The 144,179-nt window shown below is 44.1% G+C and overlaps 1 protein-coding gene across 5 annotated transcripts; it reads left to right on the top strand.

The window, feature by feature from the left end:
- The first annotated feature begins 64,869 nt into the window (after positions 1 to 64,869).
- Positions 64,870 to 134,827, top strand: ACSBG2 (acyl-CoA synthetase bubblegum family member 2). 5 transcript variants are annotated; one of them, XM_069215691.1, is made up of 15 exons: positions 64,870 to 65,019; positions 91,142 to 91,277; positions 95,211 to 95,326; positions 100,566 to 100,822; positions 103,522 to 103,610; positions 104,155 to 104,275; positions 107,133 to 107,213; positions 108,260 to 108,409; positions 111,646 to 111,822; positions 113,836 to 114,017; positions 115,510 to 115,743; positions 120,428 to 120,645; positions 122,889 to 123,028; positions 130,493 to 130,739; positions 134,522 to 134,827. In XM_069215691.1, exons 2-15 carry the CDS (start codon positions 91,165 to 91,167, stop codon positions 134,638 to 134,640), a joined length of 2,244 nt encoding a protein of 747 aa, XP_069071792.1. In that variant the 5' UTR covers positions 64,870 to 65,019; positions 91,142 to 91,164; the 3' UTR covers positions 134,641 to 134,827. The 5 variants fall into 5 exon arrangements, with proteins under 5 accessions (XP_069071792.1, XP_069071796.1, XP_069071795.1 ...); XM_069215695.1 differs by having other exon boundaries at positions 64,923 to 65,019; positions 91,145 to 91,277; positions 134,522 to 134,773; XM_069215694.1 differs by having other exon boundaries at positions 64,925 to 65,051; positions 134,522 to 134,773.
- Positions 134,828 to 144,179: the final 9,352 nt, after the last annotated feature.

The following is a 144,179-nucleotide window of genomic DNA, read 5'->3' as shown; positions in this document are numbered from 1 at the left end:
CTTGCCTATATACTTGGCACCGTTTGATTGATCGTCACAAAATGTTCTAAAAAAAAGTGTCAAGCTAGGTCTAGCTATGCGTGGAAAGTTTCAGGATGATCCATCAAGCAGGGGTGAGAAAACAAGAGGGGGGGAGGCAACAAAAAGTGTGTTTCCCACGTTAATTCCCATAGACTCCTTAGACATGCCTACAGCCTGACCCGCTGGACAGAATTACACCAAATTTGGCAAAAGGATGGCTTTTGGACCACAAATCACCCTTTTTTTTTTACTTTGGTGTAAATCCGTTCAGTGGTTTTTGAGATATTAAAGGGAAAATAAATTTGTATATCTAGGGAAGGGACGGATCCCGGGAAATCTCCTGCTGAGATCTGATTGGCTGCCAACACTTCAAACAAGAAGTTTTAGCAGCCATTTTGGGACTTGGTATATATACCCTAACCCCCAAGCCTTGGTCCAGGGGTCCATGGCTTAAAAACATTTTTTTTTAATCACAGAGAAATCCATGGCTGGACCTGCAGACTTCGCAGTTACTTAAAAAGAAACAGTTTCCTGTGTGATAAATGCTTTGGCCCCAGGGTGGGCTTGGTTCCAGTGGCATTGCTCGTAAAAATAGGAGGTGGGGCACACACCGCCACCTCTCTGGGTCTATGCGTAATAAATATGCGGGGCCATGTGGCCCTGCACCCTGGGGACCACCACCTTTCGGAGGCTAAATTGATAATAATATAATGGGATGGTCCTGAGAAGCCCCCCAGCCCTGAGGACCACCACCTTCCTGGGCCAAATAGAAAGAAGGAGGAGGACCATGTGCCCCTCCCCCTGGAGCCATACATGGCCTTGGGGACTGGCTCCTGATACTTCTCGAGGTGCCTGTCCTCGGGAGGTAGCTGTTTGCTTTTGCTTGGCAGGAGCTATGACAGCTCCTGCCAAGCAAAAGCAAATACTCTGCTTTCAGCAAGCAGGAGCTTTAAAAATGCTCCAGCTTGCTGAAAGCAGAGTTTTCATCTGGAAAGAGAGGAAAACATTGCTCCTGCATGCAGGGAGCTGCTATTTGCAGCAGCTCCCTGCATGCATAAGAAATGGCAGCTCCTGAAGTAGACTGGAGCAGGCTGGGACCGCGGGGACCTTGACGCTCCCCTGCGGTACCCATAAATCTTTACTGAGTGCCCTGAGTGGGGCCAGGGCACCCTAGAACACGTGAGTGGGCCCTGAGAGATGGGGATCCCGGGGCCAAAATCGGCCCAGGGTTGGTGGTCACGTGGGCCCCCATTCTAAAAAAAAAAGGTGTTTGGCCCTGTGGAGGTGGTGGTCACCCAGGGCCTGAGGGTGGCCCTTGTGGCCTCCATACATATTTTGAAAAATAGCCCTGGGGAGGTGATGGTACCCAGAGCCTGCAGAGGTTTACATGCCCCCCACAAATTTTTAAATATAGACCTGGGGAGGTGGTGGTCCCAGGGGGGACCAGCGGGACCCCCCTGCTTCATTTGGTCACTATGGCCCCAGGGCCCTGCGGGGTGCACGCACCCCCCTGAAAAGTGTAAAGTTAATGCCCCAGGGAGGTGGTGGTCCTCGGGGTCTTGCGGGAGGGTCTGTGCATCCCCCCATTTTTTTTAATGTTGTACCGGGGAGGTAGTGGCCCCCAACACACCCGGGTGGGACTGCGTAGCCCCCTAACTTTTTCACGATGTAGCTCCAGGGAGGTGGTAGTCCCTGGGGCCCGGAGGGGTCCTCGCACCGCTTCGTATAATCATAAAATGTAGTCCCGGGGCGGTGGTGATCTCTAGGGCCGGGGGGACAACGTGGCCCCTCACTTATTTTCAAAATATAGCCCCAGAAATGGTGGTTGTCCCCAGGGCTTTTAAAAGGCATAGGAGGGGTCCAGTACACCCCCTTTGTTATAAATTAAATTGGCCATGCCCCCGGAAGTGGCCCACCTGGGGCAACATTATTAAGAAGCACAGGAGACTGCCTTTTTAAAATGCTCCAGCTTGCTGAAAGCAGAGTTTTCATCTGGAAAGAGAGGAAAACATTGCTCCTGCATGCAGGGAGCTGCTATTTGCAGCAGCTCCTGCATGCAGGGAGCTGCTATTTGCAGCAGCTCCCTGCATGCATGAGCAATGGCAGCTCCTGAAGGAGACAGGAGCTGGCTGGGACCGCGGGGACCTTGACACTCCCCTGCGGTACCCATAAATATTTACTGAGTGCCCTGGGTGGGGCCAGGGCACCCTAGAACACGTGAGTGGACCCTGAGGGATGGGGATCCCGGGGCCAAAATCGGCCTAGGGTTGGTGGTCACGTGGGCCCCCTTTCTAAAAAAAAAAAAGGTGTTTGGCCCTGTGGAGGTGGTGGTCACCCAGGGCCTGAGGGTGGTCCTTGTGGCCTCAATACATATTTTGAAAAATAGCCCTGGGGAGGTGATGGTACCCAGAGCCTGCAGGGGTTTACATGCCCCCCACACATTTTTAAATATAGACCTGGGGAGGTGGTGGTCCCAGGGGGGACTTTTTTAAAAAAATCAGCAAAAGCCACAAATGCACATGCAGATTTTGCCAAGAATTATTATTTTTTTTTTTTTAGCCCTGGCAGGGTCATAGGGGGGATTCCAGGACCAATGCAAAGGTGTTAGGGTATAAGTACCCAGTCCCCTTTTTTTTTTGGTGTGTCACGAAGGCCATGCCTGAGGAGGGTTGGGTGGTTATAGGGGTTGGCCACAGAGCCTGTCCTGCCTGCGACATAACCCCAACACGCATGGCCGAAGGCCATAAGTGGCATGGGGTTGGGTGGTTATGGGTGGTTGCCCGAAGAGCCTGCCCTGACGTAAGGTAACTATAACTTGCGGCCTCGCCATGCACTGCTAATTACCCCACATATTACATAACTCATGACATCTTTAATAACCCCATTGATAATATCAATGTAACATTTGCAGTAAAATTATTGAGGAGAAAACTGCATGGCAGGGCTCAAGTTTTAGTTAGGGCACATGTTATAGTTACTTGAGCTAACCATAACTATAACTGCTGAATTTCTATGGTTTCTATGGTTTCATGCGAGTAAATTCAGAACCTAACTATAATGTGCCAGTAACCTTAGGTTTTTTAAGCAGATATATACACACACACACACACACACACACATACATAAAGGTATTACCAGCATCTTCAGAGGACAATTATGCTTTATTAATGTAATTGTCAAGCCCAATAGCTGATTTTTTTCTGCTGAGCCGAATGGGCTGATTCTTTTGTTTCAGAGGTCTGGGTACTGTGTGCAGTACAGAGGTTTGAATCTGGCAACCCCAACTCAGTTTTTCATCCTTCAAAGGTTTATGCAATTCGTATTATGAGGTGGGTTAAAATGATACGTGTTTTGGGACCTAGAGACAACCCTCTACTGAAAAATGTGCTACGTGTTTGCATTTATTTATATAGTGTACTTTCTACATGTGCATATAGTGTATATGAATTATGGTTGAGAAATTGTAAAAGGAGAGTCTATGGCTTGTCACACGTTTATTCTCAAAATATTTTATTATGTTTTTATAATGATGTAAAAATAAACAAGTAAGGAAGAAAAAACAAAAAAAAACAAAAAATGAATACAAGTGAGACAAAGTATGTAAACGGTGAGCAGAGATAAGTAGAATGGTTTGGATTATTAAGGATGTGAAAAGATGCAGGTGAATATACAAGAAAATGTCATCACGGATGTCTCAGAGAAAAAGTCTCAGAGAAATTGGGTAAGGCATATATATGAATTAATTAAAGGAATCCTATAGAAACAGGGTTACAAAAATATAAAATGGTAAAGAGAAAAAAGTGTATAGAAAAGTACATTTGAGAAGAGAAGAGAAGAGAAGAGAAGAAAAGAGAAGAGAAGAGAAGAGAAGAGAAGAGAAGAGAAGTGAAGTGAAGAGAATATTGAGGAAAGTGGAATCAGAGGCATGACACAGAAAGGGAAGAGAGTAAAACTTTCTCAGGAGGAGCATGAAATTTAGACATTTTGGCCCAGATTTACTAATATTTGATGCAAAACAGCACAGCAACTAAAGTTGATTCAAAGTGTGAGAGAAAAAAATGCATTATATCTATTAAGATATGGGCCCTCATTTCAATCTCAGCCGTTAAAACCGCCGAGGTCCACACTGGTGGTCAATAGAAGACCACCAGGGCGACTACCCCCCCTGCCGGCCGTATAATGTTTTCCCCGCTGGGCCAGTGAGCGGAAACAGTGTTTCCGCCCGACGGCACAGCAGGGAAAAGGGCCGTAACATTGACAGCGGTTCCAAATGGAGTCGCCACCAATGTTGGTGCAGATCACACTGCACGGGGGCCCCTGAGCACCCCTTCTGCCAGCCTGCAGAAGAGATCATTATCCGAGGGGCAGCGCTGCTTGTAGCGCTGCCCTGTCGGAAAATGATTCCCTCCACCGTCAGGCTGCCTGTCGGTGGCAGTCTGGCAGTGGAGGAGGGCCACCATAGGCGGCCCTCACTGTGTCCATAGTATGGCGGTTCGGACCACCATTCCGGTGGCGGGCTTTGCCCCTGCCACCGGCATAGTGGTCTGAGCCGCCGGGGTTCGTAATGACCCCCATAGTGCGTTATTTCTCTCTCCCCCAAATCAGGAGCAATTTTGACTACTGTGCACCATAGTGCAAGGGTGTCTGCATTCTCTAAAGCACTGATTTTGTACTAAAAGGGGAGACTTTCAAGACAAAAATGATCCTTTAATATGTTACCCTCTTTGAACTTACGTTGTATGATGAGCACATAGGCAAAGTTTAAAAAATAAGGAGAAATGAAACCATTTCTCCTCATTATTCCTGCCTCGAAGAGATGTAAGGTTTTGGTGCAAATCCCTATTTATGAATATTACTAGACAGCAGTGCTTAATTTGTGCTTGTTGTTTCCGGTGCTGAGCACCGGCACTTATTTTTGATGGCTGGGGCTTATTCTTCTGCCTCAAGCATTTACTGCAAGCAAAAGACACATACGGGAAAGACGAAGGAAAGGAAAAATGAAAAAGCGTCACAATGGGAGAAATCAGAAAGCTGCAAGAGTGAGCTGAAGGGGCAGGAAGTGGCTGTAAATGGATTGAAGAGGCCCGAGATGGCTTCAGGATTACGTCACCTCAGTATTCCGTGTTACCACATTTAATTGCAGCAGCTGCATGTTTAAGAGGAGGGCTTTGGGTACCGGCACCTTTTTATTTACAAATTAAGCACTGCTAAACAGGGATTTGCATCAAAACCCAAGGATAATTGCACAAGAACACCCCTGTACGCCCAATGGACAGTCCCCTTGACACAAAGCAGCACAAACGAGCGCATAACACAACTTTGTGTTACTTTGGGATACTCTCCGATGCAAATCCTGGTTTGGTTGGATAGTGAACCCCACCCCAACACTACGCCATGCTTGCATCACAAAAGTGACGCGAGCCCAGAGCAAAGTGTAAGTAAATCTGGACCTAAGTGTACAAGGTCAGCAAACGTTGGAAGGGAGTCAGTGGCTAACCTTCGACGGAGTGTTTATTTTTTAAACATGTTTTAGCTTGTTCCAGTTAATACCCAAACAGTTTTAAAAAGCCACGACCTTTCTGTAGAGAATACATCTGACCCCATCACTAATAACAGTGGAACTTTCCTTCAGCTGCAGGAACACTGTGTGCTGCCAGTTCAAATAAAGAAGCCATGAGGGATGCAGCCAGGGAGGCTGTGTGCGCCTGATGTAAACACCGAGCAGACTTTGTCATGTGACCGAAGAAGAACCAGGGGCCTGGCTTGTGTCTGCACACTTACTCAATAGAACCCCCCAAATGTCCTAACAGTGCTTTAATCAGCCATTTAATGACACTGGGTGTCAATGTAGCAGACCAAAGCGCTCCTGCTTCAGCTGACTGGTGGATGCCATGATGGGATGAAGGGCTGATCACGCCCCTTCTCCAAAACTGGCCTCCCATTCGAACTTAGGCCTCTCACACTCCACAGGCTTACCATGTCAGGCAACAAACCTGCCCTGCAAGGCACCACTCCCTTGCTGGACGTGACGCAACGTGACCAGTTTTCCAAAGGGACCCTCCAAATCATACACGGCTCCAAAACATCTCTGTCTTGAAATATTACGTTTTATTTTATTAATATAAAACAGCAAATTACATAGCAATGGGAAATCCCGGTACAGCCGGGGATCATTTTATGTTTTCGGAAAGTTGCAAGCTGAGCCCTAGATTTCTCATCATTCCACGAGATATATGAATATTTTTGGTCTTCATACACCTGCAAAAGTTCTGGCAACAGTATTTGGTTCTTGAATTTCTCCCATGTCCTCTTCGAGGTAGACTTATGCTTGTTTAGAAAATAAATGTAAAATATGAGCCGCGGCAGTGCTTAGCCCGTCAATGCGGCCTACCAGCCCTGGAATGGACGTGCACTATATTTCAGGTGGATGAGCTCATGTGTTAAGGCAAAATGTGGCACTCTACAATACAGCAATTGCTGAATTGGGCTTACCCATTGGCCAGGATGCATTCTTTGCGCTGAAGCAAAATGTGAATGACATTAGGAGAGACCAATGGATGAAGAGGGCTGGCCCAGGGGCCCCTGTTCCTAAGGACACATGCACACCTTTTAGGACATTTGAGGCTCCCGAAACAGCTAAAGCTACCTTCTGGTATCAAAAGTGAAAACTACAAATATGTTAAAGTAAGAGTACCTAAACATATTACAAAAAGAAAAAAAGTCCCAAAGTGTGACATCATTTGTTCTTATTTTCCATTCTAGCGCAACCGCTATGGACACACTATTTTTAGGTCCTTGGCTTGATGTCAGTGAAGCTTTTACAGGAAGAAAATATTTGAAATTTTGCATGGTGGCTGCTAAGCCTTGCTGTTCCTGGCGAGACACGTGTTGCATTTCTGCCCAGTTCTCTTTTTGTTCCAAGTTTGACCCGCCAAGGGATTAAGCAATAGCCCCGCCCATATTACCGATACTTGCATTGCACGGGCATGGCTTCCCTTGCTCTGTACTCTGGGCCTGTCTGTGACCTTGAGACATCTGGTTTACAGTCGTACTAAGGGGCTCCCGCTTCTGTACAAATCATCCTTCTGTATATCATGCACCTGACCTCTGACCTTTAACTCAGTTTCTACTTCCACCCTTAGGACTCACATGAGCTCTGCTCTGTGCCCTGTTGTTGAGAGGGTATCTGACCTCTACCCCAGTTCCTCCTTTCTGGCCCCTTTCCAGGGGTCCCACCCTGTTCTTGATAGCTTGGTCTGGGTGCCAACGACCACTCAAAGCATCCAATAAGGTCCTGTCGGGGAAGGGGGTGACAAAATGTCACTATACCTAGGGTGAGGTAATTCCTGCAGGTTTAAAACACACGAAAAACATGTGGGGGGCATAAAGGTCAAGAGACCAGTCCCTTGAACTGTAAGAAGTAAATCATTATTTGTTACAGGTCAAGGGGGCTGGGAACGAGACTTACTGAAAGAAAACTCAAAAGGATGCACATCGGTACGCCCCTTCTTTCATCCTCTGGCGATGATCCACAAAGCTTCCCAGGCCTGTGCCTGAAATTAAATTACATGAACCTTGGATAAATTCACCTCCTCAGCAGGTAATTAATAGCATTTCTGGAGACTGTCGCTATGGAAACACAGGGATGCCCATTGGTCACATAATGTCACACCAGCATGACGATGAAAGATTGAGTGCAGAAAGGGGAGGGGGGGTCAGAGCCTCACTCCTAGTCACACTCAGCTGTTTGCGGTTCTAATGTTGTATATTTTATGATGAAGAAGTGAAAAGGCTGGTTCAATATCTTGTTTTAAAGAGCAATCCTATTAAGTCTTTAGAGCTGCTGACTCAATCAGAGCACCTTCTGATTCCAGTGTGTGATGACCTTCAGTTGTCCTTATAATAATTGGGTTTTTCTAGTGCACTGTAGTGTTGTCTAGAGATTCAGCTGCTTGTGGCGACAGGATGCACCGGTGCGTAAGAGGTCACTTGTGCATTCATTCATTGCTGGTGACCCTGCTGCGATCACAGTGGTTTCTTCAACCAAACCCACCACTCTGTCATAGCACACTCATCTCTCCAAGCAACATCTTGTCACAGTGTAACAACTCTGGTACCAGCAAGACGGTATCTTTTCACTAAATCAAATCTCCTCCAATTCAGAAAACTTCTAAAATCTCACTTATTCAGCTGACAATTGCTTTTCTTCTGGCCTGCATGGTTTACGTTAGTGCCAAGAAACTTCTGCGAATATTGCCAGACCATACCATAGACCAGCAATGCAGCCGCTGAGCCACTCTCCTCCTTCACCACAGTTTTACCACATTCAGTGCCTCCTGAACCACTGTTTAAACTCAGCCTGAGCATCCTTCTCCCTGTTGATGTCAGTCCTGGCTGATGCATTCTCTGTCCCCATATTCCCTCTTCCTGTTGTACCGCACACACGAGTATAAAACACTCGTTCACGTCTAAGCGTCATTGCTTTGTAGCTAGGTTCGAGCAATAGAGGTTATATCACATAGATTCCTATATAAATAAACACATTGAACCCCCTATCTCTGATGGCATCATAGAAAGTGACATTAAAAGACCTTTAACTTTGATGACATCAAAAATTGTCATTCTGCAACTATTGTAGAACTAATAAGAAACTACAACATCTCATAAAAGTTGGTAAATGGTGGTCAATGAAGTCTGAAGGACTGGTACAGGTAACAGAATTGTAAGGCCTAATGGCCTCTAATCGAGGTCCAACTATCTTACTCTGCCTCAAATGCATTTTTATCAGCTCCTTGCCTGTACCCATGCTATGGGAGGTGCAGAAAAGGCCCTTCATCATCTTCATTCCCACCAATGACCTTAAGTGACCTTCATGAGCACCATCAACCCAACCTTGTGAGAATGAAACCATATTCACTCACCTACCATCTCTTTCTTCTTCCAGTTGCTGATTGTGCACTGTTTTCAGTCTTGGTTCAGCGAGATCTCACGTCTTTGGGTAACCTGCCCGGCGCCAGTGTTGAGTGTTAACCATGTCCTGTCAGCCACAGAGATGGGACATTGGAGTGGTGGTTAAGAAGTAACAAAGGCACCCTTGTTTCCACCTCCTAGGGATATACCGTTGAGGCAGATCACAAAACAGTGTACTCCGTTACCGAAGAATACCACACAAAGGCTGATGGCGGAATCTTTCTCGAACATCGGAGCCGATGGCCACCACCGCTGAGCTCTTCATTTGTTCATGATTCCTTGTGCTTTCCCAAGGTTCTACAGGAGGTCCTGAATAGCTCTGACAGTGACTGAATAAAGGCACTGAGGATTCCCATTTATGATTTGCATAGATTGCCTCATATTACAGGATTTACAAAACCTCAAGGAATATAACTGGGAGACCTATGCATGGCATAGAAATGGCCAACAAAAGGCAATGCATCGCAGTGCCATCATTAATGGCAGGGAGCACACAAAGCTGGGAATGTTCATCGGATTCTATGGATGCTCATCATGGGTCAGGGATAGATGCCAGCCTTGGCTGGCAGACAGGGGCACAGCTATCAATGGTGCAGGAGGTGGAGTTGCACCAGGGCCCAAAAACCCGGGAAGCCTCTAAATTATAAATGTTACTCTAGGGCCCTTAGCATCCTTACTAGGCCACTCCTGTCGGATGCCGTGAATATCCACTTTTTGTGTGTGTTGAACACCAAATGGCATCGATTTCAACCAAATGCAAGTGGTGGCCATTATATGTCAGGGGGAGCGGGGTGGCAGCTATTCAAGGGAAATCCACTATCAGAATTAGTCACTATACACAAGATAGGGTAACTCTATTCCAGGGCGTGCCTTGTATTCCATGGATGCCCAGCACAGGCCACAGAAGGTTTCCTTTTAACTTAAGTGGCTACTTGGGGGTAGACACAAGGGGCGAACACACACACACATTGACAGACTTTGCATACGTGAAACTTTCTTTTAGACACACATACATAAAAGCATGTTGTATGAAAATGGCTCCCTGTTGCGGTTATCCCCCACTTTTTGCCTGATATTGATGCTGACTTGACTAAGGAGTGTGCTGGGACCCTGCTAACCAGGCCCCACCACCCGTGTTCTTTCACTAAAAACGTACCATTGTTTCCACAATTGGCACACCCCTGGCACACAGATAAGTCCCTTGTAAAAGGTACCAGTGGTACCAAGGGCCCTGTGACCAGGGAAGGTCCCTAAGGGCTGCAGCATATGTTGTGCCACCCTAAGGGACCCCTCACCTAACACATGCACCCTGCCATTGCAGATTGTGTGTGTTGGTGGGGAGAAAAAGGCAAAGTCGACATGGCATCCCCCTCAGAATGCCATGCACACAAAATACTGCCTGTGGCCTTAGTAAGTCACCCCTCAAGCAGGCCTTAAAGCCCTAAGGCAGGGTGCACTATACCACAGGTGAGGGCATAGATGCATGAGCAATATGCCCCTACAGTATCTAAGTCTATTCTTAGACACTGTAAGTACAGCGTGGCCATATTAAGTATATGGTCTGGGAGTTTGTCTCCACAGTTCCATAATGGCTACACTGAACACTGGGAAGTTTGGTATCAAACGTCTCAGAATGATAAACCCACACTAATGCCAGGGCTGGATTTATTAGAAAATGCACACAGAGGGCATCTTAGAGATGCCCCCTGTATTTTACCCAATCCTTCAGTGCAGGACTGACTGGTCTGCGCCAGCCTGCCACTGAGACGAGTTTCTGACCCCCTGGGGTGAGAGCCTTTGTGCTCTCTGGGGCCGAAAAAAAGCCTGCATTGGGTAGAGGTGCTTCACACCACCCCCTGCAGGAACTGTAACACCTAGAAGTGAGCCTCAAAGGCTCAGGCTTCCTGTTACAATGCCCCAGGGCACTCCAGCTAGTGGAGATGCCCGCCCCCCGGACACATCCCCCATTTTTGGTGGCAGGTCTGGGGAGATAATGAGAAAAACAAGAAGAAGTCACCCCCTCAGCCAGGGCCACCCCTAAGGTGACCAGAGCTGAAGTGACCCCCTCCTTGGAAAATCCTCCATCTTGTTTTGGAGGATTCCCCCCAATAGGATTAAGGATGTGTCCCCTCCCCACAGAGAGGAGGCACAAAGAGGGTATAGCCACCCTCAAGGACAGTAGCCATTGGCTACTGCCCCCAGACCTGAACCCGGGAAAGCAGATTCCTGCAACCTGAAACAAGAAGAAGGATTGCTGACCTGAAAGCCCCGCAGAGACGACAACTGACTTGGCCCCAGCCCTACCGGCCTGTCTCCAGACTCAGAGAACCTGCACAGTGACGCCTCCAGCGGGGCCAGCGACCTCTGAGGACTCAGAGGACTGACCTGCACCTAAAGGACCAAGACTCTCCAGAGGACAGCGGCTCTGTCCAAAACTACAACAAAGAAAATATCTTTAAAGAGACTCCAGCCTCACCCCGGAAGCGTGAGTCTTCACACTCTGCAACCGACGCCCCCGGCTCGTGTCTAGAAGAACCAACACTGCAAAGAGGACCCCCAGGCGACTCCCACGACGTGGACACCCTGAGTCGATCTCCCTGCACCCCCACAGCGATGCCTGCAGAGGGGATCCAGAGGCTCCCCCTGACCGCGACTGCCCGGTAACAAAGGAACCCGACGCATGGAAGAAGCACTGCACCCGCAGTCCCAGGACCGAGAGGAACCAACCACCGGTACAGGAGTGACCAGCAGGCGGCCCTCATCCTAGCCCAGTTGGTGGCTGGCCCAAGAAGCCCCCCTGTGCCTTGCCTGCATCGCCAGAGTGACCCCCGGGTCCCTCCAATGATTTCAACACAAAACCCGACGCTTCGTTCACACACTGCACACGGCTGCCGCTGAGGGTGTATGTTGTGTGCTTGTTTGGGACCCCCCCCCCCCTCAGTGCTCTACAAAACCCCACTAGTCTGCTCCCCGAGGACGCAGGTACTTACCTGCTAGCAGACTGGAACCGGAGCACCCCTGTTCTCCATAGGCGCCTATGTTATTTGAACCCTACTTTGACCTCTGCACCTGACCGGCCCTGTGTTGCTGGTGCTGGGTGTTTGGGGTTGACGTGAACCCCCAGTGGTGGGCTGCATAAGCCCAGGAGACTGGACTTGTAAGTGCTTTACTTACCTGACAAACTAACCAATACTTGCCTCCCCCAGGAACTGTTGATTTTTGCAGTGTCTACTTTTCAAATAGCTTATTGCCAGTTTTGCCAAAACTGTGTACATTACTGTTTTAATTCAAAGTTCCATATATACCTATGCCAAGTAGCTTTCAATTCATGTATTTACTTGAATTCTGAATCTTGTGGTTCTAAAATAAATTAAGAAAAGAATATTTTTCTATATAAAAACCTATTGACCTGGAGATAAGTCTTTGAGTGTGTGTTCTCATTTATTGCCTGTGTGTGTACAACAAATGCTTAACGCTACCCTCTAATAAGCCTACTTTCTCAAGCCTACTGCTCGACCACACTACACAAAATAGAACATTAGTATTATCTAATTTTGCCACTATCAACCTCTAAGGGGAACCCTTGGACTCTGTGCACACTATCTCTCACTTTGAGATAGTATATACAGAGCCAACTTCCTACACATGTGCACACACACAAACACACATCAGCATTCTACCCTACCCCCAGTCTCAAGGCCAGACCCGTATTCACATGTTTCCACTACTCACACCATCGGATGTCTTCCCTTGCACTGCACTTCCTCTGAATTGCTTTGGTGACATGGTGCTCACACATACGTAGAGTATAATAGTGTCATGCATGAAAGAAATTACCAATGGCCATGCGGTTTGCAGTATGATACATGGTGTTTCGTCATGTTGCAGGGCTAGTGCTGCCACTCATACCCAGTTGGTCTTCCAAGCACATGTCTCTATTTAGTAACGGGGGTGACTGCCTGGCTGATCTTTTTGATACCAATTGAAACCACTGTATTAGAGAAATTGGATCCTGTGGTGCCCTCATTCTTGCTCTGAACACCAAATAGCTAATGGGGCTTTTCTTTGGACAGCCATGAGCAAGGAGCTGAAAGAGTCCATAGTCCTTCCGCTTCAAAAAAATCTAAGATTGCTCTGTACGATGGATCACTCGCCCATCTCGCATGCACAGATTGTCTAGCATACTCTTGCCTTACTAAGGACCTGCAGGTTTGTTGCACCTTCACCAAGCAATTGAGCTGACACACAGGAATAGAGAAGGGCAAAAGATATCCCTGTGTTCAGTTTATAATGCTTTCCAGTTGCAGATAGGATGTTGCCTTCAAAGATTCTTTATATTTGCATAATATGGGCAGTACCCAATTTTACTTCACATTTTCATGATGGGGACAAATATACCAATTGCTGATATTTGTCTCATTCCTCAAGCTAGTTCGGTGTGCCTGGACATTCTATATTCATTTTCAATCTCAAATCCTATTGTTCACTGTCAAGGCAAACGTCATATAAAATTCACTAATGTCTTTCGATTCTAACAGATTTCAATGTGAATTTGTTTGTGCATGTCCTCACCAGAGTTACTCGCACTGGAGCTTGAGAATGTGTTGAACACAAAAGAGAAACAGGGTGAGACCTAGGAAGCTTGGAAAAATATGCGAGAAATAAAAGCATGGACTCAACAAGGATATGGGAGTGAAAAAAATGATTTAAAAAAAATAATTAAAAATCATGAAATATCCAATCACCTGTTTCAGTGGGTGGAAAGTGGTTGAATCTTTAAAGAACACATTTGACTGATTAGACGTCACAAGTCAAAAAGAAACTAAGGAGTGGGGATGTACTCTAAAAGAAACAAATGTGCCTGGGCAGGGGTTGTTAAGTGAAAGGAAATTGAAGTGTGAAATGTATTCTAAAGAAACAGACATGACTGAACAGAAGTTGGTAGTGAAATACAATTTAGGAATGGAAAATGTATTCTAAAGAAACATGCATTCCAGGACAGAGAACTAAATGTGAAAGAAAAGTGAGTTCAAATGTATTCTTAAGAAACATAAATCAATGAGCAAAAGTTAAAAGTGAAATAAAACTGAAAGTGGACATGTACTTTAAAGCAGTGGTTCCCAACCTGTGGTCCGGGGACCCCTGAGGGTCCGCGAAACCTTCTCAGGGGGTCCGCGAGAGCCTAGAAAATTAAAAAATATTAACAAATATTGACAAATTAGGTCCCCAGCTTCCATTAATGACTCAGGTAGGGGTCCCCGGATTCCCATGATGATTCAGTGGGGGTCCCTGGGTTCCATTAATGTTAAAGTGGGGGTCCACAGAAATCAAAAGGTTGAGAACCACTGCTTTAAAGAAACACAAAACAGACCTCAGTTTGGAAGTGAAAGAAAATCAAGGAGTGGAAACTAGATACCAATGATGGACTTGGTAAAACATGAGATGGAAAAAGAAGAGAGAGAGGAAAGGTTTACAGAATGAAGAGGGAGATTAGGTAGATGTATCCACTTTTTTTATTGGGAATCTCCTTTTCATCTCTGGAAACCTTTGAATAAGACTCAATAAACTAGTTGTATACATTTTTATAGTAACATAGCATGTTGGAAAAGCCAGGCCTTACACTTACGTGCAAATCGTGAGTGCGGTAAACAGGTTTAATGCAGCATTGTAGACATTTCATGATTTTGAGACTTCAAGTGAATAACAGGAAGAAACATCACATTTTTAACTTGATTTTATGGAATTCTAGAAAGAGAAGTGCTTGTTTTGTGTTGAGGTGAGTGTGTCCTCTTCATTTCTGAGTCACTTGACTGTTATTTGCTGTTGGGATTATTCATGGTTCAAGTTACTGATTTTTTGTGGACATGTTTGTGATTTCTGTAACTTTCTTTTATATGGTTAAAAGTAAATCTTTTGGGATAAACTTACTATTAATATGTTTCAAAGTTCTACAGCTTATGTTTTGTAACCTCTTTTAGCTAAGTTAAGAATTGTAATTGTAATAAATAGTCTATAATTATCTATTACAAGATAAATATAGCATTCTTCCAAGGAATGGACTTATATGGTATGTTATGGTATGTTATGGTATGTTATGGTATGTTACGTTACATTGATTTTGTTAGAAATGGGATCTCTAGTTGGCAGTCAATTTGAACCCTGTCCAAGTAGGGACCCTCACTCTAGTCAGGATAAGGGACATACCCGCTCAGATAACCCCTGTTCACCCCCTTGGTAGCTTGGCACGAGCAGTCAGGCTTATATCAGAATCAATGTGTAAACATTTGCACATAACACACAGTAATACATTAAAAACACTACAAAAGGACACAACACCAGTTTTAGAAAAATAGCCAATATTTTTCTGTGTAAAACAAGACCAAAATGTTAAAAATACAACATACAGTGTTAAAGATATGAATTTTGCAAGATTTTCTCAAAAATACAGTTCCTTGAAGTCGATAGCTCCACCTGCGGCTATTACGGTGTTGTGATCAACAAAACCAACAGTTCAGGCCAGCTGCGGGCCTGCTACGGTGTCGGGAAGACCGGCAAACAGTACCTTGAATTTGCAGGGCATTGTGATCCTCGCGGAGAGCTCCAGAGAGCGGCATCGCTGATGTTGCGGTGTCAGTTCCGGAGTTGGTGCAGGAGTCGTCAGGCCCTTGAAGTTCACACACGTTGCAGATCGAACTCCAGGCTGATGAAGTCAGGAGCGCTGGCGTATATGGCGTCGGGGCTGCGGTGCGAAGTGGGACGATGTGGCCTGCGGTGCCCACAGGTCATGGTGCAGGCAGCGGCTCGGTGACAGCATCCAGTGGCATCGGTGAGACCAGGTCACGGTGCAGGCACAGGCGTCATCGTTGAGTGCTGTCGTCGGTAGGCCCAAGCCAGCGATGTGGGACGGGATGGTTCTTTGTGCCCCTCACAAGTGGTGTTTACAAGCCACGGTGCAGGCAGGGATGCCTGGTGACAACAATGGAATCGATGGTGCTGGCGTCGGTGGACCGGGGCTGTGGTGAGGGACAGGACGGTGCTTCGTGCTCCTCACGAGCAGTGTCCACAGGCCATGGTGCAGGCAGTGGCGCCCGTGTCAGCAGGAGCGGCGGCGTCAGCGATGCCCAGGCTGCGGTGTGAGTAGGTGATGCTGGAGTGCGGGGCCCACAGGTAACAGTGTGAACAGCAGCTTTGTGAAGTCGTCCGAAGATGGCGTCAGTGAGACCAGGGTCGTGGTGCTAAGCGGGGCAGTGCGGTTCCGTGCAGAGTCGGCAGGTCATGGTGCAGGCCAGCAGCTTCGTTGGCGGGGGCCAGGTGGTTTCTCCTTTTGAACAGCACAAAACACACAGTTCCCAGTGCTACAGGTCGAGGAAACTGAAGTCTTTGGTGTCCGTGAGACTTCCAACAGGAGGCAAGCTCTACTCCAAGCCCTTGGAGAACTTTCTCAAGCAGGACACACAGCAAAGTTCACCCTTTGGACTCTTTTCAGGCAGAAGAAGCAACTGCAGGCCAGTCCAGCAAAGCAACACAGCAAAGGGACAGTACTCCTCTTTCAGCTCTTCAGCTCTTCTCCTTGGCAGAGGTTCCTCTTAATTCCAGAAAAATTCTAAAAGTCTGGGGTTTTGGGTCTTCTTCTAATACCCCTTTCTGCCTTTGAAGTTGGTGAACTTCAGATCAACGTCTCAAGTGTTTGCAAGATCCTTCCTTGTCCACGTCAGGCCCTAGGCACATACCAGGGGGTCAGAGACTGCATTGTGTGAGGGCAGGCACAGTCTTTTCAGGTGTGAGTGACCACTTCTCCCCTCCCTTCCAGCACAGATGGCTCATCAGAATATGCAGGCCACACCTCAGCCCCCTTTGTGTCACTGTCTAGAGGAGAGGTGTGAACAGCCTGCCTCCCTTGGCATGGTGACCCCCTGACATTTTGCCTTTTGTTGATGCCAGTTATGATTGAAAGTGTGCCGGGACCCTGCTAACCAAGCCCCAGCACCAGTGTTCTTTCCCTAAACTGTACCTTTGTTCCCACAATTGGCAATTGTAAACTCTACCCCTGGTACCAAGGGCCCTGTGGCCAGGGAAGGTCTCTAAGGGCTGCAGCATGTATTATGCCACTGTGGGGACCCCTCACTCAGCACATGCATACTGCCTCACAGCTTGTGTGTGCTAGTGGTGAGATGCCCACCTCTCACTGCCTGTGGCATAGGTAAGTCACCCCTCTAGCAGACCTTACAGCCCTAAGGCAGGGTGCACTATACCACAGGCGAGGGCATAGTTGCATGAGCACTATGCCCCTACAGTGTCTAAGCCAAACATTAGACATTGTAAATGCAGGGTAGCCATAAAGAGTATATGGTCTGAGTGTCTGTCAAATACGAACTCCACAGTTCCATAATGGCTACACTGAAATCTGGGAAGTTTGGTATCAAACTTCTCAGCACAATAAATGCTTTATTGTAAAATACACCCAGAAGGCATCTTAGAGATGCCCCCTGAATACCAGTCCGACTCCTATTGCTAGGCTGATCAGTTTCTGCCAGCCAGCCACAACCAGACAAGTTTCTGGCCACATGGGGTGAGCGCCTTTGTCACTCTGTGGCCAGAAACAAAGCCTTTACTGGGTGGAGGTGCTTCTCACCTCCACCTGCAGGAACTGTAACACCTGGCTGTTGTACCAGCACCCCAGGACATCCCGGCTAGTGGAGATGCCCGCCCCTCCGGACACAGCCCCCACTTTTAGCAGCAGGTCCGGGGGAGATAATGAGAAAAACAAGGAGGAGTCACCTACCAGTCAGGACAGCCCCTAAGGTGCCCTGAGCTGAGGTGACCCCTGCCTTTAGAAATCCTCCATCTTGAGTTTGGAGGATTCCCCCAATAGGAATAGGGATGTGCCCCCCTCCCCTCTGGAGGGTAGCCATTGGCTACTGCCCCCCTGATCTAAACACACCCCTAAATTTAGTATTTAGGGGCGACCCTGAACCCAGGAAATCAGATTCCTGCAGCCTGAAGAAAGAAGAAGGACTGCTGACTTGAAAGCCCCACAGAGATGACGGAAACACCAACTGACTTGGCCCCAGCCCTACCGGCCTGTCTCCAGACTCAAAGAACCTGCCCAGCGACGTATCCGACGGGACCAGCGACCTCTGAGGACTCAGAGGACTACCCTGTACCTAAAGGACCAAGAAACCCCCGAGAACAGCAGCACTGTTCAGAAATTGCAACAACTTTGCAACTTTGAAGCAACTTTTAAAGAGACTCCACTTCCTGGCTCGTGTCAAGAAGAACCAACACCGTAGAGAGGACCCCCAGGTGACTCCAATGATGTGAACACCGAGTCGACCTCCCTGCACCCCCACAGCGACGCTTGCAGAGAGGATCTAGAGGCTCCCCCTGACCCCGACTGCCTGGCAACAAAGGAACCCGACGCCTGGATCAAGCACTGCACCTGCAGCCCCCAGGACTGAGAGGAACCAACCACTGGTGCAGGAGTGACCAGCAGGCGGCCCTCATCCTAGCCCAGTTGGTGGATGGCCCGAGAAGCCCCCTGTGCCCTGCCTACATCGCCTAAGTGACCCCCGGGTCCCTCCATTGCTTTCAATAGCAAATCCGACGCCAACTTTGCCTACTGCACCCGGCTGCCTCTGTGCCGCTGAGGGTGTGTTTTGTGGGCTTGTGTGTGTGTCCAGTGCTCTACAAAACTCCCCTGGTCTGCTCCCCAAGGACGCAGGTACTTACCTGTAAGCAGACTAGGACCTGAGCACCCCTGTTCTTCATAGGCGCCTATGTGTTTTGGGCCCTCCTTTGACCTCTGCACCTGACCGGCCCTGTGTTGCTGGTGCTGTGGCTTTGGGGTTGCCTTGAACCCCCAATGGTGGGCTGCCTATGCCCAGGAGACTGACTATGTAAGTTCTTTACTTACCTGCAAAAACTAACCAAACTTACCTCCCCAGGAACTGTTGATTTGTGCAGTGTGTCCACTTTTAAAAGAGCTTATTGCCATTTTAACCAAAACTGTGTGTACTTCTGTTTTAAATCAAAGTTCTATGCTTACCTGTGTGAAGTACCTTTCATTGTATGTACTTACCTCAAATCTTGAATCTTGTGGTTCTAAAATAAATTAAGAAAAGATATTTCTCAATATAAAAACTATTGGCCTGGAGTTAAGTCTTTGAGTGCGTGTTCCTCATTTATTGCCTGTGTGTGTGTACAACAAATGCTTAACACTATCCTCTGATAAGCAAGCTGCTCGACCACCTGCCACAAAATAGAGCGTTGGTATTATCTAATTTTGCCACTATCAACCTCAAAGGGGAACCCTTGGACTTTGTGCATACTATATCTCACTTTGAGATAGTATATACAGAGCCAACTGCCTACACAGTCCAACTGTCAAACTGACCTAGACGGGAAAACCACAAAAGGCATAGTCACAGAACTGATTAAGCAAGAAAATGCCTACTTTCTAAAAGTGACATTTTCAAACTAACAATGTAAAAACCAACTCCACTAAAAGATGTATTTTTAAATTGTGAGTTCACAGACCCTAAACTCCACAGTTCTATCTGCTCCCAAAGGGAATCTGCGCTTTAAAGGTATTTAAAGGCAGCCCCCATGTTAACCTATGAGAAAGATAGACATTTCAACTGTGAAAACTGAATTTGGCAGTACTTTACTGTTAGGACATGTAAAACATGCCAGTATATGTCCTACCTTAAACATACACTGCACCCTGCCCATGGGACTACCTACGGCCTACCTTAGGTGTGCCTTACATGTAAAAAAAAGGGAAGGTTTAGGCCTGGCAAGTGGGTAGACTTGCCAAGTCGAATTGGCAGTTTAAAACTGCACACACAGACACTGCAGTGGCAGTTCTGAGCCATGGTTACAGGGCTACTAATGTGGGTGGCACAACCAGTGCTACAGGCCCACTAGTAGCATTTGATTTGCAGACCCTGGGCACTTCTAGTGCACTTTACTAGGGACTTATCAGTAAATCAAATATGCCAATCATGGATAAACCAATCAACAGTACAATGTACACAGACAGCATATGCACTTTAGCACTGTTTAGCAGTGGTAAAGTGCCCAGAGACCTAAAGCCAACAAAAACTGGTCAGAAACAATTAGGAGGAAGGAGGTAAAAATATTGGGGATGACCCTGCAAAAAGGGCCAGGTGCAACAGCAGTTGATTCACATCCAGTCTGCTACCATGCGGTGAAGTTGGATCTGGCAGTGGTTGTTTGTTCATAGGGAGAGGATGAGTTGGGTGTCATTGGCATAGGGGAGGATGGTGGATGGTGATATCTTGTGATTGGATGATGTTGGTGAATAGTGTCATGAATATTTTGGAAAGGGTGGGACTCCACATATCAATTTCTTACTTAATCTCTGATGTGAAGGGTGGCAGCCTGACCCTTTGGGTTATTTCTGTGAGGAAGGAACAGATGCATTTGAGAGTGAATTCTCGTATGCCAATTTTGTGGAGTCTTCTGATGAGGGTGTTAGGGAAGTGAGTGTTGAAGGCTGCAGAGAGGTCAAGCAGTATGAGGGACGCTGTTTCTCCTTAGTCCAGGTTGATTTGAATGTCATCAGTGGCCGATATTAGTGCCGTTTCGGTGTTGTGGTTCTTTCAGAATCCTGATTGAGTGGAGTCTAGCAAATGATAAAGTTTGAGGTGGGTTGTAAGTTGCTTGTTGATGGCCTTCTCTATCATGTTGGCTGGATAGGAAAGCAGGGAGATGGGTCTGACGTTGCTTAGCTGATTCAGGTCGACTGTGGGCTTCTTGAGGAGGGTGTTGATTTTTGCAAGCTTTCATTTATCTGGAAAGTGGCAGACGTGATAGAGGTGTTGATGATGTGGGTCAGGGTGGTGCTGATTGGTGATGTTCCCAAGTTGTAGATGTGGTGGGGTCATGGGTCCATTGGGGCTCCTGAGTGGATGGTCCACATAATTGCAGCTGTGTCGTCTCTGGAGAGGGTTGTCCATTCGGTCAGGTGGCCATCCTGGTTGGTGGTGGGTAGGTTAGCAATGAGTACTCTGGGTTTGGGTTGGTGTGCGAAGTTACAGTAGACGTTTGCAATTTTGCTGTGGTAGAAGTTGGATAGGATGTCGCAGAGTTGCTGGGAGGCAGCAATGTTGGTGACGGTGGCTGACCGCGAGATTAAATCCTTGGCGATCGAGTAGCTCTCCTTGCAGCTCTTGGAGCTTTCTTCGATGTGGCCCACTAGTGCTTTTTGCTTGGTGTCTCCTATTTGCTGGTGATAGCATCTGAGTACAACCTTGTAGGTAATTCTGTTGGTGGTGTCCTGGCTAACTCTCCATCTTTCTAGTTATATACAGTGTTGTATGGTATCTCAGAGGTCTTCTGTGTACCAGCTGGCCTGCTTTTGAGATCTACTATGCTTGCTGGGTTTGGTGGGTGCGAGGAAGTCCACGCAGTTCTTGATTCAGTTGTTGAAGTTGCTCATATCCTTGTCAAGGTTGTCTGTGGGGCTAAATTGATCCATGCTGAGGGCACTGACCCAGTCTGCTTCTGTGATTTTACCCCAGCTGTGCCTTGGAATGCTGAAACTGGTAGGGGTGTTGACTGGAGGTGTGTTGATTTAGAAGTGGGTGATGGAGTGGTTGGTCCATATGAGAGATTTGGTGGAATTGTATTTGATGCTGACGCTTCTGGTTGAGATGTGGTCCAGTGTGTGTTGTGCAGTGTGTGTTGGTTTTGGGACAAGCTGAGTGAACATGATGTTGCACAAACCTTCGAGGAGTGCTGTGGAGCAGGAGCCGTTTCGGTTCTCCAGGTGAAAGTTGCGGTCACTGGGGAAAATGTAGGCTCTGGAGTCGATGGTGAGCGGAGCAACAAAGTTGATGATGAGGTTGGTAAAGGTGGCTCGGTAGACAAGGGTTCCATTCAGGGTGTGAAGTTTTCTGAGATTTGAAGTGCAGGTGTTCCATGAATGGGGTGGTGCTCTCTGTGGAAGTTGCACATTTGATGGATTCCTTGTAAATGATGGCACATCCTTCTCCTGGCTTGTGAAGGTGGTCCTGTGGCTCGATTTTGTAGCCCTCTGGGATTGCCTTGGCGATGTCGGGAGCCGTTGAAGGGTTGAGCCAGATCTCTGTTAAAGATGATGTCATATGCAAGTAGCCGTGGCTCCTGTGTGGAGGGAACTGTTGAAGATGGCACTTTGCAAAAAAAGAAGTGAAAAGAGATGGCAGAATATTAATGCAATGGGAGAATTAGTAAATCATAGCTAGTGGTGAATTTTGTTTGACCATCTTTGTGCCATAGGAAAGTCTGTTGCTTCTTAATGAAGGTAGGATGTTTTCTGATTCATTGTTACCAGTGTAGACACATGATCTTTCTAAGCTGTGCAATGCAAATCCCCTGTACGAGATGAAAACTTTTGAGCTTTATATTTCATCCTGCAAAAATATTCTATCCGAAATATCAACTATCATGGTATCATGAAGGTATGAATAGATTTACTCTGCTGAGTTCCAAATATATATGCATTGTGATAGTGCATAATTAGAGGTGGTCATTGCAGGTGGGGTCCACTGGCACTCAATTTTGGGGGCCGCCACGATAGTCTGACATACATTCTGACATATTCTGCAAAGCACAGCATAGCTTGAAAAGAGAAGGAGTTATCTCACTGAGAAGATGCTGAAACAAATGTGGCAAATTATGCATTTTAATAATAGGCCAAGATAGGAAAAAATTCCATTCTTCTCAATCTTTCCAACCCTAATAGTTAATGTTCTTGACCTGGGCCCTCATTACAACATTGGCGGTAACTGCCGCCTACCGCCACGGCCGCCAACATACCGTCGCCGTGGCTACCAGCCGCCAACCACATTAGGACCGTAGACGGAATACCGTCAGAAGGCTGGCGGTATTACGTTGACGGTCATAGCGGCTGATGGCAGCGCCATGCCGGCAAAACACCGCCTACCGTATCATGTTCCATGATACGGCCTGGCGGTGTTTTGCTGGCGGATGCTGCTGCTGGCAACAGTCCTGCGTCCTGTCTCCTGCCAGAGGTCCCCCTGCAATCAGGTAAGTCGGGTTCTCCGACAGGAGAGGGGAGTGGGGGGTGTTGTGTGTGGGGTTGTGTGTGTCTGTTTTTGTATGGGTGCATGCAGATGTGAGTCGCGTGGAATGCTTGTGTGAATGAATGAATGTGGCTGTACGTGTATGTTGTGTGTTGTGCATGTGTGTGTGTGATGCAATGTATGTTAGTGTGTGTTGCGGTGTGTGGGAATGTATGTGTGCAATTCGTGGGTGGATGTGGGTATGCGTGTGTGTATGAGTGTGGAAGTGTGCGTGTGGGTGTGTAAATGTGCAGGGGTCAGGGGGGACGGTGAGGGTGGGGGAGGACTCTGGGGAGGGGGAGGAGGGCAGAGGAGACCCTTATCAGTGCCACTGCCATGGTTTTCGTGGCAGTAGGATTGCCACGAAAACCATGGCGGTAGGCGGGGTCATAATCCCGAGGGTGGGATTGTGACAGCCGCCGGGCTGGAGACCGAAGTCTCCAGCCCAGCGGCTGTTACCACCCTGGCGGTCAGAATGGTACATTGGCAGTTAGGCTTGAGCCAAACCGCCAATGTCATAATTTGGTGAAAGGTACCGCCAGCCTGTTGGCAGTACCTTTCACCAGTATCAGGTTGGCAGTACCATTTGGCAGTACCAGGCCGGGTCGTAATGACCCCCTTAGTGTCTTTAGGTCCGAAATTCATAATATAAGTTTTGACTTGATTGATTTTGAGGTCAAGATTTTCCATTAAAAAAAGAAATGCATTGATCAGAGTTTTCAAAATGTTTGCAATACACAATATTAAAATCACGTAGTCTACATAAAGCAGAGCTGAAATGTTTTTTTCTCTGATTTGAGGCATATATTGGACATTGGGGGAAGGTGAGCGCTTAAAGCATTGAGGTCCATGATAAAACGAATCTGAGCAATGTCGAACACATGTCAAACCCCCCTGTTGAGGTGAAAGTGTTATAGACATTCTTCTTTACCTCCACATGTCACTTAGCAGATAGTCCAGAATGCAATCTCTGCAATAACAGCATCAACACCAATAGTTGACAAAATGGACCAGAGTTTAGTCCTGTTGACATAGTTAAATGTACAGCTCAGGTCCATAGAAGGCAACTAAAGAGAACCCTGGGGAGCTTTCATATACTTGCCAATAATCAAATGAAGATTTAGACACTGTTCAATTGTCCCTAGCCCAGCCCAGAAGCTATGTTTAACGCCAGAAAATTAGTTATTATTAGAGGCCCAGCTCAGAATATTTTCAAGAAGAACCCTAACTACAAAACCAATAGGGAAAATAGGCCTATAGCAACAAGGGTCACTCCTGTACGTGTTTTGATAAAGTTGGACCAATAATCAAGTGTGACCACAAAGGAGGTTGGGTGCTTTTGCTAGTAGCGTTTATTACGTTTGTTAGTAATAGGGGCTAAAATTCCATATTGTATTTATTAAGAAAGGTTAGGACACCATCAGGTCCCAGGGCTTTGTTCCTAGGACTCATGCTTATGGACCTTCCAAAAAGGGGACATATCTGTTTTTTAGGTTCGCCTAACTCAACTGGTTCTATGCTTCTGTTCTCAATATTATCTTCCTTTCATTAAGGGCAATTTTGTAGGTGTCAGAGAAAATATGCACTTTTGCGCCAACAATCCACCTTGTTCCCAGAAACAAAATGTCAGGACAGGCACCACCAGAGTAGATTCATTTAAACTCTAGATTCCCAGGTAGGAATTGTACAGCTGTGAGTCAACATCTGATGATGACAAGTCTTGGTCCCCAAAAATGAGCATCACTTGAAACCACCAGCACACACCAAGCACTGATGCTAGGGTGCACACTGTTGTGTTAGGGTCCCTCTGGTTACCCTATCTTGGATGCCGGCCTCCTTTTCCATAGTGGCTTTGCATGGATTTCATTCTTTCGGACATGGTGGTGAACACTCTTTACACAGTGGAATACTATTCCGCCATTATTTGTGGTAAAGTCAACTGTGGCTGAGCCGGAGGTGTCTCTGGCAGCAGCAACTCCGCCACCCAGGTTCTCATTACCGCAGTTACCACCCCGTCTCAAGTATGAGGCGTCAGAACACTGGGGACCTCCTTACTTCCACACTGAGATTTTGTCTGCTGAGAACAGTTGAAATCTCTGTGTGAAAGTCTTGGTGGAAAGGGTGGAGTGAGGAATTACTAGCTGACATAACCAAAATTACCTACTTCAACTATTCATGTCTCATTTATTAGTGAACACTCAGGGTCTAATTCCTAGGGACATGTTACACACCCGTGGATTTACTAGTACCCCTGTATCAGTGCCGACCCCAGGGGAGAAACACCAGCCCATGTCTGCGCCACTCGCAATGAAGGCTTAGTGTCGCCTTAAAAGAGCGGTAATTCCTACAGATGGCAGGTGGTAAATCCTCTTTGTTGTTACATGTGGTACTGTGCTGGGCCTAGCATTATTTGAGTGGGGATTTTTATGTGGCCCCTGTCTATTCACCAACCTGGGATATGGTTTGGCCCAGACAACATCACTGTTATTTAATCAATGCCTGCCCACCACGCAGAGACGTTGTAAGGCATGGGCAAACCTGGCTCTGGCCTAGGACCCTGGCCTTTCAGGGGCCCCAAGATAGAACCAGCTCTATTTTTCCTGCCCTGATAACCTTGAATGATTTTTAAACATAGATTGTTTTAAATACCATTTTCCCTGTATGGCAATTGTCGGACAACTCTGTTTCAGACATTTTGCAGGGAAAGGTTGTGTTTATATTTTTAAGCACCACACAACATCCATAACAAAAAGTTCCTTCTATGAGAAATGGCAGTGGGTTGCAGAGATTATTTGCAATAATATGAGTGAGCTGCTTCTATATTACAGTATCAAAAATACACATCACTATCCCTGAATATTAGATGGAATCACAGGTAGGATTTGGGCCATTCTGCCTGTGCAATGTCAGTGACCTGGCCTCAGAGGGCATGAAAAAGCTGAAAGTAGATCATAAATTCAAAGCTGTTCTGAACAAGGGCCCCTAAAGTCCATGAGATGTCCCTGCCGCCATGGCGAGGTTCAGACACGTGAAGAATTACTATAACAGTTACTTCTGCACCTGACACAAGGGCCCGTATTTATACTTTTTTTAGCGCCGCATTTGCGTCGTTTTTTGACGCAAAAACGGCGCAAACTTGCAAAATACCATTGTATTTTGTAGGTTTGCGCCGTTAGCCGTCAAAAAGCGGCGCAAATGCGGCGCTAAAAAAAGTATAAATACGGGCCAAGGTGTTTTGTCCTTCTTCTGGGCCCAAACTATTTCTGCCGACTGCGGCTCTCCTGTGCACCGCGCAGCATAACACCTGTTACCGCCACTCTCAAAAGCAGACGATGGGCCTGGGTTAATGTTTGGCGGATGGGTTAGTCCATCACAACCATGATGGATAGCATGCCCGCCACATTACAAGTGATATTGGATATAATACGCGTCTAATTTGGCAGGTGGGATATCTGTCAGTTTGTGATGAAGCCCGTCCAGCAAAACCTAAATCAGGCCCAAAATGTTTCAAATATAGAGTATGACTGTATACATATAATTAATTATAGAGATTCTCGTGGAATTCTTCGTTAGTATGTGTAAAACCTGTCCTAAAACACAAAGGCAAGCCTGAGAGGTTGTAAACACACAGATGTGTTACAATTTATTTCTATTTTCTACATTCAGGAAAATCCATTTTAAGAGTGATGCAACAAGAAAACCCCCAAAACGAGTATTTAACTCCAAATTGGGGACTTTCCCTTCCAATGGGGCAGGTGTTGACTGAGCCAAGCATCTCATTTTCAGGCAAGCATGTGCCTTTTCCAGGCAGGGACTGCACTGATCAGCTTTTCTTGGCCCAGGACAGGCCACTGCTGGAGTTCTGGGCTGCAGCCAGTTAGTTTAGAGAAGTCCAACATGTTGCAAGCAGCAAGACAGATAAAATTAGACTCTTTTTGAAGAATAAATTACAGTTAAAGGGAAAGTAGAAGAGACGTGGGGGCGGTGAAAGTGTGCCGCGGGTGGGGAGGCGGAGTAGTGGGGAAACTCCAGACTAAGAAAGTGAGGGTTTGGGGTGAAATAAAATAACAAATGCTACATCGTTTGGCCTGGTTTCCCTGCTGTGTTGTAACTGGAAATTCTGTGTGCAAAGAATCAACAGTGATTGTTTTGAAAACAGACCTCCTCTCGTTATGATACCGGACTCCTACACGGTGCCTTCACAGAGGGAGGTGTTTGAAGAAGTCCTCTTGGACATTCTCTCGCTGAAGATAGGTCGGTGGGTTAGGAACCTGCTGCTAAGATCTTTGTGTAACGTGTAAGTCAAAGGTTCGAACTCTAGAAGGAAATACATGCACTGGAATACAAAGGTTCTATCTATCTATCTATCTATCAGAGTGTGTGTGTGTGTGCACTTCCTCAAAACGTTTAAATCTGCCTTTGTATGTGAAAATACGTATATATGATATACACCTACATACAAAGTCAAATGTAAACATTTACAGCAATTAAATCTGCTTTGCATTGAAAAGCAGACAAATGAATGTGCAAGGCTAGGAACAGTGTTTGTCATTTTTATGGCCTTCTAGCACATTGACTAGAGGTGGTGGTGGGACCCAAGTGGTGGCCAGGACAACCAGAGCTGGGGCACGGTCCCATCTATTCACCATCTTGAGTCACCAGTGTCGAACTCTGTGACCCCGCCTGATTACTAGAGAAGAGGCTTTAGTTTCAGGGATACAGGTGCGTAGTAATAGCATTGCTGGAGACCATTTCCAGCTTGCTCTGACTGTTAGTAGTTAATCCGAACGGAATGAGGAATAACCACGTGGATCTGGTTTTACTAGATACAATTCCACTCAGGATTCCTAATTCTGTGGAGATAAATGTTCCCGTTTGCTAATTCCCCAATTCTGTGGAGATACATTTTCTCATTGGCCATGTGCTCTGAGCAGATAGTAATGGAAGCTGGGGCAGGTGGTGTGTACAAGGATGGAGGCGAGCAGACAATAAGGTGTCTGTAATCACCACCATCTCCTGGGATCCTTCTCTTGGCTTTGGCCACTGTACATCTAGCAACGAGAGATCACCAACCACAGCCACAAAACAATCAATTTTCCTGAGAAACCAATAATAACGAGCAAACCCAGTGCATATTGGGCAAGGATATTGAAATCTTGAGAAATTGCTAAGTAATGTCAGAACTTGCAGCTTGAGGGCCTGATTCACAAAGGTAAGCTCACACTTTTGTAAGAGTACTCTTTTTTAGTATTCACAAAACTGTGATTTAATAGTAACTTTACGACTGCAGAGACTTTGTAGTCAGGGCGGAGAACTCCGCACATAAAAAGATAAAATAAGTTATTATTAAATCGTAGTTTTGTGATTACCGAAAAAAAAAAAGCAAATTTACACAAATGTGTAAGCTTACCTTTGTGAATCAGGCCTGTGAGTTTGGCAGACAGCATATTTCATCACAAGAATGGCGGATATCTTGCCTGTAATATTACAATTGTATTGCAGCCTGTGACACTTGTAATAGAGGGGACAAAACATTCACCACATTTCTGACGGAGCGTGGGATTGGCCAAATTCTACGCAAGGCCCTTAGTCCCCAAACAGAGGCAGACTATGTTGCCAATACATTAGTTTTTTCATACATTGAATTTGTTTATGATTGTGTTTTTACCCTAGGAGCTGCAGATCTGCTCTTTGTGGGTGGGAGGAGCTAATGTGCAAATATCCCATTGGGTGCCAGGGGGTTTTATGGGGTCCCAAGGAGGATGCTGTAACAGAAGGCAAAGAAGGGTGAAAATTATTTTTATTAGGTCAATTACCTTGGTAAACAAAACTCAGAGCGTAATCAACTCAAGAAAACAAAAATGATGGAAACAAAATGTATTGGAATAGCATAGTTAAGAATTAAAAGTTAAGTGTTACAGGATAAAGCAGAGCAAAGTTTACCTTACACATACCTTTAGGTTAAAAAATAAAATATAATGCCAGATGTGCAGGCCCACAGGCCAAGCTAATTTAATTACAATATTTAGGAAAATGTAGCTTACTGTTAATTGAAACATTTTTTTAAATAGTGAAGCATGAAAGGGATCCAGGCTACGGTAATGGAACAGAAGGGGGAACACGTGGTTCCACTTAATTGAATAAAGTAAATTAATTCAAAAGAATCAAATACAAACCAGAAACTCTGCTATCAAATTTGAAATTCCCAGTAAAATATTCTAAGGTTTTGAGGGAAAAATAATATCACAGGACCCCAACATTAAATCACTCGAAAGTAATCTTCCAGTGACTAATGTATGAGAAAATATCACGTGGATCCCTTGGAAAAGGCTGGTCCTTTAAAAGCGAAAGTAAAACCATTATTTAACTTTGTTAAGAATTCTAAATATTTTTGCACTGAATTAGTGATTTCTCAACATCTGCACATTGGCCTACAGGATTTTTTTTTTGTATGTTCAGCAGTGTCAGCCCAGAGGTGCGGGGCAGCACTGGAATGTCACCTATTGAATTGCATCGTCAAGTTCTCGCGCAAGGGCGACACACCTGATACATAATCCGCAACTAATCCTTGAGTGTTTTACACGCGCGGCAGTCCAGGAGGCCATCTCCATGGCGCCTGTCACAACAGAGCTGATGGATGTACCGCTCTCTTGCTGCTGGGCCGGTCGGACCGCTTTACCAGCCGGTTGTGCTGCTCTGAGGCTTAAGTGTTTGCTGTACAGAGTGTGCCTGGAGGACCCGGACAAAAGCAAGAGTGTGACCTAGGCGTGCCTGCCCGATTGTGCTGTACATAGGGGAAGGTAGGCGTTAGTTTTGCTACTGGTTTTGAATAACAGGAAGTTTTGTCAAACAGCTCAGCCTGGCACTGGCGGAGAAGCAATGGCAAGTGGCAAGTGCCCAATAAACACACCCCTTAATGGTGGGGAGCAGAAGCCATCTCTGAAAGCTGAGGATCTATCTATGTACGTACACGCGCACATCTATCTATCTATCCATCCATCCATCCATCCATCCATCTATCCATCTATCTATCTATCTATCTATCTATCTATCTATCTATCTATCTATCTATCTATCTATCTATCTATCTATCTATCCATCCATCCAGCTAGCTATCTATCTATCTATCTATCTATCTATCTATCTATCTATCTATCTATCTATCTATCTATCTATCTATCTATGGACACGAAGAGGAGCTAAGTTCATTGACAAATTCTATCCTACATAGCATTTTAAATGCCGCCTAAGAGGCCTCTCTGGATTTGTTCCAGGTTTCCTGTGACGGATTTAGGGAAAATCTGGTTAGAGTACTGATGTGAGCTGAACGCCCAATGCACACATCTGGACGTCATGTTTTTATAAACCACACAGTATGACTTCCATAAACACTTAAATAACCACATTTACTACAGACCTGCGGGTAAACGTGGTGCCCATGAAGGAGAATGCGTGCTCACTATGGGGATGAACACATGCCCTTCATGATGCCCGCTAATTATGGAGACCAATGCAGGCACTCCAGGATACCCGCTCATGTGGACTAATGCAGGCACTCCAGGATACCCGCTCATGTGGACTAATGCAGGCACTCCAGGATACACGCTCATGTGGACTAATTCTCTCTCTACGGGGACTACTGCGTTTACTCCATGATGCCCTCTCTCTATGGGGACTCGTGTTCACTCCATGATGCCTGCTCACTGTGGGTTCACTCCATGATGCTCGCTCACTACGGGGATTCATGTGTTCACTCCATGATGCCTGCTCACTATGGGGACACATGTGTTCAGTCCATGATACCCTCTCTCTGCGGGGACTACTACGTGCACTCCATGATGCTCGCTCACTACGGGGACACATGTGTTCACTCCATGATGCCTGCTCACTATGGCAACTCATGCATTCACTCCATGATGCCTGCTCACTATGTAGACTAATGCATGCACTTTATGATGCCTGCTCACTATGAGGCCTAACGCAGGCACTCTATGATGCCTGCTCACTATAGGAACTAACGCATTCACTCCATGATGCCTGCTCACTATGGGAACTCGTGCATTCACTCCATGATGCCTGCTCACTATGAGGACTAATGCATTCACTTCATGATGCCTGCTCACTATGAGGCCTAACGCAGGCACTGCATGATGCATGCTCACTATGAGGAGTCATGCATGCACTCCATGATGCTTGCTCACTATGTAGACTAATGCAGGAACTTCATGATGCCTGCTCACTATGAGGTCTAATGCATGCACTCCAGGATGCCTGCTTACTATGAAGTTTAATGCCTGCACTCCATGATGCCTGCTACTATGGGGAGGAAGGCAGGCATTCCCTGATGCATGCTCACTATGGAGAGTAATGCAGGCACTCCATGATACCCACTCACTATGTAGACTAATGCAGGCACTGCATAATGCCTGCTCACTATGGGGTTTGATGCATGCACTCCATGATACTCGCTCACTATGGAGCCTCATGTATTCACTCCATGATGCCTGCTCACTGTGGGGACTAATGCAGGAACTCAATGATGCCTGCTCACCGTGGGGACTAACACAAGCCCTCCATAGTGCCCGCTCACTATGGGGACTCATGCATGCACTTTATGATGCCTGCTCGCTATGAGGCCTAACGCATGCACTCCATGATTCCTGCTCACTACGGGGGCTAATGCGTGCACTCCATGATGCTCGCTCACTATGGGCAGTAATGCAGGCATTCCCTGATGCCTACTCCCTATGGGGACTAATGCAGGCACTCCATGATGCCTACTCACAATGGGGACTTATGCATGCACTCCATGATTCCTGTGCACTATGGAGACTAAAGCACACACTCCAAGATACCTGCTTACTATGGTGTGTAGTGCACGCACTCCATGATGCCTACTCACAATGGGGACTAATGCATTCACTCTAGGATGCCTGCTCACTATGGGGACCAATCCATGCACTCCATGATGCCTGCACACAATGGGGACTCATGCATGCACTCAAAGATGCCTGCTCACTATGAGGTCTAATGCATGCACTCCATGATGCCTGCTCACTATGAGGACTAGTGCATGCACTGCATAACATCCGCTCACTATGGGGACTTATGCATGCACTCCATGATGCCTGCTCATTATGGGGTCTGATGCATGCACTCCACGATTCCTGCTCACTATGGGGACTAATGCATTCACTCCATGATGCCTGCTCACTATGGAGCCTCATGCATGCACTCCATGATGCCTGCTCACTATGGGGTCTGATGCATGCACTCCATGATTCCTGCTCACGATGGGAACTAATGCACACACTCCATGATGCCTGCACACAATGGGGACTAATGCACACACTCCGTGCTGCCTGCTCACTATGGGGACTAATGCACACACTCCAAGATACCTGCTTACCATGGTGTCTAATGCATGCACTCCATGATGCCTGCTCACAATGGGGACTAATGCATTCACTCCAGGATGCCTGCTCACTATGGGGACCAATTCATGCACTCCATGATGCCTGCACACACTGGAGACTCATGCATTCACTCCAGGATGCCTGCTCACTATGAGGACGAATGCATGCACTGCATAATATCCGCTCACTATGGGGACTTATGCATGCACTCCATGATGCCTGCTCAGTATGGGGACTCATGCATGCACTCCATGATGCCTGCTCACTATGAGGTCTAATGCGTGCACTCCATGATGCCTGCTCACCGCGGGGACGAACACATGCCCTCCATGATGCCCGCTCACTATGGGGCAAGTGCATGCACTTTATGATGCCTGCTCACTATGAGGCCTAACGCAGGCACTCCATGATGCTTGCTCACTATGAGGAGTTATGCATACACTCCATGATGCTTGCTCACTATTTAGACTAATGTAGGAACTCCATGATGCCTGCTCACTATGAGGTCTAATGCATGCACTCCATGATGCCTGCTCACTATGAGGTCTAATTTGTGCACTCTATGATGCCTGCTACTATGGGGACTATTGCATGCATTCCATGATGCCCACTCACCATGGGGAGGAATGCAGGCATTCCCTGATCCCTGCTCACTATGAGAGTAATGCATGCACTCCATGATACCTGCTCACTATAAGGTCTAATGCGTGCACTCCATGATGCCTGCTTACTATGGGGACTACTGCATGCATTCCATGATGCCCCCTCACTATGGGGAGGAATGCAGGCATTCCCTGATGCATGCTCACTATGGAGAGTGATGCATGCACTCCATGAAACTGGTTCACTATGTGGACTAATGCAGGCACTCAATGATGCCTGCTCACTATGGAGAGTAATGCATGCACTCCATGGCGCCTGCTCACTATGGGAACTCATGCATTCACTCCATGACATATGCTCACTATAGGGACTAATGCATGCACTCCATGATGCCTGCTACTATGGGGACTATTGCATGCATTCCATGATGCCCACTCACTATGGGGAGGAATGCAGGCATTCCCTGATGCATGCTCACTATGGAGAGTGATACATGCACTCCATGAAACCGGTTCAGTATGTGGACTAATGCAGGCACTCAATGATGCCTGCTCACTATGGAGAGTGATGCATGCACTCCATGGCGCCTGCTCACTATGGGGACTCATGCATTCACTCCATGACATATGCTCACTATAGGGACTAATGCATGCACTCCATGATGCCTGCTACTATGGGGAGGAATACAGGCGTTCCCTGATGCATGCGCACTATGGAGAGTAATGCATGCACTCCATGATGCCCGCTTACTATGGGGACAAATGCATGCACTGCATAATATCCGCTCACCATGGGGACTAATGCAAGCACTCCATGATGCCCACTTACTATGGGGTCTATCGTGTGCTCTCCCTGATGCCCGCTCACTTTCTGTTGCGCCTCTTCTGTATAAATCTCAATATACAGTACATATGCAATGAAATCATAATAATTATCCTTATCTTTCCATTGAAAGTAAATCAGTAACACTTCTTTTTTCTGGAGAAGAATACATTATCACTACATACATACAATGAGGCCAGAAAAAAATATCTTGGCTAGAAAGATACAATATGGTTTAAAAAAAATGGAATTTGGATTGAGAATCTGGCTATTACGATACAATATTGCTGATTACTCATGGAAGGCAACCAATAAGTTAAACTATACTGCTGACTAAAATAGTAAATGTGCCTGCAGTGGGTCAATGTTGCAAAAAAAGACACACAGCCAAAAATATACAATGTTACAATAGAGGTAACAAAAACAGAAAAGGCGAATAACCTCCCCCACCCCTCATCATATTCATAATGTGTGCCAGCTTACTAGCTTCCCATTTCTTCCGGACAGCTCCCTCTCAGAATTCCACTAGTGATCCCTTGGCCTCTCTAATCAGATTTTGCAAACCTGCTTGTCCAAGGGACTCATTACAGCTATTAAGCATCCCATTTAATTCATAATTGTTTTACTCCAACTCCTTCACCCTGTCATTATTATCTTTTCTTCTATATGCAGCATAACTGATTAGTCTCCCCCGAATAAAGGCTTTGTATGTATCCCATAAATTGTGAATTGGAGTGGAGCGTTTATTTAGTTCAAAACATTCTATGGTATCCCGCTTCAGATGAGTGATGATCTCTTGCTCTCCTAGTAGTGTCCCATCGAGGGTCCATCTGGCGGAGTGAAGAAGCCAATGAGCAGGAGTTCAACTTGCACTGCAGAGTGATGTGAGAGATGCCCTGACTGGTATGATACCCCTTTGAGCTTATTACCCAGCCTAGCATCCGTCAAATAAAAATCTAATCTAGGGGCATGTCTGTATTTCTTGTTGTGGTAAGTGTAACCCTTAGTCTGGCCAGCCTGCCTTCACCAGGTGTCTAGTAAGCCCAGGTTCTTCATTATATGGTGAATGCACTCTCTCATCCTTGGGGAGCTGACCGTGGGCATAGAGGTAGATTTGTCTAAAACATTAACATCCCCTCCTATTTTCATAAAATTCCCACTCTCAGCTAGTTGATTACAAAGCTCCCTGAGATCATCCATATTTTGACCATAATAGGTTACAAATGAGTAACCTATGGCATGTATTCTGACATTGCCGTTTAACCATCTTCCCCTGGTATCAGTGATAAAGTTCTCTAGATGGCCTTGGACAGATTTCTTTAATATAATAACCACTCCATTCACATTGCATTTTTTGTAGGTCCAGGGAAATTGGTTATTCCATCTTTGCTCCTTGAAAATTCTTCCCTACTCCTCCTGCCGTAATTGTGTTCCCTGCAGGAGTATATCAGAAAGTTTCAAAAATTCTAAGATTCTCCTCCTTCTACTAACTTCTCTAAGGCCGTTTATGTTCCATGTTCGAATTTTTAGGCTGCTTAGTATCTTTGAAACCTTCATTATGTTTCTAATACCTCTATTGGGATCGTTAGGTAACCATAGCTGTTGATGAGGATTATATTTTCTAACTTTTCTCACATATGGTCCCCATCCTGTGAGCGCCTATCCTAATCGTCACACTCAGTGTACTTCTTCACTCCCACCCACCCCTCCTTTTGGGAACCATCCTCCTATCTAGACTGGGAAATTCATCATACCCTTGGGCTCCGCCTTTTCGGAAAAGCTAATGTTTAATTTTTATCCATTCTATCATACTCTCAACCTCAGGAGGTCTCTGATGTTATACATGTTGTTGTTTCCATATTACTCTTAGTGTGGGGGGAAATTTCAATTGTGGAGTGTCCCCTAACGATTTTAGCTCCTGAATATATTTCCCCAGCTCCCATTGCTGGTTTTGAGTTGCCTTGCAAATGTGTGACCTAATGCGGAAGGACCATGCCCCTTTTAAAAAACTTTTTGCTTTTAGTGCTTCTGAAAGAATCTTCTTTTTTACAGGGTAGGAGCAAAAATTAACCAAGATTTTCCTAGGTTTGTCCCTGTTGCCGTTATTGGCTTGAAGGTCAAGACAGAGAACGCCAGAAATACAATCAAGGAAATAGTGATCAGAGAGATAAATGAATGTTGTTTAGAAGACCCCGACACTGAGAGGGTCTTTGTTAACTTTTTCCATGACTTATATGCTGATGTTGTTCTAGCCAATGAAGAGGAAATAGACAAGTGGTTTAAGGAGGCGGTCTTCCTATATTAGATCAAGATATGCAATTGTACCTTTACCAACAGATCAATATAGCAGAAGCAGACAGGACTATTAGTGGGTTAAAAAAGGGGACGGCATCAAGACCGAATGGCATATCGGGTGAGTTTTACAAGCCATTAAAAGACAAGCTCACTCCTGTCTTGACAAACCTAACAAATGCATTTTTCCTAGAAGCCTCTCCCAATCCAGCTTCATGGAACCAAGCCAGTATAATACTTATTTTGAACCTGAACAAAGATCCCAAGAGAGCAAGTCGTATAGATCCACTTCCTTGCTTAGTAATGATTATAACATTTTTGCACAAATATTGGGCAAAAGGTTAGATAAAGTAACAGGAGGGTTGGTTCATGACAACCAAAAAGGTTTCATGAGAGATAGGCATTTATATGAAATGACCAACAACTTGGTTTCCGCAATAGATGTGGTAGAACATACAAACTCTCCGCTGTCCATAATGACCAATGATGCCGACAAGGCGTTTGACAGAGAGATCTGGTCCTTTTTACAGGCAGTGAATAAGAGGTATGAGTTTGCACAAGGCATTAAACACGATCTACAAAACCCCATTTGCGAGGATTCTAGTTAATGGCAATCTCACTTCACGATTTCAACTTGGAAGAGACAGTCGGCAAGGGTGCTTATTGTATATACTGAACCACTCGCTAGGCGGATTAGGCAAGATCAGAGGATCCTACCTTTTCAACATCATGATTGGGCCAAAAAAGAGGCTCGTTATGCAGATGATTTAATGATCTACACATGAGATTTCCATAGCTCTTTTCCAGCAATTTCAGACATCTTAAATGACTTTGGGAATGTTTCAAGATATCTAAATAATGCTGACAAGACGGAACTGGTGATCTGGAATCGACCTGTTGATAACCCCCTCGAAAAGGAGGAAATCTGATACTTAGGAGTTTGAGTGGTGAAAGACTTGAGAAACGCAGCATAAGTAAACTTCACTAGATTCATGTCAGAAACTAAGAGACTACTACATTTATGGGTATATATCCCACTCTCCATCCTAGGAAGAACTAACAATCAAAATGATGATTCTGCCTAAGCTTACTTTCATCTTTAATGCCCTACCTTTATGTTTTAGGGCTGAGTGGTTTAAAAAACTACAGTTTTATCTGAGTGTATACAAGTCTGAGAATTGCCTGGAAAAAATATGAAAAAAGAAAATAGATGGTGATATTGCCCTTCCAGACTTCCAGCTTACACTGTTGGTTAATTCAACTGAAAAATGTCAGGTTACTACTTTCTAAGGGTTATCAGCAGACACCCCAGCCTTCATGCCTCAGAAGATCTGCAGGAGTAAGGCAACTACTCTGTTTTCAAATTTGGCCATCTCGAGTACTTAAAAAGATCAGAAAGAGTGTTAAATGCGGCCTGAGGAGTATGATTTCAAGTGAGAAGTATCTTGGGAATCCCATACTACAGTGAGATGGCCCCAATTTTGAACTCCCCCTAGAGCCCGCAGTGCCTCCAAGACGCGTTGGCATTCCATTAATGGATAAGGGAATAAAGATGAGGACAGCTGGTCGAGGGGGCGTTCTTTGGATTCAATAGGACTCCTTAGTGAGGTCTACAAACAACAGGCTATCTAGATTTAAATACCTCCAAACAGTGAGTTGGCTCTGTGGGAAACCCGAGGTGGGGCTCAGAACGGAATGGGAAGAGGATCTACAAAGTTCTAAAGAAGGAGGTATCTAAATGGTACTGGATCTTGGTATAGGCAGAGGATGGCCCCCGACACTGCCAGAAGCTGTTTGGAAGGTGGACCTGCCCTCATCCAACATCTTGCACCCTTGACAAGTATCAATGTGCATGCTGTGGTCTGCTGTGAAGTCTACACCTCTCAGGAGAAACCATTTGTTCACGTTGTACAGGGCCTACTGGGCGCCAAAAAAGCTGGTGAAACTAGGAGGGCAGAGGATGAGGTTGTGTCTGAAGTGTGCCTTGGAGAATGCAGACAATGTGCACCTACTGTGGTAGTGTCCGGACATCCAAACCTTCTGACGAGATGAGGGTAAGACTTTTTCAGCAGTAATTAGAAGAGAAAAAAAGCTAAGCCTGGCATGGGTTTTATTTAGTATACAGGAAGGGGAAGGGCCAAGAGGCGAAGCGGGGAAGCTTCAGTCTTATCTCATTTTTAATTTGGTACTAATTGCACGCAGAGAAATTTGTGTTAACTGGTTATCTAAGTTCCCTCCTATGTGCAAGGAGTGGTTAAAGTGGTTACGTTAATGGTTTGCAGAAACGGGTCAAGATGTAGGAACCTTTTCTTTCTTTTTTACCAAGCTAGCATCACCACTGTTAATTAAGAGCAAGGTGTGGTTGGTTTGATAAAGAACCCTTGGTAGTCCTAAGTCCTATGATCAAATGACAAGGTTCAACTAGGAGGAGCTATGGGCGGAGTTCGCTCTTTTTCTCATTCACCATGTTGATCAAAGTCAGCCGTAAGAGGCCAAACCCTTAGTGGGTTGGGCCGTGTCTTGCATACGTATGATACCTCTTGCCTCTTATCATAGATGAGATGAGATAATATAAAAGTTTTAAAAAACAGACAGAGTGGTTGCAAAGGTACCATCTTGCTTAAAACAGATAGACTGTTGAAGACATTGTTGAGAGTGAAAATGTGGCATAAAGAGGTAGACCGTAGCTATGAAAGTGGCTAAAAACAGAGAATAAGGGTACCATGTTACTAATACAGATATGACAGAGCAAAGGGCACAATGTGGCTGTAAAAGTGGCTAGAAAGACAAAAGTTGATTCTGAAAATAAATTGAAGCTAAAAGAGACAAGGCAAAAGAGCTAGCAAGCTGTAAGTAAAACACACATAAACATGTAGAAATGATTTGGTAGCCACATAAATTATCCACTAGAATAATTTAAATAAAATGGCTCATGCAAAGTTAGAATGAAAGAAGAACACACAGATTAGAGGAAATAAGATGGTGGAAGACCTAGAGGGAGTTGTGAGAGACACAATGGCATATCCTTCAAAGACGCCTAAAAGAAAATAATTATACTCCTAAAGTCATAATATTTTTTGCAAAGCTGTACCTCTCACTGTGTCATGAGTCAGGGCTTTTGAGCCACCAGTCCTTTGGGTTTGATTCCAAGTGGAAAGGTAAATACTGATTCCTACGCAAACAGAAGATTGCTCAAGGATCGCAAGTCAGCACCCAAGAGATTTTACACTGAAAATTTCAACAAGACAAGGCAAACATTACAAATTTCATAAGGGGAAAATAAGTGAAATAAAAGCAAAACATTAAGAAACAGGTGGTGGAAGCACCATCTATTTACTCATAATCCACAGTGAAGGTCCAACCGTGGTCAGTATTGACAGGCGAGACGGGAAGAGTCCTGCAAAGCAGATGACGATCTTCTTCTGTCCATTACGGCACATGCAGTGTAGCGACTTGAAAATAAATAATGAATACTTCTGCTCAAACTGGATACTACCAGATTTAGAAAGACCTTAGAAACATGGCAAAGATATGGAGTACGTATGAGATAGGCCATGTCAACTTTCCCCTTAAGTTGGACCTCACACGCAACTTTCTATAGAACTGGACATAAACTTCGCCGAAACCTGGTCGCGCCAAGCCTCATATTGAATGCAACTACCACCGGTACGACAACAATGGAAAATCATACTAAATATTACATTTTACTTTGTTCCCTTTCATCCAAAAGATAGAAGACTGTAAATATACCAGGAAGATTTAGAAGGGACAGAAAACACGCCAACTCACAGAACACACACACAGTGCCTTTCTAAGAAAACCGGACAATGGCACTGAAAGGTGCCCCTGAGGGATCGGTGTTGGTACCTCGAAAGGAGGTGCACATATTGTCACAATTCCTATGAATGCCGATGCACAAAAATAGGCAGTAGTGCAAGGCCTTTGTCGGTGGGGAGGGGATTCATTAAGGTGGTTATAGGCAGCCGCCTTATGGTGCCACTGCAAGAGGACACAATAGAGTGCCAGATTACAACAAATGACCCCAAAAGGGCCCTCTTCCTAGGTGGGTTGATGCACCTACATGGGAAGTGTCTTTGAGTCTTGGCCTTCAAAAATCTTTCAACTTTCTCTGGCGTGCTGAGTTGTGACCAGTTGATAAAATGTTTTTGACAGTGTAAAGGTTTTCTTGCTTGGGGTTTCTACACATTTGTAAACCACTTGGATTTGGTGAAATGTAGAAATTAAAATTTGAATTGTCATAGAAAGCAGGTTCATTTTAGAAAAGGTAGAAATCATGTTCAAGTCGCAAATTGCAAGAAATTGGGGCTTCACATACTGTTCTTCACAAGATTCAGCTCAGGTCGGTTGTCAAACCCAAGATGCGTTTCCTTTTAAGAAGTGCAACTTCATACTCACACCCATGTGTGGTTTCCTACATCTACCACAGTCGCTGATTCACACTACACTCTCAGGAAGTGCCAATGCTTTGCAACTGAGCGTACCTTTGCATGTTAATGCTGGAGACTTCCTTAGACTCAAGGCGCTAAGTTGTTGCGGTGCACACAGCAGCATGGATTATTACAATCCACATTCCAAAGCTAGTCCGATAACATTTACTGCTAAAAGTAATGATTGCCTACACAACCAACCTTTGTCTTGATGTTGTATTTAATAATGACAGCAAAAACTGATAACAACGCCTACAAGTAGGTTGGTCTTGCACAATGTGTCAAGGACATCAAAGATCCAGGTGTTGTAAACAAACTTTGAAGCCTGGCAGGGTCATGTATGCAATAACAACTACAACTAGAGTTGCAGATATGATTCATCCAGTCCACTGTACCGGCATTGTCACATGCTCATATTTTGCAATCACAACTTGCTTTGGTTCAATAACCTCACAAAGCTGGGAACTAGATGTCGCTGTGACCGGAGAAGTCGCTGTGTCCACCTCCCAGATAAGCAAAGTTATAGACAGAGGCATTTGTGTCACTGGGACACGTTTTTGCCCTGGTTTCTTTAATCTTTAACAGATATTGTTGCACCACAAGCAGCAAAGGTGTGTTAGGTTTCCCAAGACTTTGGCTAGCTACACTTAAATTGAGTGCCCATATGGTACATTGTGGCACTTATTCATTGCCTTGTTCCATCCTAAATAAACATATTGTATGAAGTACCATATTGCAGTGGCTTATTGCAATAGTTGGTAAAAGCAGATCCTGGACTGAAATTTGAGGTCTCAATCACAAAACATTTTGGAGGCGAACTTAATCAAATTGTGCTTAACTTCTACAGAAGTAAAGAAACAAATGGATGATAAGATGTGGGTGTTGGAGGGAATTGCCTGGCACACAAGCTCGTCTGGTGGCTCAGTAGAATAAAACATTCAATTTAGGAGAGCAGGTCACGGGGTCAAAGCCAGACAAATGTGCTCAACCTTTTGTCCTTTTAAAGTTGATAAGTATAACTTTTATTCACCTCCATGATGCCCTAAGCGATCAACATGTACTGTAGAAACCCACATTTTTTGTTTCCAAAGGTAATCTACGAAATTTTCAGAGGGAATGTGTTGTGATGAAAGAAAATTCGTAAATAATCCACTTCCACGAATAGAACAATACTTAATAGTGCAATGAATTTTGCTAACTCTGGAATGGACGCGCTGCATGGAATCTCTGCATGACGTTACCTGTGATATGGATATAGGAAAAAGTATACGCACAAATATATGGGGAAATCGTATATTTCAATGAATATGATCTGTACATTGCAGGCAAATTTGCACGTAAATGTGGAACTTTTATAAAAGTATTTTACCACGTGCAAATCTCTATTTGACTAGCCGCAAACACTGCAGTAGATTTACCTATTTTGGATGATATGATCAAAACCTTCTTTGGGATTTTTTCAACAGCACAAACTTTGAGACGTTCATTAAATTTTGCCGCATTTCATGGATGCCTGTGAATCAACATGCAAACAAGTGGCTTTTGCAAGAGTCGAAAACAGTAAAGGATGCTCTTGGTAGGAGACTTTTCCTGCAGAAAATAGTTTTAGCAGGATAGTTTTCACGATGAAACTTTTTGTGAGAAAATTAGTCAGCGAACTGAGCAAGCAACTCTAAATTTGGAAGGCTAGTGTACGGATTAAACACTGCAGTACAGTTAACACACATTAGTGCCCGTATAATGTAATGTCATAGATTATAAAAAATATATAATATGCCCCTTTACAATGCAGGTTTAGTAACATGCTAAAATATGAATATTTACCACAGTAATGTGGTAATGCCAAAAAATGTAAAGTCATATATTACAAGGATATTTAAGAAGATCCTTTACAATAGAGGTTCAGTAACATTCTGAAATATGAATATTTACCACAGTAATGTGGTAATGCCATATAATGTAAAGTCATATATTACAAAGATATTTAAGAAGATCCTTTACAATAGAGGTTTAGTAACATGCTAAAATATGAATATTTACCACAGTAATGTGGTAATGCCAAAAATGTAAAGTCACATATTACAAAGATGTTTAAGAAGATCCTTTACAATAGAGGTTTAGTAACATTCTAAAATATGAATATTTTCCACAGAAATGTGGGCAGTCGTGTTCTCCTAAGTATGCTGGAGGACCCCAGGCACATTACATTTAACTGCAGGTGCGATTGTAGGTGTTGTGTCAATGGCGCGCAGTGATTGGGTTGTGGCATCTGGCGCCCCGGGCAGTGTCACAAAGTTCTTACTAACTTTGTTCGACGCGTGTCAGCAGGTTTGTCGCTTCAGGTGAGGGAATGCACGTTTAGAGTCCTTTTGTGGGATGGCAGTCAGGAGGACAGAATAAGGCAAGATCATAGCTAGCGGAGTGGTATGTCCGCTTGAGGTTCCCGCTGTCGTGGTTTTACATGGCAGGAGGAGCATGCATGCTGTAGGTCAGTCCTGCTTAAGAGGGAAACTGATTGTCTCCGGGGTGAGTCCTAATCAGGGAGGGCCAAGCAGAGGTTTTGACTGTGTCCTAACGACATTTTAGCACAAATCACTATGCCATGCTGCAAAAATGCCATACTCTTTGACAAAGTGATGCATCCATACAGGCCACGCCTGACCTGCCCAAACTCACCTCAACCAGTTTTAGGCGCACAAGTGTCCTATCCTCATTCTATTGCAAATCAGAGTCAGGGGCACAACAAACTGGGTATGCTGCCCTGTGTGGAATGGGAAGAGGGTGGAACAGTGAAGTGAATTAAAGGTAGCCATCTCTGTGTCTCTGCAGTTGAACAAGCCGCCATCTTGGAACTACACATAGGCCCTTATTATGACCCTAGCGGTCTTCTCACCGCCAGGGCCACGGTGGCAGTTTCACTGCCAACACGCTGGCAGTAGAGACCACCACATTATGAGTGTGGCAGGTTGGCTTCTACCAACCTGCCACATCCCCACTCATACCGCTAGGGTGGTTGGAGCAACCGGGCCGGAGATGAGCATCTCCGGCAGTCCACAGAAGACCGCCAGCGGTATCATGAGCTGCCTTTCCACCGGGGTTTCTGCGGTGGTAGCACCGCCACAAAAACCCTGGCGGAAAGGCTACCAGTGACAGGGAATTTTTTCAGACGACTCCCCCACCCCCCCAGCACACACAACACCCCGCCTCCACCCTCCCACCAGGTACAGCGCCCCCCCACCCTCCAGCACACCCAACACCCCCCTCAACCCTCCCACCAGGTGCAGCACCCCCCTACCCCCCCAGCATACATAACACCCCCTTCCACCCTCCCACCAGGTACAGTGCCCCCCCTCCCCGCATACATACACATGCACACAGACACCCACACGCACCGTGCATACACTCATTCACCAACACTGACATACACGCATTCACTCACATGCATCCATACATGCATTCACTTCAACATTCATACTCGCATTCACTTCAGCATTCATACTCACATACATACATGCAAACACCCACGCACACACAACACCCCCTCTCCCCTGTTGGACGCCCGACTTACCTTATCTGGCGAGGAGGTTGTCTGGCATGGGACGGGCACTTCTACCGCCAGCAGCGCCCCGCCATCAGAGCACCGCCAGGCCGTATTACAGGTCGTAATACGGCTGGTGGCAGGGTCGGATTGGCAAAGCGGGCAATCGGGTATTGGCCGATGGGCTAGTGCCTGAGTGCCAGCTGTGGGCTTTTTTTTTAAGCCATTTGCCAACTGCCCATAGTGCGCTAGTGTCCTCCGTACCTTTCTCTCCCGATTCCTACCTGCCCAGGCCATTGCCTTATGGGGCTGGCAGAGGCGGGCATAGTGATTATTTAGAGGAGGGGGCAGGGCTGCCGGGAGTCACAGCAGTGACATGGGGAGGCCAGTTTTGTGGCATCTTCACCTTGGCCCTGGAAGGACTGAGGCTTGAATGAGTGACCGAGGGAGGAGTGTGAAGATGCTAAAAGGCTAAGTGATGTGGCCTTTAGAATGATTCTCATTGCCCCCCACCCCCTGCCCCCCCGGGTCAGCCTAGAAGCTGTGTCATTTACATGACCCCGACCCCACTAGGGCTTCAGGTTCACCCATGGCGGGTGGGGAAGGGGGTAGACTGCAGAGGTGTCGCTGATAGTCCGGTTGTTGCTGTGCTCCTGCTGGGCTCTTCTCACTTTGGCCCCCACAGGCCATTCTGCCCAGAAAGAAAGCAATGTCCTTCATGTGACCCACTCCTCGCCAAGCCTTCACATTTAGGTCATAGTGGGGGGGGTGGGAGGGCGGTGCATAAAGGCTGATAGGTCCCACTGAAAGGTTACCTCAGGTGTTGTGCTATTTTCTCCTTGGGCTGGCCGGCCTAAAGTTCACCATTCAATTTACTAGCACGTGCCCAGAAAGATCTGTGCTCTGTCTAGTCACGGTTTTGAATCATCATAAATTAGCACATAGGGTTAGTGTGCCTGCTGCAGATCACAGAGTTATATTTCATAGGTCAGCGAGTTACTTCTTTTGTTAAGGAGCTCCTTTTGTTACTAGCAGCGCATAAATTAAGATGAAGGCCACTGGAATTATGTGTCAGGGAGGACCAAATTATGCAACAGGGGAGGACCAAATTATGTGGCAATGAAATACAAATTATGCATTTTTAAACACTGTAACCCTGTCTGGGCCAATGTTTCACCTCATTAGTATCAGTTTAACAACCAAATACAGCAGTAAGCAACTGAAAAATGACTGCTCAACTTTGTGGAGAGACATCCAATGCGTAGAAGCACATGTTGCCACATTTTTAGTAACTTCTGAAGCGACAGAGCTAGAAACAAATTTTTGATAAAATCTAGCAAATGTGGCAAATCCATAATTATGAGAAAAACGCAGCACCGAATCGCATAATTCTACTGACCATATTTATAATCCACCCACTGCAGCAGGGCTGAGCTATAAGCTAGCATTAAGGACCTGCATGTACAGTACAAAGCATGGATTTAGAAACTTTTTCTTTAATCAATCTTTCGTTATTCTGGGATTCCTAAGAAAGGGTTCTTTGGGTAATAATAAACTCTCATTAGTTCAGACAGTCCCAATCACTGCGCAGTATTAAAAAGTTGCTGTGTTTCTCCAGAGCCAGCATTCTTAACGTGGTGCCAACCAATATGGAAGATATCTGACTCCTACACCTTGTAACCCTCATAGTCTTATGTAATTTCCTATAAATGCATTTACACACTTGATTAATTGTCAGTGCACAATATATGAGTGTGATGTAACTCTCTCTGATGCTTTATATTGGGACAAATAGCTCTATTAAAAATAACAATAAATTATGCATGTCACTTACATATAGGGGGCTGAAAAAAGTAAAAAACAGTCCTCCAAGTTGTAGCTTCTCGTAAGCATTTGTGAAGTTATAACAAATTGACCACCTTTATTTCCCCCCATTGCAGTGACATCTAGATGTTAGGTTCCTGATATCTCCCGACCATGATGAGACACCAATAAAAGGAAAGGTGATGCCCTTAAAGTGAAGCTTTCTGATAGCCATGCTGGACATGAAAATAAGAATTGTCTCTCACCCACCGCAGATTGCTGCTCTGAGCAGAACTCAAGGAACCTGCAAGCACTGATGAATGTTTTCCAGCACTGGCAAAATACATCAGAACAAAGGCAACATATTTCTCTGGGGCCAGCCTGGATTCCAGAGCCAGCTCAATGGCAGTTGCCAGATTCGCGAACAACCTGGGTTCCCCCTTTTTCCTTCACTTGACCCAACTCGATGGAACTCGTTTTATTAACATCAGTACTATCAAAGGCTGAGTGTACCGGTTGAAGTTTGAATCTGTGACAGTACGGTCAAACCTGTAATGGATGCATTAGCCCACTGCATCACCAGACCATGCTTATCATGAGACTCTGCTCATGCTGTGATGATGTAAATAAAGAAAAGACTTCTCTGTGCATTAAAGTGTAGTTGGTAGTGATGCAGGTCAAACCAGGAAAATAGCAGAAGCCTCAGTGACCTGCTGCACACGCCTGCCTACTACGTAGTGCCTTCACATCTCGCCTGCAGGCTGCTTTTCACACACTGTCAACTCAAACTTTGTTGCTGAGCTGGCACATCCTGAAGTCTTTCCGCATGCAACCCTTACCTACCATTACCTGCCCTGTCCACCCCCTGACTTGCCATCTTCACCAGCTCAGGAGGAGTTGAGATAGGGAAGAAAGCTATCAACCTTTTCGTAAATATAAGTAATGCTCAATTGCAGTGTCAGTCTGCATTGCATCCCAATTTTACTGTGTGTGTGAATCTGCCAGAAATCCCCACAGACCTGAAGCAGAAACATCAGTCACCCTGCCTTCACAAGTCCAGTCCCTACTTGTTGTGCCATGTACTGACTGCCATTTTCACTTGCCTCTGAACCATCCCTGCAGCTTCTTCTGTTTTGTTTCCCCGGATGGGGGCATGACCATTTTCACCAGCAAGCCCCCCCCCCACTTCCTGTTTCTGAGGTGAGATTGTTTTCAAGAATTTACATTATATATATATATATATATATATATATATATATATATATATATATAAATATACATATGTTAATGGGCGATTTTTTAAAGTCTTACTTACAGACATTAAGCGTGTACTATGAAAAGAACTCCAAATAATCTCTCCTTCTCCCATTTCTAAATCACCTTAGGCAGTGCTTAATTTGAGCCGGTGGTTGCCGGTGCCGGGCACAGTACTTAATTTTGGGGGCAGGCACTTATTTATTTTTTTGCATCAGGCATTTTCTGTGAGCAAAAGACACTTAAGGGAAATAAAGAGGAAGAGAACGACAGTAAAGCATCTCAACGGAAGAAAGCTGCAAGAGTGAACTGAAGGGGCAGGGAGTGGCTGTAAGTGGATTAAAGAGGCACGAGATGGCTTTAGGATTACACTGCCTCAGTACTGTGTGCTCACACATTTAATTGCAGGAGCCACAAGTTTCAGAAGAGAGCTATGTACACCAGCACTTTTATTTGCAAACTAAGCACTGCCTTTAACCAGCATTAGGGTTTGTAAAATATGCAGTAGAGGCTAGTTGCTTTTGAAAATGGGGGGGTGGTGTAATACTTTATCTTAATTCCAGTGAGTGATCAAAGAGAGCACGCCCAAGTTCTGTTAACGTTCTGGGGGATTTCTCCCTTTAAAACAGTTTTAAAAATTGATGTCAAATAGCATATTTTATAGCACAGTATCCACCCACATTTGCTAAAAAAAAAAACACTGACTCTGGAAGGGCACTTAATAAATGCTGAAGTACTTTAAACGTATACCAACTCAGTGAAGATGGATACACTCCAGGATTTGTCCCCATTTAAGTCAAAGTGTGTAGTGTGTGCCCTGGGATGCCAATAATTATCTATGTGTACCAAGGCAAGAATTCTGGAATGCATGCATCCCATATACTATGGGTGACCCATAGGTCAAAAATACCACTAGTATGTACTAAGCCAGAATGTTGTCATGGTTGCCTCCATCCCCCCACTCAATAATCCCTCTTTGCCCTCCCTAATGCTAAGAATTATCTTGCGTATGGTAGTACCAGCATTTTGCACAGGTGTCCAAAGCGCCAAGAATGATCTACCATATACCACCAGTTACCAATAGTGTGCCAGCACGTTGCCATGGGTGTTTCACCCCATATGCCAAGAATTACCTTCAATATTCTAGTGACAGCATTTTGCATATTTCTTTTCTTCTACAAAGAATTATAATCAATCAATGATTTATAACACATGGCAAATCACCCCTGAGGGTCTCAATCACAATGCCAGTACCAACATTTTGCGACAACTGTCCCACATGCCAATAATTACATCTTATATGTCTACTTTTTGGCCAGACACCTCATATGGCAATAATTACCTCTCTCACTCTTATTCATTCTCACTCACTCTGGCACCCTAGCTCACACTCACATGTACTCAGTTATACTCGCTCTCTAATTCTAACTTAATCTCATTTTTTCTCACTCAATCTGACTCATTCCCAGTAAATGACACTATCACTCACAAACACACACTACTTTACAGTTTTTTTTTTACTTACTTTCCTTTAGCTTGCTGAGCCATTGTGCTTCAGCTGACTGTAGTGGCAGGAGCACTGCGTCTACCGGCCTCCAGAACTGAAGCAGAAAGGTGGAGTTTTTGCACTGTCATGTATAGGTTCTAGCTGTCAGTTTCTAGCCTTTTCACCTCACCTTCTCCACCTTGTTATAAGGTGAGGTACGGTGAGCTCTTGCCATAACCACTCCCCTGTGATGAGATGGGAGAGGGTGAGGTGACAGCATGATTGACAGGTGGTGCCTGCATTGTAGAGACTAAAGCAAAAGCCCCCAGGGGTACTAGTGATGCCACGACGTGCCACTAATGGGGAGGACTTCAAGCCTGGCAGGACCCTGAGGCCAAGGCTAGGGCGTTGCCAGTGGTGGTTAACCTCAGTGATGGCTGGTGCAGGAGTCTCTGCACGCCTGTGACAGCTATGAGGCAGATTCGCTGACTGACGCTTCAGCGAGGGTAGGCATATTTTTTATTATACCACTAGTGCATCATAGATTATAATTCACTGCTGGTACGGTGCGGGGACAGAAACAGGAGTGAGCCACTGAAAATTAAAGATTTATGTGATAAACAGGGTCGAGGACACAGTTGATTGGATGCTCACAACCAAACGTTGACACTGAAAGTAAGTTTTCAGTTTTTACAACTATAGTGTTTCCAGTCTTCTCCAGTGCTACTCAACCTTCATGATTTAAAATGCTAAATGAAGCACACATTTCTCAGAAAAGCAGCCCACTGATACTAACCAAGCAATGTTTCGTGAAAGTCTGCACTCCTATAATGTGGGCCACTTTTTTGGGGTTGCCCGGGCCTATTTTTGATCCCAATCCGACCCTGGCTAGTGGAGTCCTTTTGGCGGGGCCGGCGGGGGAACCGGCCATGCATCTCCAGCCGCCATCACGACTACTGCTGCATTTCCGCCCAAAATGTGGCGGATATCCAGCAGTACTCAGAATATGGTGGACGGAGACCGCCAGCAATGGAGGTGCTCTGGCACCCGCGGCTTTGGTGGGCTTTGCAAAAAGGCCGCCAAAGTCATAATGAGGGCCATAATCTTAGGGACCCCCGGCCTAACATAACCCACCGCTATGGCCTACAATCATCCATCTCTCACAAGTGCAAACTCACACATATACAGAAACACACACACATATGCAAACTCACACACATGCAAACTCACATGTGCATACACACAGATACACACACACATGCAAACTTACAAACACACACAGACGCACTCACATGCAGACATGCTAACACACATGCAAATCCTCTCATACACAGACATGCACACACACACAGACACGTGGAAACTCTCTCAGACACCTCTGCCACGGTGGGCAAATCAAATTACTTGACAATGGAGGGTAGGCAGACATCTTCCTCAACTTGGCTGTTAGCTAACATGCCCTGTTACACTAGTGGTTCTCGTCCTCTGGGACCAGCTATTAGAGGGCCATGGCCTGTAGTTGTGTGTAGAAACACTTTGGGTGGGCCACATTGCTGAGCGTTGGATGAGGCACAACTCACGCACAAAATCTTGATTCATGTTTAGTATCTGACAGGGAATCGGACTACACTCTCCTGAACAATGACGTCAGCAGCGTGACGGCACAGTGACGTCAGCCCCCACGCAGCCCCAGCTTTAAAAGAAATAGAACACTTCGCCTCTACGGTGTCTCGGGAGGTTCACGCACGTGCCTCCGCCATCTACCAGGAAGAAGGGGTCAGCTGGCTTGAAGTGCAGAGAGAAGTCAGTTAATGTCACCCCCAGGCCGCGTCCTCTTCTTGAAAGCTAGGAACGGGGCTTCCTGTGCACCCGTCCTGACTCACCGAGCGCAGGAAATCCGCCCTTCCCGTAAGGCCCTCTGCCGGCTGTCACGGCACGTCACGTGGCACCGACTTCCCCCTCAGAGAGCAGGTTTGCTGCAGTTACCTCACCATGGCGCAGAACCTTGTCAACTGATCTTCGGATTTCAGTTAGCCCAGAATGTATCTTTCGCTCTCAATCTTTGTAGCAAACTCAGGGACATGTACATATGTGTGCACACGCGCGTGCCTCGTGCAAATGCACGCACAAAAGCATGCACACGCACAAACTCTCTCGCTTGGGTGTTGCCCGGGGTCTTCACACGTTTGAATGCAAAGAAACCCGTGAACTAGTTGTGACATCAGAGGCGTAGCTGTCAATACTACAGCAGGCGCAGTGGCACCAGGTCCCAGACGGCTTTAGTGGTCGCTTCACCCCAATCTCCAGTTAGGGGAGAGGATGTGGCAAAACGGCCGGAGCTGCTGACTTTGGAGCTGAGGAACCAGGTGCGAGCCTTGGCGTTGACAACAACATCCTGTGACTTTAGGCAAATTGCTTAATCTCCCTGTGCCTCCCAAAAATGAATGTGTCCTTGTGTCACATAACTGGTGCTCATGTAAAGTGCTCCAATAACTTTGGGTGAAGTTTGCACTATATAAAAACTGCAACAACAAAAAAAAAATCAGTGGCCATAAATTTATCAAACCAGGAGTTGGGGGACTAATTTTCTTGTGTGCATTAGGACCCAGGGTACCCACTGTGAGATACAGCAGCTGCGAGATAGATGTCTTTTGTCCCAGAATCAAGAGTGTATTTGGGGTAAATATATAGACCTCACAAATGTCTGCTGTAGTTGTATTTGTAGTGACAGAGATTTGGGATAAGGTCTGTATTCCATGGGAGGTGGATTCAGTGCTTCATTTGTATAATAATAAGTGCAGGGGGGCAAACATTTGCTTATACGCTGCCCTCAGCAGTGCAGATGGTTGTTGTGGTGGATACATAGGCGATGGAGTAGTGGTCCAAGGAGTGTTCCAGCACCTCTAGAAATAACCATGTCGGAGTTCTGAGGATGATTGAGCGTTAAAGTTGCCTTTAAATTTTGTCTTCATCTTGTTACATGTGATGAGCGTTCAAAAGCTAGAGGTCAAATGTCAAGCTCCGTATTCTGAAAAAATTGATCCTTTTTTGTTTAAAATGAAGAGTGGTGCTTACTTTTCATTTTCTGACAGGAAAGTGAGAGGCTTTTGTAAAGTGAACTATGTGACAATCTCGGTAGAGTACAGCGAGTGTGAAAGGAAAGTATTTCAGTTTTTTACTAACACAATAAAATTTAAAAACATGTAACTATATTGCACAAATAATTCATAATATATCAGCAGCTAAGAAAGGACAAATGAAGCACTCTTTATGAAATTTTGAAGTGTGTGGAAGCAAAGATTCTTAATTGGATAAAAAGAACCAAGACATTTTACTTAGAGATGTGCAAATGATAAGAAGTCGCTGAACCCCGATTTCGTCACATTGTCATTTGTGCTCTGTAGTTTTATCCGTAAAACTGCATGTCTGCAAAAATACAGCGATTAATAGAAAATGTGATGTCAATAAAATACACTGTGCTACCTTACCATGCTAATTTAATATATTTGCAACAGTGTGCTCCAAAATGCACCACAGGCTACTGGGCTCACCCTTACTACTCTCCTGCTGTATGGGCGTGGCTCATTTCCTAACCTTGTTCTCTACGTGATGCTTGAAATTTTCACAATCCTTATGACTTTGTTGATGTAACATTGATGGCAGCACCCCCACTCTGAAAATTGCTCCAGTACCACTGGCCGAATAGCAAGCTTGCACAATCTTGAGCCGTCTTCATGCAGCTTCAGTCCAACACCTGACACCCCATCCCCTCTTTTCTCACTCCCACACCTTCTTTGTCATCTCTGCTTTCTCCCCTTGTCACTGTTCTTTGGTCTTTCTCTTCCTCCTTCTTTCTCCCCTGTGTGTTTTACTTCCTCTTGCTCTGGGTCAAAGTCTGATGAGGAAAAATAAGTGCGGATCCCCCAAAATGTGGGTCCGTAACTACAGGCTCACAAGAAGCACTCCTTGTTCTAGCTGCCATCGCCGCACAGCTGTGAGCTACATCCATAGATATTTGCGATAAAAAACCTAAAGTAATGTGACCAGAATATGAAAAAAAAAGGTGTTCGATAAATGTTGAAGTAAGACTACAATTGTGCATTGCCTGGGGTGTACAGAATGTCTTCATTGACAGCGTTCACCGATATAGGAAATGCAGACCATGAGTAGTTGAAGGCAGCGTTTAAGTGCAATATCACCTGCGTTCATTAAACTGCTTTCTTATAATCACTGCTCGCAGATCCTGCACTGGAAAAGAAATAAACCTGCCTCCCTTGTACTCTTCCCTCTGTGAACACTGGGCCATGTACTAAGTTCACTGAAATCTGGGAAAGAGGTTGAAAAACCCGGGCTGTCCCAGCAAATACGTGGCATAACCACCAAAGTCTGTAATATTTGTTGTGATTAGTGTTCAATTGGTGCAGGTCAAAAAGATTGTGCCTTGTTTTTGCCTGAGTAACAGGGAGATTCCCTCACACGCAGAAAGAGTTGGCGTGTCCATGATTACTATCAAGTGCCTTTGTCGGTGTTATCTTTAAATGGCACGCAAAGTGGCAGATCTTGCAGGGAGAAAATGCTATGTTGTGTTGTGTTATGCTATGCTATACTAAACTATGCTCTGTTATACTATGCTATGTTATGCAATACTAAGCAATGCAATTTTAACTATGCTATGCTAGGATGTGCAACCCTAAACTATGCTATGATATGCTAAACTAATTTATACTATGCTCTGTTATGCTATTTTATGCTGTGCTATGTTATGGTATGTTATGCTATGCTGTACTATGTTATGCTATGTTATACTATGCTATACTGTTATGCTATGTTTTGCTATGCAATGTTATTCTATTTTATGCAATGCTATGTTATGCTATGCTATGTTATGTTATGCAATGCTATGCTGTTTTATGCCATGTTATGCTATGTTATACTATGTTGTTATGTTTAGGCAGTGTTATGCTATTTTATGGTATGCTATGTTATGCTATGGTATACCATTTTATGCTATGCTATACTAAGCTATGCTATGCTATTTTATTAAATGATATGTTATGCTATGCTATGTTATACTATGCTGTTATGCAGTGTTATTCTATTTTATGGTATGTTATGCTATACTAAGCTAAGCTATTTTATTCAATATGTTATGCTACGCTATGTTATACTATGTTGTTATGTTATACAGTGTTACGCTATTTTATGGTATGCTATGTTATGTTATGCTATACATTTTATGCTATGCCATACTAAGCTATGCTATGTTATGCTATGTCATGTTATGCTATGCTATTTTATTAAATTATATGTTTTGCTATACTATTTTATACTATGTTGTTATCTTATGCAGTGTTATGCTATGGTATGTTATGCTATGGTGTGCTATGTTATGCTATGCTAGTTTATGCTCTGCTATTCTAAACTAGGCTATGCTATGTTATATTGTTCTATGTTAAACTGTGCTATGTTATGATGTGTTAGGTTACATTCTTAGGTTATTTTGTTAGGTTGAAGTGTTTTTAATGTTATGATATGTTAAATGCTGTTGACATGTCCTGATCGCTTTCTTAGCATTAACAAGCACAACAGGGTAAACGCGCCCCCGGAATAAGCTTTTCCGGACTGTCTCATGTAGCTATTCGTAAAACGAAGCTCACGGTTTAAAGTGCCTTTCCGGTGCAGATGTGTCCGGTGTCACAATGCAGCTGTGCAAGCGGCAGGCCCACTGGTTGAGACAAGCCCCCACGCTGCGCGCGGCGCACCCCCTCTCTGAAGGGCACTGTGTGTGCGCTGTGTGCGCTGCGGCACTTCCGGTTTGTCAGAGCCCTGGCCAGACCCGAACGGTCCGGTTCAAGCCCAGGCAGGTGGGAACCCCGGAGGCGAATGTCACACGTACATTCTTAGGACCTCAAATGAGACATGAAAATATGCACATTCCTTATACAGCAGGGAGCAGCGATACGGAACTCTTGACACAAAAAGGGGAACTTCGTTTGCACCACTGTAACTGCTCGTGTTATAAAAAAAATGGCGGAAATAGTATTTGCATAACTGCAAAAATGGCCAAAGCAGATATTACATTTTTTTCTGTGCAGATTTAACAGTAACTGGATTTATGCATTAATTGATGCCGGCTTCTTGCTATGCTTGCTTCGTATATAAAACAGTAAGTTGGTTGCATTTCTGCTACGCACTGTAATTTACAAGCAGTATCGCCCTACGTGTTAGAGAAAAGTTGCAGCAGAAGACGGTTTGACATATGCACCTTCATCAACAGCTCTTTCTGTTGAGTCCACCTCTTCCCCTGTCTGGTGTCAGCAGCTGTGGGGTTTGTTTCTCTCACGCGCCTTTACCTAGCATTAATTGCCTCGTTGTATTTATATCCACTGTGCGTTCTTGGGCAACTCGGATGCAAATATGTTTTATATCGGTCCCTTATCTCAGTTTAACCCATGCATCCTCCTCACCTAATGTAACAATCAACTCTGCAAAGCCTTTGTCAGCTTTCCTTGGAGGAATAAACAACATTTGAAAGTGACATTTCGTTTATAATTTGATAATATTCACGTTTTTAGCCTTTAATCCCAATAGTGTTTTTTTGTAAGTGCCAGTGGAGCAACAAAGGTGCCAAGGACCCTGGTGGAAGCTAGTGTTATGGACCGTCTGCTTCGAGGTAGGTATTAAAGCCTAACCACAGTTGTGGTGCAGTGGGCCCCTAACCCTTTACGTCTCGGTGCCACTGAACCTGCTGCACTACGTATGGCCGCAGAGTGTTTCTTTCCCAAGGCACGTGCCTCTGCGTTTTGGAATACCCGTACCTAGGGCAGCAGCAATTCTAGTTTTCAGTAAAGTGTTTAATCCCATATAGGGTCAAATACAGGGTCACTAGGAATTATACGGCAGAGGAGGACAAAATTATGTGGCAGGGTTGACTAAATTAGACAGCAAAAAAGGTAAATTAAGCGGCGTAATGAGACCCTTTTTGTGGCTGTCCAAGTTACTACTTTGTCATTTTTGCACGTAGCCACTGTCTGGGCAACAGTTTCTCCCCGTGTAGTATCACTGTCACACATGAATAGAGCAATCCGCACCTGAAAGCCGTCTACCACTGCGCCGCAAAGTCAGCCACTGCATGCCAACCCTCGTGACAGTCTTTGAAGTAACTTTTGATTATTCTGATTGCTTTTTGTTAAACTCTGCAAAGTATGCAAAAAACAGATTATGTGGCAAGTGTGGGAAATTCGTAATTATGCAGAAATCATTGCGGCCGCCCAAAATCGCAGGATTCCAGTGAGTCTTGAATGGAATGTGGAAAAACCTGGCACGTTTTGTGTTACTGCGCCGATTTCCACACGTAAATTCGTAATTCTTGCCGCATTTCTGGACGTATATTCCACCTGCTTTTAGCAAATGAATATGTGCCCTGAATTCCATATATGTGTCAGGATGTGTGAATGTTGGATTCGGTACCGCCGCACCACTTGCAATCATTTTATGGCATTTTGAGGATTTGTGGGCCATTCATAAGGAGGGTTTTAGGAGTAAAATGCTTTGAAGGCTGACTGGTCTGCCCTGTTGCTGTCTGAGCATGTGTTCAGCGTTGGGGAGGAGTGGCTGGCTCGGGCCCACCCTCAGGCACCGGTTGTGATGACAGAGGTATGCACTCAGACAGCCAAGACCCTCTCAGCTTTCAGAGCAGTGATGCTGTGGAACAAGTCTCCGAGCTAGGAAGAGGCATAAGGGCGAACTAACAAGGGCACAGATAAGTTGAGGGTTAATGTGGAGAGCAAAGGTAACTAGCAAAGAGAGAACTAAAAGAACCGGGTATATTGTGTATTAAAGAAGCAAAGCAGCAAAGAACACAATAAAGAAAACATGAAAATGGACCATGTGGGAGGTAGGCGCAAAGACGGAAATTCTAAAATTAAAAAAAGTATTTAATGTCACCAGCAAAGGCTCATATGGATAAGGCCACCGAGAACTAACAGGCATTTAAGAAACTAGTATTTGTGGACTGAAAGAGTAAACTAATAGACAGAAATAAAGAAACAAGATACTGTCTACTGCAAAAGCAAACCAGCAGGCACAAATAAAGGCATGAGTCTTATGTGGACTGCAATATCAAATTAGCCGGCACAAATAAAGAATTGGGGTACTGTGACCGGTAAGAGCAAACCAGCAGACAAAAATAAAAAGAGGTACCGAGGGCAGCAAAAACAAGCTAACAGGCACAAATAAACATGGTGTTAAAAAGGGGGGTTTAGTTGGCAGTGGTTTGCACCCTGTCCAAGTATGGACCCTCACTCTAGTCAGGGTAAGAGAGCCACACAGCTAAGATAACCGCTGCTCACCCCTTTGGTAGCTTGGCACGAGGAGTCAGACTTGTCTAGAGGCAATGTGTCAAGTATTTGTACAAACATACACAGTAACACAGTGAAAACACCACAAAAGTACACCACACCAGTTTAGAAAAAAAGCCAATATTTACCCGAGTAAAACAAGACCAAAACAACAAACATCCAACATACACTAGTCAAAATAACTCTTTTTAAAAGTCCAATCAAGTCTTAATCCATAGGAATCAATGGATGTATCTGTTTAGTTCAAATTACTTGGGATTCATCAGAAACAAAGACGATACAGGCCACAGTGGAGGTGAGTCCCCGAAAAAGCAAAGTGATGTGTTGGTTCCTTACTGCAGAAGCGAGGTGATGCATTGATTCTTTCCACACAGTAAAGGCGATGCATCAATTTCCAGACATGTAGCTTTGGTTCCTTACCGCGGTGTTGCTTTGATTAAAAATTGACATACGGGGACATTGCATGGAAAATTCAGATGCCCTGTGTTGATGGGACCACAGTGAAACAGGCGCTGTGTCGATTCTGCAGCCACGAGTCAGGTGCTGTGTGGATTTTGCAGCTGATAGACAGGCACTGTGTTCATTCTTCCGGAGTGGAGCTTTGATGTGTGGATTTTCTCAATCAGATCACAAGCTTACACTTCAAAGGCCCTAGAGACTGGAGCTGGCACCATTTGGCAAGTTAGGGCTCTCAGCAGCAGAGCCCAGGCACTGCTATACAAAGTCTTTGATGTCCCTGAGACTTCTCAACAAGAGGCAAGCTCAGTCCAAGCCCTTGAAGAACTTTTGGAAGCTGGATGTTGAAAGCCAAGTCCAGCCTTTTAAATCCCAGGACAGAAGCAGCAAGCAGCAGGCCAGTGCAACAAAGCAACAGGCAAAGTAGCAGTCCCTCCTACAGCATCCAGCTCTTCCTGGCAGAATTTCCTCAGTCTAGAAGGATTATAGCTATGTGGTGTCAGAGGTCCAGTAGTTATACCAATTTCTGTTTTTGAAGTAGGTAAACTTCAAAGAGAAGTCTTTGTAGTGCACAATACCCTGTCTTTCCCTGTCCTGGCCCCAGACACACTTCAGGTGGTTGGAGACTGATTTGTGTGAGGACAGGCACAGCCCTATCCAGGTGCAAGTGTCAGCTCCTCCCCATCAGCCTGGTGATGGGCCATCAGAATATGCAGGGCACACCTCAACTTCCTTTGTGTGACTGTCTAAAGTGAATGCACAAACAGCCCGACTGTCATCCTGACCCAGACATTTATTCAACAGACAGGCTGAGGCACAGAAAGGTGAAAAAAGAAAATGCCCACTTTTTAAAAGTGGCATTTTCAAATTTACAATTCAAAAAACAACTTCACCAGAATATGTATTTTTAAATAATCCAGAAACCCCAAACTCCATATTTGTATCTGCTCCTAATGGGACATTATACTTAAAATATATTCCAAGGCAATCCCCATATTACCTCATGGGAGAGATAGGCCTTGCAATAGTGAAAAACGAAATTAGCAATATTTCACTATCAGGACATGTAACACACACCAGTACGTGTCCTACCTTTTAAATACATTGCACCCTGCCCACAAACTGCTTTGGGCCTACCTTAGAGGTGAATTACACGTGATAAAAGAGAAGGTTTAAGCTTGGCAAGTGGGTGCACTTGCCATGTTGAAATGGACGTTTAAAACTGCACTCACCTACCCAGCAATTTCAAGCCTGAGCCATGTTTACAGGGCTATTCATGTGGGTGGCACAATCAGTGCAACATGCCCACTAGTAGCATTTGATTTACATGTCCTGGGCTTACATCGTGCACTGTACTAAGGAATTACTAGTAAATCAGATATGCCAATCATGGAGAAACCGATCACTGATACATTTTAGACTGAGGGCATATGCACTTTAGCACTGGTTAGCAATTGTAAAGTGCCCAGAGCCCTAAAGCCAACAAAACAGGTCAGACAAAATAGGAGGAAGAAGGAAAAGCTTTGGGGATAACCCTGCAAAAGGGCCAGGTCCAACACATGGTATACGTTGAGAGTACACGGGAGGCAGTAGATGGCATCTGCCCACTCTTTTCATAGGGTGGACTCGTCTTTCCTGCCAAGAAGTTGGGCCCCACATATGTATGCTGAACTTGTCCCGGTGTAGATTTAGGACATTGTGACACATGTATGTTGCATGTTGTCTGCTTTCATTCCCAGCAGCAATGTGCAGGCAGGAAAGGGCTTTGTTATTTTAAATGCCAGCTGAGCCCAAAACAAAGGCCAAAGTTAAAGGGTCATCAGACCTCCTTTTCATTGAGTATCCTGGCTGAAAGCTATGTTGAGCCTTACACCTAGCGGCAATGTAATGGGGGGGAAACAAAGGCTGACAGCTTGTTATTAATCCACAGGTACTTAAGAGAGGCATGCTTTTGACTTTGTTTTGTCCCTATATATAAAACATATGCATGCACTGTAATAATGTCAAGTGTGTAGGTCTGTCCCAGCATTTACACAAATAACAATTTAAATACCACTATTTTCTTTTGTTTCCTTATAGCACTACATATCCCAGTCCCAGGTGTTGGAGCACTTTACATCACATTTACACATTATACATTGACAATAAATCATATGTGTGTAAATCAATGTACAGGATATGTTACATAAAGCATTGACAGTTAGAGGAGTCACATGTCCATAGCTCACTGTGCTATGTCAGAAGGATTACAATGTTTGAACTGCAAGTAACAAAAGGATCTCTGTGTTAAAAGCAGTAATCCACTTATCCGTCTACATAAAATAAAAATCTGTCATCCGCGTGTCATATGATGTGCTTTGCAGGAGACATATTAACCCGATATGCCACTTTGATTCATAACTGGGACTATACAAAACACAGATTTCTCCAGCTAGTGCATTAACCTGCAGAGTTATTTTACCATTATTATAATTTTCTGAGATTTAGTGGAACACAAACATCTATGCAGCAGGTACCTTAAACCCATAAGATAGTTTAAAATGCAGACCTTGCAACCAATCAATCAGAACAAACTTACTGCCATGTTTCTCGTTGTTGCCAATTTCTTTGTGGCAGTGTTTTAAAAAATAAATGTATAAGCTGAGGCCGAGATTTTGCGTCTTGTTTGCATCACTTTTTTGGCACAGTTCCGACACAAAATATCTCCTTTGATAAATATTGTAATGTGCTCAAATGTACTCATGACAGACCTGCTAAACATGTGTGTGGTCTTGGGATCTGATGTCACTTCTTGTGATGTCACTTCCTGTGAGATCATGGGTTCTGATGCCACTTCCTGTGATGTTACTTGCAATGTCATGCTCCATGATGTCACACGCTGTGACATCATACACCATGATGTCACTTGCATACTCCCTAAATTGGTTAGCCCCCCAAAGTCTTTTGTGGTCAAGCCTAGGCAGCGCGCATGCACTGTCTGGAAGACTGGTTGTATTAAATAGAGGACTTTGCTCCCGCCTGCTGCTTACCATTGGTTTAGTCCAGTGTTGTTCTTCTTTGCCGCCTCCTTTGTGGTTCATGCATTGATATGTCACTTCTGTTTTCCACGGAGGAGCACAGCTCAACTACAGTTTCCTTCCACTTGCATTCTTCGTCTGGTGTTGGGGGCGAACTCTTTTTTTAATAATTGTTGCAGCGTGGCATGCTGCGCTTTATCTTTAAGTATGGTGGCCGCCGCGCCCACCACCACCTCCCGCCCGTCGATCTCTTTGTTTAATTTAATCGTTCTGTGATTTAGTATATATTTTAAAATTATTTTAACAGTTTTACTCCTGGTGCTTGTGTTTTCAATCAAATGCTGCTTGTGTTTCTTCTTTCCTCTACCACCTACCACTTATGTGTTGCTTTTGTCTCGACTCGCGGTGCTGTCCCCCCACCACCTCTCACTCGTTGCTGCATTTCCTGCTCGTGTCGGCACCCGTCCTTGTTTTATGCCCAACACTCTATGTGAATGTTTCTGTTTTTCCCTCTTCCCTAGCCGTCCACTCCTTGTTTTATAACCCTGCTCCGACCTTCTGTTGTTCGTGTTGTGTCTGTGAATGTTGCAGTCTGTTTTCCATTTTTTAATATAGTGACACTGGACCCGAAAGTATTGAAGCGCTTTACCTGAGCACCAGTTAGAGTACACAAGGATGAATTCATTTTTCAAAGGCACAGGGTGATTAACTGATTGGCCCAAAATCACAGGATGTTGAGGTGACACCGAGAATTGTTATCGCCAAGACAACACAATACTTCTATTCAGCCTCTGTCGACATATGGATGAATTATCTTTACTTCTGAATGAAACCAAAATCATGGGTACAGTCTTGGTTAACTGAAACTTTAAATGGCTTCTCACATCTGTGCCCTCTCTAAACAAGCTCCTCCCCCGTCATGAGAAATTTTCCCTGTCTGTTTTTAGCCCGACTCTCTCATCTCGATGCTTTTACTGCATTTTTTGCATGCAGAGAAAGAACACCCCAGTAAAGTTGTATTAGGGTTCTATGTTCACACACATTGCAATGAAGAAAAAGAAGTAACCAAAAGTTGGCAACCATTTTGAAGGTTCATGATAAAAAATAGAAAGGACGTTGCTTGTAAGTGAACTGTTCCAACTATCTTTGAAGACCAAAACACACCCGGGCTTCAAGAATTATGCACCCACTGCTTCTTGCATTTCCATAATGATACAGGCTGCTGCAAGCTGTTCTGGCGGGTCTCTGTGTGATGTTGGACCCTTGTAATTTGTTTTCCTCTGCACAGCGCCTGCTTCACGGACGCCGCGCATCATGTTTAATTTTTCTTTTTTTAGCTATAGAGGAAGTTAAAGCCATGCAGTGGGGCACGGGTAGGGGTTTGGGTGAACGTAAATAATGTAGCACCTAGAATAATGTACTGCATGACTAATTGCTTATAAGGTCCCAAAGGTGTGACCTATTGGATATGCCAATGCTTGTTTTAGGAATTGTGCCCTGCAAATAAATGAGGTACTGTGGACTCCCAGAGCAAGTTAGCAGACACAGATAAAGTAATGAGATATTGAAAGAAATAATGAAATGAGGTACTGTGGCCTGCAATAGCAAAGTAGCAGAGATAAATAAGTTAATGAGGTATAAAGGCGTGCACTAGCAAACTAGCAGAAGCAAACAATGGAATGAGGTTCTGGGGACTGTATGAAAAAATTAGCAGACACAAATAAAGACATGCGGTACTGTGCCTGCAATGGAAACTAACATAAACAAATAAAGAAATGGGTACTGTGTAGTTCAAGAGCAAACTAGAAGACACAAATAAATAAATGAGACATTCTGTGGACTGCAAGAGGAAACTAGCAGAGGCAGGTAGATGCCTGAGTGCCAGCTTTTACAGCATGTTATTTATCTGAGAACATTGTTTACTTTGTGCAAATATTAAATTGTTGATGAATTAAGAGTGGGACAACAGAAAACCAATGCGGCGTTGTCCGACTCTGGAGGTCTAGCCATCGAGGGGTGGACCTCCTGGCCCTCGAGAATTCTAAGCTCCAGTTTGTGCCTCAAGCATTATGTGGTGGATCGCCACATTTTCAGAATATTGTACTGAATTGTCTTTACGCTCTGATTCCTGCCTCTGGAAGAAATTCTGACTGCAGCCTTTCCTCATGCATCCATAGCTGCCAGCCTAAGCATTCTTTCCATGACCGGCTCACCAGGCTGTCAGTTGTCACCACACTGGCTGGCCTGAGAAACCACTGTGCAGTGCTTCTGTTCTGACTCTTTTTCACTGCAAGGCCTGACTCTCCACAACATCATATCCCTTTCCTTACACTATCTTCTGCTCCCAAAGTCCCATGTGTGCGTAATGGCTGACTCACTAGGTAGATTACACTCAGGGTAGGCCTGAGTATATTGGGGCACACAGTGATTGTGTGTTGGCCTGTCCTAACTATTTGTTTACTAGATGCAGGAAATAAACCTGGGGTTATGGTGAAGGCATGTTTTATTATGTTAATTTAGACAAAAAAAGCACAAGGTGATAAGTATTGTGCATGGTACACTGAGTGCCTAATTTGTGCTGATGTTGCATGCGGTGGCCACCAGCACTCATATTTTGGGACCGAAATGTATTTTATCATCAGACTTTGACCCAGATCCAGAGGGAGATCTCAGAAAATGAAGTAAAAGGGTGATGAGAAAGAAAGCAAACCAGTGTGAAAGGTAGGTAGCAGGGAAGAAAAAGAATCTTCAAGGGTGAGAAAAAGAGACAGGAAGTGAAGGTGTTAGAAGGAAGAGGTGGAGTCAATACCAGGCAGCATTTGTATTCAGAAATAGCCCTGGGTGTCAAAATAAAAGTGGCAACCCATCAGTGAGCCAGGTAGTTAAAAAAGTGGCCCATGTTTGCAAATTAAAGTAGTTTTGAACTTGTAAAGACATTCTGTGTAAGTGTTAGGGTATGGAAGAAAGCACAGATTGGAGCTTGCTATGGATAATGTATGTTTTATTATCATGCCAATCAACACTGCTGTAAAAACCGACCCAGAAGACCATAAACATGCCCACAAACAGCCAAACAAAAAACGGACCGGTAGTCCGACTATGACGCTGAATCACACCTTGCCCCACAGTCAACAGTTCATGTGGGGGAAACAAAGATATCAGAAACAAAGATACGCTTGGCTATTACTTTACAAGCTGCATAACGATAAACAGTGCTCTGACAATATTTTTGATTTACTCTAGCCCTTTATCTGAAAAAGATATGGTGGCTCATCTAAGCCCTGTAGTATCTCAAGTATGTTTGTGTGAAGTACCCCAATAGGGATCATTACCTATTTAATCGGTCTTTGTAACTTGCAGTCTGCAGGTTTCACAAAGATCTCTGCAACAAAGCATGAAGCCCCAGAAATCTTGTATCTTTGACTTGCGTGTTATATAGAATGCTCTTTAGCAGGCACGTTAACCGGCTAAACTAGTTTACCTATATTGCATTAATTTGTTGATTTATAGGTCTGAAAATTGAAAATAAATGTTCTTGTATAACATACTGGGCGTCACTTCTGCATGTGTTGAATGTACACTAGATCCCTCGCATAAAAATAACATTATAATTTCATACCCTTTTTTGGCCTAGCCTAAAGACATCTTTAGATGTTTCGGCAGCCTCGATATTGTCCAACCCATCATAAAAAATGCAGAAACGTTCCCAAACTTTCTTAGGCTTTTCGTCAGCTGGTGTACTTTGACAGCTGAGTCACCCCTTCGCTTTAATATGTGTGTAAGGTTTTACTTTTTTGCATATGTCTGCACAAAAGGCCGCGGACTGCTACGAGCTTGGATCCGAGTTATTGGCTTTGCCAGTGCTTGTTAGACTTAAATGTACAGACTGAACTCAGGAGTTCAATGACCGGAGGTTGAGAAGGGGCGCGGCTAAAGAGGCGGAGGCTCGGCTTCGGTGGTGTGTTTCTCGCTCGAGCTCCTCATTGGCTGGTCATGTCCCGCATGTAAATAACAGCGTGACTGGGACGGAACTGCAAAGGAAAGATGACGTGTCCGCTTATGTCATATTGGAAAATACCAACATCTACGCGGCCGTCCCTTTCCTATTAGTTGTGTGTGTACTGACAGTTAAACGATTGGTGAGCGACTCAACCGCACAGTGGGCAGGAACCATCTTAGAGCCAGGCAAAAGCCCGGCCTTACATTCGCCTGACTTCAAAAGGGCCTCCTCTAAGGACATAAGTGGAGCGTGCGCATTCGTTCATTTGAGCTTGTGTTACAACTGACAAGGCGTGTGCTGCTGCTCTTACAAAGGCACGCTCCCGAGCCGGCAAAGCGCCTGTGGGAGTGGCGCGAGACTCCAACCTTCAGTCAGTTGCAGAAGCGTGACGGGGAGGGCGCGAGACCCAGCAGATCCGCACAGCCGGTTCAAATCAACCCACGGTGAGAAAACCGCCAGCATTTACCTCACTCTGGTAACCGGGCAATTAATTACTACACAGTCTGACTAGAACGGGCTAACTTGTGTAAGTTTAATAGTAATGTTGTGCGTAGCCTTCTCATCCGGGTGGATTGGCATTGACAATTTTCATACGTGTACTATTATAATCATTCATTCAAATGTATCCTACGTAGTATTGACTTTGGGGGGTGGGCTCGACTTACCTGGGCACATGCAGGTTTTTAACCTGGTGAACTCGCTTATCTGCCATTCCAATCTCCCCAGCTCGTTTTACTCACATAATTCCATTCAACGGTTCGTGTTTTTTCTCTCACAGAAAGTGCACCCATTTTACAAAGGAAGAAGGTGTGTGTGTTTTTTTATATATATATATATATATATATTGAGAGAGAGTTAGCGATATTATTATAAGGGTTTTATGTAACTGTGCCAATGTAAGCAATAGTCTTACAAGTAGAACATTGATGATTTCTTGATACAACTAACAGTAAAAACATGAAATAGTAATAACAATTCTGTCATTAGATTTTATTTCTCACCTTCAGTGTTCAAAGCATTTAAACCACTGTCTCTTAATTTCAAGCAACCTTCCCAGTCACCAAAGTTATGTTTACTCAAGTTACGGTGTTATAGGTGCTCTCATGACATTTGTTAGACGCTGTGTATCGTGTTACTAAGGGGCATGTGCGCCGCTTGCATCAAAGAGTGTCTGTCGAATGGCTTTTAAAGATAGGTGAACAGCTCATTGCTCCTTGAGTGTGCATATATTGGACGATGTATGGGGGATATTGCTGCACTTAAAAAAATATGTATTTTCTTGAATGTGGCAGAGCTGTAGTAGCAGATTAAATTAAATTTGAATAAATGGTTAGGCGCTTTTCTTAGGAAATGTTAAGAGAGGAAATGTAAGAATTCCTGCTGCAGGGTTTCTGACAACACTTTTTATAAAAATCTGAGGTCCAGGAGATCTGAAATGAATCATTCTCATTCCCTGCGGTTAGGATCCACTGGCCGTTGCCTACACTATTCCTTCCATAAATATCACTCATTGCTTGTGGGTGCTTTCTCGGTTAACCATATTACCCTCTGCGGTGAGGGCCACAAATCTTGAGTACAGGATCCTTCACTGGCAAACTCACTGAGCCCCCATTGGCCTTTGCGTAGTGTCCCACGAGCCTTTATCTTTCTGATTTAAAACACGCTTTTCATTGACAAGCAGATGTCGCTCTGATCTACATGGACCTTCAGGTCTGACACTGAACCAAGTTCGTCGACTTCTGAATCATTTTTAGGGTATTCTAAATTAAGGCCCTTCAATTTGGCCATTCAATGTGGAATTTGAAAACAAAATGGTATTCTAAATGATGATCTGATTCGGGATTTATTTGACAACGGACCCCACATGTGTTGACAGTTTCAGGCCGCTAAAGATCAATGTCCTGTCCACCCATCCCACCATTCCATATGTGAGCACACCATCCAGCGTGGTATGTCTCATGAGAATACTTCCTGTTCAGATAACCATTTTAGTGCCTGATTTTTCTTTTCTGGTAATTTTCCCCTTGACACTAACATTCCAACTGACTGTGCCCATGTCAGCTTTTTTTTCCTGTCTGCCACCCTCTCTTCACAGTTTATTGTGATTTTCTCATACATTCTTACACCTAGGAGACTTTTGTTGCGTGGCAAGCAGTGAATATTATAAATCAAACCAATTTAAAATGCTCTTTAGTCTCCGCCTTGCATGACTTATGTTGCTAATCTGTTCAAAGAGCCTCGTCAATATTACGTTTTAAAAGTCTTGAACCTTATAAATTGAAAATTATATCTTCGCATGTTGTTCTACAGCCACATGCAGTATACTCAGAAGGTATAGTGGCAGCCACATTGAGTCTCTCAATACCCTTTCCCTCATACTTTCCATTCTCACTTTGGTTCTTCCTGAGGTTGTGCTGCTTGTCTGTTATATATTTGTCCACCATACTGCCATTCTCTTCCCAAGACTTCCTTCACCCCATGTCACTGCCACCCTCTGCTTGATTTGAACTCTTCCTACACTATTTATTGCTAAATGGTTTTCACCAGCACATATAGCCACAATTGCTATGCTAAAAGAATTAGATTTTACATAAACTGCTATTCGATTATTAACAGCTGGCTTTTCCAAAGTCTCCAGTGGTCTATTTTACTCTCTGAGGTGGTAATTTTACTCAGTATATCAGATGCTCTTGTCTTTCTGGAAATATCTTTGCAGGTATTTCACCACCTTTTGAAACTGTGTGTTCACCTACCATCCGGTTAAAGTTTCCCAAATTGCAACGCATTGCGCCAACACCCCGCCCTTCCCGTTCCCTCCGTCCGTATCGTCACTCGGATGACAGCCCTCCCCCGGGGCCTGGCAGGTGGGTGGAAACGGGTTTACAGCTGCCCGCCCTGCAGGAGGCACGGTGCGTTTCGGCCTTGCCCAGTATTGCACCAGGATAAACATTTACATAAATTCACACAACAGGTTATTGTTCCCCTCTTCCGCCGGCTGCTTTAATGTAATTAATGTGATGGCCTTGTTCTATATGTTGGGTACTAGTTGCACCTATGCAGAGCCATATTTTTAAAATCGTGCATTAACTCTTAGGTGGAACGAAGACTGAAATCTGATCATAATTCGGTTCTTCGGCAGCCGGTCGGTTTATAATGTGCTCCGCTTCCCTTAGCGCTGCTGCAAGGTGCAGCCAGTGTCCTCTAGTAACCTCTCCGTGCACCCGCGCGGGTGGCGCGCGAGGCCGGACGTCACGTGAGGCCAGGATGAGTCACCGTGTTTGGATTGGCTGAGAAGATCTGGTTACATTTCGCATAGGGTGTAGGTGCGGCCCGAGGCTGTCAGTAGTAGGCGTGCTTTACACGTGTCCCGAAATGTGCTTTGCATTTTGCAAATGGCAGCGCCCGGGGCACGCGGTGCTTTTTACTCATTAACATAAATACTTGGCTCATGTGAGTCGTAAACTGATTGTGAGAATAGGTTAATTTTTCAGTGTAATTTTTAATGAATTGATGGATCCAACCAACAAGTGAGACCTGAAATCTAAGGACAGTTGAGTTCATAAAGGAGCAATTACATGGACTGTATAGGAATAATGCAGACACCCAGAAATTCAATATGTTGACTTACAGAGACTGCTTCGAGTCTTGAAATTGTGTAAAAGCATCAAGGCGTCCATTGTCCTCTTGGGCCCCTTAAAGTGCCAGTTTTGCCAGCCTCCAGGCCATTGCTTGTTTAGAGGCACGAGCTGACGTTCAGTGTGAAAGGTCAGAGCAAAACAAGGGTTGATTTGTTTAACATCATTACGCAAAGCCTCATATTGGATAACGTTGTATTGTGAATTATGCTGGCGTGGTCTCATGAAGCCGTTGGGTGTTTAAAATAAAACAACCTCGATGCCTTTCATTTTGATACAAGAATATTTTTTTATCTTGAAATCTAGAAGCAGATATGATGTGGGCATGCTGCAAAAGATTAAATTAAGGTCTGCATTTTACCCTTCTGTCTCATTTTAAAGAGTGTAAAAGTAAACCTTTGGATGCTGCTGTGTTATCTTATTGCTGCTAAATGTTGGCGTCACTCCTGAAGTGGCAGTATCTAGACCTTTGCTGTGACCCTTGTAGGAAGGTAGCCTCTTTCTAGCCTTGTTCCCCCCACTTTTGGCCTCTTTGTGAGTATATGTCGGGGTGTTTTTACTGTCTCACTGGGATCCTGCTAGCCAGGGCCCAGTGCTCATAGTGAAAACCCTATCTTGTCAGTATGTTTGATATGTGTCACTGGCATCCTGCTAGCCAGGACCCCAGTGCTCATAAGTTGGTGGCCTATATGTGTTCCCTGTGTGGTTCCCAACTGTATCACTGAGGCTCTGCTAACCAGAACCTCAGTGGTTATGCTCTCTCTGCTTTTAAAATTGTCACTGCTGGCTAGTGACTAATTTTACCAATTCTTATTTGCACACTGGAACATCCTTATAATTCCCTAGTATATGGTACCCAGGGTATTGAGGTTCCAGGAGGTCCCTGTGGGCTGCCGCATTTCTTTTGCCACCCATAGGGAGCTCAAACAATTCTTACACAGGACTGCCACTGCAGCCTGAAATAACGTCCACGTTATTTCACAGCCATTTTACACTGCACTTAAGTAACTTCTAAGTCACCTATATGTCTAACTTTCACTTAGTGAAGGTTAGGTGCAAAGTTAGTGTGAGGGCACCCTGGCACTAGCCAAGGTGCCCCCACATTGTTCAGGGCAATTTCCCCAGACTTTGTGAGTGCGGGGACACCATTACACGCATGCACTACATATAGGTCAATACCTATATGTATCGTCACCATGGTAACTCCGAACATGGCCATGTAACATGTCTAAGGTCATGGAATTGCCCCCCCCCCAATACCATTTGGGTATTGGGGGGGGGAAATTCCATGCATCCCCGGGGCTCCAGCATAGAGCCCAGGTAGTGCCAAATTAACTTTCCGGGGTTTTCTCTGCAGCTACCGGTGCTGCCAACCCACAGACAGGTTTCTGCCCCCCTGGGCAGCCCAGTCCCAGGAAGGCAGAACAAAGGATTTCCTCTGATAGAGGGTGTTACACCCCCTGCCTTTGGAAATAGGTGTGAAGGGCCTGAGAGGAGTAGCCTCTTCTGGCCTCTGGAAATGCTTTGAAGGGCACAGATGGTGCCCTCCTTGCATAAGCCAGCCTACACCGGTTCAGGGATTTTCCCCCCCCCCCCCCCCAGCCCTGCTCTGGGGCGAAACTGGGCAAAGGAAAGGGGAGTGACCACTCCCCTGAACAGCACCTCCCAGGGGAGGTGCCCAGAGCTCCTCCAGTGTGTCCCAGACCTCTGCCATCTTGGATGCAGAGGTGTGAGGGCACAATGGACACCTCGGAGTGGCCATTGCCAGCAGGTGACGTCAGAGACCCCTCCTGATAGGTGCTTACCTTTCTCTGTAGCCAATCCTCCTCTGAGGGCTATTTAGGGTCTCTCCTGTGGGCATCTCACCAGATAACGAATGCAAGAGCTCGCCAGAGTTCCTCTGCACTTCCCTCTTCGACTTCTGCCAAGGATCGACCGCTGACTGCTCCAGGACGCCTGCAAAACCACAACAAAGTAGCAAGAAGACTACCAGCAACATTGTAGCGCCTCATCCTGCCGGCTTTCTCGACTGTTTCCTGGTGGTGCATGCTCTGAGGGCTGTCTGCCTTCACCATGCACTGGAAGCCAAGAAGAAATCTCCTGTGTCAACGGAATCTTCCCCCTGCCAACGCAGGCACCAAGCTTCTGCATCACCGGTCCTCTGGGTTCCCTCTCATCCTGACGAGCGTGGTCCCTGGAACACAGGAGCTGAGTCCAAGTGTCCCCGACAGTCCAGTGGTCCTTCTGTCCAAATTTGGTGGAGGTAAATCCTTGCCTCCCCACGCCAGACAGTAATCCTGTGTACTGCGTGAACTGCAGCTGCTGGGGCTTATGTGCACTTTTGCAAGACTTCCTTCGTGCACAGCCTAGCCCAGGTCCCCAGCACTCCGTCCTGCATTGCCCAACTCTCTGAGTTGGACTCCGACTTCGTGGGACTCCCTTTTGTTGTTCTGAGTGGACCGTCGTCCTCAGATCTTCTGAATGCCTGTTCAGGTGCTTCTGCGGGTGCTGCCTGCTTCTGCTGCTGAGTGCTCCCTCTGTCTCCTCCTCCAAGGGGTAACCTCCTGGTCCTTCCTGGGCCCTGGCAGCACCCAAAATCTTCAACCGCGACTCTTGCTGCTAGCAAGGCTTGTTTGCGGTCTTTGTGCGTGGAAACAACTCTGCATCCTCCAGCAAGCCGTGGGACATCTTCTGACCAAAAGAGAAGTTCCTGGCACCTTCCGTTGTTGCAGAATCTTCGGCTTCTTCCACCCGGAGGCAGCCCTTTTGCACCTTCATCCGGGGTTTAGTGGGCTCCTGCACCCCCTGGACACTTTTGTGACTCTTGGACCTGGTCCCCCTCCTTTACAGGTCCTCAGGTCCAGGAATCCGTCTTCAGTGCTTTGCAGTCAGTTGTTGTCCTTGCAGAATCCCCTATCCCGACTTTACTGTCTTTCTGGGGTAGTAGGGTAACTTTACTCCTACATTTCAGGGTCTTGGAGTGGGGTATCTTGGACACCCTTAGTGTGTTCTTACACTCCCAGCGACCCTCTACACACTACAATAGGCCTGGGGTCCATTTGTGGTTCGCATTCCACTTTTGGAGTATATGGTTTGTGTTGCCCCTAGGCCTATTTTTCCCTATTGCATTCTGTTGTGTTCTACAATGTTTGCACTACTTTTCTAACTGTTACTTACTTGATTTTTGGTTTGTGTGTATATTTTGTGTGTATTACTCACCTCCCAAGGGAGTATATCCTCTGAGATACTTTTGGCATTTCTGTCACTAAAATAAAGTACCTTTATTTTTAGTAACTCTGAGTATTGTGTTTTCTTATGATATAGTGCTAAGTGGTATAGTAGGAGCTTTGCATGTCTCCTAGTTCAGCCTAAGCTGCTCTGCTATAGCTACCTCTATCAGCCTAAGCTGCTAGAACACCTCTAATCTACTAATCAGGGATAACTGGACCTGGCACAAGGTGTAAGTACCACAAGGTACCCACTTTAAGCCAGGCCAGCCTCCTACAACCCTCACCTACTTCTGAAGGGATAACTTGCTTGTACAATTGCAGACAAGGCTTCTGTTCAGGATACAATCTCTGTGTACATGAGTGGCTCTTGAAGAGTAATTCGCAAGAGCATGCAGTGAGTTCATGACATAGAGGTGGTGCAGCGTACACAGTTTTAAAAATCATTAGTTGAACCAGACCGGTGTCCTTGTGTCAGGAACAGTTTCAGCTGAAACTGACCTGCGTATATAGTTCTGTCATTGCGTAAACCTACGAAGCTGCACTGACATTCTCTGTGCATATGGAGTGCTTGTATGTGCTGTGAGTGTGTAATGCAGTGTGGTAATAGGACTATCTGTGTGGTATGAGTCCCATTACTGGGACCAGTTGGAGTCATTTGGATGCCTTTGGTTAGCAAGCCACTAGATGGAGAATGGGGACAGCTTTCCTAAACGGTAGAAATGTACTGTCTGCATTCCTTTGGGTAATGGAGACAGGTCGCCCCTTAGAAATTCAATTATATCCTTGTTAGTAAAGGGGCTGCTAATTAGTTATTTCTCAGATCTATATTTGGTAGTGAAGGTAGGGACTGCAGTTTCTCTTACTCAAGGGCAGGGCGTTTCTAGTAAGTGCCTATCCTTTAGTCTATTCATGATTACTTTTTAAGGATAGCTGAGGATATTCTGGTACAGAGATCTCACACTTCATTGTGCACCAATTTCTTTCTTGGAGCCAGGACCATTGGTACTTGCTGTGAGAGTCATCATGTTGCACAAAGGCTGTGTCCGATGAATATCCAGACAATGTATTTTGAAGGTGAACCAATCCAAACTGGTTGAGAAACCTTAAGGGATGGTTCCATACCCCCCTGTCTGGAAAATATTTATAAAAGTGGGATCCAAACTACAGCACTATGTTCCGTTTACAAGTCCTTCATGAAGAAGGAAGCTCCTATTCTGCAGGTATACCTGTACTATCAACAGTAAAAAAAAAATATATATATACCAGCCACAAACTCTTATTCTAAAAGGAAGGCACATAGGAACATACAATCAGATCTGTACTCATAGGCGAGTGTGCAGAAAAGTATTATTAAAATTTCCCCAGACTTAACTTTGTTTGATTAGGACTGTTGGTAGTGTTTTCCTCTTTCTCCCTTTCTTTGAGTAGGAGATAGTTGCTCAAAGTCTCTGACACATATTTGTTTCTAAGCTATATTGTGGAAGTATGGCTTCAAACCTGCTTGAAGGATAAAACGTTTAGCATGCAAAAATAGCAATATCGCAGCAAAGGAATACAGAGCTGCTCCCAAGCAGTTGAGTATCAAATTCCAGCTCCTCCCCAAACTTCCCCAACATTTACGCATATTTTAACATAGACAATCGAAGTAAGATACAGGCCGAAACTTTAGATGGTGGTCTTAGTATCTGCATGGCATGTTTTTTGCAGTTTTAAAATACATTGAAAACTAGACCCACAACTATAGGAGTGCCTTATATGAGCACCAGTTACATTGCACAAGATCAGATTCATTTTATAGGCACGAGGAGATTAAGTTATTTGCCCAGAATCACTGGATTTTGAGCTGACACCAAGACTTGAACCTTGTTATCCACTTCTAAAGTCAGAGTGCAAGGAGACCTTGAAAAGGGGGCCTCCAGACGATACGCTAGCGTGAATAGAGATGAAAGTAAGGCAGTGTACTACAGAAATGAGAAGGCACAAGCATCTTGGTTCAACATAGGCAAAAGAAATGACTGCATGTTAAGCATTATGGCTTTCAGTAATTATGCTACATGTCAACAAACATCACATACATTTATACCATGTTTAAATACAGTGGTCAAACCAGATCTGCCTTTTCACTTGAGGTTTCATCAGTCTCAGCAAAAGGGACTGGGTTTTGAATTGCAAAGCTTCCTATATAAACCTACTGTGTCCAAAAAAAACTACCCCACCCAGTCTTAAAAACGACCCCATCTTAAAACCTACCCTGCCCTAAAAACTACCGCAACTCCGCCCTAAACCTTACCCTGTCCTAAAATCTAACCCCGCCCTGAACCCCAAAAGCTACTCTGCCCAGTCCTAAACCCTACCCCACCCTAAACTGCAAACCTACATTGTCCTAAATAATACCCCCGCGCCCTGAAACCTAAAACCTACACCAACCCCCCCAACCTAACAGCTATCCTGCCCTGGACTAAAACCTGCCCTTCCTTAAAAACGACCCCCACCCTAAATCCTAAAATCTATCTTGCCCTGTCCTAAAAACTACCCCTTCCTGTCCTAAAAACTACCCCAACTCCTGCCCTGAAACCTAAAACCTACCCTGCCCTTTCCTAAAAAATTATCCTGACCCTACCCTAAACCCTAGAATCTTCTCTGCTGTGTCCTACAACCTACCCCATCCTAAAAACGACCCCACCCTGTCCTAAATACTACTCCAATCCCCACCCTAAAACCTAGCTTGCCCTGTCCTAAAAACGACGACATCCTGCCGTGAACACTACAACCTTCCCCACCCTGTTCTAAAACTCGCTGCGCCTTCCTGTTCTGTCCAGTTTGCTCTGTCTTCCATTACCACGCAAATGCGTGGTCCAGGCATGCGTGCTAAATGCATGCGTAGTAATCGCATATGCGTGGTAATGGTAGTTGCATTGACCGCGTTGTTAGGGATGTTTCCCGTTTCACTGTTAGTTGCTGACTACTTGTTTATTGGGAACTGATGAAATGGCACCTGATAGTTTTCACGCACTAACAACCTGCAGCTACTCATTCACTTTCTGATTCTTTTTTTTTTTTTTTTTCACTCGGACGTCTCTTTTTGGTCTAAAAGATAAGGGAAACAAAAAATAGTTATATTCATCCAGCTGCATACACAGTTTCCTATTGCAGATAGCTATCCATCGAAGAGAACTAAAAAAGAACACGGCCATTTACAGAGACATTTATCTCACTCCTAGGGGGGTGGGGGTTGGGTGGGGTGGAAGTCTGGACTGAACTTTCCAGCACCAGTAACATGGCCAGGCACCTTTGAGCATTAACCCACATCTTACTTGTCTGTCACTCTTCACAGTTAGGTCAAAGATAATTTATTAAAGATGGATCGTCAGACTCCAAATATAAGCAGGTGCAGTTGGTAAAGGATGAGAATCTAATGATCGTTTGTGTGGCGCGCAAACAGACCTCCACTGGTCACATTCACCAGCTCTTAAGGGAGGCGTACATAAGCATTCATGGCAGTTCTACAGTCTGAAGACAACTTTGGAGTTTCGTGCTCAAGCGCCTCCTTGACCTAACCCTAAATGGAGAATACAATGGCCCAGTGTTGAAAATATGTAAAGAGGCTATTAAAAAGAACAAACAAAAGGAGAGTCTTGGTTATATCCAGATATCCTGCCCTAGTAATCAGGATGGACGACCCAATCAAACATTACGGTTGTTTTCTTTTCAGTTTCATGGTTGCCTAGCCAAATAAAGGAGGAATATTGGCCTTTGTACTGTGCACAGAGACCGATTGCATCCACGCGCTTTAGCTATGCCATTGCTCTCGTTGCTGATAAAAAAAACTCTTGTGCTGGAGTACTCAGTCCCTTTAGCACCAAAGTAACTAAAGGAGAGCTTTAATCATGCCACCCTCCCCAATGAAAAATGTTGCCAACTAGTTATTTTTTCCTTTTTAAGTGAGTTCCTGGAGGTTCTGAAGTGTGCTATTGTGCTTTGTGAGGAGTATCTTGTGGTTCTTTTATGCTTCCCAAATCTCCGGATTACCTTGCTTCTACACTGGAAATTTGTTCTCAGATGGGAAATCTTTGCCTTCCTTCTGGTGGCCCACATACATATTTTTTTCTTTAGTAGTTGCAGATGTACACAAACGTTTTGTGATTTTCTGTTCTGAGGGCCCCATGAAGGATATCCTTCCTAACAAAGAGCACTAAGCGTCTCCTTTAGATGCCACTTTCTTCTTGTTATTCTTTATTCACACCTTTACAAATAATCTAAATTGAATAGCTTTGATGCTGTTTTGAGAGGTGGCAGGGGGCATCAACACTTTCAGCATCAGAGCACTTTGAATTAGATTGTAATCAAAACTCTTCATGGCTGGTTTTTACCAATGTTAAGTTGGCCATCTTTTGTCCGAGCAAAGAAGTAACAATCTCGGCACTGTTGTAGTGTTTCTCATACTGTGAAATACTGCCGTTATTGATGCCATCCACCTTTGGTGATTCCTTCCACAAAACACAACACCGAGCAAGGCTTTCTGACTCTCGTTGCCATTTTTTTCTTGTTATTGATACCATCTGCCTTCTGTAATTCTCTGCACAAAGCATTCTGACTCTTGTTGACATGAAATTGTCTAGAGTTGGTCTTTGGCTCTGTCACTGATGTGACTTCATAGCACTGTTGGCTTGTCTGATGGGTAGAAAAACTGAAGCAGAAAAGTGTGTGGGTTGAGCTTCACCTATATGGGAAGTGTTTGGTGTCATGCCGGGAGGCCAAGAAGCTCAGATCTGTAGTGGTGACTTTGATTCTGTGGAAGATGAGGCCACGCCAGAATGTGTTGTGCTAGACAAGGGATTGCACCACGGTACCCTTGTAAGAACCTGTGATAATGAATGGCTAGACTTCATTGTTGAGGGTGGGAGAAAATGAGCAGAGGTAGAGACTTGTATTAGACCTATAATATTGCAGGGTCCAAAGTCAGGGAAGAGCAGGGAGAAAGGGACACATTTTCAGTACTCCGGGCCTTTACTTCATCATTACGGTCAAAATGACGCTAAGGTGTTCTCTTGCATATATTACATTCTACAATTGCTACCTTGCGTGAACCCAAAGGGCTGAAATGCTGATATTTACACAAGGTTTGACCCTTGGGTTGCTCATATTAGCTCTATGTAAAGAGTTCCCAAAAAGTGCGTTTCTGTTCCAGTGTTTGACTTGATTGCACAGAACGTCTTGCAATATAGATGTCCCAATACACACGATACCAGTCTGTGTGCTATTGCCATAAACTGTCTAGGGCAGATAAAGGCCAGTGTGTTCATTTTGTGTTGCAATACCCGTATGGGAGCTCATGATGCAATAGTAGTTGTAATACCAGCACGTTGCTAATGCGGTTGAAGTTTGTGACTAGTCACCAGTTTCCATATATCCACTAGTGTTGGACAAAGAAATGTGCCAAATGCAATTTATTATTGTATACCACTAATATCACCCCCCCCCCCCCCCCCCCCCCCCCAGACCCAGATTGTTTTCTGTAGCATGGACATTCATACTAGCGAAGAGGAATAATGTAAACAATTTCCAGGTAGTAGAAAAAACAGGAATAATATGTGATTGGAATAGAAGGTTTATAAGACAGTCCTGCCACATCCCATCGGAACATGGGTTTCATTTGGATGTGGACGGACAGCAAAGAGAAGCCAGAGGTCTTTATTGTTGATAGGGTTCAGACCTCTGGCTGGACTCACAACTGGATGCTGCCCCTAAACTGGCGGTTTCAACCAAAAGCCTGCGCTTGACGTGTGATTCCCAGTTTATGCTGTAGAAGCAGGTTCTACTGTTCAACGTATAGTTATTGACTAGGAATAAGTACTATCCCTGATGCACAAGGCTCTTTATGGTGATGCGTTTCATTCACCATAAAGTGCATCCTGAAATACTGGCAAAAGAGAACATTTTCCTCTCCGGGGGAAACTTACCGAAGGTCGCCAGAGCGCAGAAGAGCAAAGCAGGCACCCGTACCGCCCTCGTGGTTGTTGAACTCTGTCCCTTTGCAGCCCCCCTCCTAGTCTGTCTGGTGAGGTTTAGGCAGGGATTACAGCGTGATCTTTTCTGCAATGGGTGGCCTTCAGTAGCAGCTTTCTTTCTGTGATCCTTGAGATCCCTGGTGACAGTGCGCACTAAAAATGCCCCATAACATAACAAAGAAGCAGGCTGCAAATTCCCTCTGGCTGCTTCCTTTGGATTTAGATTTAGGGATTCTTGAGCTGATGAACATCCAGTGATAAATGTACCACAGCTTATTAGTGGTTTTCCCGGGCCTCTGGTTCAAGCACATTACATTGAAATTCATTCTGGGCGCCAGAGTAGGGAGGGAAAGTATTTCTGATTTTTCAAAACAACTGTGCCGCAGAGAGCCTAGCACTGAGCGCATTTCCACGGTCTGGATGGAGGTGTTCTGAGACTTTTCTTTGGTACCTTATTGTAATGAGGGATGGAGGTGAAATACTTATTTCAGCTACCTGAGCTCACAGAGGAACTGTGTGGTCACAGGGCCAGTAAGGGAGATCATTATTGTGTTGATCTTAAGAAGGCATCTTTGATTTTGGCTACCCTGGAGAAGCTGAGCAGATATCTGAAAATGAACATGGGTTTGCAGAAGTAGGGAGTAAAGCAGTTGGTGAAACAGCAGCAAGACCAAAGACCAAAGATATGGGTCCATTCACCTCAAGGCTGCTATTGCCCTACAGCTATCTGGAGCTCTGTCCTGATGGTGATTGTGTCCCATCAGTCTCTGGAACACCTGCACAGGCTCCCCCACGCAATCTTGGCACTGCTCTCATGCTATACCTAGCATGGGAGCAGCACCAGGATTGGTCTGAGCGCCTTGCTCTGCCACTCACAGTGCATTGGAGTCCTTGCTGATTATCCAACCTGGCTGTGCAACACAGCTGGGTTGGAGAAACCGAAGTGCGCATGTCAGTTTGGTCGGTCTAAGGCAGCCGGCCAAACTGACATGTGCACTCCACTTCACTCCTCCTCCCATGGCCCAGCCCAACCCTTCCTACACATGCTGGCTCGTAGCTAGTGGTGTGACTTTCCTTTGCCATTGCGGAGGAGCCACCCCTGTCTATAAAGGGCTCAAAATTCGTGAGGGTGACATCATCCTCTAACCTGTTAATGATGACTTCTACTGATGTTCCAGATCTAAATCTTCATTATGGTTGCCCATCTTTTTATTGAAAATATTAGCATCACATGGTGATATCGAGTTAGCAGAGAGTTGTAGTAGTCGTTACCGTCGGGCATTATTGAGCAGGTCATTAAAGAGCTTTTATCTTCCGGTCTAACTTTCTATGTTTATAACCCTACTCGGCTGTTGTCAATAAGCTTTGGATTTTTGAACTTTGAGTTTCCTGAGAGGTTAAGTACTAGAAACCTGCCCCAAAACGTGCCTTTGATATCTGATTGTACCCAATTTGATTGGTCAGATCCTTGAGGCATAGATCCATTTAGGTTTTGAGGGGATTGACATTTCCTCATACATTTGGCTCTAATGAATACGTAAAAAAACGTTTTATTTTTTCGAGAGTAAAATAACGATGTGAGCAAAGTGTGGTTTTCCTGAAGTTTCATGCACTCCCGCACCTATAGGCACCATGCATTTTGTGCACGCCGAGCCCTCCAAAGACTTTTTACTTAACACATTTTCCGCTGTATCATCCTGGCCTTGCTCCGTGTTCTGTGATTTTTAGGTTCTTTTTCTCTCTTCTTGACTTGATGCTGGATAGCCTTCCGTTTTCTGTACCTAATATCCCTCCAGTTTTTTCTTACTTATTGCCTCACCGCGTGTGCGTGTGGTTATTTCCTTCTTTCGCACTACATTGCTGCAGTGTCTCTCCTTTTTGTCCCATCACTCATGGCTTGCCTTCACTTCATTTTGCTTGATCTCTTCCCTTTTCTTATACCCCACTATTTTCTCTTTCCATAACCCAACAATGGACGTTATGGTAAGTGTAAGCCGCCTATCCACACTGCTCTTCCTTCTTGTTTATGACCCATAACTCTGTCTTCACTCTGACACTACCCAACACGCTCCCGCCGTGTCTCTGCATGTCTGCCTATGCAATCAGGCCTCCTAGGAGGTCATCCAGTGCCCACACAAGATCGCACCATATCAAACCCACAAGCAGCCAAGGCTCCTGTGCTAGAGGGTGTGTCGCGGCTGGCCTGCAATGTCCTTTCTACTTAATACCTTGACGAATGATCGTGTATACCACCAGAAAAGTACACACGCTGCTTGGGTAAAGTGGATGACAGAGTGTGGGGGTGAGGACAAGGACACAGCCATGTCCTTGATGCTCCCAACGAGGCGATTAGTCGGCTATTGCGATACGATTGATTTTGCATATTGTCTTTGTTTAGAGGCCTGCCGCCTCGTGGGAAAAGGCCCAGTGCATTACAAATACATTGACACCGTGGGGATTGTGTTGCTGTGTGAGGGCGGTCCGTGATGGGTTCCCATCTGGAATCATCCCCTGGTTTTCGAATGGGAAAGCAAACGTCTTTTGGACACCCAGAGGATACTTGAACCTAAGTTCAGATAACACTCTGGCCTTCATGACGGGCAGCCTAGGGATGCCCTAGGTATTATGCGAATGGCCTTCCGTCCTACACCGTCGGGGATGGACTGGGTATCGTATCGTATGGTGTTTCCTAAATAACCCCGCCCTGTGCGTTTGAATCTCAGTGAGATTCATTGTATATAAATGTATCTCGTGGATATCGTGAAAATGTGATCTGGATCCGGCCTTCGTGGGCTAACGTTAGGGACCCAGCTTCTTGGCATACAGATCAGACTCCCACCGGCACTCCATCACTGTAGGAGGCTGGACTGGCTTGTAGTGAGTACCAAGGGGTACTTGCACCTTGCACCAGGCCCAGTTATCCCTTATTAGTGTATAGGGTGTCTAGCAGCTTAGGCTGATAGATAATGGTAGCTTAGCAAAGCAGCTCAGGCTGAACTAGGAGACGTGTGAAGCTACTACAGTACCACTTAGTGTCATATGCACAATATCATAAGAAAACACAATACACAGTTATACTAAAAATAAAGGTACTTTATTTTTATGACAATATGCCAAAGTATCTTAGAGTGTACCCTCAGTGAGAGGATAGGAAATATACACAAGATATATATACACAATAGCAAAAATATGCAGTATAGTCTTAGAAAACAGTGCAAACAATGTATAGTTACAATAGGATGCAATGGGGAAACATAGGGATAGGGGCAACACAAACCATATACTCCAGAAGTGGAATGCGAACCACGAATGGACCCCAAACCTATGTGACCTTGTAGAGGGTCGCTGGGACTATTAGAAAATAGTGAGAGTTAGAAAAATAACCCTCCCCAAGACCCTGAAAAGTGAGTGCAAAGTGCACTAAAGTTCCCCTAAGGACAAAATAGTCGTGTTAGAGGGAGAATGCAAGGAAAACACAAATCAGCAATGCAACAACGATGGATTCCTGTCTGAGGGTACCTGTGGAACAAGGGGACCAAGTCCAAAAGTCACAAGCAGCTCGGAGATGGGCAGATGCCCAAGAAATGCCAGCGGTTGGTGCAAAGAAGCTCTTACTAGGCTGAAGAACTGTGAATACTGCAGGAACGACAAGGACTAGAGACTTCCCCTTTGGAGGATAGATCCCCCACGCCTTGGAGAGTCGTGCAGAAGTGTTTTCCCGCCGGATGGACGCCAACAAGCCTTGCTACACGCAAATCGTGCGTTTGGCGTTTTTGGACGCTGCTGGGGCCCAGGAGGGACCAGGAGGTCGCAAATTGGACCTGCAGAGAGGGGACGTCGAGCAAGACAAAGAGCCCTCACTGAAGCAGGTAGCACCCGGAGAAGTGCCAGAAACAGGCACTACGAGGATGCGTGAAACGGTGCTCGCCGAAGTTGCACAAAGGAGTCCCACGTCGCCGGAGACCAACTTAGAAAGTCGTGCAATGCAGGTTAGAGTGCCGTGGACCCAGGCTTGGCTGTGCACGAAGGATTTCCGCCGGAAGTGCACAGGGGCCGGAGTAGCTTGCAAAGTCGCGGTTCCCAGCAATGCAGCCCAGCGAGGTGAGGCAAGGACTTACCTCCACCAAACTTGGGCTGAAGAGTCACTGGACTGTGGGGGTCACTTGGACGGTGTCGCTGGATTCGAGGGACCTCGCTCGTCGTGCTGAGAGGAGACCCAAGGGACCGGAAATGCAGCTTTTTGGTGCCTGCGGTTGCAGGGGGAAGATTCCGTCGACCCACGGGAGATTTCTTCGGAGCTTCTGGTGCAGAGAGGAGGCAGACTACCCCCACAGCATGCACAAGCAGGAAAACAGTCGAGAAGGCGGCAGGATCAGCGTTACAGAGTTGCAGTAGTCGTCTTTGCTACTATGTTGCAGGTTTGCAGGCTTCCAGCGCGGTCAGCGGTCGATTCCTTATCAGAAGGTGAAGAGGGAGATGCAGAGGAACTCGGCTGAGCTCATGCATTCGTTATCTAAAGTTTCCCCAGAGACAGAGACCCTAAATAGCCAGAAAAGAGGGTTTGGCTACCTAGGAGAGAGGAAAGGCTACTAACACCTGAAGGAGCCTATCAGCAGGAGTCTCTGACATCACCTGGTGGCACTGGCCACTCAGAGCAGTCCAGTGTGCCAGCAGCACCTCTGTTTCCAAGATGGCAGAGGTCTGGAGCACACTGGAGGAGCTCTGGACACCTCCCAGGGGAGGTGCAGGTCAGGGGAGTGGTCACTCCCCTTTCCTTTGTCCAGTTTCGCGCCAGAGCAGGGGCTAAGGGGTCCCTGAACCGGTGTAGACTGGCTTATGCAGAATTGGGCACATCTGTGCCCAACAAAGCATTTCCAGAGGCTGGGGGAGGCTACTCCTCCCCTGCCTTCACACCATTTTCCAAAGGGAGAGGGTGTCACACCCTCTCTCAGAGGAAGTTCTTTGTTCTGCCATCCTGGGCCAGGCCTGGCTGGACCCCAGGAGGGCAGCTGCCTGTCTGAGGGGTTGGCAGCAGCAGCAGCTGCAGTGAAACCCCAGGAAGGGCAGTCTGGCAGTACCAGGGTCTGTGCTACAGACCACTGGGATCATGGAATTGTACCAACAATGCCAGGATGGCATAGAGGGGGCAATTCCATGATCATAGACATGTTACATGGCCATATTCGGAGTTACCATGGTGAAGCTACATATAGGTAGTGACCTATATGTAGTGCACACGTGTAATGGTGTCCCCGCACTCACAAAGTTCAGTGAATTGGCTCTGAACAATGTGGGGGCACCTTGGCTAGTGCCAGGGTGCCCTCACACTAAGTAACTTTGCACCTAACCTTTACCAGGTAAAGGTTAGACATATAGGTGACTTATAAGTTACTTAAGTGCAGTGTAAAATGTAAAATGCAGTGTAAAATGGCTGTGAAATAACGTGGACGTTATTTCACTCAGGCTGCAGTGGCAGGCCTGTGTAAGAATTGTCAGAGCTCCCTATGGGTGGCAAAAGAATTGCTGCAGCCCATAGGGATCTCCTGGAACCCCAATACCCTGGGTACCTCAGTACCATATACTAGGGAATTATAAGGGTGTTCCAGTAAGCCAATGTAAATTGGTAAAATTGGTCACTAGCCTGTTAGTGACGATTTGAAAGTAATGAGAGAGCATAACCACTGAGGGTCTGGTTAGCAGAGCCTCAGTGAGACAGTTAGGCACCACACAGGGAACATATACATGCACACCTATGAGCACTGGGGCCCTGTGTGACAGGGTCCCAGTGACACATACATATAGGCCACAAACCTATGAGCACTGGGGTCCTGACCAGCAGGATCCCAGTGACACATAACAACCATACTGAAAACATGGTGTTTTCACTATGAGCACTGAGGCCTGGCTATCAGGATCCCAGTGAGACAGTGAAAACAGTGACAAACACCCTGACATACACTCACAAACAGGCCAAAAGTGGGGGGTAACAAGGCTAGAAAGAGGCTACCTTCTCACACAACCCCCCCCCCCCCCCCAAACGAAGGACAATAAGGCTAACCTTGGCCAGTTGAGACTTTATTGTTTAAGTGGTGATAAGTAGAGAGTAGCTCTGCAATAGACTGGTTACTCCCTTTCTCATCCACTATATGGTTACTTCCCTGTGGGGATGTAAACCACCCTGTTTGAAGTTTTTTAGCTAAGCAACAATGTGAAGATGTATTTTCAGAGTTTCTATCAGTAAGTTTTAGTTTAGAGCAGTGGGAATTGTCCACTGAACCTATTTGTAGTGATGGAAATGCCAGACAGGGATGCTGTCTCAGAAAAGCCATAGCTGGGCAAAAACTTTGTCCATCTGGCTGGAAGAGAGAACAGGGATGCTGTTTCTCTTGAGTTGGAGCAGGGCAGGGATGCTGTCCTATGAGCTCCACACTAGGGCAGGGATGCTGTCCTAAGTGTTGTGAGGTAGTGCAGGGTTTCTGCACTAAAGTTTCTCTGGGAGGGTTGGAGGGATGCTCCATGTTAACTAAAATGGTGCTGTTTTTCTCACCAATGTTAGTTATCCCACAGAGAGGTACTTCCACCTCAGGGAGTCCAGCTTTGCCAGCTGATGATTCCCTTGGAACAGGTGCCACCCCAGGAGAGGTTTCTCCCACCACAGGAATAGTATCCTGAATGGTAGGGTGGTTAGGGGATACTGTGATACCCTTTTTACCTGTTGATGGAGAGGGATCCTGAGTTTTCAGGCCTTCTCTCCTTTGCTTTTTCATTTCACTTGAAATGAGAGGGAACAATTCCTCAGGGATGCCCAGCATGGCTGCATGGGCATAAAACTCTACATCAGCCCAACCTGAGGCCTCTAGGTCATTACCTAAGAGACAGTCTACAGGTAAGCTAGGTGATACCACCACCTGCTTAGGGCCAGTAACTCCACCCCAACTAAACTGAATTATAGCTAAGGGAAGAAACTTAGTGGAGTTATGGACATCAATAATCTTATACTGTTGTCCAATGATGTGTTGATCAGGGTGCACTAGGTTTTCAGTCACCAAAGTGAAACTGGCACCTGTGTCCCTGTAGGCCAAGGCCTCAACACCATTTATTGAAACTGTCTGCCTGTACTTATCCATTGTAAGGGGACAAGCAGCCAGTGTGGCAAGGCCAATGCCACTAGGTGTGACAGAAACTGTCTTGGGACTGATGACATCAGTTTCCACTATGGACCCATAAGTGAACCCAACTACACCCTTTGCTTGACTGTTGCCAGCAGTCCCACCACTAGTACCACTACTGCTAGGGGCACTAGAGCTTGATGTATTAGTGGTGGTAGGCTCAGGGGGTTTACCTGGACAGGACTTATCCCCTGGCCTATGGCCTCTATTTTTACACACAAAGCACCAAGGCTTTTTAATGTGTGCAGGTTGGGAAGAAGAGGAAGAATTTGTTTTATCCCCACCCTCTGAAGAGTGTTTAAGATTTGAAGTGGGATCTTTGGTTTTACCCTTATCCCCATGCTTATCTTGAGATTTTTCACCATCTTTCTTCTTATTGCCATCTTTGTCACCCCCTGTATGAACTTTTCTGTTCACCCTTGTTCTGACCCATTTGTCTGCCTTCTTTCCCAATTCTTGGGGAGAGGTCAGATCAGAGTCTACCAGGTACTGGTGCAACAAATCAGACACACAATTATTAAGAATATGCTCTCTCAGGATCAAGTTATACAGGCTGTCATAATCAGTAACTTTACTGCCATGTAACCACCCCTCCAAGGCCTTCACTGCCTGGTCAATGAAATCAACCCAGTCTTGTGAAGACTCCTTTTTGGTATCTCTGAACTTTATCCTGTACTGTTCAGTGGTTAAGCCATAACCATCCAGGAGTGCATTCTTAAGAACTTGGAAATTGTTAGCATCATTTTCTTTTACAGTAAGGAGCCTATCCCTACCTTTTCCAGTAAATGATAGCCATAGGATAGCAGCCCACTGCTTTTGAGGGACATCCTGTACAACACAGGCCCTCAAGTGCAGCAAACCACTTGTTAATGTCATCCCCCTCCTTGTAAGGGGGAACTATCTTATGCAGATTCCTGGAATCATGCTCTTTTGCAGGATGACTATGGGGAATACTGCTGCTGCCACCATGGGTATCTAAACCCATCTTCTGTCTTTCCCTCTCTATTTCTAAAGACTGTCTATCCAAATCCAGCTGTTGCTTCTTGAGCTTCAGTCTGGTTTGCTCCACTCTCAATCTATTGAGCTCCCTTTCTAACAATCTGTCATCAGGGTGGGTGGGAGGGACATTTCTAGATACAGAGGTATGATGGGAATGAACAGAAGGAGACCTGTCCCTTACAGAGGGCACCCTAACAGCTTGGCTACCAGTATAATGTGAGAGCACATCATCAGTATGATGTGATTCAACCTCTGTACCAACTATGCTAGACTGTCTAGTAATGGGCAGGCTGAGAAGTTTCTTTCCTGAACCTTTTCCTGGGGGAGTCCCTGGATCAGATTGAGAACCATTAGCTACTTTTTCTACAGATTGGGCACTTATGGCCTTATCCTGTACTCTAAGCATATTAATTAACAGTTCTAAGGAAGGATTCTTCCCTACACTCAAACCTCTCTCTATGCAGAGACTCCTTGCTCCTTTCCAGCTAAGGTGATCATATGCAAGTTTGGACAGTTCAACTTTTTGGCCTGTGCCAGACATTTTTAGAGAGAGTTAAAGTGATAGACAAAGAGAAAAAAAATTTCAGAACTTTTTGGAAAGACAGAAAAAAAACTTTTTAAACTTTTAAGAACTTTTTGAAAGTTTAGAAGTACTTTTCAGCACTTAGAAAAGAGTGAAAAGAGGAAATGCAAAACTTTTTGGCTATGTGTATATACACTGACCTTGTTTTGTATATTTTTCTCTTATGAAAAGTACAATGACAAGAGTGGTAAGTAGTCTCAAGCACTTATCCCACCGCTGCACAACCAATGTAGGAGGCTGGACTGGCTTGTAGTGAGTACCAAGGGGTACTTGCACCTTGCACCAGGCCCAGTTATCCCTTATTAGTGTATAGGGTGTCTAGCAGCTTAGGCTGATAGATAATGGTAGCTTAGCAAAGCAGCTCAGGCTGAACTAGGAGACGTGTGAAGCTACTACAGTACCACTTAGTGTCATATGCACAATATCATAAGAAAACACAATACACAGTTATACTAAAAATAAAGGTACTTTATTTTTATGACAATATGCCAAAGTATCTTAGAGTGTACCCTCAGTGAGAGGATAGGAAATATACACAAGATATATATACACAATAGCAAAAATATGCAGTATAGTCTTAGAAAACAGTGCAAACAATGTATAGTTACAATAGGATGCAATGGGGAAACATAGGGATAGGGGCAACACAAACCATATACTCCAGAAGTGGAATGCGAACCACGAATGGACCCCAAACCTATGTGACCTTGTAGAGGGTCGCTGGGACTATTAGAAAATAGTGAGAGTTAGAAAAATAACCCTCCCCAAGACCCTGAAAAGTGAGTGCAAAGTGCACTAAAGTTCCCCTAAGGACAAAATAGTCGTGTTAGAGGGAGAATGCAAGGAAAACACAAATCAGCAATGCAACAACGATGGATTCCTGTCTGAGGGTACCTGTGGAACAAGGGGACCAAGTCCAAAAGTCACAAGCAGCTCGGAGATGGGCAGATGCCCAAGAAATGCCAGCGGTTGGTGCAAAGAAGCTCTTACTAGGCTGAAGAACTGTGAATACTGCAGGAACGACAAGGACTAGAGACTTCCCCTTTGGAGGATAGATCCCCCACGCCTTGGAGAGTCGTGCAGAAGTGTTTTCCCGCCGGATGGACGCCAACAAGCCTTGCTAGCTGCAAATCGTGCGTTTGCTGTTTTTGGACGCTGCTGGGGCCCAGGAGGGACCAGGAGGTCGCAAATTGGACCTGCAGAGAGAGGGGACGTCGAGCAAGACAAAGAGCCCTCACTGAAGCAGGTAGCACCCGGAGAAGTGCCAAAAACAGGCACTACGAGGATGCGTGAAACTGTGCTCGCCGAAGTTGCACAAAGGAGTCCCACGTCGCCGGAGACCAACTTAGAAAGTCGTGCAATGCAGGTTAGAGTGCCGTGGACCCAGGCTTGGCTGTGCACGAAGGATTTCCGCCGGAAGTGCACAGGGGCCGGAGTAGCTTGCAAAGTCGCGGTTCCCAGCAATGCAGCCCAGCGAGGTGAGGCAAGGACTTACCTCCACCAAACTTGGGCTGAAGAGTCACTGGACTGTGGGGGTCACTTGGACGGTGTCGCTGGATTCGAGGGACCTCGCTCGTCGTGCTGAGAGGAGACCCAAGGGACCGGAAATGCAGCTTTTTGGTGCCTGCGGTTGCAGGGGGAAGATTCCGTCGACCCACGGGAGATTTCTTCGGAGCTTCTGGTGCAGAGAGGAGGCAGACTACCCCCACAGCATGCACAAGCAGGAAAACAGTCGAGAAGGCGGCAGGATCAGCGTTACAGAGTTGCAGTAGTCGTCTTTGCTACTATGTTGCAGGTTTGCAGGCTTCCAGCGCGGTCAGCGGTCGATTCCTTATCAGAAGGTGAAGAGGGAGATGCAGAGGAACTCGGCTGAGCTCATGCATTCGTTATCTAAAGTTTCCCCAGAGACAGAGACCCTAAATAGCCAGAAAAGAGGGTTTGGCTACCTAGGAGAGAAGATAGGCTAGCAACACCTGAAGGAGCCTATCACAAGGAGTCTCTGACGTCACCTGGTGGCACTGGCCACTCAGAGCAGTCCAGTGTGCCAGCAGCACCTCTGTTTCCAAGATGGCAGAGGTCTGGAGCACACTGGAGGAGCTCTGGACACCTCCCAGGGGAGGTGCAGGTCAGGGGAGTGGTCACTCCCCTTTCCTTTGTCCAGTTTCGCGCCAGAGCAGGGGCTAAGGGGTCCCTGAACCGGTGTAGACTGGCTTATGCAGAATTGGGCACATCTGTGCCCAAGAAAGCATTTCCAGAGGCTGGGGGAGGCTACTCCTCCCCTGCCTTCACACCATTTTCCAAAGGGAGAGGGTGTCACACCCTCTCTCAGAGGAAGTTCTTTGTTCTGCCATCCTGGGCCAGGCCTGGCTGGACCCCAGGAGGGCAGCTGCCTGTCTGAGGGGTTGGCAGCAGCTGCAGTGAAACCCCAGGAAGGGCAGTTTGGCAGTACCAGGGTCTGTGCTACAGACCACTGGGATAATGGGATTGTGCCAACTATGCCAGGATGGTATAGAGGGGGCAATTCCATGATCATAGACATGTTACATGGCCATATTCGGAGTTACCATGGTGAAGCTACATATAGGTAGTGACCTATATGTAGTGCACGCGTGTAATGGTGTCCCCGCACTCACAACGTTCAGGGAATTGGCTCTGAACAATGTGGGGGCACCTTGGCTATTGCCAGGGTGCCCTCACACTAAGTAACTTTGCACCTAACCTTTACCAGGTAAAGGTTAGACATATAGGTGACTTATAAGTTACTTAAGTGCAGTGTAAAATGGCTGTGAAATAACGTGGACGTTATTTCACTCAGGCTGCAGTGGCAGGCCTGTGTAAGAATTGTCAGAGCTCCCTATGGGTGGCAAAAGAAATGCTGCAGCCCATAGGGATCTCCTGGAACCCCAATGCCCTGGGTACCTCAGTACCATATACTAGGGAATTATAAGGGTGTTCCAGTAAGCCAATGTAAATTGGTAAAATTGGTCACTAGCCTGTTAGTGACAATTTGAAAGTAATGAGAGAGCATAACCACTGAGGTTCTGGTTAGCAGAGCCTCAGTGAGACAGTTAGGCACCACACAGGGAACATATACATGCACACCTATGAGCACTGGGGCCCTGTGTGACAGGGTCCCAGTGACACATACATATAGGCCACAAACCTATGAGCACTGGGGTCCTGACCAGCAGGATCCCAGTGACACATAACAACCATACTGAAAACATGGTGTTTTCACTATGAGCACTGAGGCCTGGCTATCAGGATCCCAGTGAGACAGTGAAAACAGTGACAAACACCCTGACATACACTCACAAACAGGCCAAAAGTGGGGGTAACAAGGCTAGAAAGAGGCTACCTTCTCACAATCACCCCGGGGACTCGGTAACTGAGAGCCTTAGAGCACCTCGAGGACTTACTGAGGCTGTGAAGCTCTATGTCCGTGATACCTGCGGAGTAGCTCGAGTGCTTTAGTCCCCCAGAAGCTAGGTAAAGAGCCGCATAGTTCATTACAGTACAGTAAGAAACCATGAGATCCCCATGCAGAACCCACAGTCGCAGTGCATGGAGGCGTCTGAGTGATGCCATGGTAACGCCTGATGTCATCCTCGTGAAAGTGACAGTGGTATCCGCGAGGGATGGAGATGTGTGCAGCTCTCATGACTGGAGCCGATCCTCGTATCATAGAGAACTTCTTCTGTAGATCTGTACCTCCGCCTAGGGCAAGGCATGCTGGTGCCCGGCAGTAACCTCGCGCCCCAGCTGCCGTGGGCGGGCCCGGCCCCGGTGGGACCCTGGCAGCGACTGTCATAGTCTTGTGAGCCACAAACAGGAAGCAGCGGTCGATGACTGGCGAGCTCCCATATAAGGGAGATGCTCCTGTGGGCTGACGGGCCCAGCCAATGCCGAGGCAGGCGGGCTCTGACATCACACGCTCATCACCGGACCCTTATGTAGCTGTGCTGTGTGACTGCTGTGCACATGCTGCTGCGGGCTGCAGAGGAGCACACACGAGGGGTGCACTGTAAGCATGCATGTTTATACCCATCTCTATAGCAACCACAACGCATGCCGAGATTTATGTTCTCATTATAGGATCAGGAAACATTAAACGGATTTATGTTTAATTATATTATTACTTTTAGTAATGACCTATTTATTACCTTTTTTTAATTTTATTTATTTAAACACGTATATTGTAGTAGGAAACATCGGTGTATTGGCAGTTTTAACAAATTCTTCCATATTGAAAAAATAACAGTAAAACAATACTACCACAACTGTTAACTACATTTCTTTAAATTGGCTTTTTGTGCACTTAAAAAAAAAACTAAACAATATATACATATTTTAGTTTCTTTTTCTTATGTGGATCAATTTAAAGGTGCAGGACCCATTTATGGATAACGTTTAATTACAGAATGCAGAACAGGGTACTTTCCTTGGGAGATGTAGTGCCCAAAAAATTATAGGGTGAAAATACATCACATTTGGCAATGCACTGTATGATTTTGGTTCTGGCTAGGTCTACGCTTACTTGTTTACCGCCACCGTGTTTGTTTTGTTGCAATTTGAACCGTATGTGGCACACCTCCGTGATTACTTGTAGATGGAGGGTGCAGTGAAACATGTTAAACCTGTATTATTGCTTTTTTCCAGTGAGTCATACTTGGAATTGGGTGTACACTCGGACACCGACTTTATGCATAGTCCAGCAATAATCACAACCTATTTCCTTTATAAATAAACAATACTCATTACAGTACTCATTAAATGACATCGTGTATTTATTGAATGCTGAGTATTTGGTTGAAAGTATTTTAAGAAAATGTAATTTTAATTTTTTTTAGTTGAGGTCACTGTTTTGGAAAGCAACTGCAATGAAATGTTTTCCATCTCATGTGATTAACTTCTGTTCCGTGCTTTTCCTGTTTCTTGCAGTAGCATTGGAGTCTGAGTCAGTTATGTCGACATTAGTGGCAAGCCCACCCTCCATGGAAAGGTCTTCGTTGGAGTCCCCCGCGATAGCGCTGACGGATGTGTGCATCAGTAACATTTGGGTGAATGCTTCAGCAAGGTAGGAGCCTTTTCCCAACCTGCCAGACTGAGCCTTGGGTGGTGAGTGCAATCCTTAATTGGTGGAGGAACTGGTCTGTTGAAGTTTTTACGTAGTGGAGAATCAGCTGGCTGTTTTACTTCTACATGGGGATAATATGGCAGAGGCACTTCCGCTTGAGGGTTTTCATCCAGATATGAATCCCGTATCTTAGAAGTTAAAGCTTGCTCCACAAATAGGCAGCTTGTAGGCTACCTCTGATCTCTACTATGAGGAACATGAGCTTCTCTTCATCATATTATGCTTCTGACATTCAGAGGAGATAACTGGAACATACAGCGTCAAAACATCATTTTGATTGAGTAATTTGAATCGAGGATTCCGTTAAACTGAATTAGTAGTCTAAAAGGTGTGAAGCATAGCCTGGAGGTCTATGGAGGTGAATCTTAAAACAGGCAAAAACTCACACTTGCGGCATTAAAAGCTGGAGTTGAGTTCGTTCAACTGCAGTTTGAAGATTACATTGAAAAGAAAGTTATTGCATCTGAAGTGTGCAGGTCGTATCGAACTTCGAAAAATAAATGAGCACATTCCATTCCATCTGCCCCTCCAAAGTATTCTTCGAAGCCTCCTAAGGGTGAAATGCTGATGCTACAAGAAATGCAGCACATTCGTAAAGAAGTGGTTGTTGCACTGAGGTTACCCGCACCCGAGATGGGTCTCCGCGTGTTAGCCAATGCTGCAGTGCCCCAGATCTTGAATGCAGTCCTAGGTCATCATGCAGTGCATTTAATGAATGACATTTGTGTGTTTCCAGATGGTGTAAGGCTATGTCGCTCTCTCACCACATCAGTATTATAAATTATTGTGGTTTAAAAGAGCTGGACGAGGGTTCAAGGAGATCAGTGCCAGGGTTCCGTGCAATTAATATTTTTTTTTTATTTTTTTTTAAAACGACTTAAGCCACAGTTTCCTTGGGTGAACTTGGAGTGGAAAGTTCACCCTGATAACCACCAGCCTAGCACCGAATCATCGCAGGAAGAAGAGTCTCTTTTGCCTCTCTACAAACCACTAGCAAGGCCTCTTATAGTGTATCATATCAAACTTGGGAACCCATAGCTGTGGGAAATGATATCCTGGAGATATCTAGAGATGTACTTCCCAAATGATGCATGGTTTGAACCACACCATGTTAATAGTGGCTAAAAAAATATAAACCTTCTTTAGATAGGATGTAGCGGATTTCAGTTCACCGAGATATTGTAACATTCATTGTACCAGCAGCAAGCAAGCAAGCTTGTTTCATCAGAATAGAACTTGTTGGGCCAGTGGTAACAATATGAGACTGAAGGGGAGACTCTGGAGAATTAATAACTTATGTGTCCTCGTGGAACGTATAGGACATGTACCAGTCAGGCTTCCAGCACAACCCAGAGTGGCAAAACATTTAATGACCTCAATAATCCCAAGGATATACAAAGGGAAATTGTAGTACTTGAAATAGTAGAACTGAAAATCCTGTGGGCACTGCGCCTTGGTAGAAGGTGAGGGCTTAAGAATGCCATTAAGGTTCAAATCCTTTGAATGGTATTTTTTTTTTCTAATGTGTTTTCTTCACTCACATACAGGTAAAGTGGAATATCGGTTCACCAGTTTTCAGGCATTGATTAGTAAAACACGCATCGTTCTCAGGTATTAACTGGCACTGGAATAAACATTGAAAAAGATGAAACGTGCTGTACATCTTCCCCGGCGCCAGCAAATATCATAGATCTGTTGAGAGTGCGACACATTGGAGAGATGGAAGCTTTGCCTTGGGTTGGGCATTACACGGTTAAGAATTTGGAGATGGACAATGCTGTTTTAGCTGTCTTCCAAATCCCCAGTGAAATCTCGGTGGTAAGCATTAAGTTGTAGGAAGAATGCTCTTTTTGCATCATCTGGCAGAGGTTCCTCCCAGAGCACGTGTGCTGCTAACATCCACCTCAAGGCATGTCTGAAAGATAGACCTATGTTTTTTTTGGTGCCAGTCAATCCTGAAGTGTGAGTCGTGACCCGGGTTCTTTTTCTAAATTGACAAAGACTTAGAGAAACAATCTCTGCTTTTTGGCTACATTTTGAGATATTGAAGTCAGACGAGTACTCGCCCTGTATGACAGATAGTCCAATATTTACGTCTGCAGAATGTAAAGCACTTCAGTCTTTACATCAAGGAAGGTGTCCACAAGTGAGCAGTCATAGCTTGACTTCATTCAAGGACACGTTTTTGTGTATACACACCGACTTTTTTGTTACAATACTCCATGAAGGACATTAGTGAGAATATTTTTGTGATCGCTACTGAGATTTTTGTATTCTCTGTAAATGGTCGTATCTAACTTGGTGGCACTGTGACATAGGAATGCATTGATAGAATACATCATGGAACCAGTCAATGGGGATCAACCATTCCACTTGACGTTTCTCAGAATAACCTTTATTCATCAACACCCCCTCCTGCTTATAGTTCTGCCAGCCTATAACTGAGTTTAACAACTTCACGCCTTTCCCAAGGAGTTCAACACGTACTGCAAGCCTTTTTGTCCCTAATGTTATCAAAGTCTTTAATCATTTTGTGTACATTGACATCAGTTGTTTTACATTGATGACTTTAGTGACTCTAGTCATCCGATAATTAGTTTACATTTCTATGCATGATCATGAACCACTTATTCACTCAGTACGTCTTTGAACTCCGTGCCAATTTTTTTTATATAACTGAATAAGTGACACAGAGGAACCCAGGGGCAGATTTAAGAAAAGTGGTGTTGCAACCAGTGCAGTACCACCTTTCTTGTGCCTATTAGCGCCCCCTACTGCCACCATGTGAGCGCTGTATTTAAAATACGGTGCACCATGGCGCAGGATAGGGGGCAATAGATTGAACATTTTTGATGGTATTGATGTAAAATTTTGGCACTAACCCTGAACAGTAACCAGTGGTTGTGCCCCCTTTTAATGCCTGCTCTGAGCAGGTGTTAAAAGTAGGCGCAAAAAAATACACAGCGGAATCTCTTAGATTCCACTACCCCATTTTTGCGGTCCCTTTGCACACATTATCCATAGCACATGCATAATGTGGCACAAGGGGTTACAAAGTGGAGCAATGCATGCATGCGCGGCCATTTTTGACGCCTAACGCCACATAAGCATAAATAAAATTACACTAATATGGTGCTAGAGCTTCATAAATCTGGGTCCTACTTTCTCTACTTCTCTGTGCAGACAGCCTCCTCCAATATCTTGTTTTAGAATGGATGTGTAATTGAATGCTATTAGTGTAATTCACACCTTTTTAAGTGGCTTGACACTACCCCTCTGTCCCAAACATAATGCTATTCACACTTTGGCAAGTTTGAAGCCCACACCACTAGAGCTGCTCTCCACAGCGTTTCCTGGAGTATGCAGCACAGAGGTTTGAGTCAAAGATGGTATGGTTCATCCCAGTCATATGCTCCACAAGGCAAGAAAAGGCTGCAGATTTCCAGGAAGAGGTTTTAGAATCGCCATGGGATGAGCCACTTGGGAAATCGCAAGCCGGATGGAATTGATATTTCCTAAAATAACTTTAAGATTCATCATCTGTTTGATAAGTAAAAAAAAAAAAAAACAGTTGTAGCGATGTAGCCTTAATAAGCCAGACTATTGATAAGCCAGGAGGCTACAGAACTCAAATGCTGCTTCAGCCGGGATGAAGAAGACGGGGATATATTAGAGGAAAATGTTATGGAACAGCTTCTTGCTCTGGGGCTAACATTTTTAAACTAGTCCTAATACAGATCATTTGGTAAATTAATTCTTTATTTCGTAAAGCCCAAGCATTCCATTGATGAAGGTTAGTATTTTTCTTTGTTTATTGTCACACTTTTCAGTATTATTGACTATTTCTCCATTATTGCATCTGTTGTCCAACAGTTCTACCGAGGAAGATAGTTGTGAGGCTGGTGAAGAAACACAAAGACAAGTAGCCCTAAACTTACATGAAACTACTTCGCCCCATGAAGAAGAGCCTCAGCAAGGAAATAAAAATGGTATGTTGGGTAAAGTAGTTCATAGTAAGCTTTTGATTGTTAACACTTATTGTGAAGTCTGCAGATGTGAAAGTGACCACTGTAGGAAGCGGACTCTATATATACTATAAGAAAATGAGATATAGTGTGCACAGAGTCTAGGGCTTCCCCGAGATGCTTGGCAGAGGCAATAATAGATAATACTAATGCTCTCTTTGGGGTAGTGTGGTCGAGCAGTTAGGCGTATCAGAGTATAGTGTTAAGCATTTGTTGTATACCCACACAGACTGAGACACACACACTCAATGACTTAACTCCAGACCAATAGGATTTTTATATAGAAAAATATTCTTTTGTTAATTTATTTCTAGAACCACAAGATTCATTTAGCAGGTAAGTACAGTAAATGAACGGTACGTTGTATAGTAATACTTAGAACTTTGAATGGAATCAACAGTGTACACCGTTTTCTTTAAAATGGCAAAAAGCTATTTTAAAAGTGGATACTGCAATTTTCAACTGTTCCTGGGGAGGTAAGTAAAGTATAATTTTTGAGGTAAGTAACAAACGTACGGGTTCAGTCTCCGGGGCATAGGTATCCCACCGCTGGGGGTTCAAGATAACCCCAAACACCCAGCAACACCGGGCCAGTTAGGTGCAGTGGTCAAACAGGAGCCAAAATAACGGGGGCACAAAAACCACACCATCGGCAGCACAGTGGTGGCCAGGTGCTGTGTGCAAGCAGGGCGCCAGGTTCTCAATAGAACTCTATGGAGGGAACTGGGGTCACTTAGGCACTGCAGGCAGAACACAGGGGGGCTTCTCGGGCAAGCCACCGACTGGGCAAGGCTGAGGGCCGCCTGCTGGTCATTGCTGCACGGGTGGTCGGTTTCTCTTGAGCCTGGGGACTTGCAGGTGCAGTGCTTCTCCAGGTGACGGATATCTTCGTCCCGGGCAGTCGCAGTCTGGCGTCCTCGGGATTCCCTCTGCAGGTGTCATCGTGGGGGGTCTGGAGAGGTCAGCCCGCAGTGGACACATAGTCGAAATTGCGTGAGGATCCTCTCTGGCTAGTTGGTTTCTCTGGACTTGGGCTGGGAGCATCAGGTGCAGAGTAGTTTGGACTTGCGCTTCTGGAGTGAGGTGAGCATCCCTTTAAAGATGGTTTCTTTGTCTTCTTGTTGGGCAGGTCCGCTGTCCACAGGAGTTTCTTGGTCCATAGTGATGCAGGCAGTGCCCTGGAGGCTTTTCTGGGGTTGCTGGTCTTGCAGAACGCGTTGCTTCTTCTTTTGCAGCTGGACTGGGACCGAGTCAGTAGTTGTCTCCTTCTCTTCTCTGCGGGGTTTTCAGCTCAGCAGTCCTTCTTTCTTGAGGTCATCAGGAATCTGAAGAGCTGGGGTTCAGGGTCGCCCCTAAATACTAAATTTAGGGGTGTGTTTAGGGTCAGGGGGCAGTAGCCAACGGCTACTGTCCCTGAGGGTGGCTACTCCCTCCTTGTGCCCACTCCCTCTGGGGGGGAGGGCACATCCCTATCCCTATTGGTCCTAATCCTCCAATGCAAGATGGAGGATTTCTCATGGAGGAGGTCACTTCAGCTCTGGACATGTTAGGGGTGGTCCTGGCTGAGGGGGTGATTCCTCCTTGTTTGTCGCATTATCCGTCTGGATTTGCCACCAAAAGTGGTGGCTCGTCCAGGGGGCAGGCATCTCCACTGGCTGGAGTGCCCTGGGGCACTGTAAAACCAGGCCTGAGCCTTTGAGGCTCACCGCAAGGTGTTACAGTACCTGCAGGGGGAGGTGTAAAGCACCTCCACCCAGGACAGGCTTTGTTTCTGACCACAAAGTGCACAAAGGCTCTCACCCGATGTGGTCAAACTCATCTGGAAGTGTCAGGCTGGCATAGACCAGTCAGCCTTACAGTAGCAGTAGGGCTAACATACAGGGGGCATCTCTAAGATGCCCTTTGTGTGCATTTTTCAATAAATCCCACACTGGCATCAGTGTGGGTTTATTGTGTTGAGAAGTCTGATACCAAACTTCCCAGTATTCAGTGTAGCCATTATGGTGCTGTGGAGTTCGTAATGACAAACTCCCAGACCATCTACTCAGTATGGCTCCCCGCACTTACAATGTCTAAAAATTGACATGGGCACTGTAGGGGCATAGTGCTCTTGCAGTTATGCCCTCACCTGTGGTATAGTGCACCCTGCCTTAGGGCTGTAAGGCCTGCTAGAGGGGTGACTTACCTATGCCACAGGCCGTGGTTGGTGGGCACGGCACTCTGAGGGGATTGCCATATCGACTTTGTTTTTTCTCCCCACTAGCACACACAAGCTGCAAGGTATTGTGCATGTACTGAGTGAGGAGTCCCTTAGGGTGGCATAATACATGCTGCAGCCCTTAGAGACCTTCCCTGGCCACAGGGCCCTTGGTACCAGCGGGACCTTTTACAAGGGACTTAATTGTGTGCCAGGACTGTGCCAATTGTGGAAACAAAGGTACAGTTTTAGAGAAAGAACACTAGTGTTGGGGCCTGGTTAGCAGGTCCCAGCACACTTCCAATCAAAGCTGGCATCAACACTAGCCTAAAAGTGGGGGGTGACCATGCCAACAGTGGCATTTTCCTACAACCACAAACTTACTTTAATTAGATAAAAGGATTGGCAAAGATTGTAGATCAATTAAATCCTACTATGTGAATTAGCAGTGGAAAAGTGCAGCGGAAACAAAAGCCTTAGCCCTATGTAGGGCATAAAAAATAAAACTCTATTAATGGAGCCTTCCTCTAAAAAGTATTCTGAAAGAAATGTATAAATTGTCAAGATTTCATCTGCAAGACATCACTTACCCAGTTTAAATTTTCTCGAGAGCAATAATAGAGGCAGAATACTTGCCTGTGAAGCCCTAGTGGGAATTCGTGTGGTGGAAAGCTAATGGTGCCTGTGTTCCAGTAAATGGATATTAGATAGAATAGTCCCTGTTAATACTCCGCAAGTCATCTCCCACTTCACTTAACTTCTGGGTCAGTGACATCACAAATAATTAAGTACACAGTGTTCACAAATATGTACAAAATAGATTACTTATTAGCAGTTCCTAAAATATTGTTCATTAACAGAAGGAATGCTGGCATTAGCAAACTCGAAATACCAGGGAACTGCATGTTGAGAGCATGTTAAGTGTACACCGAGAGGACGACACACCAACATCTCTATTTTATTTGCAAACATATGAGTTAACTAAGAATAGTTTTTTTGTTTTAGAAGCTATCCTAAAAAAAAAAATGTGTTATGTCGGTTTTCCTACACTGTGACATGGAACATAAGCAGTGTCTTCTAATGTGATGATGTCTTGCGGTGGTTGTTTGTGAATGCAAGACTAACTGAATAATCCTGCAGGCTGGGGTATTAGAGGGATTGTATAGGTTACAAACCATACAAGCCTGACCCTGTCGTGGAATCCACTTATTTAGACTATTTCAATATAAATCTGCAGTTGGCGTTGTCTTTATTCCATCATTAAAGCCTTGGCCGCTATCTTCCTATTCTCACAGCTTGATTCCCTCTGTGCCTGAAAAACACAGAAGTGCACAAAGCTCCTGGCAGATGCTGAAATTCCTGGACCATGCATCATCTTTAAACACAGACGTACTATCTGTGCCTTAAGACTAGCACTAGATGCCACTACATCTTCGTGCCCCCAGAACCTTTTTGATTCCTTGCTACCATACCTTGCATGACCCCTGATCCTGTACGAACATCTCTATCACTGACTTTGCCTCTTTCTCCACAAAAATCTCTACAGTCAAAGGTTACATAGCCATACTTCTTTCTGCTCCACCACCCATCTCTTACGACTTCTTTGTATTCTTGCTTCCACGTTGGACTTCTCCTCTCCCAGCGCTCCAGCTACCCCTTATTCCAGTCTGCTAATCTATCGGCATCATTTGATCCTTTCATTTTAGACAATCGGACCTCTAGCCCCCACCTCCAGATATCTGAACTCTGACGCTTAACTTTTTAATTAACCTCTCATTAATGGCACCCATCCAGAAAACATTAAGTTGACCGTTCTCATATAATTTCTTAAATATTTCACTGCTGACTCTTTAACCCCTTCAACTATTGAGTCCGTTCAAATTTCTTTCTATGGCCTTCAAAGTAGACAAAGTTGACTTTTTCTCACACAGATCCCAAACCTTTACACTGCTACACCCTCTGCAGTCTGTCAATCTACACCTCCTCGCCACACCCATGCAACGATGCACTGTGTCCAGATTGCTGGGACCATTCTGCTGCAGCACATTGACATCTGAACCAAGAGCTGCCACATCACTACACCAGTTCAAGGCCAGCCCAGAGTGCACCGCCTCCATTCTGAACCCCTAAATGATTAAAGCCCAGCCCACCCTGCTCCCTCCCAGAACCTTGCATATTGTGTAGAATCATATACCTTGAGTCGATTTAGCTGTAAAGGAACAGAGAGCTGAACAAAGTGGAGTCTTGTCAAAATATGGTCCACAACCACACAACAGCTGAACTCTACCCCTGGGTGCCCTTATTCTGTTTCTTTCAGGATGGCCGAAATAATCTGAAGACCGTCACTTGACAGTAACATGTAACCTCTTGAAAGGCTACCACCACTGTCCACCTCCCCAGAGACGCTCCTTTACTTACTCCGGCTCCTTTGTAGTGGATCCATTCAGATTGTACATTTCTGTCCGTCATCAAATTTCCAGAATTTTTTTGTTGTTGTGTCCTTTTTTTGAATTCGGGCAGTTTTGTTACTTCATCGCAAGTGTTATGTTCAGGTGTATTATTTTTTTTTATCACAGTCCAAACTAGTAAAAATTTAACTTTAAAATGATTGTCAGTAGAACATGGGCATTGAGGTATTTGTGATTGTTCTTTTTGCATGCCTGGTGGAGAACGTGCTTTTACTTTTTGGCCTGATCTGAACAAATGAATCGCCTTCAAACTACGTTGACATGTCCATTTATGTCTCCTTTAAGACTGCATGCATATTGCCTTCGACCTAGTCGGAAAACGTTTGCGTGCAAAAGTGTGAAGAAATTCTTCTGTTGCTCTAGAATGCCAGGCTTTAAGTGTTAATGCCCAGTAAATGCAGGGTTGTATTGCTGCTTTAACATGAGATGCTAGCATTAGATCAAAAGAAGCACGTTGTACCAGTCACCAGTGTAGCCCTGTAGTTTTGTATTTAAAAATGTTCTCATTCTCTTTTTCTTCTTCTTTTAACATTCTCAGAAAGGGTTGTGACCTGTCCACCAAAAGCTGAGACATGCTTATGGACAACCAGGCGTGATGGCGAAGTGAAGCTTAGGATCGAAGAAGCCGAAACTGCGAGTCTGTTCCCAATCACTATTCACCAGTTGTTCCTGGAAGCTGTTAAAAAATATGGTGATTGTTTTGCACTTGCTTCAAAAAAGGGGGATCAGTGGAGCAAGCTGACTTACAAGCAGTACTACCAGGAGTGCCGAAACGCAGCTAAAGGATTTCTAAAGGTAATGTAAGGTTAGCTACTGCATCATTCTGGCTCGCTAAAAAAAGGAAAACATTAGTTGTATAAATTGTAAAACAGATACAGTATACCTGCACATTATCCTGCTCTCCCTCCTTTCCAAAGGTTAAGAATGCCACGGGGCCTTCTGTACCGATACAAGAATTTAGATCCATACCTTCGTCCCCCACTATATTACACCTGCACAAGCCTCGGTCATGCACCTGATCTCCACTGCTGTCTCTATTCTCCTATTTCTCAATTTTTAGCAAGAGGGAAAAATCTGCAGCTTCTCTAGTGCTTCACCTTTTGAACAGTACTTTAGTGCTGGGAGACCTGTTGAGTAGCTATGCGCTATACACATTCCACAGAATAGAATCGAAAATACTTTAGTTCTCCTTCTCTCCTGCTGGAAGTTGAATTTCTTTTTCATATTTGATTTTACACTAAAGCAATAGCTTCCCTCTCCCTCACATGCTATTTCCAACACAAATCGAACAGTACATTGCATGATAGAAGTTCTCAGCAGCTGACTTAACAAGACCCTCCAAGCCTGCGTCTTGGCTTTGGGCGCCCGGCAATGGTTGGACTGTCGAGTTTTCAGACCGGGAATTCAGCTGAGGTTATAGAAAATCCATTTCTTATCTCGATGTCCAAGAAGTATTGGGTCCTGAAGGGGAGCTGGGACTTCACCACACGATAGAAGCTTACACACTTTAGTGAGGGTCATTGAGAGTTCAGTATAAGGCAGAGGGACCTGTTGGTATTTTCAACCGTGTAGTAGACTAGTGGTCTTCCTTCAGAACTAACTTGAACAAACCCAGAGCATCCTGGGTTTGCCATGTACTGGAGCCAGAAACCCAACGAGGTTGATAGCGTTTGCCTAAATTCCACACTACAGCGCTAGAGTACCGATACCCGTTCATTGTTTCCTGATCTTTTGCTTCAGTACTAAAGATCGTGGAAACACCCCATCCTCCAGTTTAGATAATAAGATGCTTTGCCTTCAGTCATAAAATCGTCTTTTCCATTAGGCTGGCACCTTTTATGTGATGCCGATCTTAATTTATTATGGAAACCCCGTAAGCATCAATCCTTTGGAGTCTGCCCCAGGCTGCCTTCTTAGCAATACCCTTCACAATCCTTCGATGCAATAGATAAGACTCACGTGGATAAACAGTTTAAGGTGAGTGGGAAGTGTCCCACTTAGTCTGCACTGATTACCTCAGTTCTTGTGAAGGGGTCCTCTCCTCATCGGACAATGATGAGGCTAGACATTGATTAGGGACTGATGCCTACAAAGTCAAAGAGAAGGGAGATCTTTGAACAGCAGCAGTAAGCTGGAGAACCACCACCAACAACCAAACCGAGATAAAACCGTAAGGCAGTCTGGACCGAAAGGGAACGAGGAAGAGCAAAAACAAGAAATGTCATGGCGGAGTGTGCGAACTGTGCAGGAGAGTAGAGCTCGTACATCTGTGAGATGTTGCAAGGTACAGAACGTGATTGCTGTGCGATTTAACATGCTGTGATCGTGTTGACCTGCAAGTGGAATTCCCCACTAGGATGATTCCAGCCCGCAGTGGTTACAAGTCTGGTTGCTGTCAGACTCCACAGTCTTGTCTTCCTAATGTTCCAGGTCTTTTGCTGTCTAAATCTAATAATTGTAGTATGCCAGTCGGTAATGGAGTAATTATCACAGTTGGGTCGCCAGAGTCCAAGTTATCGCAAGCTGACTTTGATGTTTGCGAACAGTGAAGTAGTAGTGATATTTTTTAACCAAACATACCTTATGGAATGAATGTGTATGTGCTAGTTGTAACAGTTTGACTCACCAGGCGGTGGGCTGCAGCTGCAACAAGTTTAAATCGTTTTATTTGTAATGTTTTCCAACATTTATGGTAAGTGCGGAAATGTGTACGCACCCGCTTTGCAACTTCTGTTGTTTTAGGATTGGCTGGTGTTCGCAAACATCTACACATAGTTTCAGAATTGGTGAAGAAACATTCTGTTGATTGAGAACTAGGACTAAAAGCAAAACTGTGTTTTTCTTTCTTTGGAGGAGGAGCAGACCCTAGCATGACGGCAGTGCTTCGACCATGCTGCTGTCCCACTCCACCAAGCATCCTACACCGGTGCCTGTCCTGCCCTCCATCCTAAGCAAAGTTCTGGGTTTCCTTTCCTCATTTCCGGTCCTCAGCACTGGCGTGTCCTCGGTATTCTGTGACATGTCGCCATGCCATACCTGTTCATTCCTACCAAATGAAAGGCTGATTTAGGGGGGGGAAATGTAGAGTACAGTATTCCTTCTCACACCAGTCTGTAAATAGATGCCCCAGTAGTGGTCGCCAGAAAAAATTGGATTCACAAATGTAGCTGGGTCCATATATGTGTGGAAGGTTAGGAGTAAAATGACAGCCCACACGCGTACGCTGCAATTCAAAGTCTTGTAAGTTCTCCTCCTACCAAACACCATGGATCCTAATGACATTCCCTGATGTGGCATGGGTGGGGCATCCTCCATTTAGGCTGATGTTAATCATATTTCTTTTAAATCTACTGAGTGATTTATCTACACCTTATAACATATTCTTAGTGTTGATCTGTAATTAGCAGGTAGTTGGCTAAGAATGTATCTGTATGTTACTAAATAGCTTCTCAACTCCTTAGGATGAATCTAAAGCACTCTGTCTCTGTTTACAGCTGGGGTTGGAGCGTTACCATGGAGTCGGTATTCTGGGATTTAACTCTGCAGAGTGGTTCATTGCAGACATAGGATCCATTCTAGCGGGGTAAGACATCTGTCTCTGCAGGTATCTAATTGGTCTGGGGACTGTAATATTTCATGCTGTGCTTAGCTTCGATCCACCGTCCTGTATTAAAGAACATCAAGTTAAAATGGTAAATGCCACATTGTAACCAAATGTTAACAGGTTTTGTGTGCTGCATACTCAAATTATAATTTTATGCAGCCTTTGTTACCAAATGATTTGACCTAAAGCATTTTAGGTGCAATCGTTTTAAAGAAATGTTGCGCTTGGATATTTTCCACAGAGGTCTTTAATGAGAGTTTTCAGCAAACAGTATTGCTGGATGTGTGTCAGATGAATTTAGATTTCAATTATTAATAAGGCGTCCAGAGGGCACTTAATGGACCGAGCTATTGCACCAGCTTTCCACTGCTAGATCTCTTTTAATTATTGTCACTGCTTTAAGCGCTTCACATAAAGAGGGCAATAATGAAGGTTAAATCTTCACACCTTTTTCGTTCATCGCGTTTTTTTCATCTTCCCTAACTCTTCTGTAAGGATTTAAGTTTATATGTTTTTTTCACAGTGGTTTTGCGGTTGGAATCTATACCACAAATTCGTCGGAAGCTTGCCAGTACGTAGCCGAGAACTGTGAAGCTAACATCTTGGTGGTAGAAAATCACAAACAGCTACAAAAAATCTTACAGGTAAATATCAGTTCTTGTAACTTTTAAATATATTTGAATAATCTCCAGTAACACTAGTGGGTTGGAAGAGGGACTCGATTGGGAATGTCCCTTTAGCAATTGTGGAGCACCAGGCTGCATAAAAATGGTTCAGCATGCCCTTTCACACTAAGATTTAGTGCCGGATTAAATACCGCAATGGATGCACTGTGCATGGTGGTCCAATATGTGAACCTTTTGCTTCACAGCCTGCTCCAGTCATGTAAGACCTTGCTGCTATATAGAGCCAGTACATCAAACCTAAATGTGTGTTTAAGCAGGGGTTGCTGGGTAACAGTATTGACTATTCCTAGAGTTCTGTGTGGTGAATGGTATATGGAATTGCCCACAAGCTACATCTAAACACTAGATGGGGATAATAAAGCCGAAAGGACAAGCCCATGAACGCACAGGACAACAGCCAATTAGTAACAAACCTCCCACACTGTCTTCTCACACCCTACTCGCCATTAAAGCCAACAGAACAAAAGTCTCTGAAAACACCCTCACAACACTAGCCCACTGAATACCTACAGTCAGATGGTGCACGCTAGATTACAGCAAGGGATCCACACAATGCTTTACTCAGCTTAGGTCCATAGTGTGGTCATCACCCTACCAAGACCTGCCTCACCCCATCAGTGCCTCAAAATCCATGAACCTCACAGTTTTTCAGTTATAACAGAAGACCACATGTCCCACCAAGAAGTCCATCAATGGCTGACATTGCTGAACTTGCCTGCCCCTGGGGCGGGGAGTATAGGTCGATACTGAAGGAAGGAAATATCTCTTCCACAAGACGAAAATGTGCCCTTATGCCTTTCTTTATTCAGTGTTTCTAGAAAGAATGTCGTGCTCTGAGATGATAAAGGGGTAGCTTCTTCATCTTGCAATCTCGGATCTTCAGTATTTCTCTCTTCGCAAAAGTATTTGTTGTTCTCTGTAAAGTCACATGAGAGCCTGCTCCTAAGTGGTAATAGTTTTGACCAAATATGTATACATTAGTTCAACTGTGGAGTACATCAGAGTTCAAGTTAATTTCCTGGGAATTGTCGTTTTTTTTTTTTTTTTTTTTTTTTATTGTTGTAACATCAACTAGAATTCTAAGCAAATTACAGGCAATTTTTTTTATATAGGATACCTTTCCACTACTTCAGAAGGTAAAGTTGGCATTGTGCACTCAATCTCCCCTTCCTTCTGAAAGTGGTGTCTGATTTCAGTTTAAATCAGACCGTATAGCTGGCTGACTTTTTCACACTGATCACAGCTCCAAGAGAACAATCATTACTCATATTAGATGTGAGCGAGCTACGGGGCTCTTCTTAGATAAAGGAAACATAAATCTCAACGTTTTCATCTTTTTTTTTTTTTTGTCCTTAAGCTTCGTGCCTGGTGTAAGATTATTAAATTTACCAAAAGTGGTGGCAAATTGTTAACCTAAATTGCGAATGCAATAGGGTTTTTCAAGCGACTGTTACTAGTAGAATCACATGGGGCATCACAGAATAACATTAGGCAGCTGGCTATCTGCAACAATCTGCCACCACCTTCAACTGGCTGCGTTCACAGTGATGGTGGCCTTCAGGAGCAGCAGATCACCATCCATATGATTGCATTTCGAAATAGAGAACTTTTTTGGAAAGAAAAAAAACAGCCACTGTTTTTTAAAAGAACCAGTACTGCTTAAAAAAAACTGTTTTGGAAAATCACAGGTGGAACAGGCAGTGGTTCCCATGCTTATATGAATTCATTTCGTTCCTCCTCATTATTGGTTTTTTCTGCAGCAGGTTTTTTTTACTGGATGTGGAAGAACCTGACTAGGTTTTTTTATTTTTTATTTTTGGGGGGGATAATACCAGCAGTACAAAATCACAAAATTTTGGCTGCAGCAGTGTCCAGGACTCCTTCACGTTTTTAGGTAGAGCGTGCAAGTGCTCTGACCTGTTGTAATCTATCTGGGGGCTTTTAACCACGCCTATCTCATGGCCATCACTCATTCGTGGGCTTGCCTCTCAAAAATCCTTTATCACTAGTAAATGCTTTAGGTTTGTCCCTCCTTGGGGGCAGTTTGGTTACCGCCTTGGCCATCGACCGCGTTACATGAATAATTGCACGATTGCTGATATGTTTGGCTCCAAGCAAACTTATTTTTCCTTTGGTGTGTCTCCTTTGTGCTCATGGCAGCCATGGCGCTTTGAATCGGCTCGCGTAGGTCGACTGTTTTACTTTTCATTTTCAATTTAAGTGGCAAGAAAAGTCCAGTTAGGAATTTACAACGGTAACAGCTCTAACTCGAGCAAACACGAGACCCATTGCATTGCAAATGCTGTTTTCTAATGGAGGGAAGCATAAAATACTTCCTCTTGCTAGAAAAATGTTTCACCTTTCTGTCACCCCCACTCTCCCCAATCGTACACAGAGCCTGTAGCATGTGGTAAAATGTATGCATTACATCACACTGAAGTGGGAATTTCTGTGTGGTTTTACAGCCCTAAAATTGGATCCCATTTGGTAATTTGCCTTTCCAAGGGGTTTAGCTAGTAATTTCATGGAATTGGGTAGATTTACGTCACGATTACAGTTAATTCGCTTGCGAATTTACAGTGCAGTGAATTTGCCTCAGTGCGGTGCAACTCCTAATTGGACTTGTGTTACCCAGTTGCCTTTTTTTTTTTTTTTCCTGTAAACGTGCCTGCTAAGAGTAACAACTATGAATACAATACAAATTATAATAAAGTTACCTTTTTGATTTTCTGTAATGCATTCTATTATGCAATTATATTAAAGCTGCATACCAAAAACTGGTGTTAATATTTAAGGACAATTGTATCTTTTACAGATTCAGGACAAACTTCCTCACCTTAAAGCCATCATTCAGTATAAAGACGAGCTGAAGGAGAAAAGACCAAACCTTTACACAGTACGTATAAAATGAATGTTCATTTTCTTCTTTTTTCCAAGCAAGATCTCAGTTCGTTGTCCCTCATGTACATGAGTAATCTGCCCACGTCTGCTATCCTAAGGCATGCACACTGTCTGTTATTCTCCGTCTCCTGTGTTTCATGCATGCAGTATACTTTGTGTAGCCCCTCAACAGTGCTTCAGATGGATGACCTGGTTAGTAAACCCTTAACCTTCATTCACCGACGGTGTCTCTAGATTCTGTCTGTCCATCTCGGGCCTTGCACTTCCTGTAGTGCGTTTCACCTATTGCAACAACACCTTGCTTTTATATATGTCTGCTGGGTTTGTATCATTAAAACATCATGTAAATATTTAAAGGTCAGCATTACACCTTCGTTCTTAAAGTTATCGGTGCATGTGGGGTGGGAGGGTAAAACAAGCACTGGCAAAAGCAGTGGGTTTGGTTTATATTTTGAGGGCCGACACATTAAAGAAATGCCTGCGGCTTTAAAAAAAAAAATCATTGATTTCCTACTACAACACATCCGTGGGATAAATAATTGAATGTGTGATCATTCAGTGTACCTTGTAGATGTAACATATTCACTGTGATTGTAAATGCAGGAACTCCATAGGGCGATTAATTGATTGAGAAACGGATTAGTAACAATAGGTATGCAGACAGCCGTGGTGTCAGGCCAGCCTTAAGAAGCTGCCTACCTACCAGTTACAGAGGCTCCGCAGCGTTCAGACTTTTCACCGAGTTAAATGATTTGAGTGTTCCCTGTTGGGAGTCAGTATAGCAGGAACTCCAAGTCTGGCGCATGGGAACATGTGACTCTCTGGAAGAGCCGATGGGGAGAAAATGAAGGTATCTTGATGATAACTATAGTTATCCAGCGTTGATATCTTTGACATTCACATTGTTTGAACATGTTTTATTGTCCAACTGGGATGTCTGGGTACCTGTGCCAGAATTGTCAGCATGTTGAAAGTACTAATATTCATATGAACATTACTCTAGAATTAATATACTTAACATCTTTTTTTCTTGGGTTTCAGTGGTCTGAGTTCATGAATCTTGCAAAGGATTATCCGGACAGCCAGCTTGATGAGGTCATTGCCACACAAAAGACCAACCAGTGCTGTACACTCATCTACACATCAGGAACTACAGGACAGCCAAAGGGAGTCATGCTGAGCCACGACAACGTAAGTCGGAACTAACGTGTGTGCTAATGGGATGTGGGTGAAGGCGAATCTACAGTGGAGTTTTCTTAAGGGTTCTAAGGCCTGCCATCTATCTTGTAATCCCAGGCTGGGCGTGCCTAAGCCTACACGACGCAAAATGGTTCCTTGGCACAGGGCCAGCAGGGTGCTAGACTTCTGCACAGTTTGGCAGCATCGGGGTTAATGCTGGTGGGCCTCAGTGTTCATCCCTGAAATCCGCCTTCAAGGCTGAAGTATGAAGGCTTTGGGGCTCCTGTTATAGTGAAAAGCAGGGTTTCTGGTGTTAAAAGGTCACCGACAAATATAAACAAAACTATTTCATACACTGACAAATGCACACTGTGCAGCCATCAGAAATTGTGCAGAGCTGCCATCCATGAAATCAGGTATGCGTGCACATCACACGTGTAGCGAGCATTCCACTCGGGTGTGGCTGTGGTGAATAAGCCTCTGTTCACTATATCCTTACCTTGGGAGGTTGAGGAATGACCGCAGCTAACCACCCACTTGCCGTTCTATGACCCCCACCAAGAGCTTTCATAAAGTTAACGGAGAACATGTCACTAAAGGTTCCTTATACAGAGCTTCCTTCCTTCTGTTGCTGAGCAAATTCCCTCCAGTAGGAGGCGCTTTGACAGGGAGGTTTGTAGAGTCCCGCCAGGAATAAGAAATGGACATAGAGCATAGCTATGCAAAGGGCCTTTTCCTGTGTCCCGAGTCATCGCAACCTAGAAAAACCCTGGGGGAGAGGTGCCCAAGAAAAGAGGGCAAATTATCTACTTCAATGTATACTCCTCTACCTCCCTATGATCGTCGTATCAAATGAATATCCTGTTTCAAGATGGTTTGTCAGTATCTTAGTGGGTGAAGCTTACAGGTGTGATGGGCTCCTCACTCTCTCCTTCAGTTGCACAGGGCCCAACATGGAACACGGGGTCATAACCCTGGATTATACCCGCTCTATCGCTGCAGACCTACAGACTTATTAATATCTATGTATAGATAGTAAGCACATACGTACACTTCTCCTACAGGTTATTTCTGCAACACTAATATTTACATGTCATTTCAAGCCCTTCAAAACACTTTCACCTTACTTTCAAAATACATGCTGGTCACCCAATCAACCCACTTTCACCATACACCTAAAGGACACATAAGAAGCTTCTGTTACTGTGTTATGGCTAGGAAGCGCTATATAAATTACACATTCACGTAGATAGTTACTCAACAAGCAAGAAATTGCTTTAGTTCTTGCAAGTCGCACACTAAGCACTGTTTGAAAAAAAGTAAGCTACATTACAATATAGAACATTTTCATCTCTACCCGCACACACACACACACACACACACACACACACACACACACACACACACACACACACACACACACACACACACACACACACACACACACACACACACACACACACACACCTCTACTACAGAGTGTATTTTAACACACTTAAATGATCCCTGCTAACTGGTTGAGAGGGAAAAGTGTATCTGTAACATTGTGCTATTGGACATTAGTTATTTGATCAGTAGACCTGGGCGCTGGGTTACAGGAATGCTGTACACCCACAATGGAGAAATTACTGCCACCAGAAATTAGCCAATTACTGGCAGCTAGAGTGCTGGATGCCTTCTAGTAGACAGATAGCAGATGATCGTTTAAGTGACACTCCATATACCAGTAGAAGCCCAAGGAATGTGCGATTTGCTGTCTGGTTGGACACGGCGATTAGCAGCACACCAAAAATATATGGTAACTTTCTGAGGAAATCAATAATTGCCAGGATGGAACAGATGTTACACATTTCTGTAAATTAACTTTCATCCATACAGTCAATATGTTCCGAGCGCATATTGTCCCGGCCACATCAGAGGTGCTATAATGTGTGGCAATGTCCTGCACAAGCACATTTAGCCAAAACATTCAAAATGGTTAAAGAGGTTTGCCTTTTTTGGGTAGGCCAAGATGTTACACTTCCATATGCTGCTTCTACACGTGTATTTAAATGTGAGGAACGTCAAGTACTATAGGTGGCAGCAGTCTTTGCTTTTCTTTCCTGCATAAGTCTTTTCTATATAATATGGTTGCTTAGTTTAAAAAAAAAAAAACGAAGTAGCTGTGGCTGTATGTCAGGACATCTTCCACTTATTTCCTATCTTCAGTGGTGGAGAAGCCTGGATACTTTTAGTGGTTATCGTCTTAGAAATGATTTTATTTTTATTAGGTAGTGTCATCATATTGAAACAAATGGAGGTCTGTAAGATACAGAGTTCCACCTATCTGACATTTTCTGAAGAGACCTATTTTTTTCGTTTCACAAAGTTTTTTTGATTCTTCTCTTGCTCTACTTTTAACATATGTCTCCTGAGCTGGTTCAGGGTGTTCGATGCGCAAAGTGTTCTGGGAAATCACTGTGGCAGAGATAGCCTAATGTTGTGAACGCGATACATCTAGCTGGGGGCGTATTCTTTCCATTGTATGGTTCTATTGTGCCGAAGTATGCTGGCCTCACATTAACTTAGTGCACTTGTCATTTCCCCACTTCAGGATACCATGAAGGTGCTTCACAGCGACCCTCTAAACCACCTGGGTGATGCTGTCCACCCACTTATTTTTCTGAATCCGTTATTAAATTTAGTCATTTTGGGGTCATAATTGAGCTGACACTTCGTTCATCAGATCCCATTAGGGTCGATTTCAAAGATGCCATCAGTGTTGACGATGCTCACAGTAAATAACAAACCCTAGTTTCTGGCAAAAAAAAAAAACCTTAGTCAATGTAAAAAAATAAAAGTAAATTGACTGTTTTTATGGAACATGTTCAGAGGTTGCTGTTGGTAAGTTTACTTATAGCAGGTAAACTCAGTCATGTTTTTGAGTAATCTCTGCTGATGGAGTTTGACAGTAAGGAGTACAAGCCTTTAATGTACAAGCCCTATGTTGCTAGTGGAATGAATTGATCGTGTGATACCCCGTTCACAATGTGCTTTGATCTCACATATCCCTATTAGTCATACATCGGCGACTTAGCTGAAAGTACCAAGTTTGTATATTATTCTCTTGTAAACCTTTTAAAATGTAATTGTAATGGAAATAGCAACTTATGTTTTTTGGGGGTATGTGAAAAAGACTGTTGGATATTTTTATTGTAAATATGAAAGTTTAGGCTTGGTGAAGAGGTGTACATTTCTTTACTGTTTAGATAACATGGACGGCAGCTGCTGCTGGTAAAAGTGTTTCTCTTCGGGAAGCTCCAGATCATCAAGAGATTGTTGTCAGCTATCTACCTCTTAGCCACATTGCAGCTCAGATGATAGACATTTGGCTGCCTATGAAACATGGGGGGCTGACGTACTTTGCAGATCCAGACGCCCTGAAGGTAAGCTGTTTGTACATAGAAGACCTTACGTGCACACCCACGACCAGATCTTTAAAATAGTTGTAAATCTACAGCTGCAGGTTTCCACCCAGACAACCGGTGAATATTTCTGACTGCTTATAATTCATAAATATTATCCGGTTTGGGCCGAAAATTTGTACTACTCGCAGCTTTCCAGACAATCTCAGATTTTTTTTATTTTATTTTTTTATTTCAAAATAAAGACATCAGGGTCAAATCCTTGACCATTTCCAGCACAATAAGGGAGTTGACAAGGACTTGGTGAATACCCACAATCAGATCGGTTTGTGGGTGCTCATAACCTACAAGGACGTTCCCACCCTGAAAGACCCCTCCCTCTACAGGACTACATGTTTTCACACAAACCTCAGTGTGAGTAAACCCTTGGGCAATGTCAGATTTTCTGAACTGCAGATATCACTATGAATTATGAAAGCAACCCATCTGCATGCGTTAGTTAAAACCACGTGCCCAAAGCACTTTAGAGAGATTTGTCGACCACATTCGGTGATGGTATCAGTGGCATAAAAACCTTATTTAGTTGCACCTTCCTCCACTTTTACTCCTGACAAGGAGAGTAAATGCATTAACTCAGCAGGTAAAAAAAATATATGTGGACCATTGGAACAAGCATAACAACAGCTAGTGCAACAGCCCTCTTAGGTTGGTATGATAGTTCTTCCTGGTCCTCTTGGCAGAGCCCTTTTGACAAATTGCCAAAGGAAGACGGACAAGACTTTCAAGTCGTTTGCAAGTGGAGATGCCAGTCTCAAACTAAAGAATAAGTGCTGCAGTAGACTCGACTAATCTTTCTGCTCGTGGTCACTTGTCATGGCATTTATCTGTGGTATACTTCCTGGCTGAGATTAGCTGGCCTAAAGCAAGAAGCCCAGCAGAGGATGCTAAACCTTGCTTTGTCAGGCACTTTTCTGGTGGGTTCACGTTCTGATAAGATAGCTCGTATGAAAACAAAACTGGATACCTTGAAGTCGATGAGATTGGAAAAGAAGGAAGACTATTAAATGTGTAACAGCCTTATGATGGGCATCCTTTCCAACAGAATTCAAACTGCTTAGTGGCCTCAAAAACAACACTTGCAGTAATATAGACAATTGTACCAGCCCAGATCGCCCACCAAGGAAAAGGAAGCAACAGGGAAGCCATCTTAAAATAGTGACTTTCCCTTTTCACTTGTAGTCACTTCTGTGGGGGAAGAACTGTAAAACATCTACAAGAGGAGCAACATATAAACAAGACAAATGGACAGTCATAAATATAAAAACATGATCATGTTTGTGTTAGGCAAGAACCATTTTAATACAAGGTTCTTCTGTTCGGCGTGACGTTGGCTCTTCGCACTTTCTCAAAGTAGATGGCAGTGGTGAAGGCACATCTGAGAAGACAGAAGATCTTTGCCTACTCAGCTACGCCCCTTGTGCTAATATTAGCATTAGTTCTGTTAACTCTATGGAATGAATTGACCATTGGTTGATACAACTGGTTTCTCGAGGGCAGGTAATGAGGCATTTCCCCTCAAGCTGCATGCGGTCTAAGACGACACCAAAATGCAGAAGTCGACGATTAAACCATTTCAAAGGATCCACTACTTACGGGGGGCTTTAGCTAGATAGGGTGCAAACGTTTATGCTTTAGAGGACAGACTCGCACTAATCCATCTGAAATGTAAGTTTCCTATGAGCAGCCCAGATGCAGTGCTTTCCAAAAATGTTGTGAATTCTGATCCCTTAGCAAATTGCTGATTTTGCGGGAATCGGGATACCCCCAACACCCACCCCCATCAGAATCAAGGCCTAGGTTTTAGGTTCACTTGTTCCCTGTAAGCTTTACCTTGGTCCCATCTCTTTTCACAATTAAACAGAGTTCATCATAGAAACAGTTGGGAACTTCAAAGCCGTAGCATGCTATGTATGCACTTTTGATGTGGACGAAATTTTATAAGCAATTTTGATGTCATGTATTTTGTCCTCCTAGGGTTCCTTGGTTGGTACCCTCAGAGAGGTGAGACCGACGGCCTTTATGGGCGTTCCTCGTGTCTGGGAGAAGATGCAGGAGAAAATGAAAGCAGTAGGTGCGAAATCCTCAACAATCAGAAAAAAGGTCGCAGCATGGGCAAAAGACGTTGGATTACAAACCAATCTAAAAAGGATGAATGGGTAAGTAGAAAGTGACTAAATAGGGCCTCTTGGAAATATACTATAATCTAGCATAAACTACAATATTTTAGTGACTGATGAATATGAACTGCATCTCCCATGCTAAAAAAGTAAAAAATTACTCTACATAGCCTATATGGCACATTCCACACCACTGCAAATAAACTCCCATATTAGAAAGCCTGTTCAAAAAAGCAGTTTAAATTTGATCATAAATTAACGCCCGCTTCTTTCGTTTCAATTTGAGAACAGTGTACAGAAAATGTAAGCAAAGTCGGAAATAAAATGTACAATATAGGCTGTATTTTCAACCAGCCAAAATGATGGTTATGTCCATGTTGAGGGTTTAGAAGGCCATGGGTGTATACTTCATAAGCACTCTGCCCTGTGCCTTAGTCTGGTGCTCCTCTTGACTAACCGTGATATGATTTTGCAATTTCTGAAAGCAATAGATGGAAACTGGCAATTCAAGTTAGTCACAGACTGCTCTAATTTTTTTCCTGAGAAAGAGAAAGCATGTCCTCGTGTCATTAACATGATCAGAATAGTATTTACAGGACGAGAACAAGGCGCCTGTGACTGAATACACCACGCCCATAAAATAAACCTGTAGCTTAATGTAAGCAAACCACACATACATAAAAGATGACTGGAAGCAAACAAAGAAAAGAAAAAAGGTTTCAAATGCTAACAATCTCAAAAGGCCTGTCCCGTGGATGGGGGCGTGCCCAATGCAGCCATGAGCTACAGTGGTATGAATGTCATAGCATGCCCATACCTTAAACAGACCCGGAAATTCAACTGGTTTATTGGCCGCCTGGAAAAGATCAAGTTCAGCGAAATAAATAATACTCAGTTAATCAAAGTAAAGAGAATAAAAAAGTTGACATCGAGTGGCAAAATAAATACTAATTACAGTGTTATGTTATCGTTTCAATTAAAATTATTTTGACCTAAAGTGTATTGTGGCACTATTAAAATACCTCATGCCATAATAAGTGGGTGAGACAATTTACAAATAGGTTTTTTGCCCACATGCCGCCATCTCTTGTTGGAAGAAGGGTGCACCACCCACAAATCACTGGTCGTTCACCACAGATCCCTGCGTGGGACTGTTGGCTAGCTGGGTCATGTGGGCCAGACGCTGTTAAGGTCTAGCGTCCGAGAGAGATGGGGACGTTTCTTTAGTTGAAACTGTATGCTACCTACAAGTCTAGAGGGAACCATGGAATACAGTGCCATCACGCTTGTTTTCAAAATATATTTGGAAATAAAATGTTCAATACTGACGTATAGAATGAATGTATTCTGCTTCATGATTCTTTTTCAGTGAATGTTGAAAATGGTGAACACAACTTGGGAAAATTTGATTTGCTTATAGAGGTTTCCTAGATAAAAACAAGTTTGGAGACAATGATTTTGAGAAAATGCGTAATCCAAGTAAACTTATTGGAAATCATACTAACCCGCTGAATATCTTTTTATATTTAAGGGCTTCTGCTGACCCAGTTACATTTCGTGTAGCAAACAAGCTGGTGTTCAGGAAAGTTCGCAAGGCTCTGGGATTGGATCGATGCACAAAATGTTACACGGGTGCTGCTCCCATCACCAAGGACACACTAGAATTTTTCTTAAGTCTCAACATTCCGGTATATGAACTATATGGAATGAGTGAAAGCACAGGGCCTCATACATTATCTGTTCCAGACACATTTAGGATCACAAGGTATGTGAACTGTTGAACACTTTGTCTCATGGATAGTTTGAATCTTAACGTATTTATTACAAAAATGAAAGGTCTGTGAATCACATATGTTACTAAAATTGGCATCTCCTGTATGTCAACAATGGAACTTCTCAAAATCCAAACTCACATTGTATCACATGCACAGCTCTTAGTATATAATTCGTGGCCAGATTCTCACCAAGAGAACAAGCAGGTGCCTAGCTGAGCTCAGGGTAACTTGAAGATGCCCTTCACGAGTAATAATAATGTAAACATTGTTGACTGAGCAAGCTAGTTTTCATGTCTGCTCCTGCTAGAAAACTGCTTCCTATCCGTGACTGTTGGCGGATGCTGTTTCCTTTCTACATCTTTTCCATATTGGGACCATTATGTTTTAATTTAATGCATGATTCAGGGTCTCCCCAGTTTGGTGGCTTGATTGCTTCAGGTCCATGCTTATTTGGCCACGCGTACGCCTTCATTATGAATACACAAAGTATGCTGGGGGTTCGTTATACGCCTCTTGTGTTAATAGTCACGTGAGTTCTGTTAACTCTGAGGATATGGAATTAATTTGGATTACAGAGTGAACCTTGAGAAGTGGGTAATTGTGAGGGGGATCATTAGTTAAAGGTCTGATTTTCCCCCTGTAATTTCATATTCACCCCAACAGTTTCTTGTGCTTTCAGCAGCAGAAGTCTCCACCAGGAGCCTAAAACGGGCAAGATCTTTCTGTGAAACTTGTAATTTTCAAAGGGGCCAGTTATTCTGAATTGACATAATACAAATATTTGTCTTTTTGTAATCTAAGTTACATTTTTGCACTTTAGCATAATAGTTATTTTTTGCTTCCCTTGTAGGAAGTGAAAATCATGTCAGAATTTTTTTATGTGTACTTTAATGGCTGGAAATGGTCCCTTATCAGAAACACCACCCACAGGCGACTAACTGTGAATTGCTTTTAATTATCCCTCACATCCAATCCCTTTGACTACTCTGTTCTCACTGTCAGCCGCTAGGCACCCACTTCTCAGTCGGTTACTCATGCTTCATTGCTGCAGATTGCTTTGTTTTGGCCAAATGTTTAAAAAAAAAAAAAAAATGCTTGTAGATGTGTCCTAGTGATTTTTAAATAGTTGTGTGTATATCAACAGGTCCTTGATAGACGTGTACATTCAATTTAGGGTGGTATGTCTCAGTGGTTCCACGTATTTTCACCCTAAGACCTACAACAAAGAACAATACAATGTTGGTGCTGTAGAAAACAGGCAAATGTATAGACACTTGCATCCAGGACAAAGAAACAAAAACGTGCATTTGTTTATGATGTGTATATGACTTCACAGCTCTGTTTTTTGCATTGAAATTATTGCACTCCTAGAACACCATTGTGTAAGCAGACAGTATTGCTTAAGGAAACACATGCTCTCTTTCTCACTCACAGTACGAATTAGTGAAAAGCATCACCTTTGTATTAAGGGACCGAAAGGTTTGCATATTTACATGAAATGTAGTTAACAGTATTCAGATTTTGCCTACGGTTATAAACCTTAGTCAGCCAGGGACGCACTGTCTTCCTACAGGTGTTTTGTTTAACAAAATATGATGGAGACAGACTACATGCATTTTAGATTCAGGCAAACTCATTTTTATATTAACAAGTGACTCAGTCTTTGAGCTACAATTTGATTAATGCAGAATAAACGTTTGCTTTTCCACCTCAGACGTTATTTGCACATTTTTCCAAAGCCATGACTTTTATACATTTGAATGTTTGGGTTACATACCATAGGGCCTGATTTAGAGTTTGGCGGATGGGTTACTGTAGGAAAATGGCACTGTTGGCATGGTCACCGCCCCCACTTTTTGCCTAGTGTTGATGCCAGCTTTGATTGGAAGGGTGCTGGGACCTTGCTAGCCAGGCCCCAGCACCAGTGTTCTTTCCTTTAAAACTGTACCTTAGTTTCCACAATTGGCACAGCCCTGGCACACAGTTAAGTCTCTTGCAAAAGGTGTACCCCTGGTACCAAGGACCCTGTGGCCAGGGAAGGTCCCTAAGACCTGTAGCATGTATAATGCCACCCACAGGGACCACTCATTCAGTACACGCACACTGCCTTGCAGCTTGTATGTGCTAGTGGGGAGAAAAGACAGTCGACATGGCACTCCCCTCAGAGTGCCATGCCCACAAACCACTGCCTGTGGCATAGGTAGGTCACCCCTCTATCAGGCCTTTCAGCCTTAAGGCAGGGTGCACTGTACCACAGGTGAGGGCATAGCTGCATGAGCACTATGCCCCTACAGCGTCTAAGTCAATTCTTAGACATTGTAAGTGCAGGGTAGCCAAAAAGAGTACATGGTCTGGGGGTCTGTCATTATGAACTCCACATCATCATAATGGCTACACTGAATACTGGGACGTTTGGTATCAAACTTCTCAGCACAACCAACCCACACTGATGCCAATGTGGGATTTATTGAAAAATGCACACAGAGGGCATCTTAGAGATGTCCCCTGTATGTTAGCGCAGCTGCTAGTGTAAGGCTGGCAGGTCTGTGCCAGCCTGCCACTTCCAGACAAGTGTCTTCGTGCACTCTGTGGTCAGAAACAAAGCCTGTCCTCTGTGGAGGTGCTTCACACCTCCCCCTGCAGGAACTGTAACACCCAGCGGAGAGCCCCAAAGACTCCAGCCTGGTGTTACAGTGGCACCGGGGCACTCAAGCGAGTGGAAATGCCCACCCTCCGGATGAGCTCCCACTTTTGGCGGCAGGTCTGTAGGGATAATGAGAAAAACAAGAAGTCACCCCCGGCAGCCAGGTCCACCCTTAAGGTGACCAGAGCTGAAGTGACCCCCCTCCATGAGAAATCCTCCATCTTGCTTTGGAGGATTAGGACTAATAGGGATAGAGATCTAACCCCCTTCCCAGAGGGAGTGGACACAAGGCGGGTGTAGCCGCCCTCAGGGACAGTAGCCATTGGCTACTGCCCCCTGACCCTAACACACCCTTAAATTTAGTATTTAGGGGTGACCCTGAACCCAGCTATTCAGTTTCCCGATGACCTCCAGAAAGGACTGCTGAGCTGCAAAACCCTGCAGAGAAGAGCAGACAACAACTGACTCGGCCCCAGCCCTACCTGCCCGTCTCCTGCTTCGAAAAGATGCAAGAAAAGAAGCAACGTGTCCTGCAGGACCAGCGACCCCTGAAAACCCTCCAGGGGGCTGCCTGCATCACCGAGGACAAAGAAACTCCCATGGACAGCGAACCTACCCAAAGAAAAGACTAAAACCAACTTTAAAGGGACTCTCACCTCACAACGACCAGCAGGCGGCCCTCACTCTTGCCTAGTCAGTGGCTTGCCCTAGAGGCCCCCCTGTGCCCTGACTGCAGCGCCTAATTGACCCCCGGGTTCCTCCATAGAGTTCTATTGAGAACCCGATGCCCTGTTGGCACACTGCACCCGGGTACTTACCTGCAAGCAGACAAGAAGCGAAGCACTCCCTGTCTCTATAGGCGCCCTCATTATTTTGGCTCCTGTTTGATGTCTACACCTGACCGGGCCTGTGTTGCTGGGTGTTTGGGGTTGCCTTGAACCCTCCACCGGTGGGCTACCTGTGCCCTGGAGACTGAACCCATAAGTGTGGTACTTACCTCAGAAACTGTACTTTACTTACCTCCCCTAGGAACTGTTGAAAATTGCATTGTCCACTTTTAAAATAGCTTTTTGCTATTTTAAAGAAAACTGTGCACAATATTGCTTCTAATCTAAGTCCCAAGTACTAGTATGCAAAGTACCTTTCATTTAATGTACTTACCTACTAACTGAATCTTGTGGTTCTAAATAAACTAACCAAAGAATATTTTTCTATATAAAAACTTATTGGCCTGGAGTTAAGTCATTGAGTGTGTGTTTTCACTTATTGCTTGTGTGTGTACAACGGATGCTTAACACTACCCTCTGATAAGGCTAACTGCTCGACCACACTACCACAAATAGAGCATTAGTATTATCTATTCTTGCCTCTGTCAAGCCTCTTGGGGGACCCCTGGAGTCTATGCACACTATATCTCATTTTGATATAGTATATACAGAGCCACGTCCTACAGTTACTCTCACAAACGTGATGGATATCCCGTCCGCCAGATGATGATTTCCATAGGATATAATGGAATCGTAATAGGGCCGACGGGCTGTCCGTCCCGTTTGTGACAGAGTAACACCATCTGCCACACTGTAAGGGGGGGGGGCGGGGGGCACTAGGAATTTGTGTGCTGAGAGTACGACAATCTCCGTGTTATGCTCCATTTCTAAGCACCTCATAATATGAGCCATTTATTGCACCCATCAATTACAATCTATTTCGAACCAATGTAATCAAATATGCCTGTCCCTTCTGAGAGGCTGTAATTAGGGCCTGTCAGTTCTTTCTAAATGACATCTTATTGCATTGATCTAACAAGAGTTTAAAGTGACCGAGGAAAAGAAAATCTCACTTAACCACCACAACAGCTGAAAACTTGGGCCGCTGATCGAAAGTCTATTGTCGGGAAAGTAGTAATTGGTGTGATGCATGAAAAATAGCAAATGGGAGCAAGGTTTTCAATTACAGAAGACAGGCAACTTCTGTTTCTCTACACACACCCTTCTTCTACGTTACTAAATAATAAAAACATTTTTTTGCAGCTGTGGGAAAGTAATTTCTGGATGCAAAACCAAGCTCTTTCAGCCTGAGAGTGACGGGAGCGGAGAGATTCTGTTCTGGGGAAGGCATGTGTTCATGGGATACCTGAACATGGAAGATAAAACCAAGGAGTCCCTGGATGAGGAAGGATGGCTGCATTCGGGTGATCTTGGAAAGCATGACGAGCAAGGATTTCTGTTTATTACAGGCAGAATTAAAGGTAAAAGCTAGAGTGGTGAACATATTACACAAGGCATCTTGTTACATCTTGCAATAGTGTTGTCTCCTCGGTGCACAGATTTGCTGAAGAATATTAAAAACTTTGTAAAATGCTTCTTTTTGAATCTAGAGTTTGTACAGGGAGTATTCGATCCTGGCTGGTGGGGTAAGTGGTTAGATTGCAAAACTTCCCAGATTTCCAGCACTCAGTCAAGTTGATAGTATAATTTTTCATACACCAGCCAGTGACATTTTCTCATAGGTTGAACAGAAATGGGAAAACTTGCCGAGCGTGAACTTAATTGCTGTAACAGATTTCTCTCAGAGGAATATCTGAAGTATACATTACACCCGCCCATTGGCAAGGCTTTACATGGAAAGTCATTGTTGACCATCGCCTTTCTTTGATGATCCTTAATCCAGTAATCCTTCATCAGCAACCAACATTTGCTATTTCAGCCCTAGTACAAACATACAACTCTCAAAGAAAATGTTGCAATACAAGGAGCTGGATGAAGAAAGAGAAGCAGAATTTCTCCCTACTGGTGAAACTAACCTGAAACAGGACTCCATATCTATTCAGTTTCAAGGGAAGAACAGGGGAATGCTTCTTATGAGGAAAAATGTACCGGGACTTATTTTAAGGGAGGGACGTGGAACCCATATAAAGAAACTTAGGCCAATATTTAGATTTTTTTGCCACAAATGCAGTTTTGCGGCAAAAAGTATAGCACCGGCTTGCTTCATTCCAAAGCGCCAAATTTATGGAATGCCGCAAGCCAGTACTCAGGTTGGACTAGTGTCTGAAAAAAATGACATTAGCCGGGTGGGGGTGGCAGTATGGGTGAAGGTGGTTTTGCCACAAAAAATGACACAAGGCTGATTAGAGGCAAAAAAAAAAATGCCGTTAACCCGCCTAGCGTCATTTCCTGACGCAAAACCACCCATACCACATTACTCCTGTCTTATAAAAGACCTGAATCTTGCCCACCACCCTAATGGCCAGCATAGGTGACCAGGGTCCCCTGGACATGGCCATTGCACCCAGTGCCATGCAGGGGGGGCCCATGTCAGGTCCCCCAATGGCACATAATTTTTTTTAAAATACTTACCTGGGATGGGGTCCCCCATCCTCTGGTGTCCCTCTGGTGTGGGCGGGGGTGTTCCTCGGGCTTCGGGTGGGCCCCTTTTGGCCCATTGCATGGTGTTTAACCATGGAAATTGATCCACAGGTCCTCTAATGCCTGTCCCGACCCAGGCATTAAATAATGGTGCGAAACAAGCTTAGCACCATTATTTAGCCCCTCCTCCCACCCGTACGTTATTTTAGCGAGGGGGATAACTATGGGGTTATGGTATTAGCACCATTTTTGAGATGGGAACACTTACCTTGCGTCTCATTGGCGCAAGGTAGGTGCATGCATCCAAAAAATGGTACTAACTCCAATATTTTGCAGGTAGATGTGTCTAGCGTAAAAATATAAATATGGAGTTAAGTTTGCACCAAATTTGCATTTAAACAAATGACGCAAATGTGACACAAACATAGTATGAATATGGGCCTTATTCCTTCCAGAACCTAGAATGGAGAAGAACTTCTCAGCTCCTGCAGGACTGGAAGTTGGGTGCTGTGCAAAATGCACTGTTGGCATCACTCCACCTGTTATAGTCATTCTCTTGCTGACTGACAAGCATAATGTCTTCTCTGTTACTATGAACCAAATCATGTTCACAGGGGCTGTTTTAAAAACATTGCCATGCAAAATGAATAATTTAATTAAACAATCTCAAAGTTGTTGAGTTTTGATACTACCATCATAAAAACATATGGTCCAGCTCACAAGTGCAACTCCCTAATAGGTTGGGGGAAGGGCAGACAAAGTCATCCAGTAGCCTGCCATGTTTCCTCATTTCCATCTGAGTTAAGTACAAGAATAACTAGAGTACTAGTGACGTCTGCTGGTAAGGGAAAGTTTGTTGTTTTGCCAGTTGTCCATGTTTTCCATGGGGTAATAACCCTCTGGCAGGAGGAAGAGAGGGTTTAACTTGATCTGATGTGGGGCCTCTCTCTATCCATGTCCAGAGGGACCTCAGTTCTGAAGCTCGTTTCCTGGACTGTGACCAGTGGTGTCTCATGAGTAGCATTTCTCGTTATAGTGGGATCTGTAAATCCTGGTGATGAGATTTCATGGTGTCAGCATTTTCTTATGTTGGCCTATAATTGTCTTTGTGTTGTTGATTTAGAACTCATCATCACAGCAGGAGGTGAGAATATTCCACCGGTTCCTATTGAGGATGCAATTAAAGAGAATGTTCCTATTATCAGTAATGTTATGGTGATTGGAGACAAGAAGAAATTCTTATCTATGCTGGTAACTCTGAAGGTAAGGCCAACTCCTGTTATGAAAGTACTGAATAGCGTGGCTGTCTGTTTATAAGCTTCATGATCTTCATGCAGGATCTTGAGATAATTTCATTGAATATAAAATATGGTGGAAATTGAGCCAAAATCAATGCATCTATTTATTTTTAACTCTTTTGGATACTCTAAATCAATTTTGAGTACCGCAGAAAATTTTATTCAACAACAAAATTACTTGTTGGCTCTTACGTCTTGATATCTTTCGCAATACCATCTTCACGTGACAAGTTATGATTAGAAAATTGGGTTTCCTTCATTTTTGACATTTTATGTAACTTGGTAACCAAAAAATCCTCTTCTCTCCACAGTTCACTCACACCTCAGCCTTGCTAAATCAAACATTTACAATGTTCCTCCGCTAAGCCCCTTCTAAGACCTAGGGCCTGATTAAGAGTGTGGTACTCCTCGGACCACCACACTCTTGGTAGCTGTCAGACTGATGTGGTGGTGCGCCCACATTACAAGGTTGGTGGGCAGCCCCAGCAACCTACCACCATCTCCGCCAGGATCTTTGATCCCGACAGGCTGATGGTGGCTCTGGTCAGAATCAGCCATGTCGGCGCCGAAGTCAGCTGCGCCCTGCTCATTACTACCTGGTTCTCCGGCAGCCTTTTCATTGCGATTTCACCACCATGAAAAGGCTGGCGGAGAACAGGTGCAGAGGGCCACAGGGCTGCCATGGCAGGGTTTCTGGTGCACCTGACGGATTACGAGCCAGCAACAATGCTGCTGCCACTTTCCCACTGTGCTTATGGGCAGAAACCTTGGGTTCGATGGCATCTGTCGCTGTAGATACGCATGTTTTGCATAGCTCGCCATCTGGTGTTGGGCCGGAGTGTTACAAGTTGTTTTTCTTCAAAGAAGTCTTTCGAGTCACGGGACCGAGTGACTCCTCCTTTTGTCTCCATTGCGCATGGGCGTCGACTCCATCTTCGATTGTTTTTTTTCCGCCATCTGGTTCGGACGTGTTCCTGTCGCTCCGAGTTTCGGAACGGAAAGATAGCTAATTTCTGAAGATTTTCGTCGGTATTGTTGCGTTCGGGATCGGCGTAGTTAGATTCAACACCGCGTCGAAGGATCGAAGAGCTCCGGTGCCCTTCGGGGTAGTTTTTTCGATTCCCCCCGTCGGGGCCTGGTCGGCCCGACCGCGTGCTGAAGACCGCCGATGGAACGGACCCCGTTCCGTTTCTGCCCCAAATGCCACAATAAATACCCCTACACAGATCAACACTTGGTCTGCAACCTGTGCCTGTCACCTGAGCACAGTGAAGACACCTGCGAGGCCTGTCGTGCGTTCCGGTCCCGAAAAACACTCCGAGACCGTCGAGCCAGAAGACTTCAGATGGCGTCCGCGCCGACAGCCCACCGAGAGTTCGAGGAACAAGAAGAGGAAGGTACCTTCTCGATCCAAGACTCGGACTCCGAAGGATTCGACGATACACAAACCGTGAGTAAGACGTCGAAAACCACTCAGAGGAAGATTTACAAGGCCCAGGGGACGCCACTGCCACCAGGCCATGGCTCGACCCATAAATTCGGTGACCGACCGTCGGCACCGAAAAAGGCCCAAACAGTGCTGAGATCGTCCGACTCCGGTCGAGACACCGGCACGCAGCCTTCTCAGGACCGAGAAAGAGCTGGAGACAAGCATCGACACCGAGATGCCGGTGTAGACACGGCTCGACGCCGAGACAGCGGCCCCGAAAAAGAAAAAAGTCACCTCGGAGCCGAAAAAGGACGCAGACAGGGTTTCGGTCCCGAAACAAACTGCAACCGACCCAGCTTCAGGCTCTTATACAGAAGAGCACTCGCTAACCTCCCAAATGCAAAAGCATAGGTTTGAGGAAGAGCTTCAATCAACTGATGTGGACCATACGCAAAAGCGTATTTTCATACAGCAGGGGACAGGAAAAATAAGCACCCTTCCCCCTATTAGAAGAAAGAGAAGGTTGGAGTTCCAAACTGAACAGACACCACAACCAAAGGTGGCGAAAAAAGTTACCCCACCACCCTCTCCTCCGCCCGTGATTAACGTCTCACCAGCACAAACTCCATCACACTCCCCAGCTCACACCACCATGAGCCAGGGTGACCAAGATCAAGACGCATGGGACCTATACGACGCCCCAGTGTCAGATAACAGTCCGGAGGCATACCCTACGAAGCCATCTCCACCAGAGGACAGCACCGCGTATTCTCAAGTGGTGGCTAGAGCAGCACAATTTCACAATGTAAGCCTCCACTCAGAACAGGTCGAGGATGATTTTTTATTCAACACACTTTCCTCCACCCACAGCTCATACCAAAGCCTGCCTATGCTCCCTGGTATGCTCCGGCACGCAAAAGAAATCTTTAAGGAGCCGGTCAAAAGTAGGGCAATCACACCAAGGGTGGAAAAAAAGTTATAAGGCGCCTCCTACAGACCCGGCTTTCATCACTACACAGCTGCCACCAGACTCTGTCGTTGTAGGAGCAGCTAGGAAAAGGGCCAACTCCCACACATCTGGAGATGCACCACCCCCAGATAAAGAAAGCCGCAAGTTCGATGCAGCTGGTAAGAGTCGCAGCACAAGCTGCAAACCAGTGGCGCATCGCGAACTCCCAGGCACTACTTGTGCGCTATGACAGAGCCCATTGGGATGAGATGCAACATCTCATTGAACATCTGCCCAAGGACCTACAAAATAGGGCAAAACAAGTGGTTGAGGAGGGACAGACCATTTCCAACAACCAGATCCGCTCCTCCATGGACGCTGCAGATACGGCTGCACGGACAATTAATACATCCGTAACTATCAGAAGGCATGCATGGCTCCGAACGTCTGGATTTAAACCAGAGATTCAGCAAGCAGTTCTCAATATGCCTTTTAACGAAAAAGAACTGTTCGGTCCAGAAGTGGACACAGCGATTGAGAAACTCAAAAAAGACACGGACACTGCCAAAGCCATGGGCGCACTCTACTCCCCGCAGAGCAGAGGGAATTACAACACGTTCCGTAAAACACCCTTTAGAGGGGGGTTTCGGGGTCAGAGCACACAAGCCAGCACCTCACAAGCAACACCGTCCAGTTACCAGGGACAGTATAGAGGAGGTTTTCGGGGACAATATAGAGGAGGGCAATTCCCTAGGAATAGAGGAAGATTTCAGAGCCCCAAAACCCCTACTACTAAACAGTGACTCACATGTCACTCACCCCCTCCACACAACACCAGTGGGGGGAAGAATAAGTCATTATTACAAAGCATGGGAGGAAATCACTACAGACACTTGGGTTCTAGCAATTATCCAACATGGTTATTGCATAGAATTTCTACAATTCCCTCCAAACATACCACCAAAAGCACAAAATTTGACAAAACATCATTCCAATCTCCTGGAGATAGAAGTGCAGGCACTATTGCAAAAGAATGCAATCGAATTAGTGCCAAACACACAAATAAACACAGGAGTTTACTCACTGTACTTTCTGATACCAAAGAAGGACAAAACGCTGAGACCAATCCTAGACCTCAGAGTAGTGAACACTTTCATCAAATCAGACCACTTTCACATGGTCACACTACAAGAAGTATTACCATTGCTAAAACTACACGACTACATGGCAACTTTAGACCTCAAGGATGCTTATTTCCATATACCAATACACCCATCGCACAGGAAATACCTAAGGTTTGTATTCAAAGGAATACATTACCAGTTCAAGGTACTGCCTTTCGGATTAACAACCGCACCAAGAGTCTTTACCAAATGTCTAGCGGTAGTCGCTGCACACATAAGAAGGCAGCAAATACATGTGTTCCCATATCTAGACGACTGGCTAATCAAGGGCTCAAATCACACAAATCAGATCATACAAACCCTCTTCAAACTAGGGTTCACCGTCAACTTCACAAAATCCAACATTCTGCCGCGCAAGGTACAACAATACCTAGGAGCCATAATAGACACATCAAAAGGAGTAGCCACTCCAAGTCCCCAAAGAATTCAAAATTTCAACACCATCATACAACACATGTATCCAACACAAAGGATACAAGCAAAGATGGTATTACAACTCCTAGGCATGATGTCTTCATGCATAGCCATTGTCCCAAACGCAAGACTGCACATGAGGCCCTTACAACAGTGCCTAGCATCACAGTGGTCTCAAGCACAGGGTCATCTTCTAGATCTGGTGTTAATAGACCGCCAAACTTACCTCTCGCTTCTGTGGTGGAACAACACAAATTTAAACAAAGGGCGGCCTTTCCAAGACCCAGTGCCACAATACGTAATAACAGATGCTTCCATGACAGGGTGGGGAGCACACCTCGATCAACACAGCATACAAGGACAATGGAACGTACATCAAACAAAACTGCATATAAATCACCTAGAACTTCTAGCAGTTTTTCAAGCACTAAAAGCTTTCCAACCAATAATAGTTCACAAATACATTCTCGTCAAAACAGACAACATGACAACAATGTATTATCTAAACAAGCAAGGGGGGGGGACGCACTCCACACAGTTAAGGCTGCTAGCACAAAAGATTTGGCGTTGGGCAATTCACAACCAAATTCGCCTAATAGCACAATTTATACCAGGGATCCAAAATCAACTCGCAGACAATCTCTCTCGAGATCACCAACAGGTCCACGAATGGGAAATTCACCCCCAAATTCTGAACACTTATTTCAAACTCTGGGGAACACCTCAGATAGACTTGTTTGCGACGAAGGAGAACGCAAAATGCCAAAACTTCGCATCCAGATACCCACACAAACAGTCCCAAGGCAATGCCCTATGGATGAACTGGTCAGGGATATTTGCTTACGCTTTTCCTCCTCTCCCTCTCCTTCCTTACCTGGTAAACAAACTCAGTCAAAACAAACTCAAACTCATATTAATAGCACCAACTTGGGCAAGGCAACCCTGGTACACAACACTGCTAGACCTATCAGTAGTACCCTGCATCAAATTGCCCAACAGGCCAGATCTGTTGACACAACACAACCAAAAGATCAGACACCCAGATCCAGCATCGCTGAATCTAGCGATCTGGCTTTTGAAATCCTAGAATTCGGGCACTTACAACTTACCCAAGAATGTATGGAAGTCATAAAGCAAGCCAGAAGGCCATCCACCAGGCACTGCTATGCAAGTAAATGGAAGAGGTTTGTTTGCTACTGCCATATTAATCAAATACAACCATTACACACAACTCCAGAACATGTAGTGGGTTACTTGCTTCACTTACAAAAATCTAACCTGGCTTTCTCTTCCATTAAAATACACCTTGCAGCAATATCTGCATACCTGCAGACTACCTATTCAACTTCCCTATATAAGATACCAGTCATTAAAGCATTCATGGAGGGCCTTAGGAGAATTATACCACCAAGAACACCACCTGTTCCTTCATGGAACCTAAATGTTGTCCTAACTAGACTTATGGGTCCACCTTTTGAACCCATGCACTCCTGCGAAATACAGTTCCTAACCTGGAAGGTGGCATTTCTCATCGCCATTACTTCCCTAAGAAGAGTAAGCGAGATTCAGGCGTTTACAATACAAGAACCTTTTATACAACTACACAAGAATAAGGTCGTCCTAAGGACCAATCCTAAATTTTTGCCAAAGGTTATTTCACCGTTCCATCTAAATCAAACAGTGGAACTTCCAGTGTTCTTTCCACAGCCAGATACCGTAGCTGAAAGGGCACTACATACATTAGATGTCAAAAGAGCATTGATGTATTACATTGACAGAACAAAGAACATCAGAAAGACTAAACAACTATTTATTGCATTTCAAAAACCTCATGCAGGAAACCCAATATCAAAACAAGGTATAGCCAGATGGATAGTTAAATGCATCCAAATCTGCTACCTTAAAGCTAAATGACAGCTGCCCATTACACCAAGGGCACACTCAACCAGAAAGAAAGGTGCTACCATGGCCTTTCTAGGAAACATCCCAATGCAAGAAATATGTAAGGCAGCCACATGGTCTACGCCTCACACATTCACCAAGCACTACTGTGTAGACGTGTTATCCACACAACAAGCCACAGTAGGTCAAGCCGTATTAAGAACATTATTTCAAACTACTTCCACTCCTACAGGCTGATCCACCGCTTTTGGGGAGATAACTGCTTACTAGTCTATGCAAAACATGCGTATCTACAGCGACAGATGCCATCGAACTGAAAATGTCACTTACCCAGTGTACATCTGTTCGTGGCATCAGTCGCAGTAGATTTGCATGTGCCCACCCGCCTCCCCGGGAGCCTGTAGCAGTTTGGAAGTTACCTTCAACTATTTGTATATGTATCATCTCAACCTTAAATAGGTACATACTTAGTCACTCCATTGCATGGGCACTATTACTACAATTCAACTCCTTCCTCACCCTCTGCAGGGAAAAACAATCGAAGATTGAGTCGACGCCCATGCGCAATGGAGACAAAAGGAGGAGTCACTCGGTCCCGTGACTCGAAAGACTTCTTTGAAGAAAAACAACTTGTAACACTCCGGCCCAACACCAGATGGCGAGCTATGCAAAACATGCGAATCTACTGCGACTGATGCCACGAACAGATGTACACTGGGTAAGTGACATTTTCATTTCCACCTGTCAGCACAGCAGGAAAGACTTGATGGGCCCGGCGGGGAGGTAGCCAGTAAGGCTGCAGCCTCCCCATCGAAAGTTCGGCAGACGGGTCATCTTGTCTACCAAACTTGTAATCAGGCCCTTAGACCTTTTTTGCCTGATGGCCCTTCAGATCGCCACTCCTTCCCAAAGCCTTTCAAATGCCTCTCTGTTTTTCTCCAGCCAATTTAACGGATACAAACGGTCTTATTTTTGTCATTAGTATTAGTGGAGTGGTGTTCAATGTACGCCTCGGTTGGCAGAACAGATTTTCAATACAACCACATAAGGCACATTTACATAAAAAGGTCTGCTTCACAAAGCCCTAAATCGGATTAAGGAGATCTCTGCTTCTAAATTAGATTTATAAAAACAAATGGCTGGATACATGACAGCAAATAATTTATCAATGGTAGCAGGCAGGTATAAATACCTTTATGCTAGCATAATATGTCATGATTGTGAAAACCCCTTTAGCCAGTGTTCAGAAAACTGGTGGAAATTTACCACAATCTGAGGCTGACGGAAGTACCTTTTTTAGAGTTCAAAGGAGGGACATAACTCTCCTAAACCTAATGGAAATGTAGAATAAGGGGTATATTTACAGGCAAAAACTATTCTCCCTCGGAGGAAAAAATACTGGGCCGAGCATTTAATATTTTATTGTGATTTGCAAACATGATAAACAAAATATGTGTTGGGGGGGGGGGGGGGGGGGGGCACAATTCAAAGCTGGACTGCTGATATCGTAATATAGGTTTTTGATTGCTCTATTTTTTTATTTTTCCTCAGTGCAACATTAATGGCGACACCGGTGAACCAGAAGATGATATGACTCCAGAAATTATAGAATTTTGTCAGAAACTCGGCAGTAAATCAACAAAGGTTTCAGATATTGTAGGTGGGAAAGACAAAGCTGTGTATGCAGCTATTCAGGAAGGACTCAATCGTGTAAACAAAAAAGCTACCTCAAATGCACAGGTCATCCAGAAATGGGTCATCCTCGAAAAAGATTTTACTGTTGCTGGAGGAGAATTAGGTAATCACTTTGTTTTGTTAAAGGTTTTACGTGTATCTATTTGTAAATACATTCATAACATTGGCATACATGTGCATTAATTTTTAATCGCTTGTATTTTTAATTCTCTGCTACAGGTAATCGCCCCATCTTATAACCTAATCAAACCTGTTTTCACTCCTATTCTGGCATCAATCAACCTACATTATCACATCTATTGCTTTACTCCTCTTGGCATGTACTTCATAGTATTCTTGTTGGCCTCCATAGCCCTGTCCGTGCTTTTTTTTTTTTGTCACCACAACACACTGTCCGACAGTTTGCGTATAGGTTGAATGTGTCGTAGTTTGACTCTTGCTCGAGGCACTGAACAAGATGCAGGAAAGTTTCAATAGGTTCTATTTAACAAAACTGCAATCTATGACAAGTTGCATGGGCTGCAATAATTAGGATAATGAACAGTGCAAGAAGCAGAATGGTAAAGACAAGAGTCATTAACACAAAAGCACCCACCATCTTGCAATATCATGAAATTACATTAGATATGAAATCTGCCCTAATATTGTGAACCTAATCTCTAACCTAGGAGAGAGTTAGGCGTGATAAACCTAATCTGCCAATGCCATGTCCTTGAGACGAGCCCCCTCCCCCCCAAACCCCTCGTTACCTTGGAATGAGGTCTCCAGCTCAGACTCTGTAGGGAAATGAAGACTGGGTCCGCGTCAGGGCGACATGCAGCATCGATAGCAGCAATGGCATCTAGTCGGAATCCCTCTGACTATCTAAGTGAGGAGTATTTATACAGATCTGCTTGGACCCCTGACGTAGGTCTGTTCCCCAACAATAGAAAACAAGACATGCTTGGGACGGTAATTTATATAAACAATTCCCTCCAAGGCGTGAAGAGGGAAAGTATCTAATGTGAACACCTACAGTTTCTCTTTGTCGCTTGATATTGATGCCTTAGCGCGGTGGCACTGATAACGTGATACTAAAACATAGGCCTAACTAAAAACAAGGCAGCCATCTTAAAAGATATAATTAAATAAATGCGCTAAAACAGAGCAAGGTAAGTAGGGCAAAGGTCACTAACTGACAGAGGCACAAGTCTGCAAGCCAAAGCTAACTCCTGTTTCCCATTAAAACAAACTAGGATTCCCCACAAATGGTGATGTGCTGGCACAACTCACCAGTTCCTTATGTTTCACAAATAGACACATCTATCCCTGTATCCAGCTGAGAAAAAAAAAAAAATAACCTCTACTCCTAGAATTGGAGTGGTTGTCACCTTTAAGGGATAATTCTGAATGGACCTATTCAAACCTTACACTCATAACCTTCCATCCAATGTCTGTAAGGCTCAATCTATCACATCTAAGGTGAAGTTCTTTTCAAAATCAAATTCAAGACATTGCACTCAAATGAATGGTTCATCATCTGTCTCCTGGACCAATAAAAAGGGGGGGGGGGGGGGGGGGGGGTTAGGGAGGTGGAATTTGGAAAAAAGGGGGTGACAGGCACACATCGACCAATAGAATCCAACAAACGGAAGTTATCTAGATAGAGAGCATAAGAGGACGGTTTTATATTAAAAAAAATTGCAATTATAATTTCTGATATATTTGTTGTATTTAAAAACAAAAGTGAAATACATGGTGCTAAAATCCCAGCCAGATACCTGCATTGAGGAGAGGGAAATCTGAAACATTGGTATTCCCCTATTTAGACATTAATCATATGCTAGCTGTTGTCGGCAGTTAGCATTTTAGTTTATCTTTTACCATCATTAATATACAGGGGCAGGCAACGTTGGCTGATTTTGAGGTGGGATACCATTGAGTATTAAAGATTTCATTTATTTTCCATAGACCCAACATTCACATACATGACAACTATATCTATTTAGGCAGATCACTACTTCCTTTGTGGCCATCCCACTGTCCTTCTGATTTAAACCTTCATTCTTACTGTGTTTTTTTTTCCCCCCCCCAAAGTTCAGGCCAGATGCACCAATTCCTTTCTGGGTGCAGTGATAAACTTAAATACAAGACCGCAAAGCCAGGGAGGCCCGTCTTATATTTGGTTCAATTGTTAACAGCCAATCAGCAGCTGTTACACTTCTTAGAGGTCACCAGGACAGGGTCTCTGGACCTAGCACTGTCTTCAAGCTTCACACTTTGAGTCACCTACAAGAAAGCATGGGGATATAGAAGCAGTGTCCATACCCTTGTACTCACAGTGGGAAAGAGTATGCTTGGCAGGGGAGAGTAAGGAGAGGAAAAAGGCCTCTTATTCAGGCAAAGTATGAGGATAGCAGAAGAGCTAGAGACAAAAGTGAAGATGAAGTGACAGACTGCATAAAGTATGACTTGCTGAGTTCTGTATGATCACTACTGTCAATGAGTGTACCTATCAGAGTGTAGTAATTTGCCACTGGTGACTTTGATACTGGCACAGTTTTGTGTGTCATATCCATCGCTGTACTGTATAGTAGAGGTTTTACAATGGATGGATTCATATGAAATGGTCACCCTGCATTAACTCAGCAGTTAAATGAAAATGAGTGTTTCCCTTATTTTCAGCTGTATTGCAATCAAGTGTGCGACTTGAAAGCACATTCTTCTCAGCGCTACAGAGTGCTTGCTGAGTTGAATACATTTCCTTCCAGGTTGGGCTGAGGCCCTCAATTACCTGCAGTTTGTTCTTGAAAATGTAGAATGACATTGACATGGCAACAGTCATGTCAATTTATGTAAAGTCACAATTACGTTAATTACCATTTGTGAGATCTGAAAAAATTCGACCTCTTTTTTTTTTTTTCCCCCACATATTGTTGGCAAGTATCGATTGTATCCTCACCACTAAAGCAATCAAATTCATTTAAAGTTTCACAAACCTCTGCTGAGAACTACATTTTGATCCGTCAAATGCTTGAATTAGTCTCAATCATGGATTACTACTCCAGGTCATATTCCAGTCTGTCATTTCCTTTTGCTAATCATTCTACCTCAGAATGTAACCACCCATATGCAGTCTGCTTGGTACTTCTTTATTAGTATGAGCTCAGTGGCACCACAACTAAAATAAACTGGGAGCTAAACTTCACATTCAGTGAACATTTACTTATGAGGGAGTATTCCAAGTATTATTTTCTTTTTGGAAGCTCTAAATTACTCCAAAAAATTGTGTGAATTTCTCCTTATTCTTAAGGACTACATCACTTCTGAACCTCCCTTTATTAGCTTTCATTGTTTTGTCTGTCTCATAAAATTACTGTCTTACCTGCAGGATTAATTAATATCAGAGTTGCCTGTGCCACATTTTGCAACAGTTTTGCATGTAGCAAAACAAATGCAAGTCTACTTTTTGTACTTGCATGACAACAGACCGAGCAAATATATTTTTATCTTCAAAGCCAGTTTGAATGATTTTCAGCAAAGAAATTTGCATGGTATCGAAAAATTAAACAAGTTAATTTTCTTTTAATTTTGTTAAATATGTAGTAAGAATCAAGCAAACTTATCTTGTCTCACTTTACAGAAATGATCATGAAAAAGTTTGAGTTAAAATCAGTCTGTTACATAAACAGCAAAGTATAACATTTTGTGGCTTTTTTTGTATTTTTGCAAAATCCGTGCAGTGTTACTTGTCTTATTAGCTGTGACTAGAACCCCCAGATTGAAAGGTTCACTAATTTTCAGTGCATGTTTGCTGGCTTTAAGTTTGGATTTATCATTGCACTTGTATTTAAAGTGCACTCGTTAATACACACTTAATATTCATTGCATTTGCTCTTTTTGCAGGTCCGACAATGAAGTTGAAGAGACCAGTTGTTGCAAAAATGTACCAAGACCAAATTGACAATTTTTACACAGATGCTGTGACCCCAACAGCTCAGGAAAATCTGCTTCCACCAAAATAACATTGTAATGATTTAGTTAACTGTTGATCAATAAGGTTCATTGTTGAATTCTGTATAGTTTATTTTATACTTTTTATTTTAAATATATATTGTACATTGAATTGATTGTACCAAAAGTGGAGGATGTGTATATCCTAGCTGCAATATCTTGAGTTTGTTGTACTACGCTGGTAAATATTCTAAATGTATATTTTTCTTTCTTTTCTATTTTTTTAATACCACTTCTATTTGTGACTGTGCACTAAAATGTGTATTTAAGTTTGGTCTTGTACGCTAGTACCAGGATCAAGATGAACGAGTTGGCTGCAAAACATTGAACCAGTACACAAATGTCTCACGTACAAAGCATTTGTCACCTGACTAACTTCAGTTGTGCGGAACAGAAATTATTCTTTCAGAAAAAGGTTTCAGATAAACCATGGATTCCATTTAAAAGGGAAATGCTCCACTTGACTTCTTGCAGTAGTATCGCTGTGTATTATTTTAGTATAAGACAGTGGTTACAAAATAGAGCGCCCTACAAAATACATGAATATAATGTAACCAAATCACATGTGATATATTATTTATATATATATATATATTTTTTTTTTGCAAAGTTAAAATTAAAAGATGTTGAAAGGTGGTGTTTGGACTACCCAGATCACCAAATTGTTCCTATGTGACACATTAAAATATAGGAATTATGAGACTGGAACAAACATTTGCTGTTGAAAACTTTGCACATTAAACTTCAGGGGATTGCCGTCCAACATTACACACAATAATACATTCTGATTAAATGCTTTGACAATAGTAATAAATGTCTCAGTTTATCACCGACTGAATAGGTCATATACTGGTGTGAATAATAGGAACTGTGATGGGTTTCTTTATATTTATATTTGTGGTGGAATTTCACTCGTTCCATTCACATTAATTTTGGGAGAATGTCTTTGCCACAGGTAAATTTATTTGATCTCCATACTGTTCTAATTTATACTGTTACTTTAAAACTATAATTGCACATGAAGGAAGTTGTTGTTTATGTGTTTCAGAGTTAAAATTCAGCATTATATTTAATAAAATAATTGTAATTTATTTTTGTTTTCCACCGTTGAATACATGCCCATTTTAAAGGAGACATTTGTCAGCTCTGTTTATTGTGAAAACTAAATATTTTAAATCATTTGGAATCATATCTATAATTTTATAGAGCTTTCTTGTTTAAATTTGGAAGGCGTAAGAGAGCCATGAAACATCTGAATTCAAGTTGTTCTTATGCCAACCCTAGGTGAATTAACATGAAGAGCACTGTTGATAATTGGCAACTATAGTGAGGGAAAAAAACATTATAAAGAAACTGGATTCATTTTTAGACAAAGTGATCTGCGTTTGGGTACTACTCTAATTTAAAAAACATACAACAGCTACCCTTTATACCCAAACCCCAATGGGGAACAAAACATCCTTTTTACACAGTCTATGAACTATTAAATATTTTATTCTAGATCTGTGTAGAGAGAAGTGAATTTATTTTCAAGTAATTTCAACATATGTTTATGAACACACAGGAACATCTTGCTAAAGGAGTGGGAAATGAGACTATCCACAATAGTTAAATCTAATTTAGTCTCTTGTCCAGTAAATAAGTTCTATATAGAAGTGATATAGATCTGAAAAGCAGGATAAAGATGGTTGTAGTGAAATGTTTCAGTAGAACAATTACTTTGACACCTAAACACTGAGTTAACTTTGCTGGTCTTCATAACACCATTCTTTTTCTTTCTTGTGTATTATTATTCCACCTTAATCTCCAACTGATTTACCCCTAAATGTCTATTCAAGGAATTTCAACATATGTTTATGAACACACAGGAACATCTTGCTAAAGGAGTGGGAAATGAGACTATCCACAATAGTTACATTTAAATTAATCTCTTGTCCAGTAAATAAGTACTATATAGGGGTGATGTACGCTGGTTAATGTGAGTATTTCACGGTTATTCTTGTTGGCTAAAAAATGAGTAGTGCAGTGAGGAAGAGTAACATGTCACCAGTATCTTGACAAATGGTTCTTCTGTAATTTGCTCTTTTGGGTGGCTCGAAGAATTTTCTTTATTATAACACGAAATAGTGAAAAAGACCAAGTTTAAAAATACATCATCCGCTAGTAAGATATTGCATAGCAACACATCAACAAGACCAAGTCTCCAATTGTTTTTTAATAGTGTAAGACATTTGACCTTCCACCCACTTCAGTTTTGAATAAATTAGCCTATTTTTTTATGTAAGATTTACTCTCAAGCAATAAGGTATCACCAGACTACTATCAAAAGCAAGTGGCAGTTTGATGTTCTATTCAGAAATGCTTTAAATCCTTATTTCTGATAAGAACTGTGTAATCACTTAAAACAGATAACAAGAATCCAGTGTAGGACGGGTGAAAGATAGATAAGAAAGCACTTATTTTAATATAATTATGGGATTATTACAAGAATCATCCTACAGTGCAAAACGTTAGACTTGTTTAGGCACAGTGCCATTTACCTTGGAACATTCATAGATCAATGATGAACCCTGGAATTAATGTAGCTATTAATGTTCGCACTATTATCTCACCATATGATGTTGTTTTATGCTTTGAGTAAGAAAGTTCCTACTATATTGGTGGAGACAATCCAAAGGTACACTTCAGTTGATGTATACCCTGGAAATTTGTTCAACTTACAGAATAATATATCCTGAAAATTGTTGTTAATAAGTTGACTAATGTACAAACTGTAAGGACAAAACTGTAAAGCCAACCAAATTGCACTCATCATTGTCATAGCAATTTATGCTAGAAACACTGTTGTATATTTCTTTTACGACCTTGAAGGTGTCTTCTATTTATATTTTTCCTGCTAAGTGCCTGCTGTGCAAGATGATGCACAATTGATTGCATCTCAATCAACTATATTGTTGTTTATTCTCTCTATAAGTGTGGCATATAATTACTGCATCAGTTTTGTATGATGTGGTCACTTTGATGCTAGTCATATGCAAAGGAATTTTTCTGGTTTAGACTGATAAGTCACACAGTACCTGTAGCCTCTTTTATTTGCTTTCTTGTGAGAAAAGTAGCTCATGAACCAGCTTTTTCATCCACTAATACCATGATGTTCCTCAATAACAAAATATGGCTTCAGGTTGTTAATTAAGTGGTCTGGTGTTTACAGACAGGCCACCCGGCCATAACAGTGACCATAACCTGTGTAATTGGCACTCATAATATTTGTATTACTTCATACATCAATGTCCTACCAAAATATTTTTGATTAGTAATTTATTACAGGCAATCAGTGTCAGCTCATCACCAAGTTATGTCTAAATAAAACTTCTGTTCTACGACTTCCCAGTAGCTATTGCTAATGAAAATAAGCATAAATGTTTAAAAAAAAAAAAAAGAAAAAACACTTGTGTTATGTGTCATCAGCCTTCATGAAAAGTACAACCTGAGGCAGGCAGTACCATTTCCTGGGGCATAAACAACTTGCATCTCCATTTCGCCACAACAAAATGTTTAATCTCTTGGGAAATTCAGTCTTCTTCTAGATTTACTGTTTCTTAGACACTTTTGCTGTCAGCTTGGAATGCTGAATTCTTTTAATTATAGGAATTGAACTTTGCCAGCTAAAATGTATTTTTCCACAGCTGACACAACTAGAAATCATCGAATCATAAATTTGACACATTAGTGACATCTTTCTAGATCCCATTTAATATTTCAGTGCATGCCGATTTTGTGGACCCAGTGAGAATTAGCAATGTAGTTTGTTTTCTAGATAGACAATTTCTATAGAATGTTGTTGCATTTTCAGTCACAACCACTAGTCTCTTTGTGCTGTTGGGACCGGAATATAGTAGTACCAAGTGCTGAATCCCCTCATCAGTTAAGACCAGAAAAAGTCAGACAACCAATTCTGGATCTCCTAAAACTCAAAGAAATGCAGCATCATACAAAAGATTGACTTCTGTTTGTCAGCAAAGTTAGATTGGTTTATGATGGAATCAACGTGTACGTTTGTACCTTTTTTATTTTTGTTAATGTATGGGGAGATTAAAAAACTGCTAACATTTGTTTGAAGTTTATCAAAACACCCCTTTTCTCTAAATGCTCTGTTTTATTTCCATTTGTATCAACTCAGTATAATTAGTGAGAAATTCCATCCTCACTTTAGTATTTTCTGAATAATTAACAATTCATTGTTGTAAACACATTCTTTTTTGTCAATTAAATTAAACACATGCCACTATTGTAGCTCAGTCCGTTTTGCAAGCTTACTTCATATTGCAGATCATTAGAAGCGCTTCATTATCTGGATGGCATACAATTCTCAAAACACAGTAGGTGTCTGATGACATTTAGTTGGATTGCTCTTGGTATTTCTTGTATAGCAACACACTAAAAAGGCTCAGATTTTGAATTTATATTTTAACATGCTGAAGGCCAATTAGGCTATTTCAAGACATGTCTCGTGTGATGAGGTCTAGCTTTCTGAATCAGCACTCTTTTTTTTTTGTGTGTGAATAAGGTTCATGTGAAGGATGCTGCAGGAATCAAGGTATGTGGTTATAAAAGTTCAGGTCAGTAAAACCTTTTGTTGCACTTAAATGTAGAATTTTTTAAAAACTTCGAACGTTGACTCCTTTAACAACTGTGTTTCTTTGGGTAGCAAAGAGGAAATACATTTTTAAAATGATGCTTGTTTATTTCTGTGAAATTTTAAAATTTGAACCTGATTAACCAAAAAGTCCGGAATGACCGATATGGGTGAGGTCATCACCAACATTAGGAAATTCGCTATTAGTCTGTGTAGGCAAAATTGGTTTGCCATCTTTCAAAAATAGATTTTGTCAAGGCCTTAAGTGACTTCTGAGTAGCTACGCAAGATACTCTTATTGAAAATAATTAACTGTTTTCAATAATTAGTGCACCAAATATTGGCAAAACAGTAGGAGCAATAACTGGGAGGGAGGATACTTCAAGAACAGTGTCATGGGTACGAGTCTTGGTAAAGAAGCTCTGAATTCCAGGTCAGATTGCATCAGTATGAACATCATGCACTAACCATCCTCGCAATCATTTGGCTATGAGTTTGTTTTCTTAATATTGAGTAAAGCCCCACTTTAAATCTCTTGACTGTAGCGAGGGTCGCCTTGAACAAGTATATGGATTATCTGTGATATGGGTGATCTAAAACTTTATAGACACATGCCGTGGTGCAGGCCTGAATCTACCATTAATTGACCACATTTATCGTACGTACCCTGAACTCATTTACCGATTCATTAAGAATGAAGCACACCTGCCTCATAGGCACTCCACAATAACTTTTGAAATAAATATTGTATTCATTGAATATCTGTGCTATCTTGTCTGGGGTCTAAGACAACAAAACATGCAGATAACTATCAAACCCTGTGGAAAGAACTGCTTTCCAGATGTTGTAGGCTGGGTTACGGTTAAGAAGTCATTCAGCTTCACTGCTTGGTTATTTAAAGTGTATGTATATTGTCTAGTTCTTTGCAATTTTTTTCAATCTCTATAAATGTATGTAAAGCACGTTTGTGTGCGTTATCAGGCACTCTCAAAGGCACAACAGTGCTATCCATGCTTGGTCAAGAATTTACTCATTCATTTTTAACTAAAATGATTTAAACATGGAGGGTTTTTGATGCATTTCTTATGGTTTTGAACACTATTTGCCTAGCGCTTTGAGTTTCAATAGTAAATAAAATATATTGTAAAAATATTGTATTTCTTAAATTAAATCTTATTATGGAGCATTGTTTGGGTAATGTTCAAAAATAGTTTGAAAATCCAGACCAATCACAATCAAATGTCTTTGAAGTGGTTTATTTAGGTAGGAGTAAATAAATGTAAAACAATGATTGTGGCTGTACTTGCAATGGAACTGTTCTTGTATTTATTAAATTCACATGTATGCACTACCATCTGATACAGATGTGTGTGAGGCATCAGAAATGTGTCTTAAAACAATATTTAAAATGAGTATGCTTTCTACAGGTTTTTTTTTGTATTTTCAAATAAATAATGGGAATGGAAATATCCCCTCAAATTCAACTTTTTTTTTTTTTTTTTTCCCTTTTCTACTGGTGACTTGTAATAACAAGTGCCTTACTGGTGATGCTAGAGGTTTAGTTTTTACAATCCGCACATGCTAAGTTCTCGTTTAGAACATTTTAAGACTATGTTTATAGATCACTGAGTATACTGGTCAGTGTGCCTCTTACCAACATCAATCATTAAACCCAATCCCCATATCACAAAAACAGGATCTGGGGGACGTTTTGTTCAGTGTAACCAGTAACAATAAATAAACATTTTGTAGTATTACTACTAATGGAACCTGAAGCACTATGTTTACAGAAACGGAGCTGAAAGAAACAACCTAAAATTCCTCACCATGAGACATTCTTGATCATGAACATACAGGATCCTAAGCACCTTATTTATTTAAAAAAAAAAAAAAAAAAGCAATGGCCTTTCCACAATAGTTCTATATCTATCAACGTATACTGAAATATGGCATAAATTGGAAAAACAAAGGTTAAAGTTAAGGTATGGGTGGCACCTTAACATGTTTAAAAAAAGACAGTTGAATTGATGATGTGAACTAGAATCAATATAAAAAAAACAGTGACATTTACAAGTTGTGCTTAGGACCACACAACAACCATACAAAACATCACGCATACCAAATGCAATGCTAATGATCTCATTCATCGTGATACAAATGCAATTACAAATGTTGTATAGAGTCTTAACAGATGAGATTAGTTATATAAGCCATACCACTTTCAGAGAAACTGTGAATTAATTATTGTTTATTGGGTTAGTTATATGCTTAACTGCATTTTGTTTTTTGGTGTTGCTATTTAGTGATGTAAATTGTGAGGTTAAGAGCATTGGATCTGGTGTACAAGTTACGGGTTGCATGACTATCATGCGAGCTACGGACTGTGGTCTTAACCATAACTTGCAAATTTCAGTGATTTGTTTTTTCAGTTTTAATAACCATACCCATTACCATTCTTTTCTTGGTTTTTCATAACCTTAACATTTTTACTGTTTTTAGGTGACTATTTTTGGTCTTATTAAACATATATTAATGCGCTATTGTCAAGTGGCACAGTTTTTTTTTCTCCATATTACACAAGCTAGACCTAGTTGTATGCCAACATGAGAGCAGTAAGTCTTTAAAGTGCATGTATTACAGATGTACGGCCTAGAAAACAAATACTCAGAATCATAATGCTAACAGTTTGTGACCGCACCATATTATCTTCGGTCCTTATTTACAAAGCTGCACACTGATATTGGCTCAGAATCAAAAACAGAGAACTGAAATTTTGCACACTCTGAAAGATGCATGGAGCGATTGGAGCTACAAGGACACCCTGCCTCATGCAAATGTGACTTGGAAACAAATGGAGAGTAGTACATTTTGCCTTCCTTCTGTGTGCTTCTGCAACAAGGCATTGCTACTGTTCTGAACCAATCAAATGAGAAACTGAAACTGTGCAGGAGTTCCCACACTCCCCTCTCTCCATAGAAAAGGTAATTGGAGAAGAAATTATAAAGGAATGTGAGAATTTGGGAGTGACAGATGCAAGGACTGATTGCTAAGGGGACATATCGAACTGTTGATCTCCGACATAAGATCCAATTGCTTTGTAAGGTGAGCAGACATGCCTACAGAGCTTGGCACAGAAATAATTAGGACGTCTGAATAATCATTCAGCTAATATAATAATCATAAGACTGAACATATGTAGTTATTCGCTGTGGACTAGACTAAGTTGGGATAAAATGTGATGATTCTTAGGGGTTTCTTAAAATTCTGTTTGTCTCGTATCAGGACTACTGAGTTTACCTCATTATCAACATTCTGATCCACAAGCCTCATGGTTCTAGAAGGAACTGTGTGTTGTAAAATACAACTTGTATGTCTACTGATTCTGCAAGCCGATGATCCCTTTACGAACAATTTACTTACCTTTGGTAACGTCTTATCTGGTAGATGCTTTATCTAGCTGCACATTCCTTACCCTAGAATTATCCCCAGATGTCCGCCTAGATATGGACAATTTTCTTGAGCAATACTCCTGTGTGCAGGTAGGTGACATCATCTGCACCGGAAGTGACATGCGCCACTGTAAGGAAATGCCTCCTTGGCATGGTTACCCCCTGACTTTTTGCCTTTGCTGATGCTATGTTTTGAATTGAAAGTGTGCTGAGGCCTGCTAACCAGGCCCCAGCACCAGTGTTCTTTCCCTAACCTGTACTTTTGATTCCACAATTGGCACACCCTGGCATCCAGATAAGTCCCTTGTAACTGGTACCAAGGGCCCTGATGCCAGGGAAGGTCGCTAAGGGCTGCAGCATGTATTATGCCACCCTAGAGACCCCCCACTCAGCACAGACACACTGCTTACCAGCTTGTGTGTGCTAGTGAGAACAAAATGAGTAAGTCGACATGGCACTCCCCTCAGGGTGCCATGCCAGCCTCTCACTGCCTATGCAGTATAGGTAAGACACCCCTCTAGCAGGCCTTACAGCCCTAAGGCAGGGTGCACTATACCATAGGTGAGGGCACCAGTGCATGAGCACTGTGACCCTACAGTGTCTAAGCAAAACCTTAGACATTGTAAGTGCAGGGTAGCCATAAGAGTATATGGTCTGGGAGTCTGTCAAACACGAACTCCACAGCACCATAATGGCTACACTGAAAACTGGGAAGTTTGGTATCAAACTTCTCAGCACAATAAATGCACACTGATGCCAGTGTACATTTTATTGTAAAATACACCACAGAGGGCACCTTAGAGGTGCCCCCTGAAACCTAACCGACTATCTGTGTAGGCTGACTGGTTCCAGCAGCCTGCCACACTAGAGACCTGTTGCTGGCCCCATGGGGAGAGTGCCTTTGTCACTCTGAGGCCAGTAACAAAGCCTGCACTGGGTGGAGAGGCTAACACCTCCCCCAGGCAGGAGCTGTAACACCTGGCGGTGAGCCTCAAAGGCTCACCCCCTTTGTCACAGCACCGCAGGACACTCCAGCTTAGTGGAGTTGCCCGCCCCCTCCGGCCACGGCCCCCACTTTTGGCGGCAAGGCTGGAGGAAACAAAGAAAACAACAAGGAGGAGTCACTGGCCAGTCAGGACAGCCCCTAAGGTGTCCTGAGCTGAGGTGACTCTAACTTTTAGAAATCCTCCATCTTGCAGATGGAGGATTCCCCCAATAGGATTAGGGATGTGACCCCCTCCCCTTGGGAGGAGGCACAAAGAGGCTAGTAACCCTCAGGGCTAGTAACCATTGGCTACTAACCCCCCAGACCTAAACACGCCCTTAAATTTAGTATTTAAGGGCTTTCCCTGAACCTAGAAATCAGATTCCTGCAACTACAAGAAGGACTGCTGAGCTGACAAACCCCTGCAGAGGAAGAACAGAAGACACCAACTGCCTTAGCCCCAGACTTACCGGCCTGTCT

This window comes from Pleurodeles waltl, chromosome 12 (genome assembly GCF_031143425.1).
Source record: "Pleurodeles waltl isolate 20211129_DDA chromosome 12, aPleWal1.hap1.20221129, whole genome shotgun sequence".
Taxonomy (NCBI): Eukaryota; Metazoa; Chordata; class Amphibia; order Caudata; family Salamandridae; genus Pleurodeles; species Pleurodeles waltl.
This window is presented reverse-complemented; position numbering and strand designations above follow the sequence as displayed.

Excerpts from the sequence above, each read along its gene's own strand:
- ACSBG2 (XM_069215690.1), top strand. The coding sequence starts at position 90,182 with ATGCTGCTGCGGGCTGCAGAGGAGCACACACGAGGGGTGCACT. Across the intron at positions 103,611-104,154 it reads ATAGGATCCATTCTAGCGGG|TGGTTTTGCGGTTGGAATCT; the intron begins GTAAGACATCTG and ends TTTTTTTCACAG. Across the intron at positions 111,823-113,835 it reads CAGATCCAGACGCCCTGAAG|GGTTCCTTGGTTGGTACCCT; the intron begins GTAAGCTGTTTG and ends TTGTCCTCCTAG.